At 33.4% G+C, this 136,243-nt stretch overlaps 1 protein-coding gene and 1 long non-coding RNA gene across 2 annotated transcripts; one reads left to right on the forward strand and one right to left on the reverse strand.

The window, feature by feature from the left end:
• Window positions 1-64,171: 64,171 nt before the first annotated feature.
• Window positions 64,172-121,379, forward strand: LOC114333963 (uncharacterized). Its single transcript, XM_028283964.2, has 2 exons — window positions 64,172-64,487; window positions 120,478-121,379. The coding sequence occupies exons 1-2, from the start codon at window positions 64,430-64,432 to the stop codon at window positions 121,278-121,280; spliced, it is 861 nt and encodes a 286-aa protein (XP_028139765.2). The 5' UTR covers window positions 64,172-64,429; the 3' UTR covers window positions 121,281-121,379.
• LOC114333964 (uncharacterized) lies at window positions 93,238-102,980 on the reverse strand. The gene is made up of 2 exons (XR_003653040.2): window positions 102,845-102,980; window positions 93,238-93,439 (listed from the first exon to the last, which is right to left on the reverse strand). It is a non-coding gene; the product is annotated as an uncharacterized LOC114333964 (long non-coding RNA).
• Window positions 121,380-136,243: the final 14,864 nt, after the last annotated feature.

Raw genomic sequence — 136,243 nt, forward strand, 5'->3', positions numbered from 1 at the left:
GTCGTTGACCAATAAGAGTTCCTCAGCTACAACCTAGACATGTTTTGGACCGCCTCCAGTGGGCTTAAGAACACATACAGTTCCCCCAACAGTTTTGGAATTTTGTGCTTTTTCAGACGAGACCAGAATCTGTTTAAATAGTGATAACTAGCGAATTCATGTGTGGCTAGTTGTGCAGCTCTTGTTGACTCTCTCCACACACGAATTCGCCGGTTATCACTATTTAAACAGATTCTGGTCTCGTCTGAAAAAAGCACAAAATTACAAAACTGTTGGGGGAGCTGTATGTGTTCTTAAACCCACTGGAGGCGGTCCAAAACATATCTAGGTTGTAGCTGAGGAACTCTCATTGGTCGACGGTTCCTCAAACCTGAGTCTAAAATTCTTCTTCTAATTGTAGCCAACGATACTCTGACTCCTGTAGCATGCCTGAATTTTCTTTGGAGGGCTGGTACAGACATAGAACAATTTCTACGAATGGAAATTCTGATATATCCATTCTGTCGATCATTGGTAACTCGAGGTCTACCAGACCGAGCTCTATTCCGTATCGAGTTTGTCTCCAGGAAGCTATTGCATATCCGTGAGACATCACTCTGAGAAACACCCACTCTTTCCACCACTAACCGTTGTGAATGGCCTTCTTCAACTAAATCGATAATTCTTTTACGGTTCAACTCAGAAATTAAAGTACGATTCATTTTTAATCACGTTTTCAAAAATTTCACCAGAATAAATTTTTCAAATGTTTACACCTTGGCAAAACCAGGTCAATTAAATGAGTAGTCAAAAAAAAATAAAAAAACAAAAAAGGTATATTTTTTATAAAAAAGGCCGATTAAATATGTGATTAAGATACGAATTTATTAAAGTGAATACGAGGGGTGATGCATAACTTTTGAAACTATGTGTATAAGTATTCGGGTTTTAATCAGGCGGCTATGATATACAGTCTGCGTAACTTGGAACCATATGGGAAACTTTTTTAATATCAATTTTACGAAAAAAAGTAATTCTTTATAAAGTGCTCTGCATAGTCTAAAACCTAAGATGCAATCATCAGATATCAAATTTTGTCAACAGTATACGAGGTATGTCAAAAAATATTAATTTCGCTCAAGAGCAAACTACCTTTATATTTCAAAATATCAAAAAATTTTATTATGAAAAGTTATTTGTAATTAAAAACCATATTCAAATATGCAGTAACAGCCTTCTACGTGAAAAAAAAATTTCTGAGATTTTCCTAAATTACTGATTCCGAACATCATTTTTATTTATTAGACACGTAATAACTCTTTTATTAATAATTTTAGGATAAAAAAAATTATTCTTCATAAAAATCTGTGCATGGTCTAAACCTCAAGATGCAACCATCAGTTATCCAAGTTTGTTAATTTTATACGAGGTGTGTCAAATAATATGAATTTAGACAGAATTCTTTCTATATTCTTTCTAAATTCATATTATTTGACACACCTCGTATAAAATTCACAAACTTGGAAAACTGATGATTTTATCTTGAGGTTTAGACCATGCACAGATTTTTATGAAGAATAAGTTTTTTTCCTAAAATTATTAATAAAAGAATTATTACATGACTAATCTAATAAATAAAAATGATGTTCGGAATCGGTAATTTAGGAAAATCTCAGAATTTTTTTTTTCACGTAGAAGGCTGTTATTGCATATTTGAATATGGTTTTTAATTACAAATAACTTTTCATAATAAAATTTTTTGATATTTTGAAATATAAAGGTAGTTTGCTCTTGAGCGAAATTATATTTTTTGACATACCTCGTATACTGTTGACAAAATTTGATATCTGATGATTGCATCTTAGGTTTTAGACTATGCAGAGCACTTTATAAAGAATTACTTTTTTTTCGTAAAATTGATATTAAAAAAGTTTCCCATATGGTTCCAAGTTACGCAGACACCCTGTATGATTTTGATCTCTGCATAAAAGGAAACATCATGCTACTGTTTCTGTTAGTATCTTTGCTCAATCTATTTTTCGGTGGGCGCACCGAAAAAGAGATAGAGCAAAGGCTCGTAAAAGGGAAAATGGTGATTGGATGCCTATACCGGATGTTATGGTCAAAAGAACTATCTAATCAAAGAAAACATCTCATCTTTAACTCCATCTTTAAAAGTATAGTGCTCTATGGATCCGAAGCATGGCAACTTACTAAATCCCTGGAACGACGCCTAATTGCATTGGAAATGGACTTCTGGAGAAGATCGGCTAGAAAATCAAAGTTTGAAAGAATACAAAATGACCAAATCATAAATATAATGGAAGTCAAGTCAACCATCACAGACAAAATTCAAAGGAGAAAAATTATCTGGTATGGTCATGTAGAAAGAATGGACGACGACAGGCTGCCAAAACAAATTTTAAAATGGACGCCAAGGAAAAGAAGGAAGGGAGGAAGGACGAAACAATCATGGCTAGGCGGCATTCAGAAGGCAATGTCTGAAAGGAATCTTCACCCTGGCGAAAATAAAATCTTTCGCTAATTTTGTAATGCCTATCATACATTTTTCTCTATCGGTAGCCAGAAAAGAAGTAAGTATTAAGTCTATAATAGTTTTATTCACTTTTTTTCAACTTCAATTTTTTTGGGAAGATGAATCATAATAAACATTTTGGGATTAAGACAAGTGTCACAATTTTCTCGCTCGGGGGTGGTTCTGAGCATTTTTTTAACAAATACTTGGTAAACCACGTTAAGGTAGGTATACAGGGTAGCGAAAAAGTATGAAAAGACAATATTGTCTCTAGAACTAATGAATAATATGTATATTGTTGTGGAATTGTTTTTTAAGGAAATTCAAAAAAATTAAATCTATATCAACGACCATGAAATGATAGTTTTTTATTACCCTGTATATAACTAAATTTGTTTAGAATTTAATTTTGCTATTAAACAATTGTCGGAAAAATTAAAACGATTAGTGATAATTATTCGACGAAATGGACGGGGCATTAATAAAACATTTCGGTGATTAGAAAGTGGAGAGAGCGTTGACGGGACAATAACGTTTTTAAGATCCTTCCGGGAAGGTATTTTAATGTGGTATACAAACTGTATAATTTTTAGTTGTAAAAGTAGAAAGTAGAAAATAACTAATTATGATTTTCCTTGAAATTTGACAAATTGGAAAAGTTATGTGGAAGAATATTGGGTTTCTTAAGAAATAAATGGTTTGAGAGAGGTTGTTGTTTAGTGGACGAAAAATATCGGGAGAAGGGATAATGGATGTGAGAGTATGGATTTGAGAGAAAAATAAGGTCACTGTGTAATTGACATCTGAACAAGGCAGTCGAGTTTTAAAAGTGTATAATCAGTGTAGAGTGGTGTGATCAGCCTTTGCGAGCAGAGACAAGTTGAAACCAAATCGTCGACCGTTTGAGGAGTTAATTTTCCTGGTCCGAGGGAGATTCTTTTGTTTTGTCTAGAACGAGTAGCTGATTATTATACGTTTGTGCACAAGGTATTCGAGCAAGTCCTGTGTGTTTTTCTTGGAGGCAGTTTTGACGAGGGAGACTTTTTCGCAACAACCAGAGAGTACGTGTTGAGAGAATCAAGGACAGCGCAATCCAGAAAACGAGGGAGTGAAGAATAAAAGGTTAGTCAAATCATTTGTCTGAATGGATAAAAGTTATTTATATCAAGACCATATTTGTTTACTTGTTTATTGAACAATTTTTTTGTAACGCAGTTAGTCATTTCAAATTTGAGAAATCAATTCAAAAGAAGAAAAGTAAAATTCCTTCAATTTAGTATGAGTAAATAAGAAATTAATTAAATAAATAATTTTGTCAAAACAAGGAGATATAAGAGTTAGAGTTTTAATTTATTAAGTTAGAGAATGTTGCAACAAAGTTAAATTTTAATATTTCTAAACCATATGTACACGGTATTTGATAAAAACAATAGATTACATTTATATGAATTTGAGTGTTGTCAATTTCCCTGTTTCTACCCTGAAAGAAGTAAGCAACTAGAAATATTAGAAGCCACAGATTACAGGTATTGTATCAAATACAAAATTAGCCCTGATAATAAAATTGATTGGAAAATTTCATTGGAATTTAGTTATGTCTTTACATAGGCAATGAATAAAATAATTGGATAATCAATCAAATTAAGAATTTGCTAATTAATCGAAATAAATAGAAAAGGTAGAGCATAACAATATATATTTATGAAATTCTAGGATCACGAATCAAATGATATTCTCCATTTTCTAGAGAACTATTCAAATTTATGCGACGTCAACGTTTAGCGTTTCACCGCCATCTTGATTTTTTTAAATAGCAACCTAGGCCGAGTAATATATCATAGAAAAGCTCTCTTTTCATCAATACCAAAAAAGTACCGCATTACTTATGAAAAACTCTATTACATTGAAATTTTATTAATCCACTTTCATTTTTCACTATTCTTGGTACACCACTGATAGATAGATAATCTAAAACTAACACCAGTAGTAGGCACTGAAAACATGCCAAAAAACATTTTGTATACAATAAAATGTCAAGTGTTAAATTATTAGTCTTACTTGTATTTGATATCGCAGTGTTTAAATGTAATTTATTAATAATTTCAAAATTATAAGTAAGAGAACGATTCCAGGTACTAATGTTAATTTTTTTGTCTTTCTTTATGGTCTTGACATAGCCAATTGGGCAGTCTAGTTTGGTATTAACACAATTTCACAGGTTAAATTACATTTAAATTTTCATATATCATTATAATATACAGCAGATACATACACATATACTTATACGATTTTCCATTCCATGAATCCAGGTAATAATGTTAATTGGTTATGGTGATAAAAACATACTTATGAAGAAGTAAGAAAGTTAACTCTTTAACAATTTAAACGTGGCAGACCAAAAACTGCAACTAATGAAGATAAGACTGTAGATCTCCTTCTAGATGTTCAAGAAAATCCTAAAACATCTACGTATGAACTATCTAGAAATCATGGTATTAGCACGAAGACAGTAAAATAATTTTTTACACAAAAATAAGTTCCACCCTTATAAAATTCAAAACCACCAAGAATTAACAGAAGATGATTTTGATCGGGGAGTAGAGTTTTGTAAAACCGTGTTACAGAAAAGTGATAGACCAAACGATTTTTTAGATTCCTTTGTATTTAGTGATGAAGTGACATTCTGCTTGAACGGTACTGTTCACAATTGCCGGTACTGGTCAGAGTTCAATCCACACTGGATGGATGAAACTCACACACAATATCCGCAAAAAGTTAATGCGTGGGCTGGTTTAGTAAAAATCATTTGATAGGTGCGTTTTTTATTGATGGCGCACTTACCGGAGAATAATATCTTGATCTTCTCCAGCATCCAATTATTCCTGAAATAATCAATTTATTTATAAATGTGACAGTGTGGTTTCAACAGGATAGCGCACCTGCACACTATCATAAATTGTTAGGCAATATTTGATTACCGTTTTCCCCAGAGATGGATTAGTCGAAGAGGTGAAATTGAATGGCCGGCAAGATCTCCCAACTTGATTCCACTTGAGTTTTTTATAGGACTATGTTAAGGACCAGGTCTATGTGAACAGAGCAACTAATTTAAATTAAATACTTTATTTATTTACTACTTTATTATTAGGTACTATTATTTCAGTAATATGGTACTTTTTTGATATTGATGAAAACAGGAAATAATAAGCTTTTCTATGACATATCACTCGATCTGGATTGTCATTTAAAAAAATCAAGATGGCGGCGATACGCTAAACTCTGATGTCACATAAATTTCAAATGTTCTCTAGAAAATACAGAATATCATCTCATTCACGATCATATAATTTCATAAATATACTTCATTGGTTTAAGAGAAATTACCTTGTTTCCATACTTTTTCTCTACCCTGTATATTATATATAATTCTTAATAGTTGGCTTAAGTTAACTTAAGTGACTGGCCTAATGTTAATCTTCAGATATGGAAGCAATACTTGAATGGATCGCAAATACCCCGAACTTGAGACATGTGTTCGACACGCTGACTTTTTTACCTCTGTGGGTTGACTCATAACATTTTGGATTCCTTGTCTGAATCTACGTAAATTCAAAGGTGAGTTAACTGTTCAGGTAAATGCAATGCAGAATCAACAAGCCGTTTCTTATAAGTGGACCAACCATCTTTTCTGAAATTCTGGTTTTTGTATTATTTGGTAAAAATAAAAATTAATGTATACTGTAACGGTACTGGTCTTAATAACTTTTTTGGCTATATTTTTAATTCAGTTTTTAACGGTTTAATGTAAGCCGTTGACGTTTTTTTAAACTGATTTGTTTGTAAGTTTTTAAATAGTTTTCCTTTTTCTGGTCTGGACTCATCTCTATATTACAGAGGTTCCCAACCAGTGTGCCGCGGCACACTGGTGTGCCCTGAAGTCCCTGTAGGTGTGCCGCGAAATTCACATAACAATACATTATGATTATACTCATTAAATAGACCAGGGGTTTCCAACTTACAAGGTATTGAGGGCCAAACTATAAACATTTGGTCTGGGTGCGAGACGCACTTTAATAATAAGCTATTAAGTATACCCTTTTTTAAGGGGGGAGGGTATGGTTTGACATCAACATTTCAAGCACATTTTATCGAAATCCGGGTTATCGAAAATCCGGGTTAGCGGGAGAATATGGTAAAAATTAATAAATTACGGTATACTTACAGATAAACTCCGTTATAATTGACATAGTATGAAATATATACGCACAGTACACATCTAAATTACTAAAAACACGTAAACACAAACCTAAGCAAACGGAAGCGAACAATACAAGACTACACACAATACAGTCACAATCGGAACAATGTTGTTATTTAAGAACAGTGAAGAACTAAGACCATTGTTTAAAAAATAATTTTTTAAATAGTCTTTTAGTCTTTTTTAAACAATTCTAAGACAGTTTGATTGAAATAAATAAAGGAATACTACAACAGGTGCCTGTTGTTTCCGATAATTCAAGCCAATGAACCTGCCGCCATGTGCCATGAGTCATTTTTACTATCGTATAGCTCAAATTACACAAATACACATTATCTCATGGCACAAAGGAACGGCAAACTAGGGCATTAAAGATATGTAAAATATCCCTAGAACAGTCATCATGGCAATGACAAGAAACGTAAACAGCACTGATCATGGTAATCGGAATCCCAGATCCGACAGGTGAGGCATAAACCACAAAACCACGATGATCGTAGGAGTGTCGGCAAGGGAAAGCCCCGCGATATTCTTAAGAAAACACTTATATAATCTACAAAAGGTTTTGCCTTACCTACTGAAGAGACAGACAAGCTTATCTAAAAAGTCAATGAAATTATAGTCCACGTCTAGAGAAGGAAAGTGCCACTCAGAGGTTAAGCATAAATTTTGTAATTTACGAAAATTCCAAGCGGAAAAAATCATGCCTAAATGTCGGATTATCGAGGAGGTTTTGCTGTAGATGTTAAACTTCGTATATACTGCTTCATGATCAGATAGTCCTGCATTAGTAATTGTAGAGCTGACATCAATGGGTGAGAAATCTGTGACAATATAAACAATTATGGTAGATGTAATTTTTGTAATCCTTGTAATAGGAGAATTACCGTGCATTGTGAGACCATACGATTCAAATTTGACCAAGGACATTTGGGTAGCACAAGCAGTAGCGTAATTAATGTTGAAGTCCCCGCATATAATTTTTCTGCTTTTATGGAAGAGTCAAGAGGGTCAATAAATGTAAATAATGTAAATGTAGAGGTTAAGATTCTTAGTATTTTGTAAGATTTTCAAACTCTTTCCTATATTTGACAAGTAATATAACCCATAGTCTCCCACTACGTTAAGATTTTTTTTGACAGTTACTTACCAACAGTACTTTTAAGTCCGCCTTATTTTTTCGGTCGTAACTTTTTAGAATAAGCTAACTAAAAGCGTTGTTTTTTCCCAACGATCCTTTAGGCCGATGCCGCAGTGCAGGAAGTTTGCTAGGATGGTGGATGGTAGATACCCGCCTGGCGATCATCCAGCTACTTATACCACGAATAATAGTATCGTTCGCGGTAACGATTCCGTACTTGTCCAGGACAACTTCGCATGCGCACTTTAAAAATCGCATGCGCACTTTAAAAAAGAGAACGCTCTTTTTTAAAGTGCGCATGCGAAGTTGTCCTGGACAAGTACGGAATCGTTACCGCGAACGATACTAATACAACGACGGTAGCCGCAGTGGCCTCCCACTACCATCTACCCACCCGGTGGTCCGCCAGGCGTCTATCCACCCATATCAGTCGTGTTTGATAATCCATCCGGGTAGCCTCGCTATGGATGAAAGCGTAATAAGTGCTGTGTATAAAAGAAGGGCAATTTGGGACCCAGCAGACCCACTATGTGACTAAACATGGCTTAAAATATCTGTTTTATTTATTCTTTGCAGTTGCATTAAAAAAATCCAATATTCAAGTCAGGTGAATTTAAAAAACAATTTTTTCCTTTAAGTCGATTTTTCTCCACTTTCTGAAAAGTTTAGTGAGTGAGTTTTACCTCTAATATGACGATATGCTAAAAAAACAAACCAAATGTAACGTAACAAATGAAACAAACGATTCCTCAGTAGTCAGTTGGATACTGACTTCTGAGTTCATTTCACTCTTTCACTGCGTCCAGGATGCAGCGACCCTCCACCATCCACCTTTAAAATCCACCCTCCAAGCCACCATCTAGCATCCTGCAGTGCGGCATCGGCTTTAGAGTGCCTACAATCTATTTGTGTATTTAGAACTAAATGTTTGAACTTGAATTGAGGTACTTGGTGATTACAAAATAGCTATTTGTATAACAAGGGAGGAAAGTGCTCCTTTTCCTCCCGAGAATGAAGTTTACTGCCCGACGCGTAGCGGAGGGCAGTAATCATTCAAGGGAGGAAAAGGCACTTTACTCCCATGTTATGCATATGATTTTTCCACCTTCCTCAAAATAACAAGTAATTTTTTTATTTTTACTTAATTTATTTATATATCTAACCAACAAAATTTATTAGAACTAAAACTAACAGGTAGGTACAATATAACTGTCAACTGTCAAATATAAGTCAAATTATTAATGTAAACATTGTTAAATCAGAATAAAAATTTACTGTTTTTTACCATTCTGCAAAATACAAAGTGTTTTTTAAATAAACGTTAAAATGTATAGATACTTACGTAATAGAAAATAGATATTGTACAGGGCGTCAATAAGTTATATTTCATGAATGAAATACCATGACGTCACTTTTACTTTTCCTCCCTAGGGAGGAAAAGTACAACTTTGCTCCCTACAATCAGGTCCGGAAAAGTATACTTTCGGTAGAGGTAGGTGGAAAATAATATTTTTACTTCTGTTTATGAGCATTAAGAATCGTCATCTTTCGTTCTCCTTCCAGTTTTAAATTGTTTATAACTCGAAAACGATCAACTTAATAGAAAAATTACAAAAGACCTTTTTTGTTCACAATGATCCAGAAAATCTTAAATAATGTCTGCCCGGGTCGAAAAAGTTTTGTTATAATTTATAAAAAAAAACAGTCCTTTTTTAATTATTAATTAATTATAGTCAGAACAAGATTAGATTGGGACCCCTTGTTTTTTGTAATTGTTAACATACTAAAATTATATACCCAATAATTTTTATCCATTAAACAGCTCGGTCCCCATCGACCTTGTATCGGATCCTCTATTATTACAGATTTTAAAACATTTTCAGGATTTAGCAGGTTATGGTCATGGATGGTTATGGTTTATAGATCTTGTCAATTTTTTTAAATAGTCCAGCTTGCCCTCATTTTTTGTAAATAAATCGTATGTCTCAATGAAAACAGGTAAATTATCAGTTAGTTTTTTACTAACTCGAATTAAGGCTTCAAAGTTTTCTAGAGGTATTTGATTTTTTGATAAATTGGTTATTTTTTCATTTAAATATCTTAAGCTTGGCAAGTCACATAATGTACAAAATAATCTTAGATGGGAAATTTTTTGGTCCAATAGGGCCAATTTTTTTGTAGCAATTAGTAATTGATGGCCATTTATAAACTAAAAGTGACATGCTTTAAGATTTTTTAAAAGTCTTCTGTTTCTGAAATACTGAATTAACTCTTTACTTTTTCATCAAACTGTACATATAAACTTTCTTTGCTAACTTTAAGTGAATTCGAGAAATAAATTATATGACAGCACAATGGACTTTCTAAAATGTGCTCCAACAAAGTCCTAAATAAACGACTTTTTTCGCAACAAAACATGCTCACCATACGCAAGATTGTTTCTGTATATTTGATTACATACGCTAGCTACGTTTTCCTCTTATCCCATTTCCCTTTCACCTGCTTTTGGTTCCTAAGCAACAGGATTATCAAGAGCGTGTCTGTAGGGGAATGTCAGGATATAATTATTACTAGTAAAAATTTTTTATTAAGTTTGCAAATTTACATTCTGCTATTGGAAGCTATTAGTACATTTGAATATTGTATAATATATGTGTTATAGTCAAAGCCCGAATTTCAGCCACTCCTAGGTTTGACTAGGCAATCCTCAGGTCTGACTGACGGTCTTAGTCAAAGCCCGAAATAAATTACAGTTTCGGCCTTTGACTAGTCAAACCTAGGATAGACTAAGTTGTTCAGGCAAAGGTCGAAATTTAATTTTATGAAATCGGTGTTTGACTAGTCAAACAAATATAGAAATAATAAACATTACAATTAAAAAATGACGTTCTCTTAAACCTAATCTAACAAATTACGACATTTTAGTAGCTGATCATAAAATTAAATTTCGACCTATGCCTGACCAACGTAGTCTCTCCTAGGTTTGACTAGTCAAAGGCCGAAACTGTAATTTATTTCGGGCTTTGACTAAGACCGTCAGTCGGACCTGAGGATTGCCTAGTCAAACCTAGGAGTGCCTGAAATTCGGGCTTTGACTATAACATATGCATGAGAGTAGAAATTATCAAGTTATAGGGGAGAGGAGTAACACCTCTATAAAAAACCAGGGTTTAGCTGGCCCGGCTAATAGCACCCTGTAAGGGCCCCTTGTCTAGGGTTACAGATAAACCGAATGATTGCCGGAATAAGCAATCCCCCACTTACTGACCAACGGCTTCGGGCGGATGAGTTAGTAAGTGTTTAGGGCACTCTTTTGCCCTGGAGTTGAGAAATCGGCTCCGCAGGCGGATGAACCAACAATGTGTCAACGGCATAAGGATCAAGCAGGCAAACGGAAAACCACTTGATTACATATTCCAGAGCACGTTATGGAATGACAAAGGAAAGTAATATAGTGCTATGCGATCCGGCAAGCAACCGGCGCCACGTCGATTCCGGGTCGACGGGTGTGAAATGGACGACCGGGCAGATGGATGTGGGCAACCAGGCTACATCTGCGAAATTGGTGACTGGAAACCCAAAATTAAAATTACGCACAAAACACCGTATAGCCACATGGAACGTCCGAGGTTTGCTAGAACCAGGAAAACTACATATCTTAGAACGAGAGCTTATTAGAGAAAAAGTAGACATATGTGGAGTTTCAGAAACACACTGGGAAGGCCAAGAACACTGGGAATCCAACTACTATAAAATATTCATGTCGGGAGCCAATAAAACTGGTCAAAATGGCGTAGCAGTACTGGTACAAAATGTGTATATGAATATCTCCCAATAAATGAGCGCCTAATTAAAATTACTCTTGATGGACAGCCAACAAAGGTTCATGTACTACAAGTATATATGCCAACATGCGACGGGACAGATGAAGAAGTAGAAGAGATGTACCAGTTAATAAACAGTAACATCGCTAACATACCCAAAAAAGAGCCAGTCATAATATTGGGTGACTGGAACGCAAAAATAGGCAAAACAACATCAGAAGAGCTGGTGAAAGGAACAGTTGGTGGGTTTGGAATAGGCGAACGAAATGAGAGAGGAGAAAGGCTATTACAATTTGTCATCGACACTGAACTTAGTATCATGAACACCATGTTTAGACATCACCCGCGAAGACTATCAACTTGGACTTCACCAGGGGGAAGATATAAAAATCAAATAGATTATATTCTTGTCAGCAAACGATGAAAAAGTTCGGTAGTAAACGTAAAGACAAAACCAGCTGCGGATTGCGGAACAGACCATAAACTGTTACAATCCGAATTCCGTATCAAATTTTGTAAGAAAATTGAAACAACTAGAACAATTAAATATATTCCTAGAGAGCCTGGAAAATACAAAGAAACACTAAGACATAGTAACACACCAAACATTACTGGCGATCCCAATCAAACATGGGAACATACAAAGACGTGGATTATAGACGCAATAAATATTACAAACCCCAAAGAAACCCAACGGAAAGAAAAACACTGGATGACTGATGAGACACTGAACCTAGTAGAAGAACGAAGAAATATTAGAAACAACGCTGCAAGTCCAACAGAAACTGAAAACAAGATAGCAGATGTAAACAGACGCATAAAATCATCAAGTAGAAGAGACAAAAATAATCACATTAAAGAAATATGCAAACAACTAGAAGAACACGCCGACCGTCAAGAATCTAGAGAACTGTTTGCCAAAGTGAAATACTTAACTAAAGAGTTTAAACCACAAACGCAGGTCATTAAAGATAACTTGGGAACGATCATCACCAATGCAGAGGGCATGGCAGCGACATGGAAACAATACTGTGAAATGCTGTTTCATAGTGACCATGAAGACGTGAATCCAGAAGAAATAAATGACATAATTTAAAATCGGAAATAGAAACCGCAATAAAAAAATTGAAAACTAGAAAATCTCAAGGAGAAGACGGAATCACGGCGGAAGCACTTAAAGAAATGGGAGACATAGGAGTTGAAGTGATGTTCAAACTGTGTAATGAAATCTGGAACACAGGAAAATGGCCAGATGATTGGTGTAAGCTTACTTTCATACCCATTTATAAGAAAGGCTCACCAACTGAGTGTAATAACTACTGCACTATAGCCCTGATCTCCCACGCAAGTAAAGTCCTTCTAACTATAATTAACGAGAGATTAAAATCAATACTTTTACCACAGATCCCACAAGAACAATGTGGATTTGTCCCTGGAAGAGGCACACGAGAACAAATTCTTAATCTCAGACAAATCATAGAAAAATCTAAAGAATTTAATCTAGAAACATATTTGTGCTTCGTCGACTACTCGAAAGCGTTCGATAATGTAAAGTGGCATAAAATGTGGGGAATACTGAGAGACATGGGTACCCCCGAACATCTAATATACCTGCTGAAACAACTGTATATCAACAACACAGCAAACGTAAGAGTCAACAACACATACTCCGATAATTTTAAACTAAAAGCCGGTGTTCGTCAAGGATGTATTCTCTCCCACGTTATTCAATATATATAGCGAACACATCATGCGCATTGTATTCGACGGCTGGCTAGGAGGAATATCAGTCGGAGGCCGAAAAATCAGCAATCTCCGCTATGCTGACGACACTTTAGTACTAGCATCATCAACAAATGAACTTGAATACATCATGTACAGACTAGATACTATTAGTCGTGAATATGGACTTAAAATTAATGTACAGAACACCAAGATTCGGTTCTGATGGCATATTCGTATTTAGCGACCTCAAGATCCCCTCAGTAATCCATTTGCATCAATTTAATGCCGAAATTTCTCGAAACTCACAGTCACCCTGGGCACCAGGTGCTCCGTGGGTCTGTTCTAATGGCATATTCGTATTTAGCGACCTCAAAAACCCCCCGAGTAATCCATTTGCATCCATTTTATGCTGAAAACCCTCGGAACTCCAGAATATGAATTGCCCTAGTAGCGATCCTGGTCACCAGATACTCCGGAGTTCAATTCTGATATCATATTTGTGTTTAGCAAATCCAAAAACACGCAAGTAATCCGTTTGCATCAATTTAATACCGAAAGCCCTCGAAACTCCAGAACAGGGCCGGCGATAACGGGCCTGCAAGGGATGCATTGCAGGCGGGCGCCCCTGTTTGGGGGGCGCCAAAATGAGCTTTTTTTCTGCTGGGGTTATGTAAAATACTAAAATACAAAAATTTATTTTTTAAATGTGGTTTAAATTCGTCATAATACCCTAATCTGTGTTTGTTAGTTTTGCATATCACATAATACCTATACAAAAATATGCAATGCGGCATAGAATTCTTACCATGTATTAAATTTTATTGGTCAAAGATATCATATTTCAACCAAACAACTTTGCTCAACTTGTTTATGTTCTTCAAATTTCTTGCAAGTTGTTAGTTTTGTATCAGCAGTTATGAGAGGAAATGAATGATTTCTAGTAAAATAAACAAAATTGTGATACTGTTTTGTTGCCGCCTGCGCCTGTCTAATTATTTAAGTATTATGTATTATTATTAATAGGTATCAAGTTAAGTATTAATCCCATAAAAATATAATATTTAAAATAAACATTAATAAATTTAGTTTAGAGCTCTTTAGATTTAATATTATTTCATGTGATTACAGAATAGTTTGTCAGTTGTGTAGGTACTCTGCAGTTAAAGAATAGCATTCAAATGTATAAAATTATATTTGTTGAGTACTACTCACTCAGTACTATTATTAATTTACGGTTAAGTTATTATTTTTATTTAGTTAAATAAAATGGATTAAAAAAAATTATCTGGGGCAGAAATCGAAAAATAAAAGCTGAAAAAGAAGAAATGACACAAAAAAAATCTTAGTTCTCTTAGCCAATTTCTTAAAAAAGTTAAAGTGAAGTTGTTTTGTCAATGAGGGGTCCAATAAAACTGTAACCGAACTTTATTTACCGGGGACATTTGCGGCTAGCGTTACACCGACTTAAGTCGGTGCCTCGCTGCCCGGAACACACATTTTTAGGACAAAAGTCCAAAATCAAGTCATTAATAGGGAGAAAAGCTCTTCTAACTACCCCTAAAATCAGGTTGTTTAACCACATAAAGTAATACAGATGATGTGTTCCATTACCCAGTGCATCCAAGGTAACGTTCAGTACAAAGCCTCCTGAGGGTAAAAACATGCCGAAGATACATGGATGGGCGCGGTGTAGGTCGCTACATCGATATCAAAACAAATCTTCATTTTCTTATGAGATCGCACATACCAAGGATGTGTCACCCGTTCACCCTCGCGACCTTGCATCGCGGTTTACAGCGATATCGATACCAAAACAGGCATAGGCGTAACCAGGGGGGGGGGTTTGGGGGTTGTAACCCCCCCATTGGGATGTACTTTGAGCTCTATACGCTTAACACCATAGCCCTCAGAGACCTTCCAGTAGTTGTAACCCCCCCCCTTTCAGGTAGTTGTAACCCCCCCCCTTAGGATCATCCTGGTTACGCCTATGAAAACAGGATACGGAAAGTATTTTCGGTTATTCGTTATATACTGTGATGGGAGGGGTGGTGGTACAGCTTGGGGGGTCAGATAGATATGGGGTCAGGTTACGCAGTGTGACCGGTTTGATCTTCGGACATGTGGGTCTCACTGTTCCATTTGAACACACATAATGTTCCCGAGGCTGGGGTTGTACGAGTATCTGTGTGTATGCGTGTGGAGTGGGGGGCGCCTGTGCTAGTTTTGAAGGCGGGCACCTTATACCCTAGCGCCGGCACTGCTCCAGAAGATGACGTCCCTTGCAGTTACTTTGGGCACCAGGTGATCGAGAGGTCTGTTTTGATGGCATATTCGTGTTTAGAGACATGAAAAACCCGTAAGTAATCCGTTTGCATCAATTTGATACCGAAAGCCCTCGAAACTCCAGAAGATGACGTCCGTTACAGTGGCCTTGGGCACCAGGTGATCCTAATTTCTGTCCTGATGGCATCTTCATATTTAATCACCTCAAAAACCCCCGAGTAGTCCAGTTACATCAATATAGTGCCGAAATCCCTCGAAACTCCAGATGATGTGCCTTAGTAGCGATCCTGGGCACCAGGTACTCCGAAGGTCAATTCTTATAAGATATTCGTATTTAGCGACCCCTAAAACTCGTGAGTAATCCGTTTGCATCGATTTAATGCCGAAAACCATAGAAACTCCAGAAGATGATGTCTCTTGCCGTGACCTTGGGCACCAGGTGATCCAGGTATCAGTTCTGATGGCGTAATCGTATTCAGTGACCCAAAAAACCCTCAAGTAATAAATTTTGTTCCTTAGTATACTGATTTTGGTTTTATTTTTATATTTATGCAATTTTGGATGCATTTTATGCAGTTTACAGTGCAATTATGCATTTCCACCCATTTTTGAATAGTAGACTTTTTTCCTGACATCATCTTGAACGTAATGCAAAAAACTGCAAGTCTCTAGGTGCTGTATTTAAAAATGTATTTATTCGGGTGTTTTTGTGCTAAATACCCTGGTCTATATAGAGGTATGTTTTATATTACCCATTTAAATCTGATTAGATTTTTTATCAGATCTGTCTTTCTGTTCACTTTTAGTATGAAAATCAACACAAGATTATTGTTTGATATTTTTATTCTTGTTTTGATATATAAGCTGGAACGCACTTAAGGATTCAAATTATTTATGTCCTTGTTTAAAAAACTATAAAAAACGATTAGAATCGTCGTTTTGTATCTATAAATGTGCGCTTTTTAAACAAGTATAAATTTAAATGTACAGAGTGATTCACGCAAGCCTAGCATAGTCCATAAGCATTATTTTTAATGGAATACCCTGTATATTTTTATATTACAACGACCTATATCATGTAGGTTGTATTATGAATAATACAGGGTAAAATTTTGAAACTTTAAAGTACGGAAACTGCTTATGGAGTAAAATTGTTTGTGGCCTTATTTTAGAAAATCATAAAAAGGCAAGCATACTTCAACCTTTAAATTCAAACAGGGGCTGTATAAACATAAATTGAAATATACACATACATGCTCATTCAGGCAAGTCTAGCGTAGTCCATGATCTTTAGTTTTAATGAAACACTCTGTATATTTTTATGTTTTTAGAAGCTACTTAACAACTTCATCTTAAAAAAGTGTATTGTCTATTATGAATGATGCAAGGTGAAATTTTGAAATTATGTATCTATAATTTTCGTCAAGACATAAAATTTAAGATCAGTAATTTTTCACATTCTAAATTAGGGTAATATTTTTTAAAATACCAATATCAATTATCCAAACTAAGTATCAATATATTGGGTTTTGTATTGCATATCTTGACGAAATTTATAAATATGTAAGTACAAAATTTCACCTTTTACATATTCATAATACACCTTACGTAATTATAATTTGTTAAGACCAGGTTGTTAAGGAGCTTTTAAAAACAAAAATATCCAGTTTCATCAAACATAAATATGATGGACTATGCTAAACTTGCGTGAACCACCCTGTATATTTAAATTTATGTTTAAAAATCGCACATTTAAATGTAAAAGTTGACTTGTACTGGGTGTCCCAATAAGAATGGCTCTCGGCCATATCTCAGGAACAGTCTATAGTACAGTTTTCAGAAAAAAAAATTATAACAAAAGTTGCCTCGGGAAAAACCTGGTAATTATTTTCATAATTGTAGGTTCACCGCTAGAGGGCGTAATTGAATGTCAAAAATTAAAAAATCAAAATTTTACAAAATTTACCTAATGAAAGGGAACAGGAAATCCGATTATCGTATTATTCATAAAATTCTGCGCATATTTGATTTCACAAGTTTAAGTCTACCTTTGCAAATAAGAGGTGGGGGTGAGTGGGAACCTTGTTATGAAAACATGGCCGTAAGTCCGATTCTGCTAAATCGAATTTTGCAAACTTGGTCTTGTTAAAAACAGCTCTTTTCTTTATAATCCGGTCAACTTAGACATCAAAATGCTTGGCAAATAACAAAAATTGCCGGAGAGCCTTTTGGTGGAGAGCTAGGGTATACCATAACAAATAAAGTTTAAAAAGTCCCCATCGATCCCATGTGTGCGTCAAAAGTTATTAGGGGTCAAAGGTCAAAATTTGAGATTTTTTGGATTTTTTTCGAAAACGGTAAGTTTTATCAAAAAAACCTTAAACCAAAGTTGTATATCTTAAAATTCTCTACAAAAATAGTTCTTACTATTTTTTTCCTAAGAGTTGCCATTCCTGAGATATCGCGATTCAAAGAGTCACATTATACAAATTATACATGATATGCACACGTTTCCACACTAACTGTTTTGACAATTTTAGGATAATTTAAGGAAACAATACCGGTCAAGTTCTATTACCTTATTATTGATATTGATTATTGATATTGCTATTGATTATTAGGTTAACTATTGTTTTGATTTCTTTAGATATTTTAATCAGATTCATATTCTTGAAAGTCTACTTCAACAGTCAAGTCTCCTTCGATTTCATCTTCTTCCTCTTCCTCTTGCTGGATGTTCAAAAATTGTTCAAATGTGACTGAGTCATTGGTCTCTTCATTACAATCACAGGAGTCTTCCTCTGTTGTACTAAACTGGACATTTGAGCAAGACTGACCTTGGCAGTTGGTACACACTAGAGACCACAGCAAAACCAATTTTTTTGTATCCACATTTGGTACTACAACCTTTTTTGCAATTGCAAAAAATAGTGTTAAGGAGTTTTTCTGGAGCAGGTGGGAGTAAGGTTTTAATCGGTTCCAGAGTATTATCTATTAATTTCCAACCCCAGTCTTCTGGATTCAGTAGCCTAGCCATGTTTGAACTTGATAATATACTCGATACAAATGTTGAAAAGTAGATGCTGATGTTGGAGGAAGACATGATAGTTGTACTTGTTTCATGTTTCGCTTATTTTTTACAAAAGTATCGGTATTTATCAAGACAAATAATTTTTTTGGAGCTCCATAAACCGCAAGAAGAAAGCGAATTCCTTCCGTAATTATTGATTGCGGTGTAGAATCAAGTTCTGTAAAAACTTTACAGCAGTCAGTGAAATCTTTTTTTTTTCGAATAATTTAAGTACTGACGTTTTGCCCCTTCTGTACATTGCTGACGTAGTGTCGCAGCCGGTTATCGCATGTAAAAATAAAATGTACTTTTGGCATTTGGGATAAGCCGATAAACTATTCGAAGAATATATCTCTGTTCGCTGTTGAGCCCTTCCAGGTTTCAGAAAATAAATAACTTTATCTACTGGAGTCCTTGCAGTAATCAGTACCAACAAATCAACACCTTCACCAACTACAATTGTTGTGTTTGTTGCCTTAAATTTTTCAATTGCTGTCTCAATTATAAGGACATCTGCGTCATTTTTAGCTTGTTTCACTTCAATATTCGCAGCTGTTAATTTGTCAGTTAACATTTCAGCTTTCTTTCAGCTTTCTTCTTGCGGTTTATGGAGCTCCAAAAAAATTATTTGTCTTGATAAATACCGATACTTAACTTTTGTAAAAAATACGCGAAACAAGAAACAAATACAACTATCATGTCTTCCTCCAACATCAGCATCTGCTTTTCAACATCTGTATCGAGTATATTATCAAGTTCAAACATGGCTAGGCAATGAACTGAATCCAGAAGACTGGGGTTGGAAATTAATAGATAATACTCTGGAACCGATTAAAATCTTACTCCCACCTGCTCCAGAAAAACTCCTTAACACTATTTTTTGCAATTGCAAAAAAGGTTGTAGTGCCAAATGTGGATGTAAAAAAGTCGGGTTGCTGTGTTCTCTAGTGTGTACCAACTGCCAAGGTCAGTCTTGCTCAAATGTCCAGTTTAGTACAACAGAGGAAGACTCCTGTGATTTTAATGAAGAGACCAATGGCTCAGTCACATTTGAACAATTTTTGAATATCCAGCAAGAGGAAGAGGAAGAAGATGAAATCGAAGAAGACTTGACTGTTGAAGTAGACTTTCAAGAATATGAATCTGATTAAAATATCTAAAGAAATCAAAACAATAGTTAACCTAATAATAATCAATAGCAATATCAATAATCAATATCAATAATAAGGTAATATCTAGAATTTGACCGGTATTGTTTCCTTAACTTATCCTAAAATTGTCAAAACAGTTAGTGGAGTAGGCCTACAGGGGAAACCACGGTAAAAAAAACGCGCCGAGTACACTACCTCACAGGTGGTGTGGAAACGTGTGCATATCATGTATAATGTGACTCTTTGAATCGCGATATCTCAGGAATGGCAACTCCTAGGAAAAAATAGTAAGGACTATTTTTGTAGAGAATTTTAAGATCTATAACTTTGGTTTAAGGTCTTTTTTTGATAAAACTTACCGTTTTCGAAAAAAATCCAAAAAATCTCAAATTTTGACCTTTGACCCCGAATAACTTTTGACGCACACATGGGATCGATGGGGACTTTTTAAACTTTATTTGTTATGGTATACCCTAGCTCTCCACCAAAATTTGGCTCTCCGGCAATTTTTGTTATTTGAAATGTCTATATAGACCGGGTTATTAATGTAAAAGTTATAATTTTGAAACAGAAATTTTCAGAACAGATATTTTCAGAAATCTAGTTTTCTTTGGAAAATATTAAATACAAGTATGCATTTTTAACCCTGTATTACAAAATTAGATTAAATTAGAAATAGAATAGCGAAAACCGCATGTCGATACCTTTTTTCTATCTCGAGATATCTTAACAAACGTGTAAATTTTAAACATAACTGTTACTGTCATCGGTAAACGAAGTTAAGGAAAGGTAGTGGAAAAAACAAAGAAACATTTTTTAGATGTCTTCTTCTTCTTGTAGTTCCTTATCCTATCAGAGGTTGGCTATCATCACAGCTATCCGTACCTTATTGGCGGCTGCTCTGAAAAGATCTACTGAGCTACAACTATACCACTCTCTTAAGTTTCTCAGCCAGGAAATTCTTCTTCTAGCTATATATCTTTTACCCTTTATTTTACCTTGCATTATGAGCCTTAATATCTCATATTTCGCACCTCTGGTAATGTGGCCTAAATATTCTAGCTTTCTTGTTTTGATGTTCTTTATCACCTCGCACGCAATCCTTTTGCAGCCTTCTTAACACTTCTGCATTTGTAACTCGTTGGATCCATGATATTTTCAAAATCCTTCTGTAGCACCACATCTCAAAGGCTTCCAACTTCTTTATATTTTCTACTTTTAGTGTCCAGCTTTCCACTCCATACAATAAAGTCGAGAACACGTATCATCTTAAGGCTCTTATCCTCAACTCCAGAGGAAGGTCTCGATTAACAAACATCTTTTTCATTTTTATAAATGCTTGTCTTGCAATTTCAATGCGTGTCCTGATTTCTCTACCCTGGTCATTGTTTTCATTTACCCAGGTTCCCAGATATTTGTAGTTATTCACTCTTTCTACTTGTTTTCCCTCGATATCCAACCTTCCTACTGTATGTTGCTTAGAAATAATCATGAACTTGGTTTTCTTAACGTTCATTTGTAGTCCATAGTCCATACTGACTTGATGTAATCTATTTACTAATAGTTGCAGTGCATCTAGACTTTCTGCAAAAAGATGTCATCGTGTATTAATTAAAACAACAATAGGACAAACGTATATATTTGCGTATAATTAAAACGTATATAATTGAGTAAAATATCAATAAGACAAACAACACTATAAAATATAACAAAGATATAAAAATAACTACTTTGTGACTACTTAAATGTTCAAATTATGGCCCATAATTTTCGATGCCAATATTTACTCTTTAGGAGTATATTGAACAGCAGTCTCAGTTTCTGCTCTTGAGATGCTTTGCATGGCGTTTCCTACTCTCTGGATCATGTTTGCTCGAGTAGTGGGCCTAGCGGCAAAAACCGCCTAGCGCAAAAAGGTCTTTAATCCGCTCCCATAAATGAAAGTCTAAAGCAGTTAAATCTGGTGATCTGACTAGCCAAAAATAGGCTTCCACTTCCTATCCATCTATCAGCGAATGACTCATCTAAAAAATCTCTTACTACTCTGAAAAAATGCGCGGGACAACCATCGTGCTGAAACTACATGGACCTACGAACTGCCAGCGGTACATCTTCCAGACGAAGAGGCAATTCATGCCTTAATAAAATTACATAGCGTTCACCAATAATAGCATTATCGAAAAGAAAGGGTCCAATTATCTGACTATCACCAGATTTAACTGTTTGGTGTGGGGAAGGTTTGGTATTTCACTTTTATTTAGGTATGGTGACGGATTAAAGACCTTGTTTTTGCAGCTAGGCCTACTCGAGAAAAAATGATCCAGAGAATACGAAACCCCATTCAAAGCATTTCGAGAGAAAAATAAGACTGCTGTTCAATCTACTCTTGAAAGAGTAAATGCTTGAATAAAAAGTGATGGGCAATAATTTGAAAATTTAAGTCGTCACTAAGTAGTTGTTTTTATTTCTTTGTTATATTTTATAGTGTTGTTTGTCTCATTGTTATTTTAATCAATTATATACGTTTACATTTGGAAAATGTTTCTTTGTTTTTTCCATAGCACACTACTTTTCCTTAACTTCGTTTATCGGTGACATTAACAGTTGTTTAAAATTTACACGTTTCTTAAGATATCTCGAGATAGAAAAAAGGTAGCGACATGCGGTTTTCGCTATTATATTGTTAATTTGGTCTAATTTTGTAATATAGGAATAAAAATGCATACTTGTGTTTAATATTCTCCAAAGAAAACTAGATTTGCGAAAATAATTAAATAACGCCTCCTAGTTGGCATATTACTTAATAGGCTATTTCAAAATTATAACTCTTACATTGACGAAAAAGAGCTCTTTTCAACAAGACCAAGTTCGCAAAATTCGATTTAGTAGAACCTGACTTACAGCCATTTTTTCATAACAAGGTTCCCACTCACCCCCACCTCTTATTTGCAAAGGTAGACTTAAACTTTTGTGAAATGAAATATGAGTAGAATTTTATGAAGAATACGATGATTGGATTTCCAGTGTCCTTTCATTAGGCAAATTTTGTAAAATTGTGATTTTTTAATTTTTGATATTCGATTACGCCCTCTAGCGGTCACCTTTAATTATGAAAATAATTTCCAAGCTTTTCCCGAGGCAACTTTTGTTATAAATATTTTTTCTCAAAGCTGTACTATAAACGGTTCCTAAGGTATGGCCGAGAGCCATTCTTATTGGGACACCCGGTACAAGCATTTTTTTATTATTTTTTAAAGTAAGGACACAAAACAATTTTATTTCATAAGTGGTTTTTACAAATTTATACAGTGGTTTTCACATTGTATAATTTCAAGATTTTACCCTGTAATATTCATAATAGATCCTACATAATATAGTTCGTTGAGATCAAGTTGCTAAGGAGCTTTTAAAAATATACAAATATACAGGTTCCATTCAAAATAAAGCTTATAGACTATGCTAGGCTTGCGTGAATTACCCTGTACATTTAAATTTATATTTAACAGGCGCACATTTAAATTTTAAAAGGTGTGTACCAGCATTTTTTATTATTTTCTAAAATAAGGACACAAATAATTTTATTACAAAAGTGGTTTCACACTGCATAATTTCAAAATTTCACCCTGTAATATTCATAATATATCCGACATGATCAGGGGCGTGCGGTGAAATTTGAAACAGGGGAAGCAATTTATAAAAAAATTGTAAAAACATCTATTTATAATGTAATTCAATTCTTCTACCATTTTTCGAAAACTTGTCTATAACTTCCTTGTACAGACGTGGATATTGTGACATTTCTTTAATCAGATTATATTTAATTGAAAAAGAAAACAAGAAAAATACTTTATAAAAGGTATACATACTACTAGGTATACTGTATACTCCCTAGGGAGTAAAAGTTCTTTGTCTCCCTAGGGACGAAAAGTAGGTACGACTTTCCTCCCTACAATCAGGTCAGGAAATGTATACTTTCGGTAGAGGTAGGTGGAAAAAAATATTAGTAACTCACTGGCAATATTTTTTGTGTCAATACTCAATATCCTCAGTCTCATATAAAGCTGTTCTGAAGGTAATGAAATCAAGTCAAAATATTGTCCATAAAGACGCATCAAAGATTTTGTTTGTTTTTCAGGAAAATGTGTTTTTCTTAATGTATTAAAATTGTACAGCTAAAGAAAGTCTCGGTCATCAAAAATCTTAAAACCTATTTTCCATTCGTTGGCATATTTGATCTAAAATCTGGTAAATAGTATAGTCGGCGAGTCGGCGGTAGCACGATTCGACATCTCAAACATTATCAGTGCGTACCTAGTCGTTTCCTTTTAGGCTCAAAACTTCTTGCCATCATATTATTTGAGCATTTTTCAAAGTCATCTCTTTTTGTTAATAATATCTTTAAATACGCTAATTTTTTTACACAGAAACCAATCTCGTTTATCTTGCATTGCAATACATTAAATAAATTATCTGAGAATAGAAATATTTCTGAAAAAAGCTAAGTTATAAAATAAAATTCAAATAATCTAAACTATCCAAAAATCCTCTCGAGCTATTTATGGTTTCTGTATCCCACTTTTCACATTTTCACCATTTTCCAAAACACTAATACATATTTTATAATTTATTTATATAAATAATATTTATATTTAGTATTTATAATATAAATAATTCTATGTATTTATTTATATAAATAATTCAATAAAATCCATCTTCATACTTTCAAAAAATCAGTCAACGAAGCCCGTCATTGTCAAATGCTGGTAAATCCCATTTAAATTCACCAAAAACAGCTTCGTATGCAACTGACAAAACTGCTTATAAGCTAAAGATATACCCCAAATTTGAACTCACCGCTCACCGTGTAACCCCGATGATTTTTACATAGGCTGGAGTCGCTGGAGAGAAGCAACTTAAAAATCAGATTATTATGCCGATATAACTCCGAATACCACCGTAGAAATACGATCATGGTCCGAGTACGGAAGGATGCAGCATGCAGCGCTGCTTATACGAGTATGAGTACCTATTTCATTGCTTTGTTATTTACTGTATGACAAAAATAGAGTAAAATACGTTTGTCTTTTCTTATTAGGTAGGTACTTGCTGCTTGTACTACATAATTAAATATTCTCGTATGCAACTTAAAATCCTGCTTATTATGTGTTTGTTCAATTTTTTTTAAATTATCTCAGTTACTCAGTTGGTACGGCATTACTACGGAAACCAAGGGAAGCAATGCTTCCCTTGCTTCCATGGACTGCACGCCCCTGGACATGATATAGTTCGTTGAGATCGGGTTGCTAAGGAGCTCTAAAAGTTATAAAAATATACAGGGTGTTCTATTAAAAATAAAGTTTAAAGACTATGCTAAGCTTGCGTGAATCACCTTGTACATTTAAATTTATGTTTAAAAAGCGCACAGTTAACAATTATGTATAAAAATTGACGAATCTTAGTATTTTTTATATTTTAAAACAAGGACAGGAATAATTTTATTCCATAAGTGCGTTTCACACTGTATCATATTTTGTATTTTTTTAGAAAACATGTCTTGTACACATATTAATATCGAAGAAACGCAAAAAATAATAAATCTAAACTTCTTGTTTCCTTCTTTAGTTAAAAAGAGAAAGCACGTCTATGGTGATTACGTTGTCTACTACACAGAAACCACTTCAAATGTTTTTTCGTCCTCGAAAGAGGTCCTGAGGCAACAAAATCTGTAAAAAGGCTATAACCAAAATAACGAGATTGTTGCAAAATTATTTCTCCTTTTTAGGGATTATTTATAGTCCTTTATAAATGTATCACAAATAATGGTAATGTCGGCGTAAGTATTAAAATTGAGTGAAATGAACAAAATAAGTATTTTGTTTCCTGATTTATGTAATATACGTTTAATTAAAAATTGTTTGTGTGTGTGTGTGTATGAAAGGGGTTGGTTTAGGACTTTCTCCTGTAGCCACAGGCATAATAATTGCATTGTGGTCTGCTAATCTAGATAGGTAGACCGATTCAATGGGGTGGCTTTTGGCCTATGCCACTGTAAACTTTTCAGATCCTTTGTGGTCTTCTAGCCCTAAGTCTTTAACCCTTTTAAAAGGTTTAATAGCTTCGAGACTGAAACTTCCACGCAGTTCTCTGCCTGTCTGGGAATCAAATTTTGCAGTATAATTAAGGATATTACAGTGCCGGATTTACCACTAGGCCGACTAGGCCGCGGCCTAGGGCCGCAAGCAAAAGGGAGCCGCAGCGTTTTGTAAAAAAAAACTTTTTTGGTAAAAAAAAATTTACTAATTGAATTGAAATCAGTAAACAATTTTTCAAATAAGAGAATGGCTATTCTGCTAAACACGTGGTACGATATTTTACAATGTTTTGACAAGAGTAGCAAAACATTGCAAAACTGCTACAGACTTGAATGTGACTTGCAACATACAAATCTTTAAAGGAGTACGCATTGAGTCTGAGAGACAACTTTGATTCCTATGAAAAAAGAGGAATAGAGTTGTCTGGAAAAGGAAATTAAAGGAAAGGAAAGGAAAGGAAAGGAAAGGAAAGGAAAGGAAAGGAAAGGAAAGGAAAGGAAAGGAAAGGAAAGGAAAGGAAAGGAAAGGAAAGGAAAGGAAAGGAAAGGAAAGGAAAGGAAAGGAAAGGAAAGGAAAGGAAAGGAAAGGAAAGGAAAGGAAAGGAAAGGAAAGGAAAGGAAAGGAAAGGAAAGGAAAGGAAAGGAAAGGAAAGGAAAGGAAAGGAAAGGAAAGGAAAGGAAAGGAAAGGAAAGGAAAGGAAAGGAAAGGAAAGGAAAGGAAAGGAAAGGAAAGGAAAAATGAAATTTATATTCTTGAAATAAAAAGACGCCCGAAAAGAAAAGCTCTCCTTGGCTAAGACAAAGAAGATGAATCCACTGAGCCCCACTTCAATGGAAAAGAAGTCTTAAATATTAATACATTCAATGTTGTAATTGACACGCTTTATTCAGAATTGAATGAAAGGTCCGAAGTTTATTTCAGTCTTAATAAAAAATTTGGATTTTTAAACAACTTATCGTCAATTTCCAATGAAGAAATCAAGGTAAAAGTTTCTATTTTGACTAAAAAGTATCGAATCGACATAGATGGTGACTTTGGAGAAGAGTGTGTATAGTTCAAAGGTTTTGTTGAAGGTATATTTAATGAAGAAAGAGAACCTCATGACAACAAGATTACCAAGCCTTCGAGAAATTGAGGAATACCTACACTTATGGAGTATCTGAAACTCATTCATAAAAAACAGTTAACAATATTATTTCCGAATACGGCTTTGCTCATTCTACTATGCGTGATGACATCTAATGCATCTGGAGAAAGATCATTCAGCGTGTTGAAAAGAATCAAAAATTACTTGAGGAACTCGACATCTGACGAAGATTCTAGATTGTCTAGTTTGGCTAGTTTTGTTTCAAATGCTGAGCTTTTTCAAGCCTTAGGTCCGGTTTCACCAACAACAAATAAATCAATGAATAGCTATTCGTCGAATAAAATTTATTAGACGTTTATATTTACATTTTGTTTCAATATAATTTTGATAATTTAAAGTTAAACTGGCGAAATTTTTTTCTCATAAATACTTACAGCGAGATTAACTTACCAATTTGTTCGACGAGTAAGTATGTATTTGATAAATAATTAAAATAAGTTTTATTTGACGTTAGTAAAATGGAGAAATGTCAATTTATTGGTCGAATAACTTTATTCATAGAATAAACTACTATTTGTCGTTGGTGAAACCAGCCCTCTTTAAAAATTTGATTAAATATTTTGCAGCCAAAAAAGCTAGAAAAGTGAGTGTTTAGAGTTTAGATATGATATTTATATGAGTATGGAGTGGAGTGAGTGTCAATGTTAATCACTAATTTAACTTTATACAAATTAAGAATTTAAGAACATGGCATTGACGTTTTTCAGTATAAGAGAATAATGAATAATGAATTGAACGATCTAGAGCAGTGGTGCTCAACCTTTTTGAGTGATGTACCACCTACAGTTATTTTTATTATTTTTGGTACCACCTATATTTTTAAATTGTATTATCAACACTTACTAAGTACTACTATTTTAATTTTTTCTGTGTTTTATGTACCACCGCCAATAATGATATGTACCACCAGTGGTACATGTACCACAGATTGAGAAGCTCTGATCTAGAGGTTTATTTGTTGTATTCTTATGCTTGGTTGCACCAACAGATCTTAAGCTTAAGGCGTGCATTAAAGAAACACATGCGTTGCAACATTGAGTCTTAGATGATCAATTTTCAGCTTGATACAATGGATTGTCATGTGGATTGCATTGATAAGAATTCAAAATTAGGGTGCAATGTATGTGACACTTAAATCGACCCTATCTATAAGCTGAGCTGGGTTAAGCTGGATCTTAAGATTTGTTGGTGCAACCGCAGGCATTAATATTTTTATTTTTCAGTACCGTAGCCTATTAATAGTACAGTTGTTCATATTATTTTGCTTGTTCTTTTACTTATAATGTCTTTTCAACTCAGCTTTTATAATCTTTTGTTGTCATCTGTACTTTTTCCTCGGAATGAAACCAATGGTATTTCATTTTAACAATTAGCTACAATACTAATTAATAATATAATAATTTTAGCAATATTAATAATTTTACAAATAACTGCTGTTTGCTAACATTTTGAATTATATATTTTCTATCTTCTTCTTAAGGTGCCTTCTCCATTATTAGTATCGAATAGGGATGGGAAAAACCTACCGGTTTAAACCTAAAACCGGTTTTTTTACTTCGCAATAACCGGTTTTACCGTTTGTTTTTTTGTCCCGGTTATAACCGGTTTTTTATTTTTAAAGTAAAAACCGGTTATTAGGTTTTTACGGTGATTAGGATTAGGTTAGATATTATTTTGGATCCCAATCATAATTATTATTCTCAAGTAATTATTGCAACCAAAACCATAATTCAAATTTTATTTTATTTTCTAAAATACAGAAGCAACCTGAAAGTGCAATCTCACATCAGCCAGAAACAATTATTAAGTTTGATTATAATATTTCCTTGAAAAGGTATTTGTAATCATAATATTTACATAAGAAGTGATCTGGTTGAATTAGACGCAAACATCATCTATTTTTCACACTTAACTCTTGACATTGAAAGTGGGTGAATGACTTTTTCTGATTACCAAAAATAATGCTCTGACTATGAATATCGACTTACTGATTACGAATACGAATCTCCAAGAATTTCGCTACGTTTTCAAAACGATACATTCATACAGGAAGTATTAAATGAGTTAAAATGTACCTATTCTACAAAATATACAAACGTGCTAAAAGTAATACATGTTCTTTCAATAGTACTAATTTTAATCATATTGATATCGAGTCGAATGGAGTATCGCAAACTAAAGTGTATTGTAAATGTAACTTTGTAACCTATTGGATTAAAAAAACCGATAACCGGTTTTTCCAAAAACCGGTTTTTTTGGTCGGTTATAACTGCCAGGTTAAACCGTAACAAAAAAAAACCGGTATAACCGAAAACCGGTGTTTTGTCAAAAACCGCCATCCCTAGTATCGAATGTGTGGGTCCATGCCTGTCCAGTCTCTCACGTTCTTCAGCCAGGAGCATTTTCTTCTTCCTGAACCTCTTCTTTCTTACACTCTCCCTTCCATTATGAATCGTAAAAAGTTGTATCTTTCTGCTCTGTAAATTATATTCTAGATACCTAACTCGTTTTTCTGTTTTTTACAATATTTAGGAGTTCTCTCTCAGTCTCCCTTCTTCCCAGCACCTCGTTGTTGGTCACGTGATCTGTCCAAGAGATTTTCACAGCATCCTTCGAAAAACCAACATCTCAAAGGCTTTTATAAATATAGAATTCTTTCTATAAATTTTTATTAGAGCTGTTTTTGGGTTTACACCAAATTTGCAAACCAAGATTATTTAATTAGTGAATACATTTCAACCTATTTATGTGTCCGTATTCAAATATAACATTAGAGGCATTTCTATTCATTTATGTTATACTTTGTATTACGAAATTTAAAAAGTAAACTTAAAATAAAAGTTTTAATTATTACTATTATTATTAAGTCTTTGTGCTTTAGTTACATAATCGTGAAGTTATCGGGGGCCGCTCGGGGTAATTTGGCCTAGGGCCGCAAGTACCCTAAATCCGGCACTGAGGATATAATTTGGAAGTCATAGTACAGCAAATACATACGTAAATACGTTTTTTATGTGTCACGTAATAAAATGGTTTGATTTGCACTGAACAATTGATACTCCAGGGAAATACGGCAAAATATATCATATTCGGGACACTTGACCAGCTAGGTTGCAAATAGTTTTTTTGGGTACTATAGACCTAATACATTGTAAATACAAAAATACCCGTCACAGTTCGGACGAGCATTTTAATTATTATTTTATTTTAGTTATTAATAAATTAGTGTCAAAAGTGGCAGTTTTTCGTATCGCTACAGGTAAAAATAGGGTAATTAAATATCTTATTTAGATAATTCGTCTTTTAGTAGATAAGGAAAGGTTTAAAATGGCAGTTTTTGATTTTGGTCCGATCATTTATTACTTCCGAAAATAACAAAATAAGACTAGAATTTCGAAAAATAAAAATTTTCTATAACTTTTGTGAAAATGAACTTAAGACTTTGATATTCCATTAAAAGTTGAGTCAAACAGTCCACATAATGCCTAAAATATTTCAAGATTATTCGCCAATTAGTATAAATTTTATTAAATTTGTTTATGGCACAAAGTTTTTTTTTTGCAATGTGATTTCTTATTTGCGGGTACCACATGAAAGAAGAAGACCAATATTTTCATCACAAAAAAAATTTGTGATAATTTTTTAAGTTGTCACTTTTTTATTTAACTCACAGCTACTTTGTTTATAACAATTAAACAACCTAACTAGCGCCATTTTGAAGTTCAAGGTACATAGTTTATGTGTAAAAGGTTAAGTAAACTTTGAACTTAATCAGAGTGGTACTAAATCTTTAAAAATGACGTCATAACGAAATCGGCCCGGGGTCGGTGGAGGGGAATTATTAAAATCCATGCACTCAAAAAATGATATTGATTCTTTACACATATGCCGCGATTAATATCTCCGGAGCTTGTTGATGGATTTTGATCATTATTTTTTTAATTTGTATGTACACGCAGTCTTGTAGAGTACGTTATATATACATATCCCCACCTACCATTACAAAATATTAGGGGGAACGCCCCTTATTACTCAGTGATAAGAAAAATAGATTACGATCGATTCTCAGACCTACTAAATATACATACATAATTGCATAAAAATCGATCAAGCCGTCTCGGAGGAATATGGCAACTAAGACTGTGACAGGAGAATTTTATAGACGTAAATATATAGACGGCTATTAAAAAGTTACGTAAATATATCTTCGTATATACGTAAATATATCTTCACAGTTTATTTGTCAAAGTTTAAGCTAATGTGTGTTTTTATTAATATGTTATACACCAAAAATCTTAACTGCTTAGGTACCTACATACTTTGATATCTCTAATATTAACAAATTAAGAATCAGTCTAGATTATTATGTATTTTTTTCGAAAAATTATTTTTGTTAAATATTTTCACGGACAACCTACCATAACACTTGCCGTGAAAACTTGCTACACATTTGTAAACTTTCGAACGCTTTATTATTTTTTTAATTCTTATTTATACCTTCAAAAATTATAATAAACTTCAAAAAATCATATTGATTTATAAAAACTAAAAAACATGGTTACCAAAAACGAATGTATATTTAACAATTACGTAAAAATTTTTTGATAGTATGTCAATTCGACATCACTCAAAAAATTATCGTTGGACTACTATAATAATTCGATGGGTTGGGAAAGAAATTAATGACATAATTTGTTGCAATTTATGATAGAAGAAATAAAAAAAAAATATTTTAGGTAGAATTATTAGTAATATTTCAACAAATTTTCAAAAAATTAATAAGACAAAATGTTATTATAAATGATACTTAATTTATCAATGTTAGATATTTTATTAATGTAATTTGATTTTTTTATCCAAACCATTTCTTTAAATTCTCTTTTACGTAAATTAATTTCCCTTTCTAAAATTGTGGTTTCTTGAAACATGAAAACATGATCATCATTAATCACATGTTCTGCCAAGGCACAAGATGGGACATTTCTCTTAATATCACTTTTGTGTGAAGTTAATCTAAGGGATAAATTCCGTGAGGTTTGACCAACGTAACATTTACTACAAGTGTTACAAGGTATAGAGTAAATAAGATTAGAACTCTCCATAATTTGTAGTGGAGTGTGCTCTCCATAATCTTGTGCCTTGGCAGAACATGTGATTAATGATGAACATGTTTTCATATTTCAAGAAACCATAATTTTATAAAGGGAAATTAATTTACGTAAAAGAGAATTTAAAGAAATGGTTTGGATAAAAAAATCAAATTGCATTAATAAGAGATCTGACATTGATAAATTAAGTATCATTTATAATAACATTTTGTCTTATTAATTTTTTGAAAATTTGTTGAAATATTACTAATAATTCTACCTAAAATATTTTTTTATTTCTTCTATCATAAATTGCAACAAATTATGTCATTAATTTCTTTCCCAACCAATCGAATTATTATAGTAGTCCAACGACACTTTTTTGAGTGATATCGAATTGACATACTATCAAAAAAATTTTACGTTTACATATTACTTTTAAGAAATTTTCATGTTTTTATATAAGTTGTATAATTATTAATTTGTAACTACGAGCAGTAAGTTAAGTTTTGTTTTGAGTTTTATCTAAATTTAAACATTTTTATTTGTAGATAGTCTTGATAAAGAAAATAAAATTTTCGAAAGCTCGACTAATAAGTTCAAAGTGTTTCACTGAATAGCCCAAAAATTTATTAACTGCATTCCCCAAAAAAATTTTATTACATTCCAACAGTCATTACATATTAACAATCATATATATTTATATATATATATATATATATATATATATATATATATAAGAAAGCAACAATGACAGTACAATTGGAAGAAACCACAAAACCCATACCAATTAACAGAGGAGTGAGTGTGACAGGGAGATGTTATTTCTCCTAAACTATTTACATTAGCACTGGAAGATGTTTTCAAAACAATGGAATGGACAAACATGGGAATAAATGGAAAGAAACTAAACCACCTAAGATATGCAGACTATGTAGTAATAGCATCAAGTTTTGAAGAACTACAAACCATGCTAATCGAACTAGCAAATGAATCCGAACAAATAGGTCTAAAAATAAATTTTCCCAAAACAAAAACAATGACAAACACACAGGATAATAGAAACGTAATACTAAACGACACCACAATAGAAGCGGTTAATGATTATATATATTTGGGACAGATAATAAAAATAAATAAGGAAAACCAAACAGCGGAGGTACAAAGAAGGGTCAGATTAGCCTGGGCAGGATTTGGGATATTAAAATGGGTCCTAAAGAATAAAAAAATAAAACAATACTTAAAAACAAGAGTGTTTGACCAGTGCATACTCCCATTTCTCACATACGCATGTTAAACATGGACCTTGGCCAAGGCAAACGTGGATAAAATAATGAAAACACAAAGAGCCATGGAGAGAGCAATATTAGGAATAAAATTAACAGACAGAAAGCAAAACAACTGGGTAAGAAATAAAACAAAAGTACAAAACGCAGGACAACATATAGCCAGGCTAAAATGGAGCTTCGCAGGTCATAACGCTAGACAAACGGACAATAGGGGAATACCACGATACAACAATGGAGACCATGGACAGGAAAGAGAGCAACAGGACGACCCCAGACGAGATGGGGAGACGACATTAAAAAGATAGGAGGAACGCACTGGAAACAGAAAGCACTAAACAGAAGCAAATGGAGGAAACTGGGGAAGCCTATGTTCAAAATTGAACGAATTAAAGGGCAAAAGAAGAAGAAGAAGAAGAAGAAGAGGTTTGTTGATTTGGTTCTAGAACCTGTAGGTTCAGGAGAAAAGAAATGTGAGATAATTTTCATGCATGACAATGCACCAGCAGAGTAACTAGAGATTTTCTTGAAGCAAAAGGTATCACTCTTCTGCAGTGGCCTGTTTACTCACCCGACCTTAACCCTATAGAGAATTTGTGGGATATGCTTAAAAGAAAAATTAGAGCTCGCCGGGATAATCTACAAAATACTGCACGGCCAGTACAAGCTTCTCTTGAAGAATGGAACAACCTACCACAACAAAATGTCGCCAATTTGATTAGGAGCATGCTCACGTAAATTGAAGCTTGCATAAGGTTCTGGGGTGGTAACACTGACTACTAAAATAAACATAAACAAATAAAAACAATTTAAACACTATTTGTTTTACATTGAAATTTTTCATGCTATTACATTAAAATTAAAACAAATAGTTTTAATTTTTTATTTCCATACTTTATTGTTTGCTTGAATTTGTATGTATTGGGGAATAAATTGCTTTAAAACAAATATTATTTGACTTCGTATGTTGTTTTTTTTAATTCGCTTGAATTAATAAGAAAATATAAGATGATTCCATGTAAGTTTAGTTGTGTATATACGCCATACACTTTGTTTTTGACTTTTTTTATTAAAATATATGTGTAATTAATCAATAATAATAAAAAATTATGTTTTGTTCATTTATTTAAACACATGTTAAAGACTTAGTCATGTCAATTTTTTATGAAAACGTGAGAATCGTGATGAGACTAAAATGTACTTTTGTACTATAATAATGACTATACTTTTATTTAAAGATGTTAAATAATTTTTACTGATTCAATCTAGCACCTCGCAGGTATTCAAACCGGAGATGAACTTCAAGGAGAAATAACTTACACTGTTAAAATGATAAATATAATCGAATAACTTAAAAATAAAATATGTATCAGTTAATTATTATTTTAGTGAGAAACTTTTTTCAAGGAGTTAAATATTAATGATAATAATTAATGATATGAAATAATGAAAATAATTGATAATACACTCACTGTACAATTAACCGCCAACCTTGTATTTCTTTCAATTTGCAGAAATTGCCAATCTTGGACTACATTTTATAAAAGATACGGTGAAAACTACATTTGAGGAAAAGAAAACAATAAAATTATTGAAAAATGTCGTTTATCAAGGGATGCTTAGCAAAAATCCAATGTTTAAAAAATCTTCGAAGAAAATTCAAACAAACGTAATTTTAAAACTCATAGCCTAATTTAAAAAATATGAGTACATATTAATAATGTGTTGCCTCCTCTGGCCCTCAGGACTTCTTGGAGCCGGTTCGGCAATCCATTCATGATATCTAGGCGAGGCATCTCCACTGCTGGCAGCAGCATTTGTCGATACATCTAAATTTAATAATGATATCATAAATATGCCAAAATTTCCACTTTTTGATCAGCATTTTAAGGTCACAGCAACCAAGTTTACAGTCTTATATCCAAAATATAGTGAACTTAATATTTATAATCATACTCTCCTAACATATACAGTGTGTCAATTTTAAAACTTACAATGGGCTATATCTCACGAACAAAAGCTGATATCGCAAAATGCTTGAAACCGTTTCTAGGAAAGTACGGGGGAACTAAAATGATATGAAATAGAACTCACCCCCATCAACCCCCTAGGCCCCACCCACCACAACCAACAAATTTTAAATTGCAAACCCCTACTTGTGATACATCATTTAAAAGACTATAAAAAATGCTATCCAATGGTATAAATAATAATTATACAGGGTGTTAATATCAGCCGGCTTACTATGACTTTTATATTTGTAATGCTATCTCCCGGACTATTATTGTGAATGATAAATGTCCGTCGGTACATTTTTTTGTATAAAAACTTAATTTGCCGTTTTTGCAAAACAAGTTAAAAACATCTGTTTAGACCTTTAAATGTCATTAGTTTTCATCATTTGTACGATCGGTACTGTCATTAAGCTGTAGTTGTCACGATGGTTTACAGTATGTATACCTGAACGCGTGGAGATCATTTTCATATTTGCGTCCCAGAACCAGTGTTATTTACGAACAACTCAAATATTTAGCATATGAAGCATGTGCTATATATAAAGCTCTTGAATGGTGTTGTGAGAAACAATGGAACAAAATTGTTGTGTGCAGTGATTCACTATCAGTATTAAATGCATTACAAAACTTTAAAGTCACAATTAACAGCAATATATTTATATTAAAAATATTGCAACAATTACTAAAATTATCAGCTTCAACATATAGTGTTAAATTTGTGTGGGTTAAGGGACATTCAGACATATTAGGTAATAGTGTTGCGGATTCAATAGCTAAAAATCCACTAAAGTACCCTCAAATATTGATTGAAGAACTTAACACATGTGATCTTTTTGCATACGTTAAACAGCATATTAAATGTAAATGGGATAGACGTTGGATTCAGTTCGGTGAAAGTACAGGCACTAATTTGTTTAAATTACAACCAACAGTAGCTGTTAACCAATTTTACAAAGTTGTTGCACTAAGTAGAAAGACAGTGTCGACCATCCTAAGATTAAAAGTAGATCATGGATGTTTCCCGAAGCATCTACATAAAATCGGAGTTCTCCCAACAGACAGATGTGACTGTGGCATAGCTAATCTAAATCATATATTTTTTAACTGTCCCTTAAATCTCAATGCAAGTATGTGGCTGCTACAAGAATTGCTGAAAGCAGGTTAAGTACTCCCCTAGACTTAAATGTGCTATTAAGTGTGGATAACATTAAAATTTTTAAACTAATTATGACATTTCTTCAAAAAATTAAATTAAAAGTGTGAATGTAAAACTAATCGTTTGAATGAATAGGTATTTCTTTTGTATTATGTAATGTATGAATGAGATATTTACTGTAACTAATTATATTATTTTGTAACCTATGTATGTTTTCGTTCTTACCGTAGTGAAAAAAAAATTAATATAGTTGTATTTATTAACATAGTATGTAGGCATTGTTATTTGTAAGCTTTATTTTTTTTATTTTTTATTTTAAGTGTATACTGGACAATTTTATACTTATGAACGAAGAATAATAATTTTATATGTAGTTACGTGGCTAAAGGTTCTGAACCAAGGCCAGAATAAAATAAATAAAAAAAAACTCAAATATTTAATGAAAGGCATCCGGACAAAAATTTAAGTCACGTGTACGTCTGCGATTTAGTTGAAAAGTTTAGAGAAACGGGATCAGTGCAAAATAAAAAAAGGGATGCCCCAAGATTACTGAATGAAGCATCCCAAATTGAGGTCCTTGGAAATTTTGCAATAGAGCCTACTGCATCAACACGTCAAGTATCTGCAATGAGAGGACTTTCACATGAGTCGGTCAGAAAGGTGTTGAAATTACATAAGTTTTACCCGTACAAAACACAAATTCTTCAAGGACTAGGCGATGATGATCCAGACCGACGAATTGAGTTTTGTGAACTCAGACTGAAAGAATTCGCGTTGAACCGAGATTCTTAAATAATATTTGTTTCACTGATAAATGTACTTTTTTGCTGAATGGTAATGTAAATAAACAAAACTGTCGGTACTGGAGTGATTCGAACCCGCATCGATTCAGAGAAGGTCACACTCAATATCCTGAAAAATGAATGTTTGGGCAGGAATATTAGGCGATGCTATAATTGGCCCCTTGTTCATACCAGGCAATTTAAGTGGCGACATTTATCTCGATATGCTGGAAAACACCATCGAACCTTTAATTGTGCACGAATTAGAGAACTAAAGGAACGACCAAGGCAACCTAGCTCTAGACGAAGATTTGCTGCACTTCCAACAATATGGAGCACCTCCTCACTATGCAGCTCCAGTTAGGCACTAATTATCCGAACAAATGGATTGGAAGGAGAGGTCCTATTAAGTGGCCACCTAGATCATCAGACTTACCGCCACCTGGCTTTTTTCTATGGGGTTACCTCAAGTCAGTTGTTAATAAAACTAAACCTGCGTCACTTGAGGAATTGGGAGAAAGAATTACGCAAGCATGTCGCGCTATTACAAGAACAACATTTGCCAAAGTTCTTGCAGAATTAGAAAATAGGCTGTATTATCGTTTACAAAACAACGGAAGCCACTTTGAACATTTATTTAATTGACATTTTTAACAAATTTGTAGTTCAACAAAAACCTTATTAAATTTTTCATTTAAGCCAAAGTTTCACAATTATTGCTTCACCCTGTATAATTATTATTTATACCATTGGACAGAATTTTTTATAGTCTTTTCAATGATGTATCACAAGTAGGGGTTTGTTATTTAAACTTTTTTGGTTGTGGTGGGTGGGCCCTAGGGGGTTGATGAGGGTGACTTCTATTTCATGTCATTTTAGTTCCCCCTTACTATCCTAGAAACGGTTTCAAGCATTTTTCGATATCTGCTTCTGTTCGTGAGATATAGCCCATTGTAAGTTTTAAAATTGACACACTGTATACTTTCACAGTACCAAAAATCAACACAAATTTACACAGATTGGTCGAGGTGCGGATCGGGTACTGCGTATGCAGTGTTCGTTCCGCGCTTTAACTATTTGTATCAAAGACGAATACCGAATTATTGTTAAATTTTCACAGCTAAAGCGAAAGCAATAGCAGTAGTGCAGTAATCATGTCGGATTCTAAATCCGTATTACAATCTTTAGAGCACCATGCATTAAAATATTATAACAATCCAATAGTCATAGGCATTAGAAGTTTATTATGCCAGTTATACTTAAAAAATATAAAGATAAATTTGATATGGGTTAAGGGTCATACTGGTATCCAAGGAAATGAAACTGTCGACATAGCCGCTAAACAGGCTTGTAGCTTTGAACAAATAGAGAATGTTTTTGCTATTCATGATTTAAATTGTGTATTAAAGAAAGAAGGACGTACAAACTGGGAAACATTTGGACTACTTTTGTATCAACTTCGACCAATCATTATGCTGACATTCACCCAACTCTTCCAAGAATTATACCCCATATATCTACGTATAATATCAGTAGGGCATATGCCACTACCATAACCAGATTAAGATTTAACCATGGATGTTTTCCCACTCATTTATACAGGGTGAGTCACCACTAACGGGATGGAAGATTACAGCGAAATGGTAAGAGATTTGAAAAAAATTTTAAATTAGTAGTTTGTAAGTTGATAAAATCTACATTTTAAAATTATTTTGAAATATACAGGGTGTCCCAATAAATGGCGGCGTATCAAAGTTATATTTTTTCTTATGGAACACCCTATATTTTATTGCATTTTTTAATTGTCCGTAAAAAATAAGGTATAGTTTCATAAGGCTTCCCTATACCTATGTACAGAGTGTTCTGAGTTATGTTGACTTTTATTAAAATGTAAAGTTTTAAAAGAAGGCTTATTCTCAAGTTATTTAAGAAATTATAAAAAAAATTACTTTTACATTTAAATATTTGGATATCGGTTGAATGTATTTCATGATTAATTATTACACATTTATTTACAGGGTGTTCAAAATTTACAGTTTTATTATTGGATTATTTAATGTGTCATATGATTCTTATTTTAAATGGAACACCATGTATATTAATAAATAATTATACTAAACAATTTTACCTCTTTCGAATGGTATCTGTCCTATACCTAGGTCTCATAGTTTTTGCGTAATTTACAATTATTTAAATTCTTAATCTGTAAATCGATTTTAAAACAAAAGATGTAGTTAATTAATTGCATTGTATGACATTGTCACCTTATGACAGTACGGTCTGGTAATTATTTTATAATTAATGTATTCCATGATTGATTATTACACATTTATTTACAGGGTGTTCAAAATTTACAGTTTCATTATTGGATTATTTAATGTGTCATATGATGCTTATTTTAAATAAAGCACCATGTATATTAATAAATTATTGTACTAAGCACAGGTTCCTCTTTCGAATGGTATAGAGATGTTCTATAACTAGGAGTAATAGTTTTTGCGCAATTTACAATTTTCTAAAATGGTAAATTGATTTTAAAAATAATATTTATAGTCACTGTCGATTTTTAAACTCTATTACGAAATAAATGTTTGTTTACTGTATCATAATGAAATGAAAATTATGTCTATTTACTAGACCATTATTATGAAAAGTAGGTATATTGGTCTGTATACAATACATTAAAAAAATCAGGATGTTCTATAAAGTCTAAAGTCCATAAACGATAAGTTAAATATTTATCATAGTCCTGTTTGGTCTAATACTGGTGTAGTTGAGTTTTATACGGATAATAGTGGTTTCTCTTAAGTATTCTAACAGTCGTTTGACTGATTTACAATTCACCCGAAATTTTTTCTTAACTAGTATTTGGGTTTTCCGTAACAGAAAGCAGGACAACAAGCTCCTTGACGTCATCACAAATAACTGGTTTATTTTTATTTAACTTTCCGTATATAGCATTACAAGTAGCACGGAATCTATTGAAATCTCTCAAAAACGTCCTTTTTTGGGTGTCTTCTATCAGGATACTTTTGAGCGTAAACTTAAGAAAGTAAGATACAATTTTGCAAACACTCCCCAATGCAAAGTACCATGTCTACTCTTTCGTAGATAACGTGATTATTCATTTTTAGGAACAATTAAATTTGAATATCATACACGAATGTTTATATTTTTGATAATTACCAGACCGTACTGTCATAAAATGACGATGTCATACAATGAGATACATCTTTTGTTTTAAACTCGATTTACAGATTAAGAATTTAAATAATTGTAAATTACGCAAAAACTATGAGACCTAGGTATAGGACATCCATATACCATTCGAAAGAGGTGACTCCGTTTAGTATAATGGTGTATTAATATACATGGTGTTACATTTAAAATAAGCATCATATGACACATTGAATAATCCAATAATGAAACTGTAAGTGTTAAACCCTGTAAATAATTGTGTAATAATTAATCATGGAATACATTCAACCAATATCCAACTATTTAGATGTAAAAGTATTTTTTTCATAATTTCTTAAATAACTTGAGAATAAGCCTTCTTTTAAAACTTTACATTTTAAGAAAAGTCACCATAACTCAGAACACTCTGTACATAGGTATAGGGAAGCCTTCTGAAACTATAGCTTATTTTTTGCGGACAATTAAAAATGCAATAACATACAGGGTGTTCCATAAGAAAAAATATAACTTTGATACGCCGCCATTTATTGGGACACCCTGTATATTTCAAAATAATTTTAAAATGTAGATTTTATCAACTTACAAACTACTAATTTAAAATTTTTTTCAAATCTTTTACCATTTCGCTGTAATCTTCCGTCCCGTTAGTGGTGACTCACCCTGTATAGGTTAGGTATCAGTTGAACTCCATTTTGTGACTGTGATGATTCTTCTTATGGAGACCTTAATCATGTATTCTTTTCTTGCACTAAATAGAAAAATAATACTTCAGTTCTAGTAAACTCTCTCATTTGTCGTAATGTACAATTTCCTACTAGTATTGGTACGTTATTATGTACTTCTGATAAAGAGGTTCTTGATGTACTAATTGATTTCCTGAAACAATCTCAAATTCGTATTTAATCTTAACTAATCAACAAAATAATCAAAATAAACAAATATGTGGCTAATGGATTATGTCCGAAGCCAACTACCACCCGTGACACACACACACATGCAACTTTTTGCATTCGATTCGAGAGAGTATCAGGCAAGTTTGTGAACTAAATTGATCTCCGGCAAAACAATTTGTGTATACGAAAATGCATTTTCAAAGTGCATCTCGAAAAGATGGAAAATAAAAAATTTAGAAGTCAGGAAATATTGTCGGAAATTAGTTCAGTTTTTATACTTGGGGGTTTAGCAGGTCACTGAACACGAATTTCATGACGACGATAGTCTTCGAGGTACCTGGTGCCCAGGGTGGAACTCGTCGTCTGGGACAATCGAATAAATCGCGGGACAATCGAATATTTCACAAAATAAAGATTGGAAAGAAAAACTGAAAAATACTTTTTCAATATTTTTCAAAAATCTATTGAATGACATTAAACACGACCCTCCTCCCCCCACTCCAACCCCTGGAGGTAGGGTGGGAGTCAGTGGCGACGCGTGACTTTTTCTGAAGTGTTACCAAAACCAGATGCAAAAAATCTTATTTAAAAAAATGAAGATATTATGGCTAAATGTATATAGGGTGAGGCAGATAACTGGCCTATTAGAAATATCTCGAGAACTAAAGGCAACAGAATCATGAAAATTTGAATAAAGGGGTTTTGAAGGATGATCTATTAAATGAAAATATTTTCATCTCTTTGCAACTTCCGGTTATACCGGAAGTTGCTTATAACTTCGTTTTTTTTAATGGGACACCCTGTATATTTTTACATTTTTGGATTCTCTTCGATGTCTTCTTTCATAAAATATAAGGTTTTGTAATATTATACAGGGTATTTTAAAAGATAATTACGTTTTTTTATTAATTTCGTAGCAATATTCACACCCTGTAGAATTGTAGTAGTTTGACATCTAAAACTCTACTTACGTTCAAATGATTTTTAATATACTCTACTATTGTTAAGAATCATTAGTATAGCTAAATTTTTAATTTTAGTATACAGGGTTGGTCGAAACTCGGAATGAGTATTTTCTGAGTTTTCTTAAATGGAACACCCTGTATTTTTGTATTGTAGTAAAATGATATTTTATAGCACTTTTTTATTTCTTAAGCATTCCCTATACCTAACTGCTTTAATTTGTGAGTTATTGGTATTCAAGCTAAACATTAATTGCAAAAAAAATACGTAAAATTTTATTAGGTTGGCCGTGAAAATACTCAATCCGAAATAATTTTTCAGAAATAAATACATATTAATCCAGACTGGTCCTTAAAATTACCAATAATGGTTTAGCTATCGAAATACCTACTTAGTTAAGAAAGTTGGTGCGATTAACAATTAAGCACAAATTAAAGCAGTTAGGTATAGGGAATGCTTAAGAAATAAAAAAGTACCATAAAATATCATTTCATTGCAATACTAAAATACAGGGTGTTCCATTTAAGAAAACTCAGAAAATACTCATTCCGAGTTTCGACCAACCCTGTATACTAAAATGAAAAATTTAGCTATACTAATGATTTTTAACAATAGTAGAGTATATTAAAAATTATTTGAACGTTAGTAGAGTTTTAGATGTCAAACTACTACAATTCTACAGGGTGTTAATTTTGCTACGAAATTAATAAAAAAACGTAATTATCTTTTAAAATACCCTGTATAATATTACAAAACCTCATATTTTAAAAAAGAAGACATCGAAGAGAATCCAAAAATGTAAAAATATACAGGGTGTCCCGTTTAAAAAAACGAAGTTATAAGCAACTTCCGGTATAACCGGAAGTTGCAAAGAGATGAAAATATTTTCATTTAATAGATCATCCTTCAAAACCCCTTTATTCCAATTTTCATGATTCTGTTGCCTTTAGTTCTCGAGATATTTCTAATAGGCCCTTTATTTGCCTCACCCTGTATATGTATACACTCACCGGCACAAAATTCCACCACACAAAATTTTTGATTAAGTTTGACAATCTATAACTTTATTATTTGTACTTCGACTTTCTTGCACGAGTTTGTAGGTGCATGTATTGATGTCAATTGCTATTATTCCGGTAACAAAAAATTTTTGCTTAGATGGCATTATACGGGGGTGAATGTAAGCGTTGTTTTTTCTCCTAACTTTAAAAAATTCTGTGGAAAAATTGGAGGGCTGATTTTGTTTCATACTCCTTTTGTATTATCCTGGAGGTATCACTAAGGTTTCTTGAATTATCTGAATATCTCTTTTCTTGTAAGAGCTGTAATTAAAAACACTGCTTTGAAGGTTTATTTAATTAAAAATATCAAACGCACTAAAATTAACAAAACAAAACAAATTTAACAACAAAACAAAACAATTCAATAGCGGTTATGTCCACCTCTTGCAGCAACGACTGCTCGCAATCTGTTTAGCATCTAATAAAGATGTGTTTTCCTTGCCTGAGGAATAGCCCGATATTCCCCTACCAGGGCCATAACTGTACCAAATTTTCTGGAGGTCTAGGATGACGGCAAATAGCTTTTTTATTCATCCCATAAACGCTCAATATTATTGAGATCTGGGCTGGATGCGGGCCATTCTAATCTTATCAATCCAACCTCAATTGTATGAGTCAATCAGTGTTTTTATTTACAAAAAATGGTACAGCTCTTACAAGAAAAAAGGTATTCGGATAATTCAAAAAGCAAAGTGTTGCTGATGCCTCCGGGAAAATATGGCAGGACTATGTAACAAAATTAGCTATTCCATATTTCCACAGAATTTTTTAAAATTAGGAGAAAATACAACGCTTCCTTTCACCCCTGTACAATGACATGCAAGCAAAAATTTTTGTTACCGGAATAATACCAAAAAATTTGAATACATGTACCTACAAACTGGTGTAAGAATCTTGAAAATCGGAGCACAAATAATAAAGTTATAAAATGTCAAACTTAATAAAAAATTTTGGGTGGCGGAATTTTGTGCCGGTGAGTGTAGCTTCAATAATATCATTTTGTATATCACTTGAAACTCTCGAAAAAACAGATGTTTCTAGATGTTGACAAATATTTTTGATCTTTTTTGGCAATAAATGTTAACAATTCCCTGTAATTGCCTGGATTGTCAGAGTCGTCGCACTCAAAATGACTACGAAACGCTAGTTCTTGTTTTGCCCAAAAACATACAGTATCTATTACAAGTGTGCTAAGGATATACCTATCTATTTTTTTAACAAACTCATTATGTTTAGCAATATTTGCTTTAAAAGCTTGGTTAAGAAAACTATTGATTTTTGTTTTGCCAAACTGAATCAAATTGGGTATACATCTTACATGTAGTTAACGGAGAAATTTAAATCGTGAACCTGGTTTACCCATTTTTCTGTAGAAACCAGAAGACATGGCCAACAATACAGTATATTTTACTTGCAACCATAATATAACCAAGAATTTTCACTGTACCAACTAAATTTAAAATTTCGAACTACTTTTGTTGATTCCTTTCTTAAATTGTTTAAAATAGGTCTTTCATTTTTAATCTCATTTTTTTCTTCAAAATTATACAAGGAGAATTACTTTTCAAGTAGTTGATCGATTAAGAAGCGACACTCATCCATGCATGGTTACTGCACGCACACTTTTTATAGGCACTGTCGCCAATTTTAAATCTTTTAACAGCGCTACTGATACACAGCGCGCTTATGCCGTCGTTTCTTCAAAATTTTCAGTCACTAGCCGGTTCCGAGCGCCAGCGTGGGTATATAACCATTGTAACCAGAAATGAGTCTGGTAACAGAGTATAATAAAGTGCAACTGAGTCACATAAACTCGCCAATATTTTCGTGTCTACGAGTAGTTGGCTATTTACTGAGTTAGGTACTATTACCACATAATATAATAATATATTTCTATTGGTAAAAATATTGGTAAATAGAATTATTCATCGTCATAAAATATTTATTTGCAAGATTTTTAACTGTTACCGATGGTAACAGTGGTTACATGGACGCTTCGCCAGTGGTGGGAGTAACTTTAAAATCTTAAATGGAAACTCCCATTCCTTATTGCAGATTTGGATTGCCTACGTAAAAATAAGCAACTTATATTCAAGACATTTTTTTCGAATTGTGAATAGATTGCGCTATAATCAAAGGTAATACCACGAGTCCTCTAAATTTTATCGATAAATTTTTTTGTTTTCACGAAAACTTCTTTATTTGGTAAAATTACGAAAACAAACCGAATGATAAAATCACGAGTCCGAAGGACGAGTGATTTTATCCATTTCGGTTTGTTTGAGTGATTTTACCCTAAATAAAGAAATTTAAGTATGAAAACGAAACAATTTATCACGCAAAATTTAGAGGACGAGTGGTATTTGAAAAGATTATTTTGTGAACCAATATGTATTATTAGTAAATACGGGCATCTGTGAAATATTTTTAAGACAACTAGGATCAATGTCTTAAGTAGGTTATAGATAAATTATTTTATATTTTTAAATTTAGGGTACCTTAAGTTTTATCAGGGAAGAGACTGTTTTATCAAGGAAGAGGCTGTTTTATCAGTATTACACTCAATGATTGGCTAGAACGACGCGTGGTGATTGGCTGAAAAAGCAAAAACGTCAGAATTTGACAGGTGAAAACAATAATCGAAAAAAAAACTATTTATCGTGATACCATAGGTAAATTATAGAAACGGTCTAATATCTCGAAAAATACACTTCCAAATAAAAAACCAAAAAGTAGGTGTTTAATATTTTTCAAAAACATATCGAATAAAATCAAACACTACTCTTCACTCCACCCCCTTGAGGTGGAATAGGGGGTAACTTTAAAATCTTAAATAGGAGCCCCCTTTTTTATTGCAGATTTGTATTCCCTGCTTAAAAATAAGTAACTTTTATTCGAGACATTTTTTCGAATTATGGATAGTTGGCGCTATAATTACACAGACCTCATTCATATTCTGATATGATGAGATACTTAGAACTTGATCCTCTGTCTACTAGACGAGTTTATTTCGATCTCATCTTCATTTTTAAATTGGTTAACGGAATTATACATTCACCTGAACTGCTTCAATTGGTTTGTTTTCACATTCCTTCCCGTGCCCTTCGTGAGAATACACTATTTCATATTCCTTTTCGTCGAACTAATTATTCTGTGAATATAGGTCTGGTTAGACTTCTTGGTCATGCTAATCGGTTGCCTCATGAGACAGATTTTTTTAACTTGTCCTTAAGTGCCTTTAAACAATCTCTGAAGCGTTAAATTTAATTGTAATCCTATATACATATTTATTTTATGATTTTGTATTTTATTTAATATTTTTTTGTAATTTTTATAAATGTTGCTTAATTGTATATTTTTGTCAATGGACTTGCCCCGTTTATTAACAATAAATAAATAATCGGAAAAACACTATTTATTAGCGCCAACTATCAACAATTCTAAAAAATGTTTCGAATAAATGTTACATATTTTGTCATGAGGAATCCACATCAGCAATAAAATATATGGATTCCTATTTGATTTTAAAGTTACTCCCCATCTCACCTCGAGGGGTGGAGTGGAGGGTCGTGTTTGATGTTATTCGATAGTTTCTTGAAAAATATTAAATACGTATTTTTTTGATTTTTATTTGGAAGTGTATTTCTCGAGATATTAGACCCTTTCTATAATTTACTTATTGTATCACGATAAATCGTTTTTTCCGATTATAGCGCCTTACATCCAAAATTTAAAAAATGTTTCGAATAAAAGTTGCTTATTTTTATGTAAGCAATCCAAATCTTCAACAACAAATGAGGGTTTCCATTTAAGATTTTAATGTTACCCCCACCCCACCTTCAGGAGGTAGAGTGGTATTTTCGCATTTTTCAAATATTAAATCGCGTATAACTCGACGATAATAAGTTTAAGAGAAAAATCACAAGAAACCTTTTTTGCTCAGAATGAAAGAAAAAATTATTTTTGTGAATTGGTTTAAAAAAATTGTTTAAACACTTTTTGGACCACGGCACCGCCCGGCACCCTGTGGATATGTTATTATAAGTACCTCTTTTTGAGTAAGTTTGTGCAAAAAAATCGAATCTGAATAATTTCACTAACGGGGGCGACGACACATCCTGGACTGTAGTGCTAATTATTAATAATTAAAAATACCAGCTTTGTAATAAAATAATGACAAAAATCTCTTCAGGACCTTGAAGAAGAGGTTTAAAACTTGATTTGTTCACTTTTTGAATTTTATAAGAATAATTTTTAATTGAGTTATTAAGCCTTAAAAATGGCTATTTTCGCATTTTTCAAATGTTTAATCGCATATAACTCGACAACAATCAATTTTAGAAAAAAATGACAAGAGACCTTTTTTGCTCAGAATAACCCAAATTATCGAAAAAAAAAATTGTTCGAAATTAAAAAATTATTTTTGTGAAAAAAAATTGTTGGATATTATGTTATAAGGACCTCATTTTGAGTAAGTTTGTGCTAAAACTCACTAGTAGAATTTTTATAAAAAAAACCCTTTTTTTAATTATTAATTAATTATAATCTGGACAAAATTATATCGGGTACCTCTTGTTTTTTATAATCTTTAACATACGAAATTAGAAATTTAAATTACATATCAAATGATTTTTATCCATTAAACACATCGGTGAAGGTCTTTCTTATATCGGATCCTCTACTAAAAGAAATTCTCTGAAGAACCAAAGGTTATGCACAGGAATTACTCACATTTATTTCATTCAAATGGATGTAGTTATGCATAAAAGAACCAAGCAATATCAAACATTCATTATTAATTTCCGATATTGAACAGTATATATTTATCACCCCGTACATCATATTAACCAATTTGTTATCATATTTAAACATGTGCGGGATATTTCATTTGTTTATTTGTCGTAATTTATAAGCTATATTTTGGCAATGAACATTAAATTAGCTGACTAATTAACTTTGTTGTCGTGTGGCCCATGACCTAATTCATGTTGCCAACAAGAAATAATACAATTTAGAATCATTCTCAAGAATCAACTCAAGCTGTCAAGATGTAACTTCAAATAGGGTCTTCAACTAAACGCGTAACAGTAACAAGTCAGTATTCAAAGTTCTCCCGGGGTAATTACCCTAGTGTCGGTTTTATAAATAAATTCTTTTATCGCTATTGGTGTTTCCCTTAATCTGAAGAACAGCCTACACTGAGCCCTAGGATTATATAAAGCCAAAATATATGAAAAATGATCTACGACAGGTTTTTTATGTATTTCAATTGTAAAAAATGTAGTAGTGTAGTTTGAATTATGTAAGCGTTCATTTATGGATATTATGGATAAATTATTGGTGTAAATGTAAGATAACTTAATAACCATATTATAAAAAATGTTATTTTGTTTTTGTTACGCGGCTTCTTTTTCGCTTAATGTGAATACTTGGATTATAAAATTTCGATAAAAAATAACACTTGGACGGGCAAAATACTTTATTTGTGCTCAAATAAACTAAATGTATTATCCATAAAATTTTAAATCTAAATTAGTGCCGCAACTGTCAAGATAATCTTCAACATTAGTATAGTATCACTTGTCAGAGTGATATAGTGTTGCTTAATATCTTCAGGAATAATATGTAGTAAAGATGAGATGTCTTCAAGCTTTTTGGGTGATATTGGTTTGTCAGTATCTAGGCCACAGTTGAGTTAGAGATGGCGAAAATATATTCCTTGTATTATCTGAACAGTCTGCTTTAATTTCGGTAAAATGTCTACTAGAACACTGAATGAGATCGGCCACAATTAAAATTATAGTAATTTATTTAAATCGACACTTTTGACCCGGGAAACTTATAACGTTTCAATATGACAGTAACAAGATCTAACTGTTAATAATAATGATGATAAAATTATCAATGATCAGAGAGTAGATCTTTACTCTATGAAGTGATTCGAATGAATGAATATTAATATACGCTTTTCTTGGTGGCAGTATTTTTCTGGGTCAACCCCACGCACCGAATATAACTACAAAATCTTAAAGAACAAAGAAATTATATTAAATCGTCAAAATTAATGTGTCATGTCCGAAATTATTGTTTATGATTTTGACGGACAGTGCGTCAAATGTATAAGCAAGTGTTGTGACACTATTTTGTATTTTGCAAAGTAGATTAGGGAAATTGTTGAATTTTTTTAGTTGAGTTTTTTAACATTTTTTGTAAACATGTGAACGACGACCACGGACATCGTGTCACATTTAATATACATCTGTAGATGTAATGTGACATTTTTTGTCACAACTCGTTATTTTAAACATGACGTCTATAGACGTTGTGTCACATTACATCAATGGAAATTAGACGTCTATAGACTTTCTGTCCGCCAACGTGTTAACTAAATTAGCAGTTCGCACCTGTTATATACAATAACAAAATGAAGTCAATTTGATATACGGAGTGTTAAACCATATTGTTTAATTCTCGGATATGAATTATAAATATTTGAGATTAAACATGCTGCCACGCGAAAAGAAATTATAAAAAGATGAACTAGAAATAGTAATGTACATTATAAATGTAAAATAACGTATGTGACGTGATAAGAATAGTCTTTAAACAACTCATCAATCCTCAAAAGTGTAGCACCTTTCTGTAAGTTAAATATATTTTATGCTCCTGCATAAACTTTTGTTTATCACCGATACTCTCAGCACATTTTATAGCAGCATTTAGTTTTTCACATAGATTACAGGTGAGTAATTAACTTTTTTGTGAGCGAAAGATAGGAGCAGTGAGAAACCATCTCATGGCACCTATCTTTACATTTCTACAGTTAGTTTTCAAATTTTTGGAATTAACATGGATCCCTTTACAATTTATGTAAGGTTTGTTCCTGTTCCTGAACTTTTTCCTGATAGGTATCACGTGTTTGATTGCTATATTTACGTTTTAGACCATTTGGCGGTCTGCCTGCAGAAGCACTTTTATTGTGAACTACATCTCCCAATGGGACATTTTCATGTTTTGTATCTGGTGAGAAGAGTATAACATATATATATATATATATATATATATATATATATATATATATATATATATATATATATATATATATATATATATATATATTGTTATATGTCTATTTGATATGAAGATTAAATTTTGATAATTATAAACAGAATTCAATTTAATATAAAATATTTTCAATTTTCTCAACCACGGGCATATAAATTTAGAACGACCTGTATACAACAAATTGTTATATTTAATTTTAAGAAGTGATTAGAAAAAGCTTACGAAACTCAAGTGAAATCGATAATAGGTCATTATCGTTGTTCGCGGAAGGTTCGATCATTAGCCGATGCTAAATAAGACTTAGTGGAAATAGAGAATAGGTCATTAAATTTTGTAAATAGTAGAAAGTAATTTTAGAATGGGAATTAACTATTTTCTTTGAAATCCATTAAGCATATTTAGAAAGATTAAAAATTGGTTTTGAGGAATACTGCGAATGAGAGTTGGTGGTGGAAGGTTGATTTGTGAATCTGGAAGGGATATTTAGAAAGTAGGGGAATGAATGACAAATAGAGATCAGAATGTTTTGAGCTGTCGAGAAGTGAAGTCCAGTAGTAGACGGTAGTGTACGGGGAGTGAGAAAGCCGGTGTAGTTCCGTGAGTGTGGAGTATCTATCGTGGAACGAGAGGTAGGCCAGGTTGAGAGTAAAAGAACCTCCTTGAGCCAAGAGTGTCCCGGTAGCTGATTGCAGTTTCGAAAAAGGTAGAATACAGCATCACGACAGAAGCAGGTACGAGAGCTATACGAGCTAGTTTTCAAAGGAGAACATTACTGAAAGCCAGGACGAGGTTTTGGTCGCAGCCAAGGATAGCAGGAAACGGGAACATGTGTGAAGACATTCTCAGTTCACCAGAAAAAGGTCAGTCTCATTTGTTTGGACATGAATGTATGGGTTTTTCGTATTAAATACCACATTATAAATTGAAGAACATAATAAATAATATCAGAAAAGCTTCATCAAACTTAAATAGAATTGTTGCTAATAAATCCTAATAGTTAAATGTTAATAAAAACTTTCAATTGGAAACCAAAAGGAAATAAGATTCCCATTTGTAAATGTTATGTTTAAGAAAAATAAGATCTAGCAAGTATTAAGCAGTGATTGCCATTTAAATAAAATAAACAATATTTTGATTATAATTGTAACCCATATGTGTGTATTATTTTACTCTTTTCTTTCCTATCCCGATTAGGAACCATTGAGAAATACTTAGAAGCCACGAGAGTAAGTAATTAATTTTATAATTCGCCCTGAGATTGAAAACATATTGATATGTGATCTGGTAAATTAATTAGATTATTATAAATGCATTGATTAAATTAAATGACATATAAGAATATTATCTCATATCAATAATCAAGATCACATCAATATATATATATATATATATATATATATATATATATATATATATATATATATATAAACAAATGAAATAGAGAATGTGGAAAAATCCCCTTACGAATAACTCGCACATCCACTATTTCTGGCTGGGAAAAATTTTTCGAATAGAATCAAAGATCCAAACACCAGTTCTTAGAAATGTGTTTCGCCCTCTTCAACCTCCGTGGGCTCATCGGTAAAGATGAGAGGTTGAATATCTTTAGACACATTCCATCAAAAAACAACATCCGAGACATAGACATAACAGGAGCGTAAATCTACGCCCAACCTGAAAATGACAGTCTCAAGTTTTAATTCCCTAATTACTTTAGAGTAAGTAAGATAATGTTTATGAAAAAACAAAAGATGTAGATCTTTGAAACACACTCAGTGATCAAAAGATCCACAGGTACTGGTTTAACGACCACTCGTACGAAATCAAACAAATGAAATAGAGAATGTGATAAAATCCCCTTACGAATAACTCGCACATCCACTATTTCTGGCTGGGAAAAATTTTTCGAATAGAATCAAAGATCCAAACACCAGTTCTTAGAAATGTGTTTCGCCCTCTTCAACCTCCGTGGGCTCATCGGTAAAGATGAGAGGTTGAATATCTTTAGACACATTCCATCAAAAAACAACATCCGAGACATAGACATAACAGGAGCGTAAATCTACGCCCAACCTGAAAATGACAGTCTCAAGTTCAAGTATATATATATATATATATATATATATATATATATATATATATATATATATATATAAATGACGGTATACACGGTATAAATGACCGCCGCAGCGTCAGCAACAACAGTATTGCAGTGAGTAGTGAAGTAGTGAGTAGTGAGTGTAGTGTCTGGAGCCTCAGGAGACTGAGACCCCGGAAGCCCTGAAGATGACGTCAGAGAGGACGTCGAAAGCTCGGCCTAGAAACCAACGACACGGTTCAACCCGGAAGCCTGGTGAGTTTAATTTTAATATTAATTCTTTTGTTGATATTGATTTTAGCTTTAAGTTTCATATATTATATATATATATATATATATATATATATATATATATATATATATATAATTAGTATCTATAATATATAATTGGCATCAGCAATGCTATCATCGGTATCTTCTGAAAAATCATCCGAATCTTGTAACAGATTATCACCGACAATAACAGGCTCCTAAAAATATTGAGGTTAGGTTTCACTCTTTGCTATCTAAACAAACGAATATTTGCATACATTGTGATACTTATTACATGCCTCAGCTTTGTTTTCTTTGTTTTTTTTTGTGCTAGCTGTACCATATATTGGTCTTTGGACATAGACATATTATTTATATCACGTCGTTAACACTTAAAAAATAAAACTGAAAGATAACGGTTTATATAAACACAACCGGAACCAACAATAGGACAACTATTATTATTATAGGTATGAAATTTGCGTAAAAGAAAAAATAACCACTTTGAATCGTTTATGCAGAATTCTGTAACCGCGTTTTAGTGTATACGTAAGAGTAGGTACTATCCCACAGATGGCGCCACTATGCATATAAATAATTTGGTTCTGTCTTGCATTTTATAAAATACGAATTTTTATAATCGAAAGCTTCTTTATCTCTAAACTGCTAAAATGTGTTGGTTCCTTTATGCAGAACTACATCCAATTTATGTGATCACAATACTACACTCATACTAGTATATGGCATAGATTTAATTAACAAAATAAAAGTTCACAAAATCTTTTGTTTGATTTGGATAATCATAATATGACCTACAAAAATACCGTATCCAGAGATTTAGTTTTCCCATACGTCAGAATCAGAAATCTGATAAATATTGTGTTAGCGAAATGGAAGTCGACGTCATTGTCTTTGAAACGAGACGCTAATAATTGTATCCGAACGTCTGCGGTCCCTCCGGTGAGTGCCGATCCCACAAGGACAGAAAACAGAAACTATCTTCATTTATTAATTTATAATAAACGAAAATCTCTGACCCTGGTGAGATTCGAACTCACGATCATTCGGACCTTTCGATCTAAAGGTAGGCGCTCTTACCACTGAGCCACAGCAGAAAGGGTAATTTAAATAAATAAAACTATATGAAAGATTAAGTTGATTTGAGCAGTTAATAGTGTGAGGTAGGAATTTTTGTGTTGTATGTTTGCTATTCCGAATGTGTCAAAATGAATCTCGGCTGAGTGAATTCAGTTTAGAAGCGCTTCCTTGAGTACGGCACCAAAGTGGTGTGCTTTTTTAAACCTCCGCACACTTTTAAAATCACAACTGCTACGAACATTTTTATAAAAGGGGTACATTTTCTATCGATCACTACAAAAATTTTATTTTTTAAACGTTACAAAAATTAATTTATTAATTTTGACTTTTTATAAGCCTATGGCAGCGTACCCTTAGTGGGACGGTTTTATTATATTAAGTATATGAAATTCAAATAATCGTGCAGACAAGTCATTTTTTAAGTATTAATTATTTTTTTACATTCTATCGATCACAACAAAATTTTAATTTTTTAAGCGTTAAAAAATTATTTATTGGCAGATTTTTGAGGTTATTTGGTAAAAAGGCCGAAGAACGGGGTGTTTGGGTTTTTGTGCATACTGTAGAAAAAAAATTAGTTTTAATAGCTGATTTTGATTGTAAAGGTAAGAAAACATATTTTATAAAAATATAAATGACCAATAATTTGACAAAAAAAAAAACAAACATTTGGAAAATGGCAAAAAAAAACAGTTTTTTCCACGTTGAAAATAATAATTATGCCTGTCATTCGAAAGAACGGAAAAATATTCATAAAAAAAGATTATTTTAAAGTTGGCGAAAAATTTCGAACATAACCTAAAAAATCCCTGAAAATTTCAAAAATTTTTCCTGAGCTCAATTTTTCAGCTAAAAATCTGAAAAAAATCAGGCAGCTTTGTATTATTAAGATATGACTTCATGAATTTTTTGAAATTTTTTGCAGCAATACAGCGCCTGAAAAAAATATTTTTCAAAAAAACAAATTTTTTTCCATAGCGGAGCCCAAGAAGCACCTAGGGACTTGAAAATTTGGCTGAGTGAGTTTTCAATTGTATATTTTTGAATGGCTAAACCCAAAACTGAATCGAGCCCGGTGCAATTTTGACCATCTTATCCCGCTATAGCCTTTAGTGATTATTGGGCCGCCAGAAGCTCGGCAAAGACGGTGAGCCATTGACTGAACACTAGAACACTTCAATATTGCACCTATTGCTAATATTGCAGAAACTAAATATTACAGTAGGACATCGAGTTAGAGTTGGGATTTTCAAACTGTATTACATATTACAAGTCGATTCATTCGTATCGTCGCACTGATATGCTTCAGGTAAATAGGCAAGAAATAGACCATGTTCGGTACAATGAAATATCAAGGTAGCTGACTACTTTTTTAGTTATTGTTGACTTGACCTATACGATGAAACCTACATGTTTCCTGCCTAGAGTTCGCGTTTTTTAATTATTAACAATTTAGTGCAATCAATGCGATTTTTTCCATTTTTTGCACTCAATTAAAAAGCTAAATAGTTGACATAAAACTACAAAATTTATTTTTTAGAACATTGAAAAACCTTCAAAATGACGATTTTTGAAAGTCAAAAAGTTAATTTGTTGCTTCGTAAACTGCAAAATAACTGAAAATTGTTATTTATTAATAACTTTTACTAAAACTAACTTAGAACTGTAGTGTTTCACTTCATTCAAAGTTGGGCATTGGGGTACATAACAAACTCTCAAAATTTGAGACCAATCCATCCATTAATTAGTTTAAAAGTTAGGTATTCTATTTGTTTATCCCAGAGACCTCTGTTTTGCAATAACAAATGACAGAAAATAATGTAATAGGACAATTCTGCGTATGCCAAATGAAAGTAGAAAATTGATACTATCAAAATGTATTAAGAAAAGATAAAAAATTATCTAATATAGTAAAAAATACTAGTTTATAAACATTTAGAATAACTTTAAAAATTTTGTCCGTAGAAAACATCTTCTTACATGTCCGAAAAGATGATATTTTAGTCGAATTTTTAAAAATGTAGTTCAAATGATGACTAGTCATAGTAAGTGAAGGGGGAGCTTCTGCGTTGATTGCACTAAATTGTTAATAATTAAAAAACAAACGCGAACCCTAGGCAGGAAACATGTAGGTTTTCATCCTATAGGTCAACAATATTTAAAAAAGTTGTCAGCTACCTGGCGGGAGCCGAAAAATGCACGAGTTCGAAAACTAAAGAAGCAACTTAAAACTACTACCATTTTCTATATATTGGGATCTACTCAATGGATTTTGATATTTCTTCTTTTAATTTATATGTACTTTTGTGTACATTACAAATATGCAATTTGTCTAGACATTTATTAATAAATAAACAGTCTAATTTTTTTAAACAATTTTTGAAAAAATAATATTTTTTCAAAAATCCATTTTTTGTAATGATACTATCATTATTAATCATAAAAAAGTTAAGTTATACTTTAATGAATAAATTATGTTCAATAAATTATTATTTAATAAAAATAATTTATTTATTAAAATATACTTTGACTTTTTCTATGATCATTAATGATGAAAAAAAATTTTTTTTCAAGGAATGTTTAAACGAATTAGACCCTTTATTAATTAATACATTTATAATAAAATTGCATATTTGAGTGGCCGTTTGCCAATAGCTGATATGTCCACTTTCGATATTTTTTCAGAAGAGCAAATTCAAATGTCCACGATGTCCATAAAATCACAGTTTTAGAAATATCATATTTGGTTTTGAGTTTAATGTTTATACAGCTATTTATGTGAGTTGACATACAAGAAAAAACTATAATTTAATGGCCGTTGTGGAAATTTGAATTTGCTCTTCTGAAAAGTACCAAAAATGGACATATCTGCTTTTGGCAAACGACCACTGATATGTAATGTATGTAGAAATTACATACAAATTAAATCAGGCCCGTGCGCAGGGGGGGTTTTGGGGGTTCTAACCCCCCCATCGAGAATTTTTCCACATAATTTTCCACTAGCAATAGTCCTTATTCTACGAAAGTCAAACCGACTTGATAATAAATATTTTGTTGTCAATTTTTGTTTCGACATTCTCAACTTTCTCGATCTTGTGCACGTTTTTTTTGAATTTTCCCGCCTTTTTTACCTCCTATTATCAGTGTCATTGTGAATGCAACCATCGATAGTATCGATTATGGAGACCTGTAAGAAGTTTTTGAGAATATTTTGAGCTCAGTACATTCTTTGACTTTGTCTCTCAGTCGAGTACTTCAGTCCGAAAACCAGGATCTTGGCGAGGCTATCGAACTGGCTGATGCTGCGAAACAAGTCCTGCTTGAAAGAAGAGAAAACGCCGAAAAGGACTTCAGAGGAATTTTCAAAACCGTGAGCGAAATCAGCGCAAAATACGACATCGAACTGCGGAAACCAAGGCTCGCGTCAAAACAGACTCAACGCTCCAACGTACAAACTGATTCAGTTCAAGATTATTTTCGCATAACGATTTACATCCCATACATTGATTTGTTTCTGACCCATATACAAGATCGATTTTTGAATCACCGCAAAATTTTATCAAACTTTGCTTGCCTCTTCCCCAACAAAATGAAGAATTTCAATGAAGAATCCTGCGCTCAACTGTTTGAACCATACTCTTCAATTTTGCGGGATGATTCCCGTGACATCTGGGTAGACGAAGTCAAACTTTGGCGTCAACGCATCGCCGGAAAGAACGTTAAAAATTCGCTTGAAGCACTCGATGTGTGCAATAGGGCTTTTCATCGATTGTCATTTGTTTCGAGCTTCTGTCATGTGTCACATAATATTAATATATCTACGTCATACGTCTTTGGTTTGTATCATTGGTATATACCAATAACGTATGACGTAGATATATTAATATTATGTGACATATGACAGAAGCTCGAAACAAATGACTGTGAATGAAAAGCCCTATGGAGATGCGTTTCCAAATGTACATCAAATGCTTCGCATTTTGGCAGTTCTGCCTGTAACGACAGCAACGAATGAACGCTCCTTTTCAACATTGCGTCGCCTCAAGACTTACCTTAGGCCAACAATGTCTGAAGATCGGCTGAACGGATTAGCTTCGCTCAATATACATCGCGATGTCGAGGTCGATCCGCAAAGAGTTTTGGAGAAGTTTTTTTCTACACCTCGCAGAGTTAATTTATTATATAATAACTGAATATCAAGTCAAGACCAAGACACAATAAAATGTCTTCATTTATAAGAAAAGTTTCTTATTATTTTTTATTAACTTCATAACCTAACATGATACACATATGTCAAACCCCCCCCCCCCCCCATAAACGAATTCTGCGCACGGGCCTGAATTAAATTGTTAATAATTAAAATGACGGACGTGAACTCTAGACAGGACACGGGTAGGTTTTCTTCCTATAGGTCTACAATACATAACTAAAAAAGTAGTCAGCTACCTGAATATTTCAGTTATTATGAAAATGTTGTAACAGTGTGAAACAGCTTCAGTGAAATAACAATTAAAAAATAACGGCTACTGCTATCGCAACACATTCCTATCTTATACTAGTGCAAATTATACATAATAATAATTTTTCATTATTATCTAAAACATTCTGTGCTTGTTTTCACCGGTCAAAAGTGAATTCATACCATACTGTTATTTTTGTTCTTCTCACATGTGTAAAATATTATTTTTCATAAATTCTACGTTAAACATCTCGGCTCGGTAAGTAAGAAATATTCACATTAAAAATGTACTTTTTAACACGTATATCATACAATATTTTTTCTACAAACGTTATAAATTTATAAAATACAATATTTTTGTTAATTGCTGAAACCATAAAACCTATGACCCGTAAAAGGTAGAACTGGTTGTCTACACTCGAGGGGAATATCTAAAAATTCTTAGCGAAAATATTATACCGTTACATAAACTTGTTTTTTCTACAAACGTGTTAAAAATGCAATAATACAGTTTAAATTAAATTTTAAATAACCTTCTAAACCACCTTTTTCAAATTGCGCTAGTTGTACTATTAATATTAATGTTAATAAATGAAATATAAATATTTTGTCGTTTCACATTTTGACAATTCACTTTTAACTGCAGTGCCTTGAAAATTTTAAAGCACTAGTGCTTTAAAGTAGCATTTTTAACGCTCCTATGGAGTGCTAAAAATTGCATTTTTACCACGGTTGTAGAAAAAATAATTTTAAATTCGATATATTTACCTGTACCAATTTTAATGCACTCATGTGAATTGCAGAATTCGCTTCGCTCATTCTAGAAACTTTCATATGCGTGCCTTAAAATTGTACTAAATTGTAAAACACTTATATCATAAATAACTATTAAGGCTAAAAAAATTTTTGTCATTACTTTTTAAACATTATTAGAAATATGAATTATAATTGCCAGACATTTCTGTGGTTTAAAAAGTAATGACAAAAAAATGTTTCGCCTTAAAATAATTTTAAAATCAATATAAAAGTTGTTTGATTAGTGTGATAATGCTCAGTAGATCCGCTATAGTAATAGATAACAATGAAGAACCTAACATTCATATTTAAATAAAAAATTCTGCTTGCATTTTTTTTCGCAAAAATGGTACATGTTTTAAGGACGGCTACTAGAGAATTGCCTAGGGCGGCAATTGACCTAAACGCGGCCCTGGCTGTGTCTACGATTTAAGTTTATTACCAGATAGGTAACTCTATTGGAAATCGCTTGAAATTTAGTTAACAAGTTTTTAATTCTCTTATTTACCAAAAAACTTACGCCTTCTATACCTTGGTTATTTCCTGAATTGTATTGGTACAAAATGTGCCCTGATTTTAGTTGAGTCGATTCTCCGCCTTTAACCCTTGTCTCGCATAAGCCTATTTTCCATTTTATGGTCTTAAGTTCTTCTTGCAAGTCTTCTAGGTTATCTTCTGTCCTCATCGTTTTAATGATAAATGTTCCGATGTGCATTCTGTGTGTACTAAGCGAATACTTGTCTCCCCCAGATTCCACGAGGCAGATCCTTTTCTGGGTGTGCAATTTGGCATAACATACTCCAACCACCTGGAGACTGTTGCCTTTCGTTTTAGTATTCGCCATTTCTATGTAGTTGGAAGGATGAGTAGCCTTAAAAGACCACGCTGGCTAGACGGATTGGTGAGTTTTATATCAGCCGCCCTCTCTGGGTCAGACGCTGTTCGTAGCAGTCTATTCTGGATCAGACACTACTGGCTTGATTCTATATTAACCCTAAATCGAGGGTTGCCACTTCCACCATCCGCATCGTACCGAAGCTCCGCTTCTCCGCTGTGACTGCCGTTGTGAACTTCATCCGTAACCCTGGACAAGGGATCCTAAATAGGTACTAGTTGTCGGGATTGATTCATTTTCCCTGATAGGACCATCTTCAAGAATTTGAAGACTTCCTACCTGCTACCCAAAATGCGAAAATAGGAATCAAAGCATGTCCAGAAGAAACATCGCTTGGACAGTTTGGACTAAATGGAAGGAATGAAAGAGGAGAGACCTAAATTAGTTTTCTCCTTCAGAATAATTTAGTCCAAACGAATAGCTTTTTCTATACGAAACCACATAGAAGATGAACCTGGCCAAGCCCAGATAATAAAACAAAAAACGAAATTGACTTCATAATTACAAACAAAAAGAAATCATCCAAGACGTAACGGTCCTAAATGCATTCAACACTGGTAGTGACCAAAGAATGGTAAGAGCAGAAGTTAAAATAAGCACAAAACAAGAGAGGCACAAATTAGTAAATACGAAACCAATACCAATATGGATCCAACCTAGAGACATTAAAGAATATCAAAACGACATCGAAACCAAACTGAGAAACAACACAAACATAACTCTCAACGAAAACATAGATGCACTAAACCAACGTATTACGCAAGCCATTGGAGAAAGCATGATAAAATACTGTCCAAGAAAAAGAACGAAGAAAAACTTAGTACTGACACCAGGAATTTAATGAAACAAAGAAATCTTATTACAGAAAGAAATGATCCAAATGGAGAGCAAAAGACAGAGATAAACAGAGAAGTCAAGAAAGCAATAAGAAAAGACTTAACCCGCCGTTACACGCGTCTTCTATTGTGACGTGGTTGCACGCGTATGAGCGTCGCCCTCACCTACATAAATTCGACTTATTTCGAGGAAGAATGAATGTCAACATCTATAAATATAAAATTGGTTGTACTCACATATTATAGAAAGTCTCGTAAACCAATTTTTTTTATTAATTTAACAAAACAAAAGTAAAAATAATATAGATCAAAAGCAAGTTTTCTTAATTTTCAATTTCAGCAAGCCACTGAATAAATTAACGTTCTTTACGAAAATTCATTTTACTAAAAATACGAATAAAAATTAACAACTGTTCTGAAGCTATTTTCTTGTGGCATTTATGTAATTAACTATTAATATTTTGTATTTTGATAACGACGTCCGAGGTGGAATTCGAAACGTCAATAAAATCAATTTTTCAAGTTAAATTGTGGCTTATTTCTAAATTAGAATAGGTAAATTTAAAAATGGGTTCTTAACCAGTGGCGCACCAATAATTTTCCTCTGGGGGGGAGGGGGGTTTGCTTGGACACCGAAAGTTTTTTGTATTATTTGTGAAAGACAAGTTACATTTTCCTACTTTCTTTTATATATATTTCTATATGCTCTGGGTGGGATTTTAACCCCTCAAACCCCCCTCGGTGTGCCACTGTTCCTAACCTAATCAAAACAATAATATTTTAATTAAACCTACCTAAACATTAAATACAAACCTAAAAGTTTCTTTGAGGTAACAGAAACGTGATTTCACCGTGTTTGCACGCGCAGTGAGGAATTCCCTCACTTGAAGAGGGATGTCTCTTCTTTCAACTATCACACAGCACACTGCGCGCCTGAAATATTCTATAACTTTTTCATACCCTCTCATGAACCATGCTAAAGGCATTCTTGGGTGCTTAAGGTTATCGTATTAGTTTACACAATTTCATTGGTTAAAAACAAATATGGTGAGGGATTCCCTCATAGCGCGTGTAATGGCGGGTTAAGAAAGTATAATATACTAAAAATCGAACAAACCATAGAAAATAATAAAGGCCTAAAAAGTCTGCGAAGAAAACTAAATAATGGAAAAAGTCAGGTTATTAAATTAAAAAACAAAAAGGGCGAAATAACAACAAATAGAGAGGAGCTTTTAACAATAGTAGAAGACTTCTATGGAGAACTTTATAAAAGCAGACGGATGAACCAAACACAGCTAAAAGATGCAATAAGCAAAACAATATTAAATCAAGGCTCTGAACTCATGCCAGAAATAACTCTCAGTGAAATTAGACAAGCGATGAATAAAATGAAATCCAATAAATCACCAGGAGACGATGGAATAGTGATCGAGGCTGTTAAGAATGGCGGTGAACCTCTAATGAGAAAAATAAAAGATCTCTTTAATCTATGTTTGACAGAGGAATCCATACCATCTGAATGGGATAGAGCCAAAACAATTCTTCTGCACAAAAAAGGAGAAAAAACTGATCTTGAAAATTACCGACCAATCAGTCCGTTAAACCATCTTTATAAACTTTTCACGAGAGTAATCACCACAAGATTAGACAAGAAATTAGACATATATCAAAGTAGAGAACAAGCTGGATTCATAGCAAACTTTGGAACCAACGACCACCTCCAAACAATAAAACAATTCATCGAAAAATCCGTAGAATATAACAAGCCCTTAGTTTTAGCATTCGCAGATTTCCACAAAGCATTCGACTCATTAGAACTCGACAGTATTATAGAAGCACTAAACGAGAGCCGCATTGATAGCCGATATTCCACGCTAATATGTAATATATATAAAAATGCTACAAGCTTGATGCAACTACACGCTAACAGCAACCAAATAAAAATCCAAAGAGGTATCCGTCAAGGGGATACGTTGTCACCTAAACTTTTCATATCGGCTCTAGAAAAAGCGATCAAAACCCTCGAATGGGGTGATAAAGGAATAAATGTGGACGGAGAGATGCTACACCACCTAAGCTACGCAGACGATATAGTCCTGATTGCAGACGATTTGGAACAAATAAAGAAAATGTTGAAAGAACTTAGTACAGCATGTCATAAAATAGGCATAAAAATGAATATAAAAAAACAAAATATGTGACGAACTTGTTACCAAGTAAACACCTTGAAATACAAAATGAACAAATAGAACTGGTAGACAAATATATATATCTGGGTCACGAAATTAAGATAGGTAAGGACAATCAAACAACCGAAGTATCCAGAAGAATATTACAAGGATGGGCAGCATACGGAGCTCTTAGAAACATTTTTAAGAGTGACATTCCAACTAACATGAAGAAAAAAGTTTTCGACCAATGCGTGCTACCGGTGATAACCTATGGTGCAGAAACATTATCGCTCACAAAGAAAAACGCACAAAAACTAAGAGTAGCGCAGAGAAGAATGGAGCGATCAATGATAGGGGCCACTCTGCGAGACAGGATTAGAAACGAAGATCTACGAGCTAAGACCAAAGTCATAGACGTCATTGAAAGAAGCTGTAACTTAAAGTGGACTCGCAAACTAGTTGAATGAAGATTAAGAGCCGATAAACGTAGCAGAGGAAGACCACCAACACGATGGCAAGACGACTTACGAAAGACAACAAAAAACTGGATGCAGAAAGCACAAAATAGAACACTTTGGAGACAAACAGGGGAGGCCTATGTCCAGTAGTGGATTGAGAGAGGCTGATGATGATGATGACCCGAAATTCCTACCCGCTACCCTATGGAATAGACCCTGAGGAACTAGTTAAGCTTAATATCTCATTTTCAATAAACAGTTGTTTTAAAGCGTTTTGCTTTTAAGCGCCTCATATATTTTAGTTTACGTATACGTTTTTGCTCCTTGCCTATAAATCTCAAGGAACACAGTGTCTCAGGTCGTGCACTTGTAGCATCCTTTTTAATTATTAATTATCAATCTACTACGATACGTTGCGCTAAGGAAAATACGCAAATCCGAGAAATTATAGTTTTTGCTGTAACTTTATTGTCATTTATCTATAAATATCTAAATCAAACACACGCACGTGGTCACTATTCGTATCTTAGACGCTTATGCATCTCCAAACATAGTAACTAATTATGTTTTGACTAATAGTTCAATTAGAAGCCGATTTAAAACTGGTTTCACGATTAGTGTTCAATTGTTATCTCAAACATCGCTGGTATTTAGTATGTGTGTTTCCAACATGAAAGATATAGCGTGTGTAATAATATATTTATATTTGCCTGGTAAGTAATTAATAATATTTGTTATTGTGCACATAAATAGATAAAACTAACATACGTATTCTGTGTGTCTGTGGTGGAGAGAGAGATGGCATCAGACAAAGAATCTTTTCGCCACGGAACTTTGTTATAAAGGTGTTTAAATTTTTATCTTAGAATCCTTTATAAACTTAATTAAAATGTATAGATTTGTCAGAATAACATAACATATTGCTGAGATCAACTGTTACTCTAATGTTGAGATTGATTAAACCTAAATATAGGTTCCGAGTCTGATTTCTATGATTAAGGCATTCGAAAAATATGTAGTTGTCTACCAGAACTTCAAGGTCTTGTTCGGAAAAAGGAAATTTTGGTAGCTGTAAAATATAAGATTGGTATGAATTTTTGCCAATAAAAGATTTTGTAATGTGTTAGAAATTTATTGCTGAAATTTCTGTATCATGGTGATTTTCTTGGTTTGGTTGTTGGCCAGTACTTAAATCAGAAAATAACATTAATAGATGAAATTAAACGAAATGAAAATTTCCTTACTACAATAAGGCATAGTCCTTATTTTTGTAACAATAAGGCATAGACCTTATTTTTGTAAGTAATAATGTATGCTTTGAATATGACCATCCTACAGCATGAAAGAAAAAACCACAAACTGAAACCTATTAACGATTCAACATCCATACTGAAATTTAGTATGAAAACATTAAAAGAAATGCGAAGTGTCTTTCACCCATTATTGATTTTTGAAAATCAACGGTAACCAATTATTGAATTTTATTTCTGTATTTTTAGTCTACACACAAATGTATTCCCGACCTGAAGTAGTCTTACATACCTTTAGGAACATTTGGGCATACAATTCATTGGAGTGAGGACGATTGGTCCAGGTAGATCAAGGACGTATGATCCCAATGCTCTTCAGAAACTTCTCCATAACCCCCCTCAGAGCACGCTGATCCACTATGAGAGAATACTATTGAGTAGTTCTTCTTCTTCTTCTTCTTCGTCTAGCCATTCACGTAAGCGTCTTCAAGTCTTCCTTTCCATTGTTTTTTATTGTACGCTACTTGTAGCCAATTTTTCCTCGCAGTCCGTTTCAGGTCATCTGTCCATCTCATAGGAGGTCTGCCTCTGGGTCTTTTGTGTTCGTATGGTCTCCAGGTTAGAATTGTTTTGTGCCATTTGTTTATACCAATTTTAATGAGTTTCGTACCACATCGGTGACTTTGGTTTTCTGTCTTATCCATGTGTTTGTTTTCCTGTCCTTAACTGAAATGCCTAGCATTGCTCTTTCCATCGCGTGTTGAGTGACTCTGAGTATATTCATATTGTTTTTTGTGATTGTCCATGTTTGTGCCCCATACGTTAATATCGGAATAATGCATGCATCAAAATCTTTAGATCTAAGATGTAGTTGAATTTGTTAATTTTTGAGCATATAGTTGAGTTTGCGAAATGCTGATGCTAACTTTCTTCTTCTTTTTATTTCTTCCGTTTGAATTTCCCTATTTAGTATTATTTTTTGTCCTAAGTATATATATTCTTCAACTTTTTCTATAACTCTGTAGTTTATTATTGTCACTGTTTCTTCGGAGTGCATGACTTTTGTTGACAGAAGACCCAAACAGCAACTGTTTGGCAATGACTAACTACTCAATAACAAACAAAAGTCATTGAGTAGTTAGTCATTGCCAAACAGTTGCTGTTTGGGTCTTTTATATTTCCATCGGTGGAAGACATCATACAATCATATGATCTGCGCAGTATGTGGTTGGGATAGTTCATTAGTTCGGCAAATTTTGTTTTTGCTTTGTAGTACATCTAGTCTAATACTCAGATGGGTTGGGTGTCTCTGAAAAGGAATATTTCCGTTACGTATCGAGGGACCTTCGTTGTTTCTCGTAGTTCTCCGTTGTGGGCAGCTTTGGACTTCTTTATGTTCGTTTTGCAAGTCTGTCCCCATGCGCGAGATGTGTATGTCAGGATGTGCAGTATGATACTGTTAATGAGCCTTGTCTTTGTTCTGAATGTTAATTTGCTTATTCTCCCAGTTAGGCTTTTGATATTGGCTTGTACCATTTTTGCCTTCTGTTCTGTTCTTGTAATATAGGATGTGAACGTGAGTCCCTTGTCCATGGCGACCCCGAGGTACTTTGCTTTATTTGACCATCCGATGGGTGTGTCGAACATCTCTAGTTCTTCGACTGGTATGCCGCGTCTCTTCTTAAACATCATTTCTTGGGTTTTCTCTGATTTACTGCAATGTTCCTCTGGGGCATCTATTCTAGGACTCATTCTTCTAGGGCGTCTAGTGTTATGTGAAGCTATTGACATGTCATCTGCAGAAAGGCTGACCATATTTTTGAAGTCTAGGACTCTTGCCTCTAGTTCTTCCGGACTCTTATGGTTGGGATGTTTACGATTGCTTTGCTGACTAATCGTCTGAAGGTTGGCCACTTTGTTTTCTTCTTTTTGTAAGTTGAGGGGTGGACTTCTTCCAATGTGCCAATCTCCAGTAGGATCAGATTATGGTCTCCTGCTCCGTCGTTCAGCGACTGTATTTCTGTCTGCAGTCTTAGATTCTTCGTTACAGCTATGTTTTTGTGAGTTGGTAGATTGTGCCTCCAAGGAAGCCTAGAAAGAGAATTTATAGGGAAGTCTTTTTAGTCTAGATCGGAGCTTTCCAAATTTATTTCTAGTGTGACGCCTGTGGGACTTTGCCCCTCTTTGCCTTTACCTTTTTTACGTTGCCCCTCAAACCAGTCCTCAAAAATACTTATTAATTTTAGTAACAGCTCAGTAATACATTATCAGAAAATCGCTATTTGGACATTTATAATTTTTATTAGAAAAAAAGGAACAAAATCAAAACATAAGCATAATAAGATATAATTATTATGCTTGTTTATCTAGAGGTATTCATCTAACTGGCTGGCTAATTAGAAGGATGTGATTGCTTTTCTGAGCATAGCTTCTGAAACTGAGGCTCCAGTTTGGAAATTGCCACTCTAATTTCTCTCGCTACGTCTATTTTGACATGTACTTGTTCTTCGTTAGACTACAACTTCTGCAGTTCTTCGTGCAACTGCAGAAAAGTCTGTTTTGCACAAGTACGAAGTCCCAAATAGTAATAAAACCTTTAATGCTGCAATGCTAATGGCACGATATTCATGGGAAACAGCTCCAAAATTTAAAGTTTGTCCTTATCACATTGAAGTATTAGGCTGTAATCATAGGACAATAATTATTCTATTAGTTGTTTCTCTGTCTTTGTTGAAAGTGTCCATGGCGTAGGAAACTGGAAAATGTTTTTAACCTATCGTCTCTATCTCTTTTAATTAGATTAGGTATAACCATTAGAAGTATATTAAGAGTCTTTTATTAACCATGTTTTACTAATAGCAGAATATCAATTTGTTCACTGTTTTAGTGGTATATTAAACTACCTTTTCTTCTTCTTCTTCTTCCTCTTTATAAGCAATTCTGCTTGTTCACTGGCGGATTGATACCTCTATGGAAGGTTGTCAGTCCATCTTTTGCGCGGTCGGCCGATACTTCTTCTATCTATTGGTGATTTATCTCGTGCTATTTTGACCACACGTGTCTCCCCCATTCTGGTTATATGGTTGTTCCATTCTTTTTTTCTCTTTAGTGTCCATTCGTTTATACACTTACATTGTCTTCTAATAACTTCGCTCCTCTTTCAATCTCTCAGTGTATTTCCTGTAATTCTTCTTAGTACTCTCATCTCTGCCGTTTCCAGTAGTCTTTGTGTTGTGGCTGTATCGGGTCTTGTTTCTGATGCATATGTCATTATTTGTCTTACACTGGCTTTATAAATTCTTGACTTCATCTCAGTGTTAATATGTCGGTTTCGCCATATAGTGTAATCAAGGCATCCTGCCAATCTATTTGCTATTCTACTTGATTTCTCACTTCTTTGTCTAGGTCTCTGTAACTTGACAATGTAATTCCAAGGTATTTTACTTCCATTACTTGTTCAATACTGGTACCATCAATTTCTATTTTGCATCTGATTGGTTCTTTACTGATTACTATTGTTTTGGTTTTCTGAGATGAAATAATTGTCATATTGAATTCTTTTGATCTTATGTTAAATCTGTGGACTAATATTTGCAGACTATCTTCATCTTGGGCTATCAATATTGCGTCGTCTGCGTAGCAGAGTAATTTTACTTCTGTGTTTCCCATTCTATATCCTCTTCCTTTGTTGACGTTTTTGGTGATTTCATCCATGATTAAATTGGAAAGCATAGGACTTTATGAGTCTCCCTGTCTTATTCCGCTGCCTATATCTATAGGTTCTGTAAGTTGTACATCTATTCTGACTTTCATTTTATTGTTTTGGTAGATGTTCTCAATAGTTTGTATGATATCTAGAGGGACTTCTCTATTATACAAAAGATGGATTACATCTTTGAGTCTTACTCTGTCAAATGATTTCTTTAAGTCAATCAGACATAGAAATGCTGGTCTATTATACTCTAGTGATTTCTCAGTAATTTGCTTTATGACGAATATTGCATCTGTACACGATCTTCCAGTACGAAAACCCTGTTGTTCATCTGCTAAACTTATCCTCTAATTCATTACGTCTTGTAAGATTTTAGTTGTAAGTTTTAGGGTAGTATTTAAAAAGTTGATACCTCTGTAGTTTTCTGGCTGCTTTTTATCTCCTTTTTTGTATAGTAGAATTAGTTCGCTCGTTCTCCATTCTTCCGATATTTTATTGTGTTTTATGATTTTGTTAATTAATGTTGTTAATTGTTCTGTCATTGCTGCTCCACAATATTTCAGTAATTCGTTTGGTATTTCATCCTTACCTGCAGCTTTTCTGTTCTTCAGCTTTTAGAGTGTTTTTCGTACTTCCTGTGCACTTATATTAACATCTTCATTTGTGGTAATTTCTGGTGTTTCCGGTTCTAGCATCATTTGTTCTTCCTCTGCATAGAGCTTTTTTAGATAGTCAATCCATGTATCCATTTTCTATGTGTTTTGGTTCTATTAGTTCCTTTACCTCTATTCTTTGACCTCTTATAAAGCGCTATATTTCCTTTTGGAGACCATAAAAATCATGTTCCATTTCTTTTGAAAAACGTTCCCAGTGACATAACTATCACTAACATAACAACTAGCTTTTTTTAACATAATAAATTTAGCATTTCATTGACGAATTTTTAAAATCTGTTGTACAGTCAATATGACCTACCATTGCTTATTGTACCTAAAACCTGTTCCAATACAGTAATTTATTGTCTTATCGTCTAACAATTTGGCGTCTATCAAACGAATATTTTGTAAAGAAACGTTCACATGACAAGCCCTTAATGCGCGTTAAAAGTTGTCATAGTCTTTGTCGATGGTTTTTATTTTCCACTTTGTGATAATTAGATTTACTTATGTGGGTTAATCCCAGTCAAGGAAAAACAAAGCTGAAAAAATCTTAAACAGATATTTGAAGGTTCTAAAAGGTATATGAGGGGAAGCTGATGAAAAATACGTGAAGACGCAGGTACAGCTGATTTTGATTTGTTTTTTTAAATAATCTTGAAAAGTTAAAATAATATTTTTTGCATGTTTCCTTATATGTTTTAGGAAAAAAATGATTCAAATAAAAGTTGTCGGTAATAAAAAGTTATTTAATCTTGAGATGGAAGCTCTCAAGATTAAATAACTTTTTATTATTTACAATACATAAACAATTTTAACTGAGATAATTGCAAAAAACCCTTATTTTTGTAGTAATTTATAAATGTTAATAACTTTGTTTTTGACGTAACAACATATAATATAACTACCCAAAATTGTAGCAGTTAATCAGTAATTAAAGTTTGCTGAATTTCAAACAGATAGACCAACTAGCTTATATAGCCCGATCAAAGAACACATAATTTTCCGAAAACCTCCAAAAAAATAAAGGAATGATGAAAATTTGGGAATATAGGTAGTTAAAATTGTCTATGATTATATTTTAAAAAGTTTACAATTCTACATCCCCTCCATTTGGAGTGAGTAAAAATATGTTTTTTGACAGTTTTTCGCAAATAACTCAAAAAGTAAGTATTTTATCGAAAAAAATATTCCTAGCAACAATATAGCGTATAAGAAAGTAAAAAAATGCTGTATACGTGAAGTCTGTAGACCCAATAGAAGCAGAGTTGTAGCTAATGAAAAGTAGGTTCTTATTCGTCAAATTCCAAATCGAATATTTCAACGTGAAATAAGCAAACAACGGAGCACTTTTTGGGCAAAACTCGTTATAACTTTTTTAAAGTGTTTAAAAAAAGGTTTAATTTCGTTTTTTAAAAAACTTCTAACATTGAAAGTGAGTTAAAAAAGTGAGTTACGCTCAAAATGTTGATGGTCTTTATTATTTTTTGGGAATAAAATCGCGAAAATCACCCCCTAATTAGCATCCCAAATAAAATTAATCAAAATTAATTAATAAAAAGGAAAACCAAATTTTTTTTAAAATAACTTAAAAATTATTAGTAATACCAAAAATCTCAAAGAGTAATAAAATGTACGTTTCGCTTTTCTGAATATTTTGGATTTTTTGTTTGCTTGTTAGACAAAAATTGGTTATCCTTTGGCTGTTCAAAATTGGCATAAACTCGTGATTAGTTACAGCCTTTTCAAAAAACTTTGAACACTTTGAACTACAGCCACTTTAAACCGATGAAACTTACAGATCATATAAAAATAATACATAAGAAAAGTAACTTGTGAAGCGGTAACGATTAAATTTATTTGGGATGCTAATTAGGGGGTGATTTCTCAAATTTTTTTACCAAAAAATAAAAGGGGCCAGCAATATTTTGAGCGACACTCACTTACTTTTAATGTTAAAAGTTTTTTTAAAAAATAAAATTAAACCTTTTTTTAAACACTTTAAAAAAGTTGTAACGAGTTTTCCCCGAAAAGTGCTCCGTTTTTTTTGGTTATTTCACGTTGAAATATTCTATTTGGAATTTGACGAAGAAGAACTTATTTTTCATTAGCTACAACTTTGCTTCTACTTGGTCTATATATACTTCATGCAAATACCATTTTTTTTCACTTTTTTATAAGCTGTATTTTTGTTAAGAATATTTTTTTTCTAAGATAAGATACTTACTTTTTGAGTTAGTTGCGAAAAACCGTCCAAAGTCATGTTTCTTTTTGTTAAAAATGAACACATACACTCGCAAATAACTCGAAAAGTATTGACTTAGGGAAAAAATTCTGTAGAACAAAAGTTGCTTAGAATTAGTAATTTTTTCCAATTCCGGACTTATTTTGAATGTATATTTTTCACCCCAGAGAAGGGGTAGTCCCCTCCATTTTTTGTAAAATGGAGGGAATGTAGAATTGTAAACTTTTTCTTATATAATAATGGACAATTTCAACTACCTATTCCCAAATTTTCATCCTTCCTTTATTTTTTTTGGGGTCAGATTGTTCTTTAATCGGGCTTATAAGTTATTCGATTTGTTTGTCTAAAAGAGCGACTATTTGAACAACAGAATTTGTCCAAACAATCACTAGAGAGCAATTTTGTAAATCCCAGTCAATGCTTTGAGGCTTCATTTTCTAGTTAAATTATAAAATCTTCAACATTTTATAAATTTGTTATTAAAAAACAGCTTGAAAAGGGCTGACTTGTCAGCATATAAGCAATTATAATAACTTTGACATTGGTTATGTCAGACGCTTGTAATTAGTCTCCATGAAAAGCTGGTAAAAAACACAATTTTCAAAAAAATAGAATCTTCCATTACCAATAACAAGAAACAAACCGAGATATTCTTGCAGCAGATAGTTCTCCCCTCCTCTTTTCCTTGGCGGTATTTTACGAGTAATCGCTTTAACTGGTTATAACCACAGATCACCTACCTCCTCTAGATGTTTCACGATAACGCTTTGGTTAAATATGAAAAACAGCGCTCCATGCCGCTTGTATCGGAACTAATGCAAGCGGGAATTTCAAAATGTAATTTTGGTGGGAAGAAAATGTTATGTTAAAATATTTGTATAGTTGAAAAAAAAAATAATTTAGTTTTAAAATATGCAAATTATTTTTAATTTCAAATATACAAAATACCATTTGGGAAAAAATAAGACATGACAACGTATTTTTATTTATTTTTTTAATACCAGCAAAACCACTTTGTATATACTTTTTTACAAATCGTATCTTTACAAATGAAATTATTAATAGTTATCTTCCAAATACTTCTACAAAAGGGTATCTCAAATGATTGAAACATGTGTGCATATCTACTTGTTGAAGGACTTTCAACTAAAATAAAAAATTAATATAATTGATTTGATAATAACCATATTCATTTCACGTAAAATAATTTGTATTAATTATATATTTTCTGTAGGGGTTACTTACTTACTTGGTGTTACATTCGTTTGCTTCCCTACACCACTAACTGTGTTAGTGTTACTTGTCCTCTAATAACAAATACTTGTTGAACTCACCATGCAAATGTAAGCTAGGAATTTGATCTTCCTAGGGATCTTCAAATCACATTCGTTTTGTTTCAAAAACTGTATTTGAATCCATTTTATCTAAATCAGGATTTTTTATTATTGCTAACAATCAGATAAACATTTTTACTGACATAAAGATAAAAGATAAAGAAAGGCATACTGACAATGATGACAATTGACAAATTATAATGACACTCAGACTCAATAATATAGAAGAAATCTTCACTCCAGGTGCATGGGGACATCTCAAAAAACGTATCATTACTAAAAATGACATTTAGTTTAGTATGACCTTGAGATACCTGCGTGAAACATCTAAAGAGAGTTAAGTGATCTGTGGTTATAACTGTTAACTCCTTCATTGCAACTGACATCTAACAAGTTGGTTCATAAAATTTAGATCTTATTTAGAATCCGTTAAATTTTCAACTCTTTAATAAACGATGGAAATATGAGTTTAAGAAAACAAATTATTAACTGCTGCAAAATAAGGGGTTTTGCAATTAGCTCGGTCAATTGTTTATATATTTTAATTTTGAAATTCTCAATATTAAAGACCTTTTTATAGTTTATAACTTTTATTTTTGTATATAATACTATATCCTATACTACTATACTATTTACAATATTACATACATTTATTTATACAAACACTTAATTCTACACTTAATATTCCTTATAGTCTTTCCATGCATTTCTTGACCACTTCCTTCCATTGTTTTCTGTCCAAAGCTTTTTCTTTCCAGTTCACAATATTACTTTTTTGTAAGTCTCCATATACGCTCTCCTTCCATCTCCTTCTTTGTCTACCTATTCTTCTTTTTTGTATTGGTTTACGTGATAGTATCATTTTTGGCATTCTTTCCTTTCCCATTCTTTCAATGTGTCCTATATATCGGATTCTCTGTGCTTTGATTGCCATCGTTATTTTTGGTTCATTATATAGTTCTTCCAGTTCCTTATTATTTCTTCTTCTCCATTGACCATCTATTGTCACGCCTCCATATATTGCTCTTTATATTTTCCTCTCACATCTTTCTAAAAGGTCTATTTCTGATTTTTTTAGCACCCATGTTTCACATGCATATGTAGCTGTAGGTCTGATAACTGTTTTGTAGATTCTTATTTGGGTTTTTTAAAACATATTTAGATTTCATTAATGGTCGCAATGCTCCATATTTTTTGTTTCCTTTTGCTATCCTTACTTTTATCTCCCCTTCCCCATGTCCCTTTTCATCTACTTTTACACCCAGGTAAGTAAATTCTGAAACTCTTTTAAACGCGCATGAGTTTTCTCCTTCTATCTCCAATGTGAAATTGTCTTCTTTTTCTTTATCTGTTTCTCCCATTATCATGTATTTTGTCTTTTCCTTATTTATGAGAAGACCAAACATTTTTGCATCTTTTATTATATTGCTCATTAATTTTTTTAGCTTTCTTACTTGTCGTTAATAGTGTTAGATCGTCTGCGAATGCTATACATTGATGGCCATTTTTAAAAATCGTTTCCTTTGTGTTTATTTTCCTTTTTGTAATTATTCCTTCCAGTATTATATTAAAAAGAGTCGTTGATAGTGGGTCTCATTGTCTTAATTCTTTCTGTGTTTCAAAGCTATGTTCCTTCCATGCTATTTCGTTTGTGCTGTTATCCATAGTCATGTTTTCCATCCATTTTTACCATAGACGATTTTACTTGGTAGGCCCATCTCTTTCATTAGTAGTTAATATATTCTGTTGCCACTTGCCGCTTTACCTATCGTAGGCCTCGACGAACAGAACATATAGTTCGTAGCACGTAGTCTGGATTTCTTTTAATGCTAATATTTGGTCTGTCGTCGACCTATTGCTTCTGAATCCTGCCCGATATTCGCCCAATATCTTTTTTGTGCATTGATTTAGCTTTTTTCTTATGATGCTTTCTTGTGATTTTGTAAATGACTTCTAACAACGCGATACCTCTATAATTTTCACATCTCATTTTGTCACATTTTTTATGTATGGGGCATATCCTTGCTATGGTCCACTCTCCTGGCATTTTTTCTGTTTCTTATGTGCTTTTTATCAGGATATGTATCTCTTTGTGTAGTGTTTTTCTTCCTGTCTTTATCATTTCCGCCGATATTTCTGATATTCCTGAGCTTTTATTGTATTTTAGTCCCCTTATTTCATTTCCTATTTCTTCCTTCGTAGGTGTTTCTATTACTAAATGGTCATCTTTAATTTCCTGGATTGTTTCCCTTTCTTCCTAGTTTTTGTTTAGCAGTTGTGTAAAGTAAGTTTCCCCATTTTTTAATTATTTCCCCTGGTTCATTTATTAATATTCCTTCCTCATTTTTCATATATGGGTTATGTTTCTGATATCCTCTTTCCATTTTTCTGTTTCCTGGTAAAAGGATCTTATTTCCTTTTTTTGGAATTTTTCCTCTATCACTTTGAGATTTTCTTCGTTGTATTTTCTTTTTTTTATTTCTGTATGTTCTCTTCATCATTCTCCTTAATTCTCTATAGTGTTGTGTGCTAACGTCACTATTATTTGTTAGGTTTTTTATTCTTATTTTTCTCATTTCTTCTCCTATTTTTTGACATTCCTCATCATGCTTCTTGTTTTCTATTGACTTTAATTAATGTTTCTTTACTGGTGTTTAAAACTGCTTCTTTTATGCAGAAGCAAACCGAGATATTATTGCATCAGACAGTTCACCCCTCCACTTATCCGTGGCGGTATTTTACCAGTAACATCACTTTAACTGGTAATAACTGTTAACTCCTTCATTGTATATGACATCTACAAGTTAAATCATAAAATTTAGTTTTTATTTAGAATCCGTTAAATTTCCAACTCTTTAATAAACGATGGAAATATGATTTTAAGAAAACAAATTATAAATTACTGCAAAATAAAGAATTTTTGCAATAATTATGTCGGTCAATCGTTTATGAATTTTAATTTTAAAACTCTCAATAGTAAAGAACTTTTTATAATCTACAACTTTTATTTAAACCATTTGTCTCCAAAATGTATATGAAATGTTTTAAAGGCAAAAAATATTTTTTCACTTTTTAAAATTGTTTAAAAAAAATGTGTGTGTACTTTGTACGCACGTAAGAAGTTATACTTCTATTATATGGTTTCTTAAAAATAAATACTTATACTTTAAACAGTTTGTTTTAATATTTTTTAACACCAAATTAATTTTGTGCTTACCGCTTTCAAAAAAATAAAAAAAAGTATAGGATTGCTCCGGATTTGAACTCAAGACCTCTCGATCCCTGGCCGAATGCTATACCAAATACGCTACGAGGACTGTGTCTGTATGGTACCTAATGACAATTCACGGTAACAAACAGACAAGGTGAATTATAATAAATATACAATAAAATGTTTTAATAATACTCATCTTACTCCTGAGGAAGACAAATCCAAAGACACAAAAATTATAATACATATATTTACTAAAAACACTAATATATTCTTTTCACACCTTTTCTTGCACTGATATATTTATATACTTCGTCTAATTTACTAACCGTTGCACGTCATCCGCGTCATAGCCTGTGACGTCGTATGATATCAACACGAAATATTTGGCGGTAGATGTGTTCTTTTTTAGAATCATTTTGCCGAGTACACTGGAATTACATCCAGTAGACATATTTTATTATATACGCGTAGAAATAATATTTGAAGATTTCTATTATTGTTAACCTAAAGAAATACACAATATGTTTCATTTAATTTGTATAAATGGATTATAAAGCGTTTTTATGAAGCACATTTGTTCGGAACAAACTGTAACTGTAATCGAACGAAGGTGACATTTTAGAATAAATTGGTAACATTTATTTGACAGTTGCGGTGATGACACTTCATATTTGTTTATATTCTTTACTATAAGTAGGTATCTGTTTTATTATATTTACTGTTTTTATTATTTACTTTACTATAAAAAGATCCTCTACAATAAAAATATAAATTTCACCTAATTTTATCACGACTTGGAATAATCGAGGTATCTGACAACTTTTTTAGTTGTTTGTAGACATATACAAAGAAACCTATCGGCTTCTCCCAAGAGTTCGGAGCCGGTTTTTAATAATTATTATACCCCAGGCTGTGGGTGAAAAAACGTGATATAATTCAGGAATTTTTGAAACCTATCAGGTGTTGTAAAGGACGATGCCAGGAATAACTTCTACTAAAATGTAACCAAAAATATTGTGCGCTTTTTTTTATATTGCGATTTTCATTTGTTAAATTTGCAATTTTTAAAGATTTTTAATTTTGCAGCTTAGGATATTCAATTTAGAGAAAAACTTTTTAATAAAAAGTTATAGTGAATTAAAAAAACCTACAATTTGAGCTATGGTAAGTTCAATTCCGTTTATTGGTTATTGCAAAACAGCCTGCGAAAAGTCCAAAACGGCCGTTTTTTACAATTGCATTATTTATTGTACAAATCATTTTTTTATATTTTTTTAAGGCTTTAAAACGAAGATCTTTCAATTCCAAACAAAAAAGAAAGTTGTAAAACCAGATTAACGAATTTGTTGCTTAGATATTATAAATTATTTATCCCAAGAGGTCAAATGTGGAAGGTTATAACTTTTTGAAAAAAAAAATCGTAGAGAGTTGGTGAAACATCCAATCTCCTTCTAAAGAGTTATATTTTCATATTCTGATGTAAATAAATGCGTAAAACATTTTTAAATCTCTAATTTTTGGGTTTGAAAATAAGGGGGCAAATTTCGTTATAAACATTTAGAGCTGAAGCGGCCCTGTACATCCTATGAGTTTTTAACTTACAGATTATTGTTGCTGAAGACGAAACGCAGATTTATAAGAAAATAAAAAAAATTTTACGACCAACTGAAGCCGAGATAATTTTTGGGTTTGAAAATAAGGGGGCAAATTTCGTTATAAACATTTAGAGCTGAAGCGGCCCTGTACAAATTTCTCAAGTTCCGTAAAATGACAAAAGCTCATTTATCTAAAAGACCATATTATTTAGTAGAAGAGTTTCTTAATGACTAACTAAGAAATCACAGTAATGTACAAGTAATTAAAGTGTATTTATCTATATTTGGGTGTCACATACAGCAGCTTAAACTTATTAGTTCCTTTGTTTTTGTTTTATTATATTATGTTGTATGGTCAATTTTGCAATTTATATTAATTTTGCAATATATTGGTTTTTGATTTTTTACTTCACTCTTTTAACTTGTTTGTATTTTTTTTATTGACGATTTATCTAATTTTATAAAATTGTATTTGTTATTGTTATGTATATCTTTTTCGTGACTCTATGTTAAGCTTTGTCCATAAAATTGTATAATTTTCAGTGACAATAAAGCATATTTCTATTCTATTCTATTCTACATTCTATGAATTTCTAACTTACAGATTAAAGTTGCTGAAGACGAAACGAAGATTCATAAAAAAATAAAAATTTTCTACAACCAACTGAAGCCGAGATAATTGTTTTTTTTTTAATCGTAGTGCCTTTATTTATAACAATTAAGAAGAAATTATTTTACAGTCATTGACTAAAGAAGGACTTATGTTATATTAAAATAAAAAATTATTATAAAATATAATTACATATAATTATTAAAAATTATTTTTAAAATCGGTGCTTTTGCGAGCGGCCGAATTTTGCAAATCGCCCGGCTCGCTTCAAATCCGCGCGCTCGGAAAATTTTTACGTACAATAACTTGTATTCAATTTTGAGAGAAAACAATTTAATAATATTACCATTATAATATACAGTCTGTTTAACACTGTATTTGTTTTTCTTTATAAACTTTTATATGTGAAATCTCATTTCTGAAGAAATAATATTACAAAAATGATACATATATATGAAATATATAGTTATATTTTTAATTTTCTCATTGGTATATAAATATAATAATAATAATGTTACTTCTTATTATACAATATAAAACTTTTTCTTCTTGTAGTGACTATCCGTTTTGGATGTTCGCCAACGGATAGTCACTGCAAGAAGAAAAATTTTATATTGTATAATATTATTATTATACAATATAAAACTTTTTTCTTCTTGTACCTAGTGACTATCCGTTTTGGATGTTGGCGAACATCCAAAACGGATAGTCACTACAAGAAGAAAAAGTTTTATATTGTATAATAAGAAGTAACATTATTATTATATTTATATAACAATGAACAAATTAAAAATATAGTTATATATTTCATATATTATTATATGTATCATTTTCGTAATATTATTTCTTCAGAAATGAGATTTCACAAATAAAAGTTTATCAAGAAAAACAAATACAATGGTAAACAGACTGTATGTTATAATGGTAATATTATTAAATTGTTTTCTGTCAAAATTTAATACAAGTTACGTAAAAATTTTCCGAGCGCACGGATTTGAAGCGAGCCGGGCGATTTGCAAAATTCGGCCGTTCGCAAAAGCACCGATTTTAAAAATAATTTTTAATAATTAAATGTAATTATATTTTATAATAATTTTTATTTTAACATAATATAAGTCTTTATTTAGTCAATAACTGTAAAATAATTTCTTAAATTGTTATAAATAAATTAACTACGATTTAAGAAAAAAAAACAATTATCTCGGCTTCAGTTGGTTGTAGAAAATTTTTTTTTTTTTTTTGAATTTTCGTTTCGTCTTTAGAAACTTTAATCTTTAAGTTAGAAACTCATAGGATGTACAGGGCCGCTTCAGCTCTAAATGTTTATAACGAAATTTGCCCAATTATTTTCAAACCCAAAAATTATCTCGGCTTCAGTTGGTAGTAGATTTTTTTTATTTTTTATAAATCTTGGTTTCGTCTTCAGCAACAATAATCTGTAAGTTAAAAACTCATAGGATGTACAGGGCCGCTTCAGCTCTAAATGTTTATAACGAAATTTGCCCCCTTATTTTCAAACCCAAAAATTAGAGGTTTAAAAATGATCTACGCATTTATTTACATCAGAATATGAAAATATAACTCTTTAGAAGGAGATTGGATATTTCACCAACTCTCTACGATTTATTTTCAAAAAGTTGTAGCCTTCGACATTTGACCTCTTGGGATAAACAATTTATAATATCTAAGCAACAAATTCGTTAACCTGGCTCTACAACCTTTTTTTATGTTTGAAATTGAAAGATCTTCATTTTAAAGCTTTAAAAAATATAAAAAAAAAATGATTTGTACAATAAATAATGCAATTGTAAAAAACGGCCATTTTGGACCTTTCGCAGGCTGTTTTGCAATAACCAATAAACGAAATTAATCTTACCATAGCTCAAATTATAGGTTTTTTAATTTACTACAACTTTCTATTAAAAAGTTTTTCTCTAAAATCAATATCCTAAGCTGCAAAATTAAAAATCTTTAAAAATTGCAAATTTAACAAATGAAAATCGCAATATAAAAAAAAGCGCACAATATTTTTGGTTACATTTTAGTAGAAGTTATTCCTGGCATCGTCCTTTACAACACCTGATAGGTTTCAAAAATTTCTGAATTATATCCTGAAATCGACCTATTTTTCACCCACAGCCTGGGGTATTAACAATGCAGTGCAAAAACGCTTGCACTGCAAATCTTCAATGAGTATAACTTAATTCTTGTACTCTATTTCTTAAGTTTTTATTTATTTACATTGAATATTAATTTGTTTTGTTGTATAATCCACGTTTACAATAATTATGTGATCTATTTGATTTAAAATGGATTCAGGATTTTTTTATACTTTGGCAACTATGTCAACTTAGATCTCTGGCGTAGATAATGACGTGCAACTGTAAGTAAATTAGACGGACTGTACATAACTTGAAAGATTTAGCAACTAAACGCCATACTGTATGTGTGCGCATGCGCGCAGTATTATGAAATTTTACTCTCAATCGCGCCTAAAGAAGTATAACTTCAAAAAAGCAAAATCAGCTTTACCTACGTTTTCACAGATTTTCCATCATCTACGCATCATATACCTTTTAGAACCTTCAAATATCTGTATAAGATTTTTATGTGAAATCAATGATTTTTTCACAGATAGACTGGTGTACTTAGCCGGTAAAGGTTGAGTGGACCCAAATATAAAAGGGAAAATAGGTTTATGAATTGGAGATTGTATGATAGGAGAGTTTGTTTTCCTCTTGAACTAATATTAAATTCAGAGCATGTTAGGAAATGCGGTTTATAGGTTTGTGTGCCGTTAAAGCAGAATTTTGATTACTTTTTGGGGGCAGGAAAAATCCTTGTTCATTATTTTCAAGTAAATAAAAACGATTTTGATTCGGAAGACAAGAAAACACTGTTCACATTTATTTTATATTCACATATTTTCAAATGATCATTATTGTTAAGGGGGGAAATTATCAGTCCCCTAACAAAATCCAAAATTAAAGAAAAAAAATTGTTGAAACATAAAAATATATTAGCTGACATGAGACTTAATTAAACTATAGACAGACAAATTCAACTTAATAAACCCGCTAGTTATGAAAATTAAAGGAACTTAAAGCATATAAGTTATTAGTTATGTCTTTTGTCTAGTTGGGGCTTATCTTTTTTATGTCTTTTGGTTAGTGTTTCATTGGAAGTTCCCCCTCAAGGAAAGTTCCCCCAAGGTAAGCACGTTGGTATTTTTGTATACCTTATTGGTGTGACCATGCTATTTATACAGGTAAAATATTCCCATCTTTTTGGGGAATAGTCATTAGGTTTATGTTGTCTACCACATCTACATACAACCACTTGATTTAACAGCTTGTCAATGATATTGGTTTCGTTGACTTCTTGTTTGCTGTTATGGGAGTGACCATTTTAATTTCTATATAATATTATAATAGGCCAGTTTTCAAAAGCTGGTGCCGTTTGTCGCATTATAATTTCCAGCGTTTTCTGTCAAAGCAATCTTCAGTTTTAAGATCTCAGACAGTCATTTCATCTTCGACCTTCTTCTCTCCAGGACTTTTTTGGCCTACCTCGTGTTCTTGTAGTGGGCAGAGTCTGTTTTTCTATCTATTTACTACCTTTGATTGATGTATTGTTACTACTATGTCTACTATATCTAGATCAATTTCCATTTCTTTCCAAATATCTTCGTTCCTCACCCTCTCAAATCTAGTGAGCCGACAACCTCGTCTCCAATAGTTCATTTCCATGGTCTTCATGTTTTATTTGTTTCTTTGGCTTATTTCCCAAAATTCGGTGCTGTACAACAAAATACTTTTTATTGTTAGTTGAAAGACTGATAAATTTTGTACAGACTTGAATAAATCCAGGAAGTGGAAAATAGTATGTCAAAGTACAAAAATTAAACTTACGCCAATAGAAGATAAAAATACCACTAGTTGAGGTTGTCTACATGAGCATCTTAATAGTATCTGATTGTATTACAATTTTTTATTTAACCATGATGAATTAAACGAAGCTATCATGAAAATGAAAAATGGAAAAGCGCCAGGACATGACCATATTACTACAGAAATGATAAAATACATGGGACGACAAGGAAAAGAACTTCTTCTGGAAATATTAGTAAAAGCTGGAAAGAAGGATTAATACCAAAAGACTGGGAAATAGGAATCATATTACCGATCCACAAAAAAGGAGATACCAAAGATTGCAATAACTACCGAGGAATTACATTGTTGAGTACAGTATTGAAAGTGTATGAAAGAGTATTGGAGAACAGATTGAGACCAATTATTGAACCTACATTAGAAGAGTCTTAAAGCGGTTTTAGGAAGGGAAGAAGTGTCCAGGATCATATATTTGCAATAAATCAGATCATTGATAAAGTTTTAAAGAGAAACAGAAAGTGTATTTTGCATTTATGGATTTATAAAAGGCTTTTGACAGAGTACCCAGGAACAAAGTTTGGGAAAGTCTTAATAGAAGAGGAACTCCAGAGAAGCTACTAACAGCCATACGAAGCCTATACATAAAAAATGAAAACTACATCGCAACTAAAAACATGAAATCACAAACTTTTAAGACTGCTAACCCAAATGAGCCCACTACTTTTCATAGTTTTTATGGATGACATCATTAAAATATGCAATGAAAGAACTCACAAATTATATGTATATTGGAGTAAGAAATCTGCAGCATGTAGAAATATCTCAATGCGCCTTAGCCGATAGTAGTAATCATGACTGGAAACGAAAAAGACCTACAAAAGAATATTACAATATGGAATGAAGTTCTAAAAGAAAGTAATATGAGAATAAATGGGAAGAAAACGATAGTTATGGCAATAGCAGAAGAAAAGCAAAATTTGAGAATAAAGTTAGAAAACCAAGAAATAGAGCAAGTTAGCCAATTCCAATATTTGGGAGTAATAATAAATGAAAATGGAGGACAACAAATAGAAGTGAAAGAACGAATAAATAAAGCAACGAAATTGTACTTCGCTATAAACAACACATTTATAAATAAAAAAGAAGTGTCTAGGAAAACCAAAATAAGTGTATATAAATGAATGTACAGACCAGTACTCACCTATGGATGTGAATCCTGGGTGTTAACAAAAAGAATAAAAAGTCAAATAGAAGCTGCAGAGATAAAATACTTAAGAATAGTTAGAGGAGTGACTAAAATGGATAAAATGAGAAATCGGCAAAAAAGAAATGATTTAAAAGTACAACCAGTTTTAGCATTTATAGAAGAGAGATAGCTTAGTTGGTGGGGGCATCTCCAAAGAATGGACGGCAAACGACCAACAAGAACAATATGGGAAGCAAGAAGCGACTCACTAAGAAGAAGAGGAAGGCCAAAACAAACATGGGATGATGCGATAGCAAAAATATTGAAGAATCATCTTCAGCAAGCAAACTGTTAACTACTTGAGCTGATCTTAGACCACAGACAAATCTGTCTCATAGACATTCTTGAAAAAAATGCTCCGTGTTCACATCCCAGGCAACCAAACGACGTTTTTATAACGTAGATAACATGTCATAAAAATGACTAATTGACGTGTTTCTATGACGTAGTACTGACGTTGAAAATCACGTGTATTTGTCTCATCGATTTGACGTCATAATTGTGACGATTTTAAAACGTCATTGTACCTACGTTTTTTTCACGTCGAGATTGTGACGATTTTCAAACGTCAAAAAGATGACGACTTTTACACGTCGCCGTCGGTAAAATCAAGTCTTTAATACTTTCAAAAAGTGACATCTTTCAGATGTTTCAAAATAGTATAAAAATAGGTAACACGAAAATGTAGGCTAAAAATTAATTTAATTAAACTCAATAACACATAATTAGTTCATTAACAGAAAATAGACATCAAAAACAAATAAACATAACCTCAAATAGTTAACATGAAGAATTACTGCATTAAACTAACTCACTGGGCAAAAACGAATAAAAATCTCTCAATTAACACGTTTCTTCAACTAAATATCTAAATGAAAAGTCTTATTTTATCACACAAGACACAAACCACGTAAACAATAAATGAGAAATTTCTTATGGACAACGTTATAAACGAAATTGTTTGGAGTTTGGAGTCAATACAAACAAGCTTTTTAAGCTCCTCCCAATTTTGTGACGTCAGACTTGCCTGTCTGAAGTAAAAATATTTTTTAAACGTAATTTTAACGTCATTAATCTTACGTATTTAAAATCACCTGCAGAAGACGTCTATATGACGTAATGTTCAAACCCGTGTATAAATTCAACCAAAGCTGACGTTTCCTCGACGTTATATGACGTCACTTGGTTGCCTGGGATGTAGCCGACAGTGTTCTTTACTCTAGTATAACATCAGTTATTAACGTACCTGACTTCTGACTGCAAATATTAAATGTGTACCTTTCGGCTAATATGGACTTATATAGCATAAGATAACTCCGTAACACAGCTCCATTTCTCTAAAAAGTTTTTGCACTACGTTTTCAGGTCTATCTAACCTTTTTCTTCTTCTTTTTGTGTAGATATGAATCCGTATATTTTTTCAATATGCCTCCAGTAAGTTGTCATTCCATTGATTTCATGGAATTTCCACTAGGCCTTCCTATTGGGTTGCAGTCTTTCGCCGTCCTTACCACCCTATGTGTTGTCATTCGGCTTATGTGGTCGTTCAATTTTACTCTTCTGTTTTTTACCCAGTTATTAATGTTGTCCACTTTGCATCTCCGTCGTCTTCTAGCTCTATCTTCGGACTTCTAGCTCTATCCCATAGTGTTATCATCGATTTTTCGAAAGGTTTTCATCTCTGCTGTTTCTAGCGTTCTTTTTATCCTCTACGTATCAGGTTGTTGTTTCTATTGTATGCGTATGTCATTAATGGTCTGACGACTGTTTTGTTAATTTCTACCTTTCAACCCTTTTGCGATATTTCTATTTCCCCATATTGTTTCAGTCATGCAACCTGAGGCTCTGTTTGCTTTATTCATTTGATCTTCCACTTCTGTGTCGAGCTTTCCGTAGCTAGACAGTGTGATGTCTAGATATTTAAACTCCATGACCTGTTCTATTATCTGACTCTCCAGCTTTATTTTACATATTAGTAGATTTGTTGTTATAACCATACATTTGGTCTTTTTTGGGGAAATTAACAAGTTAAATTTTCTAGCGGTTATATAAATTGGTGCACCATAGGTACGTTGCAAATCATCTTCACTTTGAGAGATCAATATTGCGTCGGCTGCATAGCAAATTATTTTAACTTGTTTTCTCTCATTTGGTATCATTTTTAGTTGTTACTTTTTTGTAGTTCCTGATCCATGATCAGGTTGAACAATAGAGAACTCAGGGAATGCCCTATCTTATCCCATTTCCAGCTTTAATTGGGTCAGTTCTTCTGCCACTTTTATTTTAATGTGTTGTGTAGGGATGGCGGTTTTTGACAAAACACCGGTTTTCGGTTATACCGTTTTTGTTATCGATACTCGATACTCGATATCAATATGATCAAAATTAGTATGTACTATCGAAAGAAAATCAATATCAATATAAATAAAACACAATTTTTAATAAAACCATGTTATTCTATTAATTGTTATATTTATTTATTATTTTACTTAGCGTAAGATTAATATATACATATTGCAATAATATACAATTTAACCCAACAATTTCAACTTATTTATACAAAATTTCCCAGACTCTTTCAAATGGGATTTAAAAAAAATAATATCAACATACTTATTTTACTTAAAAATAAATTGGATAATGCAATTTATCTTTTATTTTTACTACCATCAAAAAAAATGTATCATGTATTTTTTTAACACGTTTGTATATTTTTGTATAATAGGTACATTTTAACTCATTTAATGCTTCCTGTATGGGTGTATCATTTTGAAAACGTAAAGAAATCCTTTGCAGATTAGTATTCGTGATCGGTATGTCGATATTCATAGTCAGACATTATTTTTGGTAATCAGAAAAAGTCATTCACCCACCTTCAATGTCAAGAGTCAAGTGTGAAAAATAGATGATGTTTGCGTCTACTTCATCAGATCACTTCTTATGTAAATATTATGATTACAAATACCTTTTCAACGGAATATTATAATAAAACTAAATTGTTCCTGGCTGATGTGAGTTTGCACTTTCAGTTTGCTTCTGTATTTATAATATAAAATTTGAATTATGGTTTTGTTTGGAATAATTACTTGAGAATAATAATTATGATTGGGATCCAAAATAATACCTAACCTAATCCTAATCACCGTAAAAACCTAATAACCGCTTTTTACTTTAACAAGAAAAAACCGGTTATAACCGGGACAAAAAAACAACCGGTAAAACCGGTTATTGCGAAGTAAAAAAACCGGTTTTCGGTTAAAACCGGTAGGTTTCTCCCATCCCTAGTGTTGTGCTGGTAGACATTTTCGTTCGTTTTATTTGTTCCTAGATGCACCTCTCTTTTGTTACAATAAATGGATAACGCCCTTGAATTTAACCCTGTCAAATGCCTTTTTAAGCTCCACGAAACATAAATATGCTGGTTTTTTGTATTCTAATGACTTCTCTTGAACTTGCCTCATTATAAATATAGCGTCGGTGCATGATCTTCCCGACCTAAAACCTTCTTGTTCTTCTGCTTATGTTATAATTTTATTTAATTTGTTATCATTTTGGTTATTAATTTTAATGTTGTGTTTAATAAATTAATGCCTCTGTAGTTCTCCAGGTCCGATTTGCCTCCCTTTTTGAAAAGGAGCATTAAGATGTTTGATCTCCATTCTTGTGTATTTAGTTTTGATCTATTATTTTTTGGATTAGGTTTAATAGTTTGTTGTTTGGTCAGGTCTTGTTATCCGTATTAGGAGTTCTTTGATATTCTGTCATCGCCTGGTAATTTTCTAGTGCTTCCTTTAGCTGTGCTTTTCAATGTTTATTTCTTCACTTGTTGTCAATTCAGTTGTTGGTAGTTCATTATCGTCACCTTTAGCAAATAGAGATCGAAACTAGTCTATCCATATTTCCTTTTGAATGTTTTTCGTTTTTATTACTTCGTTCATCTCCTTTCTTTGTCCTCTGATAATTCTCTATATTTCCTTTTGTGTTCCGTAGAAGTCGTGTTCCATCTGTTTTGAGAAGCTCTCCCAGTTTGTTTCGTTTCTGATTCGTTTATAGTGGTTGCATACCTATTGTGTTTTGTTCTGTATTGTAAAAGGGCTTTCTTCTTTTCTTCACATTTATCTTCACTTCCTCTCTAAACAATGGGAGTTTCTTTTTTGGTATGTTCAAGTGATTCTGTTGCTGCATTAATTATGTTATCTTGGAGTTTTTTCCTTATTAGTTAAGTGAGTTGATATTATCTTCTTTGATATTCTTTTCTGTATAAATATTCCGTGGATTCTGTATTTAGTCCTTCGTCTCGGATTTTAGTTTTTGTACGTGCCGCTCTCTTGGGTGTGAAGTATTTCATGATGATTCTTATTTTACATAATACTACTATCAGGCTGCAGTGGTCACTCTCTACATCTGCTGAGTTATTATATAGGTATCTTACGTCGATTATTTTTGATGGATGCTTTTTACGTAGTCTTTTTAATAGCTAATAACGTTCCGGGAGCAAGAAAGTTAAAAACAGGGGACCTTGTTTGTTTTCTTCTATTTTATTTACTGTAAACAATATATGCATATATGTTCTTTATAATTTGAAAATTTTTCAAATTCCTGAATACCTGCCGTTTGAATATATCATTTTATATGTTGATGGTGTATAAATTAAATAGCTATAATTTTCGTTTTATTAATCTACCGGACAAATCCAAGAAACAATTAATTTAAATATTTATTTATAATTAGGTTTTTGTCTATAATTTACGAAATAAGTATATGACTTAGTGATGTAATCTCCTCAAGGTTTTATTCAACAGAATTATAAAAGCAGTTTTGTTTAAAATCCGTATATTGTATCCGTAATATTGGAAATGGAATTCCATTTATTTTTTTATTGTTTATGCGATGTTATTGCTATTTTTTAGTCTTATATAACTGTCATGTTTGCCAACTTGGAAATGTAGGTACATATTATGTTTTCATTTTGAATCTAATATGTATACAAGTCTAGTTATCTCAAGGCTTTGCCAAGGGTATTGCCACTCAGTTCTTTCCATCTAAGCTCTTTTCTTTCCAATTTCTTATTACCAATATTTCCAAAACAGTATCCTCCAATCTCTCTATGCACTGCAGCTCCTAAGTGGAGCAAAGGGCGCTTTGCGCGTTTCTTAGCCGGTATAGAAATATGTAGATGATAGTGTTTGATTGGCCTAGGTCAATGCACTCCTTACGTCGCTGTTTGCTATGTAGACATTTCGTCACCCGTGTTGAGCTGCCCCCCCCCCCCACTTGCAAAAATCAAAAAACAAATAGCCCTGATTTATGAGCTTTTATATTCCGCAAACTAAAAATTTTGAGCTCGTTCCACTGAGCAGGAATTTAATACTTTAGTGGGGGGGGGGCTGAGTCAGCACAGCTGTTTAGTAGACACTTGTACTAATGTGAAGGTCTTTGCTCGTAGATGTTATTGAGATATGGGCAGAGGTCAAAGTATGGAAAATGACAAATAGGAAAAATTTTTAAAAATGTATTGTTCCCAGTCAAAGGACTAAGGGATGTCATATATTTAATATAATTGTAGGTGCCTGACACTTTGAAATCTATGAAATGTAGAGGATTATAGGAAAACTAGTTAGATAAAAAGATAGATAAAAAAGATTGTCAAATTAATTTTGGTTGAAAAACTGTCAAAAGTATTGATTTATTTTAATAACATTATATAACAAATTTTGCTTACAATTTGTCCCTCTCTTAATTTGTGGGGTTATTTTTAATAAAATAATTTTCACCCCCGAGAAGGGGTGACATATACCCCGGCTAAGTTGTTATTGTTAATTTTCTTTCTTGACGTATCCTCTATCCGCTCACCAATTTTCGTGAAAATGAATGGAGATTTACCGAAATCGAAGGTCATAGTTGATTTTTACCTTCAGTGACTGCACTATAGAAAGAAAATGGCAATTCAATAATTGAGATGCGTATATTTTGCGAGCTCATAAATTATTAAACGATATCTAGTCGCCAAATAATTAATTTAAATTATTTTAAGTACAACTCTCTCTTAAGCCGGGAATATGGGATGGTTTTCTTGCGAAGGGGTTGTAGCTCAATAATCGAAAGGCGCGTGATTTAAGAGTTTATTCTTAGAATATAAGCTATACGAATTAAACTACTATTATCTTTTTTGTAAAAACTTACAGTTTTTCAGTGATTTACGAAAAACCGCTTCAAAACATGCATTTTTTTCACGAATAATTAAAATTTTTGATCTTTAATAACTTAAAAAGTATTGACTTATTTTAATAACTTTATATAATAAATTTTGCTTATAATTTGTTCTTTTATAGATTTGTGCTGTTATTTTTTATAAAATAATTTTCACCCCCGAGAAGGGGCGGTATCCACCCTCTGGGTAAAGGCGCAAGGTGGTACCATGTCACCTTGGTATCCTCTACCCACTGACCAATTTTCGTGAAAATCGATGAAGGTTCACCGAAATTGAAGGTAATCGTTGATTTTTACCTTCAGTGACTGCACTATACAAAATAAATTGCAATTTACTGCTCTAAATGCGCGTAATTTGGAAGCTTATAAATTATTAAATGATATGTAGTCGCCAAATAATCAATTTAATGCATTTTAAGTACAACTTTCTCTTAAGCCGGGAAGATAGGGTGGTTTTCTTGCGAAGGGGTTGTAGCTCAATAATCCAAATGCACGTGATTTAATGGTTTATTCTTAGAGTATATAAGCTATAGGAATTATATCCGCAATACGATATTTCTCATCATTTTTCTCTTAAGTTAAATCAATTAAAGGGTTGTTTGGGGGTGAAGGGGATGAGCTCAAAAATCGAAAATATATAATTTCAAGAGCTCATAAATAGCTCGTAATTCTGCCGCAAAAACCAATTCAATATTCCTATTTTTAAGTAGTGGGGGGCTGACTCAGCCCCCCCTCCCCACTAAAGTATTAAATTCCTGCTCAGAGGAATGAGCTCAAAATTTTTAGTTTGCGGAATATGAAAGCTCATAAATAGCTCATAAATCAGGGCTATTTGTTTTTTAATTTTTGCAAGTGGGGAGGGGGGGGGCACTCAACACGGGTCATTTCGTCAGGTCTTTTATTTATTATTTCGGTTGTTAATATCTTCAATTCTCTTCTATTTTTAGCTTTAATTTTTACTTCTCCCCAACTTAGTCCTACTGATTCGTGTTCTTTCCTTACACTCCTCTTCCAAAAGTATTGCCTTTCTTCGTTTGCCCAATAACTCGTGCTCAATTCCTTATTTCATTACATTGTTTGAATCTTTCTTAAGCGTGTGACCCATTCCATTTCCACTTCCTTCTCATTATAGATTCAAGAACGGGTTCTTGCCTTGTTTTCTACCATAATTCGGTGTTTGTGATTTTCTGTGGCCAGTATATTCTAAGTATTCTTCTAAGTGATTTGTTAATAAACTTTTGTACCTCACCTATATCAAGTTTATCGTTTTCCATGTTTCAGCACCGTATAGTAAGTAATACACTTTTTACACAGCTGTTAAAAATTATAATTTTCGTGTTTATTGTTATCTCTCTGGAAATCCAAATTTTAGATAATGAGTTAAAGGCCCATAGCCCTTTAATTATGCTGTTTTGGACGTCTGCTTTTATTCCACCATCTTTCTGTATAACTGCTCCTAAATATGTGCATTTTTCTGCTTCTTTGACTTCTTCCTCATCCAGCTTAATTTTGTCATTTTCTTCTTCATGAGTATTCCCGTTTTCTTCATGTTTAATTTTAATCCTACTCTGTTAGCTGTGTTTGATAGGTTTTTCAAATTTTTTCTCCACCCGATGTTTATTTTCTGTCAGTAGGCATACATCATCCACGAATTCTAAATCTTCCAGTTTTCTTGTCATATTCCGTGTTAATCCCGTTTTTCCATTTTCCACTTTCCTCATTATCCAGTTCATAATTATTGCTAATAGCATTAACGACAATATGCATCCATGCTTGACGCCTGTTTCTGTTTTTACGTTTTCTGTTATACTTCCATTACGTTCTATTTTTGCTTGGTAGTCTTCATAAAACATTTTGATCAGGTTGACGTATTTTTCTGGTATCCCATATATGTTTAGTATTTTCCACATACTTTCACGGTCCACTCTGTCGAAGGCCTTTTCAAATTCCATAAAGCTGATGCATATCTTCTTTTTGTAATCCGTAGCCTGTTCGCGGATAATTCTAAGGGTACATATATGATCACAGGTAGAACAGTTTGTCCTGAATCCTGCTTGGATGTTTCTTAATTTTTTATCGATTTCTGGTTTTAATCTTTGTAGTAATAATCTTGTTAAAACTTTTGGGGCTGTAAGCAATAGTGTTATTGGCCTCCAATTATTTTATTTCTTGAGGTCCCTCTTTTTAGGCAATTTCAGGATTATTCCTTCCTTTCAATCTATGGGAATCTGTTTTTAGCCCATATTTCTACAACTCATATAATATTCCACTAACCCATTCTACGTCAACTTTTAGTAGTTCCGCCGGTATTTTGTCGATTCCTGCTGTTTTTCCGTTTTTCATTTTCTCTATTGCCGTTTTTATTTCCTCTTTTGAAAATATATTCTGCCTGGTTTAAATCCATCTGATCTGCAGTATCTTTCTGTTCAATTTAATTTAGCTCTTCATATAATATATAGATTTCCCTTTTTATATATAGATTCAAAGTATTCGCGCTACTTTGTTTATACTTTATGTAATTTGAAGTGATATCAGCCGCCTTGCCATCTCATTTCTTAAGATACTATAAGATAAAAACCTGGGATACGAAAGACCTATTACGAAAAAGTCTAAACGACTTAGAAAAGATTATTACCTATTTAAGAAAATAAAATTGTCTACAGTTCATAACTTTAATCAGAAAAACATTTTCAGTTTAAGAAGTGTTGGAAGATACATAAAATTCATTAGGGTGAAAGCACACATTGGGATTAAAGATAATGAGACTGTTGATTTTTTAGCAAAGGAGAGCATTTTCGTAGAAACTGAAGCTAATTATGATATATGCGCTCCAGAAGTTCTTAGGATGTCTAAAAATATAGTCCTTAATAGATGGAACCATACATGGAAGGAATACTGTTTTACAAACCCCAATAGATACAACAGTAGTCAACCACTTCTCCCCAAAGAATATTGGCACAAAGAACTTGATGTGCCAAGGAAATACATCACGACGATAACCAGAATGAAATTTGGTCATGCATGTGGCAACATTGTGGCGTGAAAGGTGACCTAGACCATTTATTTTTGGATGCATTAAAAATATACAAGAATCAAATAAATTATATAATAGTTTTTTAACGTTGGGATTGCAATCTCCTCTTAATATACAGTATTTGATAACTTTGGGATTGAAAGAAATATTTAGGTTACTTATTGACTTTCTCACAAATTGTCAAATTGTATTATAATAGTAACTTAGGGTTTAGTTAGTGTTTGACACCTATATCTAACCTTTTATAAATTTACCTAATCCGTGGCCTAGTCTTGTGTTGTTGTATGAAAATGTCCTGATGGGTCCCTGGACGAGAAGTGTGTGTCCCAGTTAATGTTCCTTTTGTCATAATTATTGATTTTTATTTCGAAAATTCGCTTAGGGTAGTTAGGATTATTTAGGTTAGTTAGGGCTATAATATGTATCTTGTGACTGGCTGAATCACTAATGTGTATGCCAAAAAAAAATTGTCTACAGACAATAAATCAAAATAATTATTCACAATCATCATTTAACATTATTTACCTACACTTATAGACTATATTAATATAACCTAACTGCTGGATTTGCTTTTCCTAACCTGGTTCACTGTGTTTGTTCACTTTGTTTCCTGGAGGCTAGATCAAACTGTATAAACATCACCAGATATACCGTTACAGCTCCCACAATCTGAAACATAATAATTATTAATCATAAAGAAAAGCTTACACTGCAATTGATCTCATTATAGAATTATTTCTAGTATATGAAAGAAACTATTTGGTAGATAATTATATGAAAAAATAAATGCATAAAATAAACGTTTTAGAATAATATGCTAGAAAAACTATAACATTGTTTAAGTTTACTATAGTGGTATTGGTACTATTAAACTACACTTGCGAGTAAAAAAATATACTCGCTCGATGAATTGAAGTTTATGCCTAGTAATTTCATGTTATGTTCTTTAAATTAAAACAATTATTGCAAAACAAATATTGTCAATTATATAGCTTCCAAAAAATAATTGTTTTATGCAAATTGGCAACGTATTGTAAACTTTGTCTCCTTCTGTATAGCATAGGAAATGCAACAAACATTGTAATGCATTTGCCGGTGGTCGTCTCAGTCCCTTTTCAAACGTTGACCTGTGTATACACTGCAAAGTGCAGTAAGTGAATAGTTTACAAAATGGATACTTCACCGGTGAAGGCGGTCCAGGTAATTTTATAATTACGAGAGGGATATAGTCAAAGGACTGTCGCCCGTCGCCTCCTTAGGCCGATGCCACATTATGCGTTTTGACCGGATGCGTTTCCGCCGCATCCGGTGAAAACGCATAGTGTGACAGATCGGTCCGGTTGCGTTGGAAACGGATGCGTTTTGAGTCATCGGTACGCGCTTACAAATTGCACCAGACTAAACGCACAGGTCGGTCCGGCTGCGTTGGAAACGGATGCGTTTTCACTGCATCCGGTCAAAACGCATAATGTGGCATCGGCCTTATGACGCCGTCGGCAGTCTCAAGGGCTTAGTGTCGCTACCAGAAGACTAGTAGCTACAGTCGAGTCGACTAGTAGGTTTAAGTCGGCGACGTGTAATGACAGAAAGGGATGGTCGATTTATTGTCCTGAGTGTCTTGCGGAATCGGCACGCGACAGGAGTTGAGCTTCAATAATCCTTGAGCAATATTCGAGGTGTCATTGTCACTCAGTGGATAGTTAGGAAAAGACTTAAGGCTGCCACTTTGACTCTCAGGCGAGATAACAGACGACCAAATTTGAATGCACTTCAGAAACAAGCTCGACTTCGGTTTGCACGAGAACACGTCAATTGGGACCTTGGTCAATGATGTAGAGTTTTATTGTCTGATGAGAGTCGAATTTGCTTGTAAAGCAATGACAAAAAACGACACGTCTATCGGAGCCCCGAATAACGATTTGTCCAGTGCTGCAGTGTCGAAACAGTGAGCTATGGTGGTGGTTCATGCAGGCGCGGATCTAGAAATTCATAATAGAGGGGTCAGACTTACCTCAAATATTATATTTTCCAGATTTAGCCATACCTACGACTCACACTTACTCTAACGATGAAATACAGTATATTTTTAATCCCAGATACCTACAGTATCAAAAAGATTGAGCTCTGATAAGACTCTTTCCGTATTATCAAGCCGTAGTTGCAAGTAAAATAAATCGGAATTATCATAAATACATTTAATATTAAATCATTATTAATATACACAATTTTAAATATGAAGTGACAAATGTGACAAAAATCTTTATCTAAGGTCGGGAATAATATAACAATAAAGACAAATATATTAATATAATGGTTTCTACAAGTTGTGAATAAAGTAACTATAAACCAGATTTACGGAAAGCAATACATACGCTACTAAACGCAATTTGTGATACTGGGAACAGTTTGGTTTAACAATACACATAAAGAAAATAAAACTAAGTTATCCTAGTTTATCTAAGAAAACTTACGGTTATCAGTAAGAAATGTAAAGTCGTAACAAGAATCCAGATAAAAATGAAGTTATTGAATAAATGGACAAACAAATCCACAAGGAAAAAGTTTTCCTGTAGTTGGCTGTATACCATATAATACAAAAAACAGTAAAATCCTGTATAAAATGGACAAAATGAAATACTTAGGAATCTGGATTTAGGAAAATCTAAATATGCAATAAGAAATTTAATCAAGAATAGACCAATCAAAAGCAGCCTTTTTGAAGATAAGGAAATTACTAAGTATGAGTAACCAAAGACTCAAATTGCAACTCCTATATCGAGTGGTAAAATGTCTACTCTATTCTTCTTTTAAGGTACTGAAGCTTGGACTGCTAGTGTTGACATAATTAGAAAGTTGGAGACTTTTGAGATGTGCCTTCTTAGAAAAATTTTGAAAATACCATGGACTGATCATATTACGAACGAAATGGTGTTGCAAAAACCGGAGGAGACAGAGAACCTTTGACCACCATTAAAAGGAGGAAAACTTACTTGAGAAAGTGGCTTCTTTATGAACTGCATTATGTCGGTTTGAATCTTTCGTTTGGACATATTCACTATTAATAATTAATGAATAATTATTAGTCAACGCTGGCAAATACAATTCACGACTATTAATCTCACTGGTAACTTTTTTCCAACTGGAGGTGTAAAGATTAACGTTTCCACCATCAATGAGTAGGTACGCGCCCCTGGATTATCTAGTAAAATTCAAATTTTTATATCTTTATTATACCTACCGCAAATTTGAAACGTGTCTTTTCATGAGGTAAGGTTTATACCCAGTGTAATGTATTTGCATTTAAGATATCATTTCTGTTATTCTTTGAATTGAGAAAAATATTTCAGTTGTTTATGGCTCCATCGGTACCCAAACAAATACGGCTTCAATTTATTTTTCAGAAAAGGCTGGTTTTATTAGATTTTATAGCTTCTTTCAATAATTCTTTGGAAGCGGTTGTCGTTTAATTTAGTGTTCTACTGATGGCTTAAAGTTTAGAGTTGACAGAAAAAAATAATAAATAATAAAAAAATACTTATAGACTAAATATAATAGGGGGGTCTATAGACCCTTTGACCCCCCCTGTATCCGCGCCTGGGTTCATGTATATTTTGGTGTGGTATATCTTTAAAAGAAAAAAAGCCCGGTGATGGTCGCGGTGGGGATTTGACAGCAGGTCGTTACATTACGGATATTCTCCAAGACAATGTTGTTCTTTACACCGGCTACATGAACGACGGCTTCATGCTAAAGCGTTATAACACTCGATGGCACACATCGCGGATTACTAAAGATTACCTGGCCAACACTAATATAACAACAATATAGCAGGTCACACGGTGCACCCTGCTAGATAGCCAACGAGGCTCTGACAACCAAGTAGTAGAGGCGGTATAACCTTAGTACCAAAAATATGAAGGAACTATCATGTTCCCAATCCAGGAATTCCCAAGGCCAGTCTGAGGGCTAGAGCTGGCAACCCCAGCATCAGAATCTGACTTGAGAGACCAATCACCTATTCGTCTTAAATTATTTGATTTTCGAGACTTTCATAGAGAATAACGGGACGGATCCTTTGATAGCGACCTTTGGCTTATGGAAACGGACAATAATCGAATTTTGGGAGATAAAAATAAAAATGGTGCAAGCGTAACGCCTTACCCAAATTTGTAAAGAAATTAAAGAATATAAATTTGATATACTAGGTCTCATTGAGTCACGGTGGAATAGAACGGGAGAACAAGTCAACATGAAAGGTGACCTGGTGATATACTCCGGTAAAACGGACGGAAAAATATATAAAAATAGAGCAGAACTCACGTTTAGTAAAGCCACAGAACACTCTGTCATGGAATAAAAACCAGTTTCAGAGCGAATAATCACTGCAAGGAGTAGGACCAAATTAAAACAGGTAACACTGATTCAGTAGTATTCACCAACAGAACAAGAAAAAGAGGAGGCTAACTACGAATGACTTGAAGCCACATTAGAACAAATTAAAACATATATATTATTGGTTTAAAACGTTCTCCGTCTTCCGATACCCGTTCGCCATTCCTCTCTGTCCGCACATTGATCTACTTGCTGCAGACCTCTTTCATCCATGGCTTTGTTTATTCCTGCCTGCCAACTTTTCCTCGGTCTACCTCTTCTTCTTCTACCTTGCGGTTTCCAGTTTTGTATTTGTTTTGGGATTCTGTCTTCGTGCATTCTTTGTACGTGACCAAACCATCGTACTTGTATTTCATTGATTTTGTCATTTATTGTATGTGTGACCTTCATTATTTCTCGTATTCGTTCATTGGTGACATGTTCTCTTCTTGATCTTGCTGCAGCTCTTCTCCAGAAATCCATTTCGGTGACCTCTAACATTCGTTTTGCTTTTTCCTTCATAGACAAATTAAAACATCCGATATAAAATATGGATGAGAGAAGCAGTGGAGAACATCTCTCTTAGATATCAGATCATGGAGAGATGCATATGCGGTCAGTGATCACTATATGATGATGGCCGAAATTAAATTCAAGATAGGTAGGAATAGAAAAGAACCGAAAGGGAGTATATGATAAGTTCAATGGTAAGAATCTACAAAACAACGAGACAAATATCAAATTAATATGAGAACTGCGAGTCAAAATAGACGAAGGGCACGACAAAATTGGGAAACGATTCGCAATGTCCTTGTGAAGACAAGTAAAAACATTTTAGGTCTTAAGAAATACGTAAAGAAAGAGGGAATCATCAGAGAAATATAGATCATAGAGGAACAAAATAGAAAATGGCAAACACATTCATCTATATGACTAAAACGGATAAGAGAAATATAGAGAGGCGAATAAAGTTGTCAAGAATGCAGCAAAGAAGACAAAAGAAAGTGGACATAACTGCTTCCTGAAGAAGTGTGTATCGCCGATGAACGTCAAAACATGCGACCATTATATAGTATCACTAATAACTAGCCAATAACAAATACCTACCAACCAGTTATAAAAAGCAATATACATAGGTGAAGATATAACCTCGCCACAGGATAACTCAAAAGATGGTATAAATATTTCAGTGTGTCTCTAAGTGCAGTGGCAACACTATCAGAAAATGCACAAAATATAAACCCCAATATCAACAAACTAAGAATTAGAATGATTTTAAAATTAGTGGTCGTAGTAGGAGAATTTAACAGAAGATTAAGATGCATTCATATCGTCACAATTGCATCAAGAGCTTACTGAGGATGACTATAATAACAGAATAGAATTTTGTTGGTGGGCGCAGAAAAAAAAACATAATGATGCATATTTCTTTAAATACGTTTTATTTGAAGATGAAGCTGCTTTCCAAAACTGTACCTCTAATCCACACCACATTACTGCCCACAATCGAATAAGATGGCCGTTGAATGTATGGGTTAGCATTGTTGAAAACTATGTCATAGGAACCTACTTTTTGAGGATCACGTAAACGGCAAAATGTATCTACATTTTCTGAACAAGGAATTTCCGGAATTATTAGAAGTAGTACCGTCGAACATACATCAGAGGATCTAGTTATTACAAGGAAATTAATACAAAAAAAGTGTAATTATCAAATTCAGGCAAATATGCAGGCTGAAAAGGAAGATATATGCGCATATATATGCGCATATTTATGCATATTATTTGTGTCAAATATGCATGCATATGTATTTATTTATGTCAAATATGCATGTATATGCATGTATTGTTTGTGTCAAATATGCATGTATGTACATAATATTTTAAGTATGAAAGTTGCTGTGGTACTATTTTATTTTTCACCAATTCTTTGAAAAATATAAGTGGTTCGGAAAAATCTACTGGCTCAATTCAGCAAAAATTTCTGCATAAAACATTGCAGCCTCTAATCAAGTTCTCATCCAGTAACAATAGGTTTTGGTGTAAGAGGAAGATTCTGCAAATGTTCTTTATACAACTGATACCTTATAGGTGCCTTAAGAAATATTTTGTTCATAATTGAAATAAAATTATTAACAAGAGGAAATTTATTTCTAATTTCTTCTGCGACCCTATTTAAACCATGTGCTAGGAAAGTTGTATGTACTAAACGAGGATAAATTTTTTTCAAATTGCTTCCTACTTTAACCATGTAAGATGCAGCATCTGAAAAAAAAAATTTTTCGTTGGGAACAGCTAAAGGAAAAGAATTGCTAAACTGTCTTGCAAAAATCTTAAAACTGTTACCTAGTGCGTTGGTTTTATTTAACATCTTGGAAGTAATTAAATGCGATTTACAGGCTTGCCCATTTTTAAGAGATCCGATTAATAAATGTGCGATGTAACGTCCAGAAGAATCAATTGTTTCATCCAAATATACATAAAAATAATTGTCTCCTATTGTCTCTAATTTTATTACTCAGTACCGGAGAATATACCTACACAATCGACCTCGTTTCTTCTTAAGCTTCTTTCACTTGGAATATTCCATTTGCAGTATTTGCCAAGAAATATTCGCAAATTTTCGTTTAATAATTTGGACAAAGATATATTTTAGCTTAACAATGCTTCGAACAAATCATGGGTCATGGTTAAATGTCTCTTGCTCAGCTGATTTCCGATTAGTTGATTTTAAGCACCTAGATATCGAATCTTGCTTTTTCTCCCCGATTCTAATTTTTTTTACCGGTGTGTAAAGCAGTTTTGCAATGATGGACTATTTGGATTCTTTTTTCGCATGGAATCTGCAAAAAAATTTCTACAGTAAACTAAATAATTTTTAGATCGGGGGTTATTTAAAGCATTTTAAATTAAAAATGCATATTTTTGGTTTTCTGACTATTTTTATGCAGTTTAAAATATTTAGGTTTACTTTGTATTAGTATGCCTTGATCCACACAGAAATATCAGGTACGAAGGTATTTGGACCATGAATAAACAAATAAATTCGCTTTGAAAACCTATTATATGCACTTTATTTTTAAATATACCAGTATATGCAAAATTCAAAAGAAACTACAAAAATATGCAAATGCATATGCATATGCACTATTGCATATTTGCCTGACTCTGGTAATTATCTTTTAAACTACCTATAACACTATGTACAAAACCTTATAATGCAAAAATGAGAGCATCGGGAAGAGTACAAAAATGTCAAAATATTGAGGGTGTTCCATTAAAAAAAGGCTAGCTTGTTTCACCCTGCCAATATGAGCGGCCCTGTATATTTGAAAATATTTTTAAAGTATGGCCTTATCTATGCTCCAACTTTTACCTAAATAATTTTTTTTTGCGTAGGTACCTATCTCTTATAATAAATGAGTAATTGGACTTCCTTCTGTATTTGTTTTGATTTGTACGTTCTTCTGCAGATTGTGGATATGTTTTCCTTTTTATTTATTATTTTTCGTGGCATTCGGAGCTCGTTTAATTTCACAACGGCTAATTTCTATGTATAGATCCATCTTCTTGACATTCTTGTTTTTCAATTTGCATACCTCATCCAACTTTTCAAAATACGAAACCTAATCTATTAAGTGTATTATCGTTAATATATTCGTTACACAATCGAGTAACATAACTCCAAGAACCGACAATATTTGCTTATAAAATATTTACTCGCAAGATCGATACAATTCTGATTACGTTAAAAAGAACCGCCTGCTTTATTTGATTTTCTTTGTTTCTAAAACAAAATAATGTAATAAAAGAGAAACTGTCACAACTTTATTTTAAATACAAAACACTGTAAAGGCAATAATTATATAACGATCGAACTTTGGTAGAAAACACTCCAAAATAGTCCGGGTAGTATAAATCATAGGAGAATACCAGTAGTCAAGAGAAATAAGGTCTTTGTTGGGACACTTGACCAGCCAGGTTGCAAATTGGTTTTTTGTGCACTATATACCTAATACATTATAGATACAAAAATGCCCGTCACAGTCCGGACGGGAATTTTAGTTATTAAAAATAAGGGTCAAAAATGGCAAATTTTTCGTTTAAATTGCTACAGGTAAAAATACGGTAATTAAACATTTTATTTGGAGTATTCATCTTTTAGTAGATGATCAAAAGGTTTAAAATGGCAGTTTTTGAATTTTAGTTCGATCATTTGTTGCTTCGAAAATTGCTTCGAAAACTAAAAGTTCTAAGATGAAAAATTGGCTATAACTTTTGCGAAAATGAACTTAAGGCTTTGATATTGCACGAAAACTTGAGTCAAATAGCATCATAGAGTCCAGAAACTCTACCGACAAACGAAGACAGGAGATTCTTCAGATAATTTTAAGACAATGCTCTTTGAAGATGGCTTCTTGTAATTAGTTATTCTTAAATACCTCCAGAACGCTTCAATTTAGAAAAACGAAAATCGGTACGTACAACACGTACATTTATCTTCCAGAGATAAATCGATTCCATCCATTGCCAATTTCTAGTACCGATCATAGGCGTCCGTTTTGGGTAGGGCAACAGTTATTTTATCACATAACTTTTTTGTCTTTAACTTTTAGGCATTTTTGTTATTGGATTATTAAATTGTAAGGTATTATAGTACTAAAAGGTACTCTTAGTTTAAGTCCGTAGGACATAAGGTTTTCTAGAAAAATCGAATTGAAAATTTTTCGTTTTTTGAATTTGAATAAAAATTGAAAAAAATTTTCAAAAAAAAAACGGTGTATTTTATTAACTTAAAGCAAGAGTAACTTTTAGTACTAGAACACCTCATAACTTAATAATCTAGAGTCAAAAATGCTTAAAAATTAAAGACAAAAATGTTATGCGATAAAATAACCGTTGACCTACCCAAAACGGACGCATATGACCCGTACTAGAAATTCGCAGTTAATGAAATCAATTCATCTCTGAAATATAAATAAACGTACCAGTTTTCAGATTTCTAAATAATTTTTTTTGAAATTTTTTTTGGAAATTCAAAAAAAGAAAAATTTTCAAATCGATTTTTCTAGACAACGGTGTATCCTATCGACCTAAAACAAGAGTACCTTTTAGTTGTAGAATATCTCACAATTTAATAATCCAGAGTCAAAAATGCTTAAAAATTAAAGATAAAAAAGTTATGCGATAAAACAATTGTTGCCCTACCCAAAACGGACTCCTATGACTGGTACTAGAAATTTACAATTCATGGAGTCGATTTATTTTTGGAAGATAAATATGTGTACCAATTTTCGTTTTTCTCAATAGAAGCGTTCTGGAATTATTTAAGAAAAACTATGTACAAGACGCCATCTTCAAAGAGCTCTAGCTCCTTTAGGAAGCATTTTCGGACTAGGTGAATTGGGTTAAAATATCTTAAAATTATCTGAGGAATCTCCTGTCTTCGTTTGTCGGTAGAGTTTCTGGACACCCTGTATAATGCAAAAAAAATTGCAAGGCTATTCGTCAATTAGTTTAAATTTTATTTAATTTATTTTTCTCACAGAGCTTTTTTTGCAATGTTATTGCTCAGAAAATAATAATGATACAGCAATTCTGCGGAAACCGCATGAAAGAAGAATACTTATATTTTCAACGTATTTAAATTTCATCATTTCAAAAAAAAAAATTTACCTAGTAATTACGGTCAAAGGTACCTACTTTTTTAATTAATTCACAGCTACTTAAATAATATATAAAATTCTCCTCTCACAATATTAGTTACCACACTTCTTCGAAACGGCTTGACCGATTTTTATGAAATTTTACACGTATTTGCTGTAGAACTGAGAATAGGTTGTACTCTATTTATACTTTGTAACTTTGACCCTAATTGATCTAGACAAAATGTTTATTGTGATATGTTGTGTAAAGGCATCAGCTCTACAAATAACAAAGTGAATGTAGTCTACACAAAGTTATTCAAATTGTTTAAGCCACAAATAACTCTACTTTAGTAAAATGTTTTTGCGATCGTAAAAATTACCTTTGTTTATTTTTTATTAAATATGTATATTGAAAATATAGCTCTTTTTCTTTCATGTAGTACCCGCAAAATCTATGCTATCCGCTATCAAAACCCGCTGTATGATTACCATTTTCAAAAAATAAAAAAATATGAAAAAATATTTTTAAGAAACGCTTTTCTTTTTTAGTTACTAAAATTAAACATACTATAAAAAATCATCTAAAAAGCAAAAAGTAAAAAAACATTAAAAAATCTAACACATTCGTCAAAGAAAAGCGTGGCACGTCTTCATCGAATAAACGGTTTTCGCACCACGCTTTTCTTTAACGAATGTGTTAGATTTTTTAATTTTTTTTTATTTTTTGCTTTTTGGTTAATTTTTTTGCTTAGAAATGTTGTTATTCCAGATTCTCTAATAGCTGTCTCTAGGGCAATGTTGAATAGAAGGCACGATGGACTATCCCCCTGTCGAATTCCGGTTTGTGTCTGGAAAGTTCTTGATATTCCATTCTGCACTCTAACCTTACACTCAACTGTTGAAACGGTTGCTTTCACCAACCTCACTAAGTGTATTGGGATATTAAATTCTATTAAGTTCTAGACCTTTCTTTGCGAAACCCACTCTGGTATTTGCCTATTATGCTTTCATAATATCCCGACAGACGATCGTAAAAAATGTAAGCCAACATTTTGTAGGTTACGTTTAGCAGGGTAATGCCTCTGTAGTTATCACAAACTGTTTGGTCTCCTTTTTTGTGAATAGGTACAATTATACTTACGTTCCAGTTTTCTGGTAGTTTCACCTGCTTCCAAATCAGTTATACTAGCCTACTTAGGACGACGTCAGATAATAGTATTAATGGGAAAAGACGAAAATGAAATCACAACTAGAAAAAACATACTGAAACGAATAGAAGAATTTTACACGGAACTCTACAGAACACATCAATAAGACGATGAAATGAGACCAGCACGAAAATTAATAAAAAAAATGTTGGAACGGAAATAATGCCAAAAGTAACAATTTCAGAGGTACCTAGGGCATTGGAAAACATGAAGAGAACTAAAAGGCTCAGGAGAAGATAGGATTACCATAGATATGATATTAGAAGGAGGTAAGTAACTAAGTGCAATTGTAACTAAGCTTATAGACAGTTGTTTACATCAGGGCAAAGTCCCTAAGACCTGGAACAACTCTAAAGTACCTTATTACACAAGAAAGGTGATAATCGAAAGTTGGAAAACTACAGGCCCATCATTCTGCTGTCTCACCTGCTTAAAATACTCACTAAAGTCATAACTACCCGACTAACAAGGAAATTAGATGAATACCAACCATATGAACAGGCAGGTTTTAGAAAAGGCTATTCAACTTCCGATCACCACAAACAAATTAATAGAAAAATGTAACGAATACAAGTTTCCAGTTTTTATAGCATTTGTAGACTACGAAAAAGCTTTCGACACTATAGAACACACGGCCGTAATAAACGCAATGCAAAATTGTAGAATAGAGAGCAGCTATATTAACTTAATAAAAGAAACTATGAACCAAGCTACATACTACCTAAATAAAAATGAATACACGAACCCTTTACCATTAAACAGGGGAGTCAAACAGGGAGACACACTATCACCCAAACTGTTCACCTTAGTTTTGGAGGGCGTGTTTAAAAATATAAATTGGAAATATAAAGGAATAAACATCAATGGCCGCTACCTCAGTAATTTATGATTTGCGGATGACATAATCCTAATAGCTACTGACCTACAGTAACTGCAAATCATGCTTTCAGAACTACATACAGAATCTTCTAAAATAGGACTGAAAATGAATTTAAACAAAACAAAAGTCATGCACTCCGAAGAAACCGTGACAATAATAAACGACAAAGTTATAGAAAAAGTTGAAGAATATATTGTTATGCTCTACTTTTTCTATTTATTTAGATTAATTAGCAAATTCTTAATTAATTGATTATTCAATTATTTCATTTCTTGCCTATGTAAAAACACCAACTAAATTCCAATTAAATTTTCCAATCAATTTTATTCTCAGGGGTAATCTTGTATTTGATACAATACCTGTGATCTGTGGCTTCTAGTATTTCTGGTTGCTTACTTCTTCCAGGGAAGAAACAGGGAAATTGAAAACACTCAAAATCATATGAATGTAATATATTGTTTTTATCAAATAAGCCGTGTACATAAGATTAAAAAAATACTAAAATTTAACTTTGTTGCAACAATCTCTAACTTAATAAATTAAACTCTAACTCTGATATCTCCTTGTTTTGACAAAATATTTATTTGATTAGTTTCTTATTTACTCATACTAAATTGAATGAATTTTATTTTTCTTCTTTTGAATTGATTTCTCAAATTTAAAATGACTAACTGCGTTAAAAAATTGTTCAATAAAAAAATAAACAAATATGGTTTTGATATAAATAAATTTTCTCAATTCCGACAAATGATTTGACTAACCTTTTATTCTTCACTCCCTCGTTTTCTGGATTGCGCCGTCCTTGATTCTCCCAACACGTACCCTCTGGATGTTGCGAAAAAGTCCCTCTCGTCCAAACTGCTTCCAAGAAAAACACACAGGACTTGCTCGAATATCTTGTGCACAAACGGATAATAACCAGCTACTCGTTCTAGACAAAACAAAGAATCTCCCTCGGACCAGGAAAATTAACTCTCCAACCTGTCGACGATTTGGTTTCAACTTGATTCTGCTCGCAAAGGCCGATCACACCACTCTACACTGATTCTACACTTTATAAAAAATTAGACTGCTCTCCTCCGATGTCAGTTACACAGTGTCTTTATTTTTCTCTCAAATCCATACTCTCACATTTATTATCCCTTCTCCTGATATTTTCCATCCAATAGACAACAACCTCTCTCAAACCATTTATTTCTTAAGAAACCAAATATTCTTCCACACAACTTTTACAATTTGTCAAATTTCAAAGAATATCATAATTAGTTCTTTACTACTTTCTACTTTTACAACTAAAAACTAATACAGTTTGTTTACCACATTAAAATACCTTCCCGGAAGGATCTTAAAACCGTCTTTGTTTTTGACCACGATGTCCACTATCTAATCACCGCATTGTTTGTTCATGTCCTATGCATTTCGTCGAATCACTTATTTGTCGTTTCACTTTTTCCCGAAACACTTGCTTAATAGCAAAATTAAATTCTAAACAATTTTGGTGATATACAGGGTGATGAAAAACTATGATTTCATGGTCGTTGATATAAATTTAATTTTTTCTGAATTTCTTTACAAAAAAAAAAACAATTCTACAACAATATATACTTAGGACAAAAACTAATACTAAACAGAGAAATTCAAACGGAAGAAATAAAAAGAAGAAAAAAGTTAGCATGGGCAGCATTCGGCAAACTGAACTATATACTCAGAAATCAGCAAATTTAACTACATCTTAGATCTTAAAGTTTTTGATGCATGCATTATTCCGATATTAACATATGGGGCACAAACACGGACAATCACAAAAAAGAATTTGAACATACTCAGTGCCACTCAACACGCGATGGAAAGAGCAATGCTTGGCATATCACTTAAGGACAGGAAAACAAACACATGGATAAGACAGAAAACCAAAGTCACCAATGTGGTACAAAAATCATTAAAATTGAAATGGGAATAAGCTGGACATGTAGCTAGGAGCGATTCAAACAAATGGCACAGAACAATTAACCTGGAGACCATACCAACAGAAAAGACCCAGAGGCAGACCTCCTATGAGATGGACAGATGATCTGAAACGAACTGCCGGGAAAAATTGGCTACAAGTAGCGTATAACAAAAAACAATGGAAAGGGAGACTTGAAGAGGCTTACGTTCAGATGTGGACGTGAATGGCTAGACGAAGAAGAAGAAGCCTACTTATACTACAGATAACATTTTTTGCGCCATGTTTTAAACGTTCAGACAGTATGCCATCTGATCCAGGAGCTTTGTTTCCTTCAATTTGTGTAATGCTTTGATAACTTCTTGCCCTGTTGAGATGGTATCTTTCTCTCTTTCGTCATCCATGTCTTCGAGGAGTATTTCTGCTTCTTGCAACCTCATCGCACTTCTTATATTTATTCTACCCTCAAAATTTTCTGTCCATCTTTTCAGCACCTTGTCCTGATCACCAATTATGTCTCCTGTTCTGTTTCTAACTATTGATAGTCTAGGTTTGAATTTCTTTCTGGTCTGGTTAATCTTCTTGTAGAATTTCCGCGTTTCCATTTGTGTGTTATACTTTTCTAGTTCTTTCAGTTGTTTTTTTATATTCTTCTTTGAGTACCATGCCCAGATTCAGGTGTTGGTAGCCTACATAAAAATTTGTTGATATTTTTCCCGATTTTGTGTGGCCTATCAATTGATCTGCTGATAAGCCAGTCTATTGACCAAGGTTTTCTTCATACCACTTTCTCTTTTTCTCCCTTTCCGTTTTGTATTAAATGCAGTATTCGGTATCTGCCACGTCTCACATACTTCAAGTATTCCAGTTTTCTCTTTTTTGTAATTTTTGTTAAGTTATATTCGCCTTGACCTATTCTGTTTAATACTTCTTAATATTTGAAATGCGTTGAACCTATGATATTTTGAGCATTCTGTGATAAGATAACACGTAGAAGGCTTCTAACTTGTTCATTATATTAACTTTCATGATCCAGGTTTTATATCCGTAAAGTAACCATGGATTCTCATAATATTTTAGTAGTTTTCTATTTCTCTTATATACGCAGTTAGATATAAATTTTGTGAAACTTACCATGAGAAGAAGTGAACAGTTGATACTGAAGAATCCACTGGCTGTTATATCGAACTTTTTATGCAAAATATGCAAGGAAAATAAATTTATCTAAAACAGAATAAATAATTTTACTTTTAAATGAAACACCAAGAAATAATAGTATATATTACTAAATATGGGGGAAATACTACGAAGAGTTATTTAAGGCGAGAGAAAGTTCTCTCGAATATACAGAAAATACAGACCTTGATGATGAAATCGAAAAGCCGTCATATGAGGACTTTTTACGTGTGATAAGAAATCTTAAACAAAAGAAAGCAGCAGGCCCAGATGAAATCCCAAACGAGCTAATAAAACGAGGCGGAGAAGAACCACAACGGAAAATAATAATAATTTGGGAAGAAGAAAGAAGAAAGAATGCCCGAAGAATGGAAAGCTGGATGGATATTTCCGATTCTAAAGAAAGGGGACACCACAGAGTACAACTATAGAGGAGAAAAACTGTTAAACAGCTGCTACAAAATATTGACATCACTAATCAGAATAAAAACTCTCAAAATACATTGAAACTAAAATAGGAGACTACCAGCACGGATTTAGAGAGGGAAGTTTAAAGGAAGAATTTACGAAGCTATTCAAGGAAGCATCCAAAAGGGGGTTTAGAAATAAATCAAAAGAAAACTACTACTACTATGGGTTTAAAGCGTTCTCCGACGCCTTCCGACTCCTAACCGCTATTCTTCTCTGTTTAACCATAGACCTGGAGGGATATCTCTTTCCTCTAGTTCTTTTTCAATTCCCTCCCTTCAGCTTCTTCTTGGCCTTCCTCTTTTTCTTCTTCCTTGTGGTGTCCATGCCAAAATCTGCTTAGGGATCCTCTCATCTGGCACTCTCTGTACATGGCCGTACCATACTAGTTGTTTTGTTTTTATGTCATCAATTATTGTATGTGTGACTCCCATCATTTCTCGTATTCTCATTTGGTATCCGATCTCTCTTGATTTGCCTGCTGCTCTTCTCCAGAAGTCCATTTCTGTTACTAGTAACATTTTCTCCATTCTTTGTTTCAGTGGCCAAACTTTACTGCCATATGTGATTATACTTTTAAGTATACTATTGCATATGAGCTGTTTGTTCGCTTTAGATATTGTCTGGTCCCACAGAATGCCGTTCATCATGGATATAGCTTTTCTACCCTGTATGTTTCTGTCTTTTATAGCCACATCGATTGTTCCATCTTGAGTTATCTTCATGCCCAGGTACTTATATTCATCGCAGTGTTTACTTTCTACCCCATCGTCTAATGTAATGAACTGCTTTGTTCCTCCAATACACATGGCTTCAGTTTTCTTAAGACTTCGAGACCCCATTTGTTACATTCTTTTATTAGCTTCCGTGTCATGTAACTCAAGTCGTCATGATCCTGAGCAATCAGAATTTGGTCATCAGCGAAACATAAAGTGTATAGTGTTGTATCGTCCTTGAGAGGGATTTCCATGATCTTACATTTTTTCCACAGCTTGAGTGCTTGTTTCAGATAAATTTTAAAAAGGGTAGGCGAAATACCACAACCCTTTCGTGACCTTAAATTCCTCAGACATCCTTGATCCAGTTTTAATTTTTGCAGTCGTTCCATTATACAGACTTTGGACTGCTTTGATAAGACCATGTTTAATGTTGGTTTGATGTAGAGTTGACCATAGTTTGCTGAGGGGCACACTGTCATATGCTTTTTGTAAGTCTACGTATACCAGGTGAACTTCTTTATTGACGGCTGTTTTTTTCTCAATAACTTGCGTAATAGAGTACAGGTGGTCGACTGTGGACCGCCCAGCTCTAAAGCCAGCTTGCTCCTCTGCTTCGTAATCTCTATAGTCATTTTCTATTTTGTTCTTAATAAGTTTCCCATACATCCTACTTATTGTGCTGTTTACCGCAATTCCTCTGTACTTTTCACATTGATCCTTGCTACCCTTTTTGTGGATGGTTGACATGATAGACATTTTCCATTCTTTTGGTAATTCGGCACCATTTAAGCAGTTTTGGAAGAGTTTTCTTAGCTGTTCTTGGAGTTTGTCTGTACCGGCTTTCACTAATTCTGCAGGGATGTCACCAGGACCAGGGGATTTTCCATTTTTCAGGGATTTGGTTATTTCTTCCATCTGTGATTTACTTATTTGTAATGGTGATGAATTTATATGTATACCTATCGTGTTGTCTTCTATGTTAACAAATTCTGGTCTTTGTTCTGTTAGTAATTTTTTTAAATATTCTTCAAAACAAAATAAAATACCTAATATGCTCAAGAAAAAATCCAGTTAGTGTGACAAGTTTAAATATTGGTAAATATGGATTTGAAAAGGTAGAACACTTTAAATATCTTGGAATCTCAGTTAATGGAACTAATTATAGAAGCATCGTAATTAATGAAAGAATCCAGACAGGAAACAGAACCTACTGGAAATACAATAACTTCCTCAAAGATAAGAAGCTTACTCAGTACTGAAGTAATGTGTCTAACCCAGAAAGGGGAAGAAAGATTGAGGAGCCTAGAGAGGAAAATAATTCGAAGCATAGCAGGCCCACTAAACTTAGGTAATAATGAATTTAGAAAACTCATGAACCACGAAGTAAGAGAACTTCTGAAAGGAGAAGACATCGTCAGATTTATCAAGGCACAGAGACTCAGATGGAATGGACATATAGAAAGGAGAAATCCAGAAGCAGTCATCAAGAAAATTTCCAAATGGAGACCTGCATCAGGCAGACCACGAGTAAGACCCAAAACTAGATGGGAGAAACAGATAGTCGAGGACCTTAAGAAGATGTGAGTCAGAGAATGGGTAACCATAAGCAAAAACATCAACGAATGGAGAAAAATTGTAGTAGATGCCAAGTCGCACAACCAATTGTAAAACCAAAATGTTAATCCGGATTGATTTACCGCGACAAACGAATCGGAAGATGCCAAAGAGGGCGGCAATCACTCCGCTAGGAGTGTAGATGCCATGATGATGATTACCAACATTACATCATCGGCTACAATAATTATTTCTGAATTAAAACAAATTCCGAAATTTTTCCATTGTCCAATTTATCCTTTTGTGCTCAATACAAGAATGCAAGTGATCCTTATCAACGATCAGCGAAACTTCCTCTTATAGTCAAGGAGGCAACCGCGCCAGTCTACTGGGCAGAAACTACTGGTTTGATAGGTTAGGATTAACTATAACAGGTGTAAGTCATATTTTATCCGTTATTCATTATGCAGAAGAATACCCAGATGTATTTAACACGGATTTGGGATCTTACCGGGGTCCCCCAGTAAGTATTTCGTTAGACAAAAACGTAAGGCCAGTTATGCTAAAAGCGCGTAAGTTTCCTTTTGCACTAAAAGACAAGATTGAAGCTGAATTGGACAGGCTTATAGCGCAGGGTGTACACGTCCAAAATGGTGCACCCCAGTTGTGACCGTTTGCAAAGAAAACGGAGAGGTTCGGATCTGCGGCGATTACAAATCTACATTCAACTTAACGCTAAATCCAGAACCTGGTTCAGTGCCAGCAGTACAGAGTATATTATCTATACTTACGGGCGATAAAGTGTTTTTTATAAAACTAGACATGGCGCAAGCTTATCTGCAGTTAAGTGTCAACCGCGAAGCTGCAGAAGCACAAACAATAATCACGCATAAGGGAGCTTTTAAATGCAATCGTTTACAGTTCGGTATATCCGTGGCTCCACAAATTTTTCAAAAATTCATAGAACTAGATTAGCGGGTATTTCGGGTGTACTACAGTATTACGATGACATTTTAATAGTTGGTAGCTCAGAAATAGGCTTGAACTCAAAAGTGCGCTCAGTATTATCGCGTTTCCAGGAAGACTGACTGTGTCTTCCTGGAAAGGCGTATTTTGCGTAAGGTAAAGTGTGTTTTTCGAACAAATACCATAGAGTTTCTTGGTTTTCAAATCAGTGAAGACGGGTTACGTTCCACTAAAGACAAAATCGCAGTTGTCACCAATGCGCCTGCTCCGACCAATAAAACTGAGTTACAAGCTTTTCTTAGACTTTTAAATGTTTTCATGATTTCCTAAAGTACAAGACAACTATTACAAATCCGTTACATGCACTGCTCCGAAAGGACGTTCCTTGGCAGTGGCGTTTCAAGGAACAAAATTTTTTGATTTATTTTTGGCAAAAGAACCGGTGTTGGGACATTACAGTGAACAAAAGGATTTATTTTTGACGTGTGATGCTAGCCCTTACGGGATGGGTTGTGTGCTTAACCAGGGCGATGATGAGGGACGCGAATAAATGAGGGACGCGTACCATAGTCGTACTCTATCATCTGCTGAACGAAACTTCGCCCAAATCGACAAAGAATCACTGGTCATGATATCGGGCGTTAAAAAATTCCATGAATACTAGTGTGACCAACTAGCCCGAAAAATCCGGGACATGGCCCGAATTACGAAGTCGTGTCCCGGACCAGGCTTCCGGGCCATCCGAATTTTCAATGTTTTGGTAAAATTCTATTTTGAAATTTTGAATATTCTTCTAAGAAGTCATATCAAACTGAATTGGTAGGACGAAAAAAAGTCGACAATTTCGAGAGTGTAATATTAAGATCAATGCTCGGGGTGAGGCTTATAGATAAAAAAAAACAAATAAATGGATTAGAAACAAAACCAAAGTAAAAGACGCAGGAGAACATGCTGCCAAATTAAAATAGAGCTTCGCAGGACACAATGCCCGACTTAAGGATAAAAGATGGAATCATTGAATCATGAAATACAACAATGGAGACCGTGGTTAGGAAGAAGAAGCAAAGGAAGGTCACAAATGAGATGGGCTGATGACATAAAGAACTTTGAAGGACACAACTGGAAACACGTGGCGCAAAATAGACAACACTGGATTGAATTGGGGCAGGCCTATGTCCAAAGTTGGATTTCTGAAGGCTGAAGAAGAATATTAATACCACATCCAAAACGCTGCAAATCGTGGTATTTGGCATTATAGTTCTGCAAAAACTCAAACTGTGAACTTTTTTTTTTCGTTTCTGTATTTTAATTATCGTCATTATCATTACAACCAATTGTTGTGGCTTAACCCCATTAAAAATATAATTGTCAACATAAAAATGTTTAATAAATAAAATGATGATATTATGAAAGTTCTATATTAAAAAAATTGCCCGATTTTCATTGAAAAGTTCCGGATTTCAGGTATTTTTTTCAGCCGTGTCCCGAATTTGACTAAATAGGAGTTGGTCACACTATGTATATGGCAGGAGAATAAACATAAGAACGGAGCATAAACTTTTGCTAGGTATTTTTAATCCAAAAAAGGTGTTCCAAAGATACTGTCACCTCGAATGCTTAGATGGGCTCTTATGTTATCTGCGTATGATTACGAATTATGCTGCATACCACGTGCAAAAATTCAGAATGCAGATGCTCTTAGCAGGTTGCCACAAAAGGTAAATGCGTCAGAACCGCCAAACTAAGATGACGTTTTGATGCTCGAGAACATCCTAGAAAAACTAATCCGTGCCAAAGAGATCGCTAATGAGACCAAGAAATACCCAGTGTTATCTAAAGTTTTGCAGTGGGCATGGAAAAGCTGGCCTGAGAACGAATATACTCCTTATCTACAAAGTAAAAACGAAATTAGCTGTTATCAAGACTTGAGGAGGTTCTTAAAAGAATGGGGAAGAACCGAGAAATACTAACCACCATCCAATCTCGACAGTTGGAATACTTTATACACATTATGCGAAATGAATCAAGATATGCCCTCCTACAAGCCATCCTGCAAGGAAAAATATTTGGAAAGCGAGGTCCAGGAAGAAGAAGAACATCCTGGTTAAAAAACCTCAAACCTGGTTCAACACAACATCTGTGCAGCTTTTCCGCGTTGCTGCAGATAAGGTGAAGATTGCAATGATGATCGCCAACATTCGTCACGGATAGGCACATCAAGAAGAAGAAGACTGCCTTTTATGGGGCACAAGGGTAATAGTTCCACTTGGAGGGAGGAAAACTATACTGAATTTGCTGTCATCGAAGTAAAAATATTGCTTGTAAACATGAAGTCATTGTCACACTCATATTTTTGGTGGTCAAATCTCGACAAACAAATTGAACACCTAGTAAATACATGCAGCGAGTGGCAGGAGTCTAGAAATATGCCAAGAAAGGCTCCAATCCATCCTTGGGAGTGGGCCAGAGCTCCATGGACAAGGATACGCCTCGATTTTGCCGGTCCATTTAAAGGAAAAATGATTCTGATAATCATAGACTCATATTCAAAGTGGTTTGAGGTTAAAATCGTTCCAAATACCTCTATTGCTGTGACCATAGATATTTTACGTGGTTTATTTGCCACCCATGGCATCCCAGATGTTGTCGTATCGGATAATGGAACTAGTTTTACGTCGGCTGAGTTCCAAGATGTTTTAAAGAAAAACCTTATTAGGCAAGCATTGGTTGCATTGTACCATCCAAGTAGTAATGGGCAAATGGAACGCATGGTACAAAATGTAAAAAATGCACTTAAGAAAATGACATTTAGCAATGAACAAACCAACATACAAGTAGCATTGCACAGATATCTCCTTACTCAGCACATTACACCCCATTGTGCAACAGGGAGATGCCCATCCGAAATATTAATGGGGCGGAAGTTAGGCTCACTATTTGATCGTCTACAGCCTGATTTTAGAAAAGAGATGCTATCCAAGCAAGAGATGAAATATCCTAATAAAGCAGTGCCCAGATGTTTTCAAGAAAACGGGACTGTAAAGTGGCTTTCTTCCAAAATAATTGAAACCACCGGACCGTTAAGCTACAAAGTTCAAACACCTGATGGTAAAATTGTACGTCGTCATTCTGACCAAATAAGAACTCGTTTAAGTGACCAGGAAAAACAGACGAAGTTACCGAAGTTACCCCGTCAACCTCGATGGAAACAGGGATACGCGTAACACCGCAACAGCTTTTTCCGCATCCTAACGATTTGGTAGATCCAGAACCAAAACTTGAAGAGCAGGCCTCTGAAGCCAAGAAGCCACCCGTTCGAATAAGAAAACATCCAAGGTATTTGGAGGACTATGATGAGTAAATTCATCTAGGAGGGAAGAGTGTGATGAGACGATACGGAGATGCGTGTTGCTGGAGGATTTTATTACACACATGGCAGCGAACTGGAATTTGCGATTAATTCCGTATCTCGTAGTGTTTCCCAAATGCAAGACCAAGACGAAACTTAGACAGTCTTGGTCTTGGTCTTGCGCCAATACACCTGGTCTTGGTCTTGGTCTTGGTATTGCGCTCTCGGTCTTGGTCTTGGTCTTGGTCTTGCAGCAAGAGTCTTGCAAGTCTCGCAGTTACACATTAGCCTATGTCTATTCTTTAAGCGTTACTTTAGATCTTAGAAGAACGTAGGTACAGTGCACACTTATAGTCGGTTTATGAGAGAGAAAGTATTCAAAATCATGAAATAACAAATTTTATATTATTTGTTATTTCATTATTTCGAATACGTTCTCTCTTTACACCGACTATAATACTGCGCATAGACGCCATCCCCCACCGGCACCTTTAGAATATGTAAACTGTAACAGAGTAGGTACATTTTAATCTTGAATTATCATAGCCATGGTAATGACCAACAAAATTAATAAATGTCTAAACTGACTTTGGGTGAGGTATGAACTCACGATCTAAGCGATCCGTGCCTATACTCTAACTATCAACTATATACCATGGCCCACGGGAGACAGTCTGTGTCTTAATAAACGTTTGTTTTTAATAAGCTTACATAATATGTAAACATATTATGTGCTAAAACATGGTTAAAATACAAAAAACCAAATTAATGACAATGACATAAAGTTGACTGTATTTCAAAGAACATTGAACAAAAAAAGAACATGTATTCAAAGAACAAAGAAAGGATTAATCGACCCTCACCTTATATGAAATGGAATAAAAGAGTTATACAATTTGCCCTTTATTTAAATAAAAAGTAAAATACAATACAAATTAAATTACAGAACAGTACGCAATTACTTTGACTTTAATTTATCTGTATATTAATTTTTTTGACCAAGAATGAATACAAAGATTCTTTTATACTCGTTACTATCCAATACCCTAAGTAGGATATTGTTGAGTGTGTCGGTGTCGAATGATGAGTTTAAATTTCTTTATCAAAGATATAAATATCGAAAAGGTAACATAATCTGTTTCGTGATTAACAACGCGACATAATATGTGTCGGTGTCATAAACAATGTCAAAGAAACTTATTGTTCATTATTATGTTCAATAAGAAATGGACTGTTATTTGATAGTTGTTAGCCGCGCTTTTTCAGCAAATTCTGGTTTGTTTAACCGATATCACACACTACCCACAAACGATGTTTAGTCTTAATAATTGTTTAAAATGTTTTATTTTTACATTGTAGTTTTATGACCTCTGAGTACGTATCAAATGTGCCAAGTTTTCTTTTAATGGATATTTTGATTGGCTATGTATGCTTATGGTATTGTTCGTAGTGCGCGTAAGTCCAATTTTCCAAATTTTTGTTACATATTTTTTTGCTTCTCATAGAGCCTCTATGCATCTAAGCATATACCCAAACTACTATACTCCCTAAAACGACATTCGGTCCTAACTGTAAGACGCAAGAGTCTTGCAGGGTCAGTCTTGTTCTTGCTCAAATCTTGCACGGTCAGTCTTGGTCTTGGTCTTGCTAAAATTAGCCGGTCTTGGTCTTGGTCTTGGTCTTGCGAAAATGCAAGAACAAGACCAAGACCGAATTTGAGCAACACTAATCTCGATGTGTTGTAAACTTCTTAGCATTACGTCATAATATGTACACTAATTAATAAACGGTAGGGTTTCCAAGACACTGTTGTATTTAATTATATATTAATTCAACCCATGGCCGAATATTTAAACATCCAGCAACACGCTGCAATCCTGTTGTCGCCCATATATAAAGTATAAAAAATTTAAAGAAAGAGATAACTAAGAATTGAAACGTATTACCTTACCCGTTTCATAAGAGTTTTATTAGTTCTAGTTAATGGAATCTTGAAAATGAGTTTTCCTGTGTGTTTGGATTCCGAAATAGTTAGCTGACACATAATGGCAGTTGCTAATAATTGACCTCCGGGATGCACTAACGATAGCAATGGCACAAAAAGTTCTTGTAAAGAAGTTGGTTGTATATAATTTCCATTGATGTAATAGCCAAAAAAACAATTATACAAGGAACTAAATATCGATACAAATTGGTTAGTTATTATTAGGAGTAAAGAAAATGAATATATGCTGTTGATTTCTTCGCCGATTCTCAGGATTTCTTCGTACAGCTCCTTTAAACTGTCTAAAGTGTTTATTCTCTGCATTTCTTTAAACAAACTAATTGATTGTGATACTTTTTCCTCAGCTAAATTGTTTATATTACTATTAACAATGCACAGTTTATGCCAAACTAAACTCATATGAATTACAAATCTTATTAAGTTAATATCGAATATTTTTGTTATAGTAAACATTAAAATCCAAGAACCAAAGCACTCAACAGTATTGTCTTGGCAAGTCCACAAATAGCTTAGTAAGAAATAACCCCATGAATTTAAAGTGTAAATAATACAAGCATAAGAGAATCTTCTAATAAACTTGTAACTTATCCATTTTGGGTACACCTTTAATTTCTGGTCAATATCGTTGATGTTTTTAATGGCAGTGGTAAGGCGATTTTCGTATATCAGACCAGTGATAATGCAACCGGCAGCAGCTGCAATGCTCGACATTCCATTAAGAATATCCCCAGCTTGAATAACAATGTTCTTGTTAGGATCAATTTCAAGAGCAAAATTGTGTACAGACAAAAATACAGTTACTGATAGCGACGTAACCCAATAACTTATTTTGAAAATATTTCTTGAGGAGGAGGATATCTTATTTTTAAACTTAATAGAAGCTGAACTAAAGCACAGACCAAAAGCTTGTCCAAAAATCCAAACAGCTCGAGTCGCACTGACAACGTTATCATTTTGCGACATTTTTAATGTAGCGAAAGACGTAAACAAACTTTCTCTGGGTAAACTCAAAGACACAATAAGTGCTTTGGAATAATTTATGAGAGGGACTATTAATCAAAGAAACCGTTTGTGTTTAGTGTGAAGGTGACATGTTATTTAAACAACGAGTCCAACCCACATACACAGCCGTACATTTGTATTTTAAATAATTTTTGTATAGACATATTTCATTATGGTTCTGAAACTATTTTCTTGTGGCATGTTCATTGAATATTTTATATATAGGAATAAACTAAAATGAATTGTTATAAGCATTAGGGCTAGGAGCAGTGCCGGATTTAGAGCAGTTGCGGCCCTAGGCCAAATTACCCGGAGCGGCCCCCGATAACTTCACACGAGGGTGTAATTAAAGTATAAAACACATTTCATATTACTACATAAGAAACAAACTTGATTTACAAATTTGGATAAAACCCCAAAACAGCTCTAACAATATTAAGAATACAACAAATAAACTTCTAGATCGTTCAATTCTCATATTATTCTCTTATACTGAAAAACGTCAATGTCATGTTCTTAATTTGGATAAAGTTGGATTAGTGATTAACATTGACACTCACTCCACTCCATACTCATAATAAATCTCATATCTAAACTCTAAACACTCACTTTTCTAGCTTTTTTGGCTGCAAAATCTTTAATCAAATCAAAGTCTAAGGCTTGAAAAACCTCAGCATTTGAAACAAAACAAGTCAAACTAGACAATCTAGAATCTTCGTCAGAAGTCGAGTTCCTCAAGTAGTTTCTGATTATTTTCTACACGCTGAATGATCTTTCTCCAGATGCATAAAATGTCATTATTCATGCGCAAAATATGCATGAATGACAAATACGCAAAGCCGTGTCCTTATTCGGAAATAATGTTGTTAACTGTTTTTCTAACTTAAGAGAAAACTCTTTTTTTCGATTTTTTATTGAAAATGGACATGTGGCATTCTTATGGCAGCAACATCTTAAACAAAAATTAAAGTGAAATTTGTGCACCCCATAAAAATTTTATGGGGGTTTTGTTCCCTTAAACCCGCCCAAACTTTTGTGTACATTCGAATTAAATCCATATTGTATTACCATTAGTTAAAAACAATGTTTTTAAAACTTTTTTGCCTCTTAGTACTTTTTCGATAAGCTAGTATTTATCGAGATATTTTGAAAATTTGTCGAATCCACCACACATCTGTATAATATGTACAATATTATACATATATTTGTATAATATTTTTACACAAATTATCACAAAATTCGCCTAGATCCATTAAGGTCAAAGTTAGCCACTTTTTTTATTTAATTCATAGCTTGTTTATAACAATTAAGCAACCTAGCTATCGCCATTTTTAAGTTCAAGGTATATAGTTTATGTGTAAAAGTTTGAGTAAACTTTGAACTTCAACAGAGCGGTTAATAAAGCTTTAAAAATGACGTCATAACAAACTCGGCTCGGGGTCGGTGAAGGGGAATTATTAAAATCCGTGCACTCAAAAAATGAGATTGATTCTTCAAAATTATGCTGCGATTAATATCTCCGGAGCTTGTTGATGGATTTTGATCATTATTTTTTTAATTTATATGTACTCGTAGTCTTGTAGATAACGTTATGTATACATATCCTCACCTAACATTACAATGTTAGGTAGGAACCCCCATTATCACTTAAGGATATAAAAAAATAGATTACGACCGATTCTCAGACCTACAGAATATACAAATATTATTTCAGAAAAATCGGTCAAGCCGTCTCGGATGAGCATGGCAATTAACACTATAACAGGAGAATTTTTTATATGTAAATATATAGATGGCTTTTAAAAAATAGGGGATGGTGATAGAAGGGTGATAAATTACACATTTTTTGTGTATTATATGGACTGTTTTTACTTTTCATGCAATATCAAAGTCTTAAGTTCATTTTCGCAAAAATTATAGCAAACTTTTGATTTTCGAAATTTTAGTCTTATTTTACAATTTCCGACGCAACAAATGATTGTACCAAAATTCAAAAACTGCCATTTTATACCTTTGCTCATCTACTAAAAGATGAATAAGTACTCTACATAAGATATTTAATTACCCTGTTTTTACCTGTAGCGATTTAAACGAAAAAACTGCCATTTTTAACCCTTTGTTGTTAATAACTTAAATTCTCGTCCAAACTATGACGGGCATTTTTGTATTTATAATGTATTAGGTATATTATAGTACCCAAAAACCCCATTTGCAATCTGGCTGGTCAAGTGTCTCGACAAAAACCTTATTTCTCTGGACTAAAACGGATTACAGAGAGACCTTAGTCTTCAACAAATATTGAAAATATAAAACTTATCAGTATGTTTTAGTTCTATTGTTTGTTTTGTTTTGTCTTTTTTTATTTGTTGATGATAGACATTAAAATATATTAACAAATTATTTTCTTCTGTTACAGTTCTGATATTATGCAGGCCAAATACCGGAGAAATTATAGAAATTGAACTTCCCAACAGAAGTGGATTTGATGTTGATCTGAGTGCAGTCACGCGGTTACTAAATACTGAAGGTGCTCAAAATGTAATCAAAGGTGCTCAACAGTTCTTAACGCAGGTAAATGGAAAACCTGTCACAATAGAGATAATAGATGCTGGCCAGATGCCAAATCATCAAACCTCTAATAGTCAAACTTATTGGTCACAGCAGAATTTCAACCGACAGCAATGGCCACAACGTACACATCAGAGACCACAAAGTATGGGAGAAAATGTTTACATTACAAAAGATACAAGATACTCCAACGATCCTAATATTGAAGTATATGATGTATATACTGGTGAACAGCCAATTAACCAGAGGTATCCAAATCGACGATACCCCAATGGGCAGCTAATTCCAGTAGGACCGATCAGAACATATCCTGACCCGAATGTTTATCCACCCAATCATAACAGATATCCCTATGATGGTAGAAACCCTTGGAACACTAATATTTATGATAATTCTAGACTAAATCCTACACAACCTACAAATAAACCACGCCCACATATGATGCACCACCATCATCATTCTTCACCACGTCCTGCCCCCAAAGATACTTCAAGTGATGAAAGCATCATCGAAGATTCTACAATAAACATTGACTTAAGCAAAGATCAAAACACATCAGAGAAACCGAAAAAACCCGATTCGAATAATGTTGACGGATACATTGATAAGTTCCCCGTTATTTTATTAAATGAAAATGAAATAAGGAAATAAGGAATATTTATAACGACACTTTTTGTCTGTAAATATACTTAAAAATAATATTATTTGTGTAGTGAGTTAAATTAAATATAATAAAGATTTTTTTATTTATTGTGCATTCCACAACCTGTCCCTACTTAATTTGATAAATATTCAGTTTTGCTGTGATTGTGGTAGGTTAGCTTAGGTTTAATATTAGTGGGCGTTTAACCACCCTTCCACCCAACCTAAGGGGCCTATTATGGCTCATCCCTAGGTTAAAGTTGTCCTTTCAGTCTAACTTTTTTAACAAAGTCTATTGTGGCCTTATGGACCAAGAGCTAGCAACGTCGGAAAAAAATCATTTTAAGACGGCTGATTCTTTCATATATTGTTCCCTATGCTTCCTCGAACACCGTACCGGCCATCTGGCTACTGATGCAGGTTGCGTTCATTACTGCGCAGCACACTTGTACAGGTAAACATATCGAATTTAAAATAATTATTGTAAGACGAAAAATTTTTTTGTCATTACGTTTTAAACATTATTAGAAATATGAACTGTAATAATTGCCAGACATTTCTGTGGTTTAAAAAGTAATGACGTTCAATACCCTTATTGTCTGGCAATTCATGACACTCCCTAACATCACCATCCAAATGATGATGGTTACTCTTTATTCGATCATCACCAAAGTCTACAACATGTTTATTTGCTGATGATCTTATGTAACATATGTTCCTTCTGATAGAGTTTCCAGTGTCATCTTGCAAGATGTATGATCTAGGTGATTCATGTTGATTCAAGATTTTTTGCAAACTTCCAGGTGTTATTACGGTGATCAAGGACTGTTGCATCCATGTCTTTGTTTAATGGCTTCAATATTGTTGCATTTTTATTAAAAGTTGTCTCATTTAATTCTTTTTTAGCTTTCATTTTCATTTCAACATTTTCACACAAACATGGATGCAACAATTCAATTTAAATTGGAACCTTTGATTTACATCTTCTACTATTAAGAAGCTGTGATGGGGAGTATCACATGCTTTTTAATGGATAATTTATATAATTTATTAATGCTGACTGAAGGTCTGCATGCTTTCTTTCATCTTTGGTTTTCCTTAACTTGTTTTTTGCAATCAAGCCTGCTTTTTCTGCTAATCCATTTGAACATGGATAGTTAGGACTACGAAAGATCAAGGTAAAGTTCCAATTTCTGCTAAACTTTCTAAATTTTTCACTATTATATGGTATGTTGTCAGTTACAAGAAAACCAGGTGATCCAAATCGTGCAAAAACTGTCTTAATTTCATCAATTACTGCATCAGCACTTTTGTCTTTAATGGGTAATACCTCTAACCAGTTAGGATATGCGTCAAATAAAACTACATAACTTTTTCCAGCATATGTGAAAATATCAGACCCTACCCTTTCCCATGGTCTTTTAGGTAGTGGATATGACAATAGTGTTTGTTTTGGGTTTATTCTAGCAAATTTTTCGCAACTCTTACATGCCCTTATATATGATTCAATATCCATAACGATACCAGGCCAATAATAAATTTGGCGTGCTAGCGCTTTTGTCTTTTCTATGCCTAAATGTCCCTCATGAAGTAATCCTAGAACTGATTTTCTTAATGAAAAAGGGACAACTAATTTATTGTCTAGAAAAAGAAGATCATTAGTTATAAATAGATTCTCTTTTATTTTGACATTCTCTGGAATTTTATATTTTTGCTCTGACCAGCCACTGAGGGGTTTGCTATTGTCTCTTGTCGAAACTGATTTTTTCGTTCCTCAGATAACGGTAAATCTTTGACAATTGAATGAACCGCAAACTCTATCTCTGTATCAACAGATCTTTTATTGTTTTTAGAAATGCCCTTGACAGTGTGTCAGATATGTACATGGTTTTTCCTGGTTTGTATGACACAACTAAATCATAATCTAATAATTTTAACCTCATTCTCAGGATTCTTGGGGAAATCGACAGTAAATATTTTTTTAAAAATCGATTCCAATGGTTTGTGATCACTATGAACTTTTACACAAGCTCCATAGACAAAGTAGTGAAACCTCTTTACTGCAAATAAAATAGCCAGGGTTTCCTTTTCTATTTGAGCATACTGCTGCTCAGTTTTTGTAAGGCTTCTAGATGCAAAGGCCACAGGTCTACCTTTTTGCAACAAGCATGCTCCCAGTCCGTCTTTTAATGCATCTGTTTCAATTTCTATTGGTTTCTTTGGGTCAAATACTGCCAAGATTGGCGAGTTAGTCAACAGATGCTTTAGTTGATCCAGTAAATCTTGACGCTCACTTGACCACTGCTAATCTACATCCAATTAATTAATTAATTAATTTTGTTAAGTTTCTTAACGGGGCAGATATTTTTGATAGGCTTGGCACGAACTTGGCTACATATTTTACCATTCCTAAAAATCTTGCAACATCTTATTTGCACTCTGATGTGGGCATGTCTAATATTGCTTTGATATATTTATCACTTGTTTTCACTCCATCCTTTGAAAATATCTGACCCGTGTACTTAACACTGGTTTGTTTGAACTGTACTTTAGACTTACTGAACTTTATGTTGTATTTGGTAGCACAGTCAAGAACCCTTTTTAAGTTCCTGTCATGTTCTGCTTCTGAGGCACAAGTGACTATTAAATTATCAAAGTAAAGGCCTACGCCTTCAAGATCTCCAAATATTTCAAAATTCTTTTTCTGGAATACTTCTGTGGCTGAGCAGATACCGAAAGCCAGTCTATTAAATTGGTACCTACCAAATGGTGTACCAAAGGTCATTAAATCTGCACTTTCATCATCCAGCTCCACTTGCCAATAACCATCCTTCATGTCTAAAACGGTGAAGAATTGTCCCCTACCAAGTAAAGTTACAAGTTAATTAACAGAAGGAATTTGAAAGTGTTCTCTCTTGATGGCCGCATTAAGTTCTTTTGGATCAAGACATAATCGTAAGTCACCATTTGGCTTTTCCACAATGACAAGTAGGTGAACCCACTCTGTTGGTTTATCTACCTTTGTTATGACTCCTTGTAACTCAAGTTTTCGTAAAGCATGTGGAACCCGTCTTATGGTGTTTATTCGAGATTTGGTATCTTCCCTCAAGGTTATATGGTGTTTTGTTGGAAATTTTCCTAGACCTTCAAACACATGTGAATATTTTGTTACTAGATCATTTAAACTGTTAAATTTAAAACTTATTAATGAATCTACCCGTTTGACTAAATTTAATTCCAGACATTCCTTAAACCTTAGCAAAGGAACCTGATTTTTTGTATCTACAACTACAAAAGATATATTATTTTTAAATATACAGTTATGTATAATAAATATCGTTCCGAATTGAATGTGAATACTTCCATCTCCCCTCTCTAATTTTACCACTTCTATTTTTAAACTAGAGCCTCTTTTACTTCAAATCAGGCCCGACGTACTACACAATTTTCGAACCCGTAAATATAATTTAATAATAATAATAAAAATAATAATGTTACAAACACTCAAGGATCAAACACTCAAGGATGTTACTGAAGGATCAAAATAACACCCAAGATCCAGCCAAATACCGCCCAATTACTTGTCTTCCAACTTTGTATAAATTGGTCACATCCTGTGTAGCCCGGCGTATCTACCAACACTGTGCTCTGAACAATATCATAGAGCCTCAACAGAAAGGATGCGCTAAGGGTTCCATGGGTTGCAAAGAACAACTCATCATCGACTCAGTCATTTCTAACCAGGCATATTCCAAAAAGAGGAATCTTTTTACTGCCTTCATTGATTACAAGAAGGCCTTTGATTCAGTGCCGCATGAATGGCTTATAGATATATTGAGAATATATAAAGTCGATGATAATATAGTGACCTTTTTAGAGCATATAATGACGGAGTGGAAGACTAGAATTCACCTTCAAATACCTGGTGAAAATAACATCGAAACTGAAAATATCGCAATCAGCCGGGGCCTGTTTCAAGGAGATTCGTTGAGTCCACTGTGGTTCTGTCTAGCTATGAACCCACTATCTCAGCTATTGAACTCCACAGACGCAGGTTTTAGCATCAAAAATAACAACAATGTGGTGGCGAAGCTTAATCATTTATTGTATATGGATGATTTGAAATTAATGGCTTCCACTCGAAACCAACTCGATGAGATGCTAAAAACTGTAGAAACTTTTTCCAATGATATTAGCATGCACTTCGGACTAGACAAGTGCTGTATTTTAAATATAGTCAAAGGAAAAGTACAGCCCGGAGGATTCGATATGCAAAATGGCCAGAACATCGAGGCCATGGGTGAAAACGATATGTATAAATATCTTGGAGTAAAGCAAGCGCGGAGAATTGACCATAAACAAATGAAAACAGAGTTAACTACTGAGTTTATACGAAGAGTAAAACAGCTGCTTCGCTCACACCTTAATAGTAGAAATTTGTTTAAGGCACTAAACACCTACGCATGTTCCGCGCTTAGCTATTCATTTGGCATTGTTAAGTGGACAAAAACGGACATAGAAAATCTTCAGCGAAAAGTAAGGACGCACCTCACAAAGGCACAAAAACACCATCCAAAAAGTGCAGTAGAAAGAGCGACATTACCACGGAATTTAGGAGGAAGAGGACTTATGGATATAGGTGAGCAATTAGACAAACAAATTGCTAATTTAAGATCTTATTTTCAGATGCAGGCTGAAACATCTACTCTACATCGCGATATCTGCGCAGTAGATGACACAACACCGATAAAACTGAGGGAAGCAGAACTGCGCATAAACCACCTTACTAAGGACGAAAAACTGCGCGCCTGGATAAGTAAACCTCTGCACGGGCGACATCCCAATGAGGTCAGCCAAGATTATGTCGACAATATAGCGTCGAACTACTGGTTGACATCAGGAAAGATGTTCCCTGAAACGGAGGGTTCATTACTGGTCATTCAGGATCAGGTTATACCCACCAGAAATTACCTGAAATATATCATCAAAGACCCTCATGTTCAAAACGACAGATGCCGATATGGATGTCAAGCCCAAGAAACCATCCAACATGTTACACGGGGCTGCCAGGCATTTGCTGCAACTAAGTACAAGGAACGGCATGACGCAGTGGGAAAAATCCTTCATCAGGAGATAGCTATCAAGCTGGGACTTCTCCAAACCGACCATCTCCCATATTATCAATACGTCCCTGAGAGTATGCTTGAGGATGGCAACTACAAGCTATACTGGGACCGCACTGTGCTCACAGACCAAACAGTGGCGCATAATAGACCAGATCTCGTATTAGTCAATAAATTAACGAGACAAACCACCCTCATTGATGTGGCGATTCCTAACAACAATAATCTACGTACTAAATTTACTGAAAAGATCGCCAAGTACAGAGATCTGGAAATTCAAATACGGAGACAATGGAGAATGCAAAGTACCCAGACGATACCGATTATTATGTCTACTACTGGAGTCATTCCGAAGACCCTCCTCGAAAGCATAAAAAAGCTGGGTCTTAATGAACATCTTTATAAGACCATGCAGAAAGCAGTACTAGTCGCAATGGCCAGATGTGTACGAAAATTTTTGGGAGATACACCTGCATACCAAGTCACCTAGGGCTCGATAACACGGAAAGAGTCCCACCAGAACTCAATCCTTTTGATACCGTAGGTATCTGGGATGAGTCAATTTTCCCCTTAGAGGGAGTGTGAGCCGTATGGCTAAATCTGATAATGTTACAAAAAAAGTTTTTTGGTGATCTTTCTGGGTCCCATTAAAATGCAGTTCCGAGGTAGGTGCCTCACGGGCCTAGTGGGAAAATAGGCCCTATTTCAGTCTAAGGGTCGATTTCTCATACCTGCGGTAATCTATGGTTCAGTGGAACCAGGTTCACTGGTGAACTACCGTTTTGTTTGGAATGCATTTCTCATTGCGCGTTCATGTCAGTGCACGTTGTACCGCTTTCGAGAAATGCCAATAGATGGCAAAAGGTAAAAAACTGTCGCCATTTTGAACTACCCTTTTTATGCTGTTTTTGAATAAAGTTAAATTTAAGTATTTATAGTCAAATAGTCATTTTTATAATTATAAATAAATGTTATAAAAACAAAAATAATGTTATCGTTTATCGTTAGGCTTAATATAATAAAATAGGATATATTTATATTATGACAGCGTTTCGTGTTAATACAACGCATGCGTAATCCATGAAATCATCTGAACTGGCTTCAGAAATCTTTGAACGGCCGAATTCCACCGTTCAAGCATCGTTCAAGTTTAAACTGCTATCGGTTGAACGTGAATTGAGAAAGACGATTTTGACTTTAAACTGACGTTCACTAAAAGTTCAGGTTAAACTGGAGTTGAACTCGATATGAGAAATCGGCCCTAAGAGAAGACCTCCGACAGCAGAACGACTAACCAAATCAATATATACTTACACCGGTATTGTAAAAAGAGATTTCCAACTGACACTGACCAGTGACCAACACGAGTGGTGATTTAATAGAGGAGACATATTATCACAACTAAAGTAACTTGTCCATTTCTTATAAATACACTCCTAATAATTTTTCTCTTTCTCTCTCCTACGATTTCCTTGTATTTATCTGTTAAGATAGCAAACTCCACATGTATCTTGATTTCTTGATTTTTAACGCAACCAATTCTGATCTCTATTATAGGATATCCTTATACAGGGTGTCCAGAAACTGTACCGACAAACGAAGGCATGAGATTCCTCAGCTAATTTTAAGACAATTTAACCGAATTCACCTAGTCCGAAAATGCTTCCTAAGGGAGCTAGAGCTCTTTGAAGATGGCATCTTGTAAATAGTTTTTCTTAAATACCTCCAGAACGCTTCTAGTTAGAAAACCGAAAATTGGTATATATCTTCCAGAGATAAATCTAATCCATCTATTGCGAATTTATAGTACCGGTCAAAGGCGTCCGTTTTGGGTAGGGCAACTGTTATTTTATCGAATAATTTTTTCTTCTTTAAAATTTAAGCAATTTTTAGTCTGTAATATTAAATTGTGGGATATTCTAATACTAAAAAGTACTCTTGCTTAAGTCGGTAGGACACACCGTTTTCTAGAAAAATCGATTTGAAAATTTTTCAGCTCCTTAATTTGAAAAAAAAATGGAAAAAATTTAAAGAAAACTGTGTATTTTACCAACTTAAAGTAAGAGTAACTTTTAGTACTAGAATACCTCATAATTTAATAATCTAGTGTCAAAAATGCTAAAAAATTAAAGACAAAAAAGTTAAGCGATAAAATACTTGTTGACCTACCCAAAACCGACGCATATGACCGGTATTAGAAATCCGCAATTAATGAAATCGGTTTGCCTCTGGAATATAATTAAACGTACAAGTTTTCGTTTTTCTAAATAGTTTTTTTTTATTTTTTTTTTTTGAAATTCAAAAAACGAAAAATTTTCGAATTGATTTTTCTATAAAACGGTGTATCCACTCGACTTAAAGCAAGAAAACCTTTTAGTGCTAGAATTCCTCATAATTTAATAATCCAGAGTCAAAAATGCTTAAAAATTAAAGACAAAAAAGTTATGCGATAAAGTAACCGTTTCCCTACCCAAACGGACGCTTATGACCGGTATCAATTACTCTGAGCTTGATATTACAGGTTAGCTTAAGGTTGTAATACTTAATAAAAGAATGGAGGCTCATAAGTATGTTTTTATAACCAAACTTGACAAAACCGGATAGGAAAAAGCTAAGTATCTGAGGCTAATAAGTCTTATATCTTTTGTACTAAAGACTCTAGAAAAACTGCTCGATAAACATATTAGGGATGGTGTGGATGATGATGAAAGTCCGATGGTTTCTACGAATACGGCACTGCAGCATCTCGTACAGAGAATAAGTAAGTTCTGGAAAGCCAAAAGGTGATATTGGGTCCATTTGTCTTTATAGGGGGAGCATTTGACAACACCTCCTACGAAGCGATCACAAGGGCGATCCGTCTAAAAGGAATAGATGAAACAAGTTGCTGATGGATAAACTGTATGATAACGAGCCGTGCGATATACGCAACGTTATTGGGGGAGCCAGAAAATAACAGGGGGTTTTCCACATCGAGGAATACTATCTTTTCTCTTGTGGAATCTGGTCATAGACATGCTGATAGCTCGAGTCAGCAACGGCAGGCAACACGTCCTGAGCTATGCGGATAATCTGATCACCTTCTCTCTCCTCAGTCGTTTCCTCATTGCAGAGTGTCGTGATTCCCTATAATACGAGCAACTATCTCTTTCCATCGGCTTCTGTCCTGAGCTTCCCTCATGGATTCAGAGAATGTTTTTCCACTGGCTTTCTGTACTTGATCCGTCCATCGAGTAGGTGAGCGACCTCTACTTCTGCGCCCTTCAACGTTTCCCGAAATTATAAGTCTCTCAAGATTATCATCACTTCTTCTTGCAATATGGCCGAAAAATTTTAAGACGGTAAACAGGCAAATAGAGGAAAGTCGAGTCTGAATATTAAGCTCTTGGAGGATTGAGTGATTTGTTCTGTGTTCCGTCCATGAGATCCGAAGCATTCTTCTCCAGCACCACATTTCAAAGGCGTCAATCCTTTTTCTGTCGTTCGATTTCATTGTCCATGTTTCGGATCCGTAATTAAATATGGGAAAAATTAAGGCACGTACTAATCTTATTTTGGTGTTCTTCGACAAGGAGCAATCTTTCCAGATTTTCGATAATCGACTCATAGCGTTTTTGGCCATGCCTATTCTCCTACGTATTTTTGTTTCACAAGATCCTGTATTACTGATGTAGGATCCTAGATAATTGAACTCGTTAACCACTTCAAACTGATCTAAGGCTTCTGTTGTCTGAAGTGAATTTGAATAATCTACTATCATAATGTTTGTTTGTTGTTTATTGATCTTGAGACCACATCTATTGCTTTTGGCTTCCACTAGCTGCAGCAAGCTGGACATTTCTTCTTCGGATGCAGTTATTAATGCTGTATCATCTGCATATCTGAGATTTGAGATCTTCTTTCCTGCGATAGAAATACCGCCATTCCATTTGTCGAGTGCTTTTCTCATTATATATTCCCCATAGAAATTAAAAAGACTTGGAGATAGAATACATCCTTGTCAGACTCCTTTACCTATTTTAAAAGGATCGGACTTATGGTTTTCAATTCTTATCCTGGTTTCACTGTTCTCACATAGGCTTTTCACCAGAGCTGGCAGATGATCAGGAACCCCCATCTCATGTAGAACTTTCCACAAAACTGTCCAGTCTACACAGTCAAATGCCTTCTGATAATCCAGAAGGCAGATGATCATCGGAATTTTGAATTCCCGTGCTTTCTCAATGAGCTGTCGCATATTAAGAATTTGCTCCCTTGTGCCTTTATCCTTCACGAAGCCTGCCTGTTCTTGTGGTATTTGTCTATCTAGGTATGTCTGCATGCGACACTTGATGATTCTCAACAGAATTTTACTTGGATGTGAAATTAGTGAGATGGTTCGGTAGTTACTACATTTTGTGGTTACGCCTTTCTTATGAATGGGAGTAAATAGTGCGGCACACCAATCACTGGGCCATTTGCCGATTCTCCATACATGATTGCACAGTCTCCACATTAATTGGAGACCATGTTCACCCATGTTCTGTTAAAGTTTTGCCGTGATGTCATCGCAACCAGGTGCTTTATTTCTTTTAAGGTGTTTTATGGCTTCATCGACTTCAGACCTTAGAATATCTGGTTCTAGGGTTGTTGTTGAGACTTGCAGTGCTGTTATATGATTAATGTTAGAGGTTTCAGCTTTATAGAGTTCTGTGCAGTATTTCTTCCAAGTCTTCAGACCCGCATCCATATCACTTACCATATTACCTGTCTCATACTCTATAGCGTAATTTCTGGGTTTGAATTCCCGAGCCAGTAACTTTACTTTCTGAAAGAGATCTCTTGTTTCATTTCGATGTAAGTGGATTTCTACTTCCTGGCTAATGTTAGACACAGATTTGTCTTTATCTTTCTGGCAATTTCTTTGAATTTCTCTTGATAAGTTCAATAGTCGTTTAAATCAAAACTGCCAACTTTAAGTTGCCTTCTTTGTTCTATAATTTTCCATGTTTGGTCACTGATCCATGGTTTACGACTATTGTTTTTAAGGGTTGGCGACCTGATCATCTTAGGCTACGAAAAATTGAATGACAAACTCAGAGGTAGCATGCAACGAGCGGCAAGTAGTAGTTACAAAATGACCTTCAAATGTTTAATGAGCTTAACATAAGCCCCCAGAATTGAAGGGGTGGCTGCAATAACCAGGCAGCTCCACTTACTCTTAACAAAAATCGGCCGATCGTTCCCTGCGGGAACAAACGGGTATCTCTTAATAACGCACATAACTGGCAACAATATTTGGAGCTACCTCCCTAACAACACAAAACATTCCAGGAATGTACTATCAAAGTTCTATTAATGTTTGAATGTACTGGACATTCAAGGAACATTCGGTGAATATCTGATTAAGTTATTCGTGAAATGTTACCACAAGACATTCTATGAACATACTACCAATGTCCTATATTTTAAGAGAGGCCATTTACTATTCAATTTGCATTCATTTTCAAATTTGCTGCGCGTGTATATGTATTTAGGCAATCCAAACCACGTGACTTCTGGTTCTGGTTGGCATGGCATCCAGGTTACAGAGGTTATGTTTGTAATATCATTTCATTTCATCATTTCACTGTTTATCGTCATATTTTGGATTCATTTGGATTTCGTTTGCTGTATTTTGTGAACTTTATAAACTTTACCACACTGCAAAGTGATTATTTAAGGAAATTATTATTGGAGACACCAGATGTTTGGAGAAAGGTAGGGCAAACAATTTTTATCAATGTTCATTTTTCTCTGAATTTTATCAATATTGATGAATTTTGCAAGCAATAACATTATTTCTTTTATTGTTTTAGATATTTATTGAAGCTGAAAATAATTGGGGATTTTGATCCATATACAATTCAGTCAGAATTGGATTTTACCATAAAGTGCATTCCACCAAATTACTATTATAGATATTATAGATGAAAGCATACAAAAGCCTTCAGGCACATACATATTTTATAGCTGTATTAAAGTTGGAGTAAAGTTGGAAGTCACAAGCAACAACTTCGTAAGTACCTACAAGAATATTGAGGAAATCCAGCTCCTGGATACTACTGGGCAAACTAGAAGATTGAAGAGGACAAAGCCTTTTGAACTAGTTTGAGTGATAGTGAAAAACAGAGCATAATGCTTGTGTGCATGTGTATGTTAGAATAGTGCGGTTAGAAAAGCAGAGCATAGTGCTTGTGTGCCTGTTAGATTAGATAAGAGACGCCATGGGTAAGCTCTTCATTTTAAGGAACAGTAGTAATTTAGGTTAAATTAAAATTGCTCATTGGTCAGAGTTATGACCAGATTGTAATTCTAATGAACAATTCAATACAATGAATTGTCATCGTAGTGATGGTTATGGAAAAAAATATATGACAAGATTTTGTGCAATAAAAATGTTTATATTTATCAAGGATGTATTATTTGGTATGGCTACATATACAGTCGGAAAAATGAAAAAATACCCATGAATGAACATATAAAACACGCTGTATTTTCCTATCACCGTGTCACAAAGAAAATTGTCCAGTGCAAGTAACAATAATTATTAGATGTACTTGTGCTGACCAGTTTTTTGTGTGACACGGTGACAGGAAAATACAGCGTGTTTTATATGTCCGTTCATGGGTATTCTTTCATTTTTCCTACTGTACTTCTGGTATATCGTCGGTGATGTGACAATACCTCCTATCTGCTTTTTCATGAATTTTGTAGGAGATGAAAAACTTGTTTGGGCCACCTCGTGTTTTCATATATTTTTTGATTTGTTTTGTAGTAAATTCAACTATCTATTTACTACAAAACAAGTCAAAACTTACGTATGAAAACAGGAGGTGACCGTAAAAAATGTTTTTCGTCTCCTGCAAAACTCATGAAAAACATATAGGAGGTATTGTCATATCACTGACGATATATTTCAGAGAATGTCTAAAAAATATACTTTGAATGTCCTACGAACATTCATGGAATGTTTCAACAAGTCATTCAGTCTAAACAATATACTGTGAATGTTCAAAGAACATTCGTAGACATTCATGGAATGTTCCAACAAGACATTCAAGGAATGTTTAAAATGCTGACACAGCACTTTCCTGGGACTTTCCAGGGACATTCGTGGGCTTTTGGGGACATTCCAGGAATGTTTTCAATGTCCTGTGTGTACCTTCTAGGAACATTTCTGGAATGTTTTGTGTTATTAGGGCTTGCTTTCGGTTTGTAGCAAGAACCGGGCAGCTCCTGGAGAATTCTCCTTTGAATTTTTAGGAGGTTTTTTTCGATTTCCCACGAATTTTAAAATTTGGAGCTACCTGGTTATTGCAGCCACCCCTTCAATTACAAAATCATGAAATTTGCCAGAAGGAGGAATTTAGAGAGACTGCATCCCCTAATCCTAAATAGTACACAAATAAATCGGAGGAATGAAGTAGAGTATCTTAGGGCAACATTAAATTTAAGATTTGCTTGATATCAGCATTTAGAACAAATAACCTAGAGAGCAGTAACTACGTTAATGGTAGCCAGATGCACTCTTGGAAAAATGTGAGGTTTAAAACCAAATATGTTATATTGGATTTATAATATAGTAATATAACCAACAACAACTATATTCTATGCACGAGTTGTATAGTAGCCAAAAGGACAGCAAAAAAGTGCTATCCTCAAACTAAGCAAGGTTCAAACTTTTCAAAGACTCTGATGAAATCCGCACTATTGAAGAAATCGCAGATCCTACAAATGTGACACATCTGAAATCATGTTTGGGAAGTATAAACTACTATAATCGATTTATTATAAATGTCCCAAACATTGTTTAATATTTATATAAATTTCGTTTATATAAAATAAAATGTAGTTTGACAATGGGATGGCGAATGTTAACTGGCTTTTGACATCATTACCCCTGTATATGGCAGAATATTTTAGAGTGTATTAAATAATATGAAATTTGATTTTCGATGTCAGTTTGGCATCACAAACGATATGCAACAAAAATTAAACTCAAAAAACCAAAAGGTAGTGACTTCTGAATTGGTAGCTCAGACGCTACATTCCTTTATAGCTATACAGAGCTAAGGTGTAGTGACAGATTACAGATAATCAAACATTCAAATCATTTTATATTTATCTATAATAAAACGTAATAGAAAATATGAAACATGTTCAGATAAAGTAAGAAGAATATACGAAATTCTTCCAAAATTATTAGAATTGAATCCTCAGTAAAACAAATTGTTATGCTTCATTCTGAAAACATGAAAATATTTTATTTTTAGTCAAAGACAGTCGTTTGTAGCTTTTTACTGCATTCTATAATAGCAAATCCAGATGTACACTATCTACACTCTACACATACCCTTAGTAATATTATGTTTGGGTCAATGAGCAACTGAATCCTGTGGCTAGCGACTTTATCTCATACAAGATATTGACTTTTATTTTTAGTCTACTACCTCTTTTACTTCCTTTCTTTTCCTGTATGTGAAAGAAAACTTACTAGATCTTGTCTAAAAGATTTCAAATGCATATGATTTTCTTTCGGGGCCGTGCAATCATTTTTTTGGAGGATTAGTTGCAATTTTTACATATAGATATATCCAATATTTCAGTCAGAATGGGAAAATACCATCTCATGATTCTATTTCGCCTTCTATACAAGAGGTAATTAGAGTGGAACAGGATACATTTACCTTTCTTTTTTTAGTTTTACAAAATCTTTGGTCATAAGTTAGTAAAACTTACAAAAAGTACTCGCTAAAGACTATCAGGCTTAATTATGGTTGTCAATGTTACGTTTCTAAATTACCTTGCAACTTTCCAATATACAATCATTGCGGTGGCGCCCAAAATCCCGACAGCCAAAATCCTGACAGGCCAAAATCCCGACATGCAACAATCCTCGCATAAGTAAAAATTCCGACCACTACATTTTGAATATTAATTGTTTCCTTTTCAAATGCAATACCAAATCATATTATAGAATATTGAAATTGAAAAATTATTACTTACTAATAAGTGCGGGTACTAATTATTATGTATTTTAAAAGAAAAAATTATTTAAACACTTCATTTTATAATATAAAAGCTATACTTACTGAAATGGAAGGTTGTAAATGACATGATAATATCTATTATATGAAAGTAAACTTGAATTCAGGATTTTATTATACATATATTTACCATTGGACTATATATTGGCAAAAAAAAATAATTTGATTCATATACCCATGTTAAAAATTTTATTTAGAAAATTAGTTCATATTAAATGGTAAATACTTTTGTTTAGTAACAAAAAATAAAAAACAGATGACCATAAACAAAAAACAAGAAATAAATGTAATTATATGTTAAAAAGAATCTTATCAAACCTGTCAAACCAAAATAATGATCAAATATCGATAGAGCCTAATCAGACAGAGCAGATAATCAGACCAACATCCCCGAAGAAAGTAGCTGATGAAATAGAAGACAATATAAATCCTAAGAAGGCACCATGATATGATCTAATTACTGGAGAATTACTAAAAAACCTGCCTCGTAAAGCCATAGTCAAATTGACCAACATCATCAATTCTGCATTTAGATTGAGATATGTTCAAAATTTATGGAAAATAGCTGAGGTTATAATGATACCAAAACCAGCAAAATCACCAAATGCAGTGTCTTCATATAGACCATTATCACTTTTACCAGTGATATCGAAGCTTTTTGAGAAACTTCTGCTAAAAGAATAAAACCAATAATAAAGAGAAAAAAAATTATTCCAAACCACCAATTTGGCTTCAGAAATAAACATTCTACGATTGATCAGGTACACAGAATTACTAACAT

The sequence above is a fragment of the Diabrotica virgifera genome, chromosome 10, assembly GCF_917563875.1.
Source record: "Diabrotica virgifera virgifera chromosome 10, PGI_DIABVI_V3a".
Lineage (NCBI taxonomy): Eukaryota > Metazoa > Arthropoda > Insecta > Coleoptera > Chrysomelidae > Diabrotica > Diabrotica virgifera.

Coding starts and splice junctions, on each gene's coding strand:
- LOC114333963 (XM_028283964.2), top strand. CDS start 64,430: ATGTGTGTTTCCAACATGAAAGATATAGCGTGTGTAATAATATATTTA. Junction 64,488..120,477: donor AATATATTTATATTTGCCTG/GTAAGTAATTAA, acceptor CTTCTGTTACAG/TTCTGATATTATGCAGGCCA.